We start from the raw sequence: 123,620 nt of genomic DNA on the forward strand, positions 1-123,620 counted from the left end.
TTTGTCCACGCTTTGTCCATGCTGTATACACTCTCCACTTTTAGTCACTTAATAGCCCTCTCTTATCAGGTCAACTGTTGTGGTATCACAGAGCTTATGTTCAAGTAACTTATTTTACTTAATAATGGCCCCAAAGGGCAAGTGATGTTGGCAATTCAGTTATGCCAAAGAGAAGCCATAAAGTACTTCCTTTAAGTGAAAAGGTATGTACGCATAAGAAAAAAATATAGTATATATAGGGTTCAGTACTATCTGCAGTTTCAGGCATCCACTAGGGGACTTAGAAAGTATCCTTCGCATATAAGGGGGGACTACTGTACTTCCTTTTCTGAGTTTGTTCTAACAGCCTGAGGTAGCTTTCTTTAGCCTGTATGACTATAATCACTGGGAATCAACCTCAGTAACGACTCCTTTTCCAAGTATTGTCTATGACAAATGTCAGCCATATCCTTGTTCTGTGTAGTATCAGCTCCAGTAACATTACCTATAAATTTTGACGATTGCCGTCTGCCCCCTTCTAACTGCCACGGTCCACTCTTGTCTCTATCCCTGCCATATTGACTCAGGAGCTACTATACCAGCTAAGAGGCTTTTTTATCTTCTCCAGAAAGGAAGAAAAAAATGATAGCACTTGCAGTAGACAAAAGAAGGCCACACATTTTTTGACACTACTCTCATCAAGAAGTGACTGCCCTTGAACCTGGGCTGGCCTGTACTGTTTTGACCAATGGAGTAAGACAGAAGCAACTTTGCCAGTTCTGGGCCTAGCTTCTACAGGAACTGGCAACTTCCACTTGGCCTCTTCAAACTCTGAACTCTCATCAAAGAACTTTATCTTCTCTGTTGGAGAGACCACATGGAGAGGCTCTGAGATTAGAGGGAGGAGGGGCCCAACCCAAACCAGCCTTCCAGCCATCCTCTCCAAGGCACCAGGCATGTGACTAAAGTCATCTTGGGGCTTCCAGAGCAACCTGGCTGTCAGCTGAATACCACCAAGGGACTCCAGATGATGTCATGTGGAACATAAGAAATGCTTAGCTGAGCCTTTTCTGAATTTTAATATACCAAGTCATGACATATAACAAAGTGGTTGTTTTAAGCCACTAAGTTTTGGGATGGTGTGTTACATAGCAATAAATAATGAAAACGTTCTTTTACAGAAAATTTTCCTGTGCAATGTTTCTGTCAGAGGAACCTGTTTTTAGCTCTAACCCTAATAATCTTTGTATCTCCTTATATCTTCACAGTAGACTATAGACAATAGTTCACTGCAGAACTGGACTCCCATTTCTATTAAGACTAGTGATTCTAAAATATTAATGTACCAAAGAATAGCCTGGGAAATACTTTAAAATGCCAGTTCCTAAGCCCTTCACCCAGATATTCTGATTCATTAAGTCTAGTATGGGGTTCAGGAATCTGCATTTTAAGTAACACCTAAGTGATTTTGACCCTGGGAATCTAAGAACACACACGGAAAAGCATTCAATAAAATGAACCAGAGATGGTGAGGCTGTGAAGTAAGCCATGGCAGTGGGAACGAGGGAAAGGAAACAAGACGCTTTAACACAATCTTTCCTGGCCCCACCCTCTGGTCTCATTTCTAGGCTCCTCACATCTGGATTCTTAAGCACTGCATCCAATTAAAATCACGGTACAATTTTCACAGTTTTGTGTTTTTCTATTTATTTTAGCTTCTCAACTCCTGTGGGAAGTAGAACAGACATTTTACAGAGAAGTGATTAACCTATATCTAACAGATATCAAATGCAATATGTCTGGGCAAAGAGTATCTAAGCTAAGAGTCCCAGACCACTCTAAGGTCTTTATTTTAGTTTACTTTTTTTTTTTTTTTTTAAAGAATATCAGGTTCTTCAAATCAGAAACACCGCCACCAGGAACCATCTTCTTCATTATGATCATTACAATCTTGCTTAATGACTAGGTGAGGATTGCTAACTCGCACAGCTTCCAGCAGCTTCTGGGCTTCCGCATCAAATGCCTCTTTGCACAACCTGAGAAAACAAGGGAACATCTCTTCTTGTACTCAACTTTCCCACAGTACTTTACTTTCTCTGGAAAATTTATTTCAGAAAGAAAAAAACTGTTCTGTTAAAGTAGGGAGAGAATATTAACATGGCGGGGGAGTGGGAAAGGAACCTGAGGGATACAGTAAGGGAGATACCATAGTTGAAGGAAAATGGAATATAGAAGAGAGAGAAACATTAAAAATTAAAAGGATCCTCCAAGAGCATTTTTCTAGTCAAGAGAAACAGTACTACTAATGATACTGATGAAAATAGCTAACACATTGTTTATTTTATGTTAGATACTGTTTTAAAGATTGCCTATACTGATGAAAGTGATCGATCCTTACAATAAACCTATGTAGATATTATCATTTCATCCATTTTACAGAGAGAGATTTGGGACTAGCACAAGATCAAATATCTAGTTAAGTGACAAGGCCAGAAATGAAATTCAGGTAGGCTGGCTCTAGAGTTTGTGGCTCTTAACCACTATTCTGTATTACATCTCTTGAAATTCCGTGCTCTATGGGAGGAAAAAAAAAAGGCCTAGAAAATATCCAAGGGTCCACAATCAGATTGCTCCTGAAGCCTGCAATAAACGAGTGTCTCCCCAGATTCCTCACTCCAGAAAACTTTTCTTCTAAGAAGCCAATGAAGACTTACCCTAGAACTTGTAGTTTACATTCAGGAGACATCAAACCTTCACATAACTTCGTAATTCCTTCACAACCTAAGGTATTCTGTGTCAGGTTAATTTTTATCAATCTTTGGTTGCTGCTAAGAGTAGAGGAGAGATCCTGACAACAGAGAGAGGTCAAACCACAATATTCCAGCCTGCAGGGAAGAGAGACTACAGATAAAGTTAACTTTATCCCATGGCAGAGAGCAAGCACACAAGAGATCTGTGAGCTGGGAGTGTAGGTTAACTCCAGAAGCTTAAAAAATGAGTACAATTAGGGTATATCCAAGGAATATAAGTATTTATAATATTCATTACTACTAGACATTTATGGACTGAATCTACCCCTTCCAATATCATGAATTACAAATTCATAATTATAGTCTAAGGGATAAATAAAATATGGTAGCACACTAAGGAAAACTATAAAGCAGTTGAATCCTTGAGCAGCATTAAAAATACAGCAACCTAAGTAGATTTTAGAAATATGGTATTGAGTATTTAGCAAGTTATATAATGAGATCTCTAGCACCATGCCATTTATGTAAGTAAAAATGCATACACCAAAAAACAACATTACATCTTTTACAAGGATACACACAATTCTATGGCAAATTTCAAACACATTAGGTCAGCTGTCCATGGGTGGGAAGGAGAATGGTTAATGGAGATAAATTAACCAACTAACCAACCAACAATCAATCAGTTGTGGGCCCTTGCATAAACCAATGATAATACAATACCATGAACTAAAGAAGCATGTTAAACTCAACCTTCTGCACCTGATGATTCCCCCAACCAATTTAAATTTAATTTTCACCTTATGTTTATCTAGTCATTCAACAATTGAGGATCTATATAGGGACTGAGTATACAAAACTTTTTCTTAAGCTGCTGCCCACATGGAACACACATTAACATAATAGAGCAATAGTACCACTAATTGTGTCACAACGTACATAAATATCACACAAAATAAACCTTAGGGTGAAACTCATTATAAGACATAAAAGATTATCAAGAATTCATCAAGAAACAAATCATTCTAAATTTGTAGTCACTAATAAAAGTCTCAAAATACAGAAAACAAAAACAGAACTACAAAATGAAAGACAAATAATTATAAAAAAAAGACTTTAAACATTTTACCATAATTATCTGGGAAAAAAAATCACAAAAAATAGAATTAATAATCTTACTAATACGAAATACAGCAACCAATAGCTCTTCATATTCTTTTCAAGTGCACTAGGGAACACATATAAAAACTGACTATATACTAGGCCATGAAGCAAATGTCAACATATTTCAAAGAACTGAAATCATGCACTGTATGTTCTCAGACCACAATGCTAGAGTGTAAATATAAAAAAATAACAAGAAACCACTCTTATGTTTGAAAATTAAGAAATACACTTTAAAATAATGGTTTGAAATTAAATATTTTAGACTCAAAAATAACAAAAACATTGTATACAGTATAAAAACTTGTAGGATGAAATTAATGCAATGATTTAAAAGAAAATCATAACCTCAAGTCTGTGTTGGAAAAGAAGAAATATTTATGCACTAAGCATCCAACTCAAGAACTTAGAAAAAGAATGGTAAAATAAATTCAACAAAAGTAGAATAAGATAGAAAGAATAATTAATAAAACATCTCTAGATATCTAAATCATTAGAAATGATACAAAAATGAAGCAGATAATAAAATATTATTAGACACTTGCCAATAAGTTTTAAAATGTAGATGAAAAGATAAAGTCATAGGAATAATATTACCAAAAATTACTCAATAAAGAACTGGCTAAAATTTTAAAAATTAAGTCTGACAAAACTGCCAAGAATAGAAAGCAATAGAAACTCTGGCAGTGGCAGAATAAATTGGTACAATCCTTTTGACAATATCTGATAAATTTGAAGACATATATTCCCTGTAACATAACAAGCTCACTCCTGTTTATTCTAGATAAATGTCTATGCAGGTGCCTCAGAATTTATGTATTAAAATATTTATAGCATCACTAAGTCATAAAAGAAAGAAAATGAAAACAACCCCAAGTCTCCACCTACAATAGAATGGTTATAGTTTTTGGTATGGGCATTCGTCAGAATCTTTTACAGCAATAAAAATGAATTAACCACAGTTACATGAAGCAACTAGATGACTCTTATAATCATAACATTAAGCAAAAAAAACAAAAAAAAAACAAAAACACACAACCATAACACAAAAGAATATATAAAGCACGATTCCCTGTATATAAAGTTGGTCAGATTAATCAAGAGGCCAGTGGAGTATCATGTCCTTGTGAAGATTCACCAGCAGCTAGGACTATATTGTGTAGGCAAAAAAGGGGTCTATATCGCTGGGAGACATTCTTCTATGGGTCTTTCTCCCTCCTATATTTTTGCTGACAAAAATGCAAGCTCCTGACAACTTTTTACCTGGGCTGTTTTCTAGAAAGCATTTGCAGTGAGAAACCTTGATGAACGTCTCCCCCTTTAGGACGAAGAGCAGGCTTATTACTGCTTGCTATAAGATGATGGGTCCCCAAATCTAATGTTCCTCTACTGGGACGCAAGCCACAGCATGTACCGGCATCCATTCAGGCCCTCCACACTGACCTTGTGGGACTTGGGGCACAAGGGAAACTGACACAAACATGCCAAATGCTGTGCAGTTGGCTATGCTATGAGTAATAAAGTGTCTGTCTATGGTAGGATTCTATGTCTCCTGCCAGCACCCATGAGACAGTAATAGGCTAACTTATTGGGTGTTAAGTAGGACAAAATTAAATTTCAGACCCAATAGTTACAACATCATTGTTGTGATAAAAACATATAAATGGTCAATGAAAACAGGAAAAGCAGCACTTTCTTGGAAGATTCAGGGAGACATATCATAGTGTCTGGGCTTCTCACATGTAAAGCAAAATTTTGACTCAGAGGTCAATTATTCATGTTGTATAAGTATAAATGTGCTATCCAATATCAATTCAAGATTTTAAAGAGAAAAAAATCTAAACAATATATAACTGAACATAAAAAGTACGCAGAACATAGGATAAGATTAGATTGCAAGTTCTTTGAAAGCATCAATAGCATTTTTCTAGATAGAAGATGATTAGTAAAATCTTTGATTTAATAAGAATAATTAATTCAAGGACAGATGGGCTATCTGAAGGGTGATAGCATGTAGAAGACCTAAATCAAGTACTATTTATTTAATACATACCCTGTCCAATGCACTGAGGAAGACACAAAGAAATGTGAAATACTGCTTCTATACTAACAACATGTAGTACACATTGATCCCTATATTTGAACTTAGGATTCTCATTTCTGAGAGTAACTTACCTTCTAGGCCCATTTATTCCCATTCTCTCTCCATATACTAAATTTCTTCTAGGTATACAAGCCACCAAATAGGTATCATTTTCCTAATGAAAAACTGAACTCACCCAAGCCTCTGAATATTACAGTTTGGATGTCTCAAAGCCTCATGCAGAATTTTTACTCCCTCATCCTGCAAGTCATTGTTCCCAAGGTCCAGGCTCCGCAGGTTAGAGTTGTTCAAAATAGCAGAAGCCAGATCCTGGCAACACGCACTAGTGAGAACACAGCCCATCAATCTGCAAGAAATACAAAAGAAAACTGACACCTTTAGTTGTGAGGCTTAATTACTTTATTTCTGGGAGAAATAAAGAGATGCCCAAGTATTTGAGCCTTTCTATTGACCCTTTTTTATCTACAATTCAGGACACTCATAAGAAGATCTAACATTACCAGTAGAAACAGATGGACTTTCTTAATGAGCAGGAAAAAATAGTGGATAAAACTGCTTTCTTCCACAAACAGGTTATTATCGATCAAGTTTCCCAAATCAAGGGTATAAGCATTTATTTCCACCAATACTAAAAAAGTATTGTAAGCTTTCCCAAGGAACCCACAGATCTCTATAATTTCAGTTTCTAATATATTTTTGAAACAAAATTGTTTTCCAGGAATCTGTCTCGAAGTATTACCTCCAAAGAAGAAAAAAGCAAGTTACATATAAAAGACATTTTTCCTGTACTTTGTAGGACATTCAAGGGTATTCACAATCTGGCCTCAAGCATTCACTTTCCATACTTTCTCCCTACCCTATTCTCTAACCATACACATCTGTTTTTTTCCCCCAAATATACCGTATCTATCCTTGTTCCCCTTTTCTCTCTTCTTTCGTTCTGACAGACATCTGCATATAACAAAATCCTCTTCATCTTTCAAGACTAAAGTAACTCAGTCTCCTCTGTCCCACTCCTTGCTCCTTGAAATTTCTTTATAACAACATATGGAATATATTAATATTATAGTTGGCTTTATATTATCTCCCTATTAGCATTTTGTGAGTTATCTGAGGACAAGAGCATCACTTTAATAATAACCTTTAGTCCCCTCAGCGTCTAGCTCAATTTGCTGTAAACACTTGTTGAGGCAGTGGCATGGCCTGTAGAGAGACTATGGAGGTAGCTAAGAAAGCACAATTAGTCTATGTGTTTACAGCAATGCTAAGACAAGTAACTGAGCTAAGCAAACATCTTCTTTGTATAGGTCACTTAGAAATTGTATCTCTGTAGCTGAAATAGAGGTATTGGATTCAATGACAATTTCCATTAAGTAAAATTTTATTTTCTAATTGGATAATAATCAAGGAAATATCAGAGAATCACACTGTAATTCATATTACATACGTTTTCTGAAAGTACAGGTGCTTATTGGACCCAAGAGTTCAATCACTTTAGTGTTTATAGATGTGACAATCAACTATTAAACTCATTTGGAAATTTGCTTATCATGAGTCAGTCCAGTCAAGCCAAACACTTCTGGGTATACCAACAATCTTGAATTTATAGTTCTTAAAAAAACCATGCTGGGGTTAGACCCTTAATGACTCACCCAGGCTACTAGTCCCATGGGAGGCCCTAGTGGGAAAGTAAGCTGAGATCTCTAAGGGACACCTCTATCTTGTGTCACGCTAGCCACAGCATTTATATAATTAAATATTAAATATCATGCAACCATTAAGATAATCAATAAGATAACTACAGAAGTATTTAAATGTGTTTCTGAAATACTATCACATGAAAAGAAAACCTCAAAGTCATGTCTACACAGTAATCACAATTACATATACACATACCATGCACCCACTCACAGAGTAAGAAAGAACATAACAGGAATAAAACGGTTGCTGTTTAAGAATGACTGGATTGTTGGATAATTTTAAAAATTCCATTCCCAGTTTCTTTAAAAGTTGACCTATTTATAAACCTGAATTTTAAGAAAGAAAAACTAATAGAGCACAATTTCAGCTACATGGATGTAAGGTAGGACACACAGTAGACTCACTGAGGCACAACCAAGGGAAAAATAAAATGGCTACTGTTCAGCATGATGGCTCTGGTCCTCCTTACCTGAGGGCAGTTAACTGTGATTACTATACTAATTTTAAAAAAATTGATGAACAGACTTCTCCAGCTAGTCTAAGGCAGAATGAGAGAGAGGGAATCAGCTGTGTATTCTTTTCTCTGACACTCAGTTCTCAGTACCTTTCTTTCCATTCCTCTCTTGCCCTCACAGTATTTAAAGCTACACAAAAGTAAGGTCAAAGAATACCTACTCCAGGTCCTGAAGATTACAGCTTGGATGCCGAAAGACATCACACAGCAGCTTTACTCCATCATCTTGTAGCCAGTTTGACCCCAGATCCAGATGAGTCAGGCTTTTGTTGTGCAGGAGAGAAGATGAAAGATGTTCACCGCTAAGTGAAGTGAAATGGCAACGTCTTAGCCTACAAGAAAGACAGTGAGAGGAAAAGATAGAATCACTGCTCTACGGCCCAGAGATGTATATCTTTGAAAACGTTTCACGTTACGATCCCTTATGTACTTGCCAACACTCCATCTCAGATCAAATACTCTCTTCCCTCATTGCCTCTTTGGCTATCTCACTTGGGAAACAGATTTGCACCAGATTGGGCTAAAGCTGGATTCATGTTCTTTTTATTGCTATAAATGAAATGTTAACCTCTACATTGTATATAAATATAGTCCTCTGTTGCAGAAGTAACTACATAGAGCAGAGGAACAGGCATATGGAAAAGAATGAGAGTAATCATAATAAAGTACTTTTTGTACATAATAAAAGTGGCTTTTTCAATCAGTAAGGAAAAGATATATTATGTCATAAATTGGGGACAACAGACCTGACATATGGGGAGAAATAAGTTTAAGCCTTATAACAAAATTAATTTGGAATAGTTTAATATTTAAATGTTAAAAATTAAACCTTAAAGAGTATGAAAAAGATAACATAAGTGGCATTTAAAAAAATGTTATTTTCAATTATGAGAAAATTTTTAAGTCATAAGGGAGAACATAATTAGATTTCACAAAAATTTTAAACTTCCATATTCTAAAAATGACTAAAGAAAATTAGAAATACAGCAACATTCTAGGTAAATTATTTATAATATATAAAAGTAATAGTAACAATGTACATGGGATATTAATAACCATAATATATAACATATATAAAAGAAAACATCCAGATGAAAACTAAGCCTATGATGAGGCAATTCCTAGACTACTAAAGGCCAAAAACATCTGAAAAGATGCTCAACATCAAATCCTTTGTAAAGTTATTTTCAATTATCTAATTAATATTGATCAAAAAAAAAAAAGACTGTAGATACTCAGTGACGATATTAAAATTCAGGCCCCTAGATTGATTGCTGAGGGAATATAAACAATTTATCAGGAGGCAATTTAACCATATTGCCAATAAAATATTTGACTTATCAATTCGATATCTAGGACATTACCTAACAGCAACTAACAGAATAATCACAGAGTGATCTAGCCATACCATGGAATGCTATATTTCTACTTAATGGTATTCCTTACCTGTTCTGACCCCAGAATATGGAGTTGGATATGTGGACTTTAGTTCTAAATCCATCATTTTCTTGTGATCATCAGGCAAGTTGCATAATCTTTCTAAGCCCCATATTCCTCATCTGTACAACAAGACACTGAGAACTCAGGTGGCCAATTTGACACCAAGTATTTGTGTGCAGATTAAACAAATATAGCACAGGGCCCAGCACACAATAAGGACACAATAAATGGTAGTTATTAATATCATCAAGCTCATCATCTTCATTATCATTAAGGATGACAGGGGAAAAGCAGGAGGCAGAATACATTCATTAATATTTTCCCATTTTAAATGTATTTCAAAATGTGTATTATAATGGAAGGCTGAAAATGGGGAGACACTTACACAAGGCTCTGTAGAATGCACTGTGGGTGTTTCAAGGCATCACTCATAAGTTTTAGTCCATCATCTCCCAAGTTGTTATCCGCCAAGCATAAATGTGTCAGCCTTTTATTGCTGGTAAGAGCCAAAGACAGATCCTGGCAACCAGCCACTGTGAGGCCACAGCTTTCTAAGCTGTAGGAGAAACAGACGGTAAGGGATCAGTCAAATTCCAAAGTTCATGCTTCTCTTCTCCTTCACAGAGAAGTTAGCTGGTACTTACATTTCCTACACCTCAACTATAGACTCAACGTCATTAAAGCCACTAAAAATGATGGATTCCATTGCAGCAATGTATAGGGTATGATAAAACAAAACATAGGAGAGGAGAAGCCTGGAAAGAAATGAAAATTAAGAATTCAATCATGAAGAGGTGTCTAAAAGTCAGGTAAAAGAGGAAGGGAGGTAGAGGAAGAAAAAGAGGAGCTCATCCAGGATAGACAAATGACCCAATTCGTGTCAAGACCCAGGCAGTTTTCCCATTCATATCATAACTAAGCTATCCAAGATTAAACAAAATGACTCTACAGAAAACAAAGCAAAAAGACTCACGACAGTCTCTCTAGGTGACACTTTGGATGTCTCAAGGCCTCACACAACAGCTCCACTCCATCATCTAATAGATTATTGGTTGACAGATTCAGAAATACCAGGCTCTGGCTTCTGACAAGAGCCTTAGAGATATTCAGACAACAAAGTGTAGTTAGGTTGCAGGATTCCAAACTGGAAAACACAGAAAAATAGAAATGACCACTACTTGGAGAAGAATTATAACCACTGTTCACTCAGACAGAGCATGTGGTGACTTGGATATGGGTCTTTGGGACCTTTTGTGAAAATATAGCTTCCCTGCATAGAATGAGTTATTTAATTCAAGCACAGGGCTCTAATAGAGAGTTAGGAGGGAAGGATGGCAAGTATGTCTTTTCCATCCCCACCTCCCCAATTTCTTATGAAAATACATATAAAAATATTTTTAAATGATCCTCATTTTTTTTTTTTTAATGTTGGAGGAATATCCTTTAACTACAACGTGGGAGATGGTGGACTGAAGTATGGCTCTAGCCTTGCATTCTCTGACTTCTAAAATAGATGGACGGGAAAGCAGGAATAAAACCTGTGACTCCCCTGTCTGCCAAGAGCTCATTTATTTATGGGAGCCAACACATGCTTTCTGAGGAATCCAGTCCTTAAGAGTGAAAACAAGAAGTAAATTGGAAATAAAAGTTTCTAAAAAATAAAGGAAGGGAAGCAGAAGTAGTCCATGTAGAGTCCATAGTTTGAGACTCATATTTAGAGACAACTTGCACTTTGGATGAGGCTGAGCCTGATACCAGCTATTTGTAAGAAGAGTCCTGCATCAGCAGCATTCCTGGAATGTGGAGTTGCTCTATTCCTTTTAATCAAGGACTTATCAACTTGAGTCCCTTGGGAATTGGTTCTCTTTATCAAAATCAGAGTGTACAGAGGTAGAAACAGAAGGCGATCCTGCCTCGGTCCAGAATCAGACCTCAACAGATTCTAGGCTCAGGACATAGGCTCAGGCTGAAAACCTCACTTGCCCTGAAAAGGTATTATGGACTGAATAATGCTCCCTAAAATTCATATGTTGAAGCCCTAACCCCCAATGTGACTGTATTTGGAGACAGGGTCTTTGAGAAAGTAATTAGGTCTTAAATGAGGTCATGAGAGCAGACCTCCTAATACAATAGGACTGGTGTCATTGTAAGAAGAGACACCAGGAATGCGAATACACAAAAATGGTCATGTGAAGACACAGCAAGAAGGTGGCCATCTGCAAGCCAGAGAGAGAAGCCTTACCAGAAACCAATCCTGCCAGCACCTTGATTATGTATTTCCAGCCTCCCAAACTGCGAGAAATAAATTTGTTGTTTAAGCTACCCAGTTTGTAATACTTTTTTATAGCAGCCCAAGGAGACTACCATGTTTCCCTGAAAATAAGACCTAGCCGGACCATCAACTCTAATGTGTCTTTTGGAGCAAAAATTAATGTAAGACCGGTTATTATATTATAGTATATTATATAAGACCTGGTATTATATTTTATTACATTATATTAATTATATATATTATATATTATGCATGTTATATATTATATTATATATTACATATTATATTACATATTATATCACATTATTATATTATTATATTATGTTATATTATATTATACCCGGTCTTATAGTAAAATAAGACCGGGTCTTGTATTAATATTTGCTCCAAAAGACGCATTAGAGCTGATTGTCCAGCTAGGTCTTATTTTCGGGGAAACACTGTAATACTAAAGGGTATTACATCAGCAACCAAGCATACAGGGAAATGAAATCTTATACATTGTATTTGGATAGAGCCCATCTAGAAACCAAAAGATTCCAATGTTATGGGAACTGTTGATAAATTACTAAGGTTTAACAGAAAAAGAACATTACACTAGAGGGACAGAACATAAGCACATATATTATATGGCCAGTCAACTGTCCATAGCTCTTATAACATGAGGTCTAAAATAAACACACAACTGGAACTTTTCCCACATGAAATGGCAACAGTCTATACAGGCCTCTTGATTACTCCCCAGTGGCTACTCACAACAGCACATCCAGTCCTACATAGTGCAGTGTTTGGTTATTACAAAGCTTTGATGACTTCTGCCACCCAAATGTTCTATTCACTGGTGCAAGGAAGCTGACTAGTTGGCCCAGAGAGATGTTTTCCTGTCTGAATGTCTAGTAACTGGATCTACATCAAGGTTTATCAAACCGCAACTGATGAAAGAGATTTTATCAAGTCCTGCTGATCTGTCAAGTGCCAAGGTATTTTGTCTTGGATCCAGGGCTCCCACTGTAGGAAAACATCTCGCCCTCCATTTAACAGCTGTTTGCTACTAGTATGTTTCACTTTTAGACAGGAACCAATGACCTACTTCTCACCTGGGTTCTAGAGCAGAGGCTGCAGGTTACAGACAATTCCTCAAAATGTCCTACAACTACTTCATAGATAGTATAACCCATACCCTAACCTGGCCTGCTTATAACTTAACACATGTTCAAGAATTATCCAACAACTTTCCAGACATGCTGTAAGTGAATTTCATCCTGTAAAAACTGGTGAGACTTAAAATACCCAATGGTAACAGAATTCATAGTCAAAAAGATCTTCTCAGATTTTACTTGATTTTTTTTTTCCTACACAGATTATCATGCTTCCCACAAATACAGACCTGTCTTGGCCTTTGTTGCATCAAGGTTCATTCTTGACCACCACCACCAACTGACTCCAGGAATTACAAAAACTTCAAAGGTAAAACCAACTGCAATGATTTTTATTTTTCTTTTGTCAGGAACTGAATATTTTTCATTGTAAAATAAGATCTTTCTTCAAATCTGTCACACAGTGTGGAGACCAAGTATGATTGTTAAGCTCACTTTCACAAAGTAAGCAAATCAGGCCCACCACTAAGATCCAGAGTATATATGACAGCGAGTGAGCACCTTCACAGTTGACAGCTGCTACACTGTTCTTCCTCAACTTTCTGTACTGGTCACGGAGTTGCACTTATAAGGTGAGGGCAATTCACTATCAAAATTAAATAAAACAGAGCCTGGCACAGCACTGCCCTATTACCATTAGTCCTTCTCTATGAGAATTTAAAGACACAATGAATACACATATTCCTGAATTTAAGTATGAAAAAACTTAAATCTTTATAAATTCTGGGTCTGACCCCCACCCCCAATTTAGGAGATGGAGACACAGAGAACTGTACAATGAGGTGTCTTCCGATGGGGGGGATGGAAGGAGTTAGAAGTCCTATCAGTAGGAAAGCAGCCTCAATCGCCTGACCCCCGCTATTCCGTATCATGCAAGTACGAGTAGATTTAAGGTGGCGCTATAAGCAGCAATTCCAGGCTGGAAGAGTCTATTTGGACAAAGTATCAATTGTAATAAAAACCTCACAGCTTACCTCAGATTCTGTAGTTTACAGTCTGGGTGTTTCAAGGCTTCACATAATGACTTTACTCCACTGTCCCCTACATCACTCCCTTTCAGGTCGAGATGCATCAGATTCTGGTTGTGAGTCAAAGAACTAGAGATATTCTGACAACCATCAGGGAAAGAAAGAAATCTCAACCTTTAGGACAAAAATATACAGGAGGGATTACAAAATCATCTCTGTCCCTAGTTACAGCACCCCTTTCTTTTCAAACCTAAATAACTCTTAGATGTTTTCTAAATATTCCTGCCATTTCTTATCTTACTGAGGGTTCCTCATATTCCAGGGCAGGTCATAAATTCAAGTTTCAGGATGTTGTTTAGAAAAACAATTGGGTTACCACTTAGGTGTCCATTACATTATATCCTGACAACTGATACTCTCAATTTTGTTTGACTATGAAAAGTTGATAACATCAGGAAAAGAAGAAGAGGAGTTTTTAAACTCTTAAATCCCAGAAATGGTGACCAAAAATTATTGGGATTATTCCAAATACTGTAATTACAACATTCACAATATTTAATCCATTAAATAAGCCAAGGTGAGTCCACAGTTAACATCAACTGTTTGATATGCATTAGGAAAACACATTATTGCAAAAAGGCTGTCATCTTGTGAACTTTGTTAGGTGTACAGAGACAGCCCAAAGCAAAATACGAAGGAAGTTAAATCCTCCCATTTTTCTTTTGCTTTTTCCATCTCCGAACTCAGTCACTGTTAGCCGTACTTGATTCTTCTGTAGTGCCTCTGCTGGCCCCAAATGCTTAGCATGTTCACACTGCTAATTGTTCAAAACTTCCCTTTTGCCCACAACTTACCTACCCTTCACCCTGACCTCCTTCCAGGCAAGCACAAGAAAATAAAGCTTTTCCCCATTTAGAGCACTAACCATCATCATCTAGTAAAAGTGGCTAAGGCACTCTCTAAATGTAAATCAAAAGTACAGTCTCACTTGTTAGGGAAATGGGACTTGAGTAAGGCCCCACTAAGGTGGGAAAGGCCAAAAGCTACCTTCACAGTATTAGGGTACCCTTGCATTCTAAAAGAGGAAACCATTTAACCCAAAAGAAGACATTAGCTATTGTATTAATGGCAAGGGACAATGTGTGGGGGAGATATTTGAGGGTTAGCGAAAACGACTTCCAGGAACCCCTGAATTATAACATATATGTAACTGCCTACTACATCTATATGCAAATCCAGACCTAATCTAGTTGCTTGAAATCTAAGGTCAGATTTCACTAAAAACACTGAGATTCTAAGAGAAATATTTAGGGGGAAGCCTGTATCCCCCAAAAAAGAACATTAATCTTCAGTGCTTATAGGAACCCACACGTATCATTCTTTCAGCATTCAGCACATATTACTGAGCACCAAATAGGCCACGTGTGCATTGATGGGCACTGAATACAGAAAAAACCAGGATCAGTTTCAGCTCCTAGTAGAGCCAATGGACAAGAGGGAGACATGTAAACAAGCAAATGTAAAAATGTGACGCGAGTATCTGGAATCAAATTAAAGATAAAACAGCAAATGTCTGCAAGAATGAGGAGCAGCTGCAACTTTTGCATATTGCTCGTAGGACTATGAAATGATAAAACCACTCTGGGAAACTGGGTGGTTATTTCTTAAAAAGTTAAATATATACCTATGAACTAGCAATTCCATTCCTAGGTGTTAGCTCAAGAGAAGAAAACATGTCACAAAATAAAAAAAAATAAAAGATTTTCACAAGAATATGCACACCAGCCTTATCCATGATAGCCAAGAATTGGAAACCCAGAGGTCTATTCACAGAGAATGAATGAGCAAGTTGTAGTATATCATACAATGGAATGCTAATCAGAGATAAAAAGAAAGGAACAAGAAACAAAAACTAATAGACACAGACAATAGTTTAGTGGTTATCAGAGAGAAATGAGGGAGGGGGGTCGTAGAAAAGGGAAAAGGGGACTCAAATATATGGTGGTGGAAGAACTGACTCTGGGTGGTGAACACACAATATGATACATGGATGATGTATTACTGAAATGTACACTTGAAACCCATATAATTTTACTAACCATGGTCACCCCAATAAATTTAATTAAATAATTAACAATTAAAAACAGAAGTAAACTATTAAAACATGCAGTAACGGATAAATTTTTAAAAACATTTTGTTGAGCAAATGATGGACACAAAATACATATATTGTTGAATCAATCTAAATGACTTCCAAGTACAGAAAAAGCTAATATATAGTTATAGAGGTTAGAAAGTGGTTGCCTTTGGGACTGGATGGGGTGAGAGGACTGAATAGAAAGGGGTACAAGGAAACTTTCTGAGATGATAGAATTATTTTGTCTTGTTTTGGGTATTGGTTACAGAGGTGTATGCAATTGTCAACACTCAACAAACTGAACACTTAACATCTATGCATTTTATTGAACATAAATTATTCTTCAATAAAAAAATTTAAAAAGTGTTCCAGAACTTCTTTGAAAATGCTTTGTTGACCTGCCTAGAATGCCTTAGCTCTGTGTTCATCTAGATAATTCCTAATCAAGCCTCAAAAAACCATGTCAACAGCTACTATGTTCTGTGCTATCTTTCCCAGAATAAATCAGGTATGCTTCCATGTCCTCAGAGGTTTCCACTGGTCACAATCTTAGTTATTTTACTCAGTGGATTTTAAGTATTTGTTTACTGTTTCCCCTAAGAAGTAGGAGTGGGAGGTGGGACAAAGAAAAAAACTGGAATAACGCCATTAAATTTTCTCATGTCAGACTTACAATAGTTTCTGTAGTTTACAGTTTGGGTGCCTTAGTTCTTGATAAAAAGTCTTCATTGCTAACTCATCAAGGTTGCTATGACACAGGTCCAATTCTCTCAAGTGTTCATTTGTATGAAGCACAGAGCAGAGATCTTGCCAGCAATGAGTAATGCAACCAACATCCCTTTGCCTAAATAATTGGGAAAAGAAAAGACCAATGATCCTAGTTCAGCCCAGGCAACTCTCAGAAAATGGTACAGGGTGGAAGTAAGTGGGCTTTGGGAATGGCAAGAACACCCAGTGCTGGCCTGGTTGGGCACAGTTCATCGGGAAGCCTTCCTCTTGGCACTCCGGAGGCTTTATTTGCCCAATAGCTTTCCCAAGCCCCTGGACACACTCCTTTGATGCACAAGAGCTACTTCATTTAGGAGAAAGAGACGCAGGGAAGAGAGAAGTCTTCAAAAACCTGAAGAGCCAATATCGAGAAGAAAAATAACATCCGACCCCAATAAGTAAGATTAGGACTGCGGGTAGACATTATGGGACTGTGACACAGGTTAAGAACCACAGGTTTGAGCCCAGTACTACCACTTACTAGCAAAATTACTTTCAGCAAGTCACATCAATTCCATGAACTCTGAATTTTCTTCATCTATAAAGTGGAAATGCCATCTCCTTTCACAGGGTTTGAGGATTTAATAGCCAATTTTAGTGGGTACACAAAAGCATGGTGTAAATTTTAAGATGCTGTATAATTATTAGGCATACTATCAATAGACTCATTATACACAAAAAAGGTGATAATAAAACAGGTAGTCTAGCGATTGTAAAAGCATGAGCTCTACAATAGAATAGTTCTGAGTTCCAACTCTACCACCATTCACCAAACTGAGTGATTCTGACAACATTACTAACCTATATGAGCCTCAGCTTCTTCAACATAAAAAGTGATGCTAATTGTATCTGTTTCTTAGGATTACTGTGAAATTCAGTAAGACAATCTGTAGAAAATGCTGAGCCAGTGTTTCACATTGTAAATGCTCCTGACAATTGGTAGCTGCTGTTATTTAAAGTACATAAAAGTCTAGCATGTTGCCTTATACATAATAGCTACTGTAGGGCAGGAAAAAAAAATACCTTTTTCCCTCTGCCCTCCTAGATTTCCTGGCCAGGGCCCTGTAAATTAGATTGACAAAAGACAGATTAACAAGAGAAAAGCATGCAAATTTTATTAGCATGTGCATCATGGGTACACATAGGGGAAACTCACTTACTAGTAACTCAATGGGATGGTTAAAATTTGGGATCTAAACACCTAACTCGCGGGGTAAAGGCAAGGGAGAAAGGGTGTTTATGGAAAAACAAATGATTTTTTGGAAAGATAAATGGGATTTAGGAGAACAGATGACAGACATGATAGCTTGTGACGTTTGTCTGGGTAGTGTCAACTTCCGTCTCCAAAAAGAAATTAGGGTTGCTCCTAGGAGGGGATTTATGACAGTTGAGTTCTTTTGGGAAGCTCTGCTTTTAGGCAGATAAGGTATTTCAGGAACTCAAAGGCTTTCAGCTCAAAATAATTCTTTTGTAAAAATGGCATATTTTGGAGTGACATATCCTGATCCCCTTCACTACTCAATAAATATTGATTTCCTCCCTTATTTCCCCGATACCTTATTTAAATCGGAATGAATGCCATTATAGAGTGGTGACCTCTACATCACCTGACATTTTAGAGAAAACTAGGCAATAAATTACTGATTCAAACATTCAAGTGCTTACTGTGTACAGATACTATGGATAAAACATGTGACCTCAGTCAAGTTACCTCAGTTTTTTATAAGTAAAAGTAGCATCTACCTTGGATTTTTAGGAGGCTAAATGATTTGGGGCTTAGAAGACTGTCAGGTATGTATTAAGCAAATGTTAGCTACTATTTGATGTGTGCTTGAATCAATGATTGCACACTTACTTTCTAGGTGAACTCTGCATCTCAGTTTTGTAATCTCAAAAATAAACTGAGATATGGCTTTTACTAGCATTAAACTGGGAATGTTAAACATCCTGTGCACTCTGTAACTGTATACCACATTGTAAGCCCTCAATTAATTTTAGTTTAATATGGAACTAATTCCATAGTTCGATTGTTCCCCCAGACTTAGATGGGTAGAGTCAGGAAAGGCAACCTGAGGAAGGGAAGAGGGTGTAATAATAAGCAGAAAATGCTGAAGTTCATTTATTCTTTCAAAACATTCATCTAGCACGTACTATTTCTTACCCACATCTGACTCTCTCCAGTTAGTTGTTAAAGGGCTGAGACTTTTCATACAAAGGCCGGGTATATCTAGGCAATGGGGAAGGAGCTAAATCAGTAGAATACAGTGGAACAGAGCCCACAGAGATGACCTATGTACACTAGGTTTAGCAAGAAATTCCTAGTTCCTATTCTTCTGGAGGGCATTATTTCTAAAAGTTAAATATATGTAAGATGATGGGTGTAAGTTTGGGCTATGCCATATCCCTCCTTGAGGACTGAAGCACTCATTCCCTAGTTGTTGGGAGTGTTGACAGCTGACAGTGCTCAGCCAGTCCCTCTCCTGGGATTCCCGTCAGGCCAAGATGGATACTTCAGGCAAGTTTTTGCATATTCCTCACCAGTAGCTGTGACTGGTCAATAAGGGGTTTCAGTGCCTGGCGTCTTTTTCTCAAGGTGGGAAAACTCTGAAAGGTTATCCTGGCTCTGGGATCTCAGCTAAACAACTCCTCCTTTCCCTCTGAGAAAATCTACTTCCTTCACTCCCCCACAGAACACATCCCGGGAACTGACCTAACACACTTACCAAGTTTCAGCTGGGGGGCTTAAATTTAACATCTTCTCAAATACCACAGACAGTTTAATGGTCTGTAAACCTTGGCAATGCTTAAGGCAGAATGAAGACACAAGCAAATGGATTTTCCCATAAATATTAATGACAACCTTTTGTAAATATCTCATTGCCTGGCTTATAAATGCTTCATCTTGAGTCTCATACAGACAGTGAAACAACTCCAGACATTCCAGCTGTGATGAGAAATATTCACTCTTTCCTAATATTTTCATCCACTGAAGTATCTTCCATTTTATCTCCAGTGACATTTTACAGTTAAAAGTTTCCTCCAGTTGTTTTACTCGATCTTCATTCAAAAGGCCAAACAAAAAGCATTTCATCTGCATCAGATGGGGGTTTCTATGGCTGTTGCTTTCAACTAACAGCTTCAAGTCTTCAAAAGACTGAGAGGAACGATCTGTGACTCCCCAACTGTCTTTCAACATATAGAACATAGCGGCAAAAAACTCCTGAATGTGTAGGTGCGTGAACTCATAGCAGTTTTCATACTCTATGTCCTTCTGAAGAATATTCATGTCCAGGAAAACTGAGACATCAGATTTAGTTAACCCATGCTTTCTGAGATTTTCCCTGTAAAACACATGTGTCATAGTCCATACTCCTTTAACGGCCAAGTGGCACAGCCTCTTCAGTTGGGTTTGGTTGGGTAGATTAGGACAGCTTCCATCTACCTGTGTGAACAAGCTAGAGATATAGCAGGTAAACAGAGCCGTGGTGGTTTTGCAGGTCAACCTGATATCACCACCCTTCTCCATTTGCTGCTCCAGACAAGTACAAATGACCCAGCACACTAGGGGGACTTTGCACATGCTAAACAGCATCTCGTTGTTTCTTAGTAAATCCAGTACTTGCAAGGCCAACTTCTTGTCTTCAAAAAACTGGTAAATATACTCCTCTCTTGCATCCTCAGACATTCCTAGTAGCTCTACAGAATGCTGGCTTTTCAACAGAGGCTTTAGTTTCTTGCAAGCTGTGAGTCTCGTTGTCACCAGTAAGGACGACTCAGGGAGCATCACTTTCCTCAGCAAACTACTCATGAGGAAGGACACTGGGTGTACCTGGGTCCAGTCTTCGCACAGTGCCAACTCAGGTTCCTCAAATGCGAAGTTCAGCTCATCAAAACTATCAATTATAAAAAGGAGACTATTTGGCTGGGACATAATCCTTTCAATGGGGCCTTCTGTGCTGGGCCAGTCCTTTGATATCATTTGAACAAAGCTTCTTTCTCTCAACTGGTTAATTTCTCTTGCATTGAGATAAAAAATGTAAGTAAATTTCTGGTGATAGAGATTGCCCTGGGCCCAATCTAATAATGCCTTTCTCACCAAGGTGGTTTTTCCAACTCCAGCAGCCCCCTGAAGTACCACTGTCTGTGGCTGCTCACCGGTTTTGACATCCACATCAAACAACTGTTCCAATAGTTCTCGACCTTCCTCAGCAATTTCATGACGGAAATCTTTAGGTTCTCCAAGCAAACACTTCCTATTCCGCATGATGCAAAATTTTTCCTGTATTTGAATTCTGTATTCTGTTCCATCACCTAAGTCAGAATGGAGCAGGAAAAACAAAACAAAGATACACGTGATCAAAACAAATTCTATGACTTGCAATGTTAAGAATACTGGACTTGGAGTTAGGAACAAGAAGTGATACAGGCTGAAATCAAAGTGCAGGCTGGATTAGCTAAGAAAAGAATGTAAATAAAACAAAAATAGTCCTGTAGATTTAAAATCTACATTAGAAACTGGAAAAATAGAACTGACAATGACAAATGAATTTGTGATGGAAAATAAAAATTAAATTCATTCTAGAAATATTTTCTCTATTTTGTACTTTTGCTCTACAGAGAAAATAAGATGATACATGTGTACAATAGTCATCATCCAGATTAAAAATGAACACAGACAACAATTAACAGTAATAGCCAGATAGGACCTGAAGACAGATCTGAAGCTTCAAAATAATCCACTTTGTAAAGGGAAAACATTAATAGAAATGAACACTGAAAAATAGTGTGAAGAATATTTAAAAGAGCAGAAAAAAATTCCCAAGTGTGCAAGTAGAATGAAAATATGGTTTCATTTTTACCTAAAGTCTGATCCCATCTTTAGATCTCAATTTAAATGTCACTATCTCAGGAAGGAAGTCGTCTCTTAAGCCCCGACGCTAGAAAAATTCTCTCTCACATATTCCCATAAAACAATTTATTTTTCATTCATAGCACTTATCACAAGCTGTAATTATTCTATTTAATTTTTAAAGTAAACACAGGTTTGAACTGCGTGGGACCACTTATAAGTGGATTTGTTTTCAATAAATATACAGTCGGCCCTGTGTATCCCTAGGTTTCACATTCACAAATTCAGCCAACCTCAAATAATATTTTTGATCTGAGGCTGGGAATCTGCAGATGAGGAGGGCCAACACTCTATGTGCGGTTCTATACCATCTTCTACAAAGGACTTCATTCAGCATCCACGGATTCTAGATCGGAGGAGGGTCCTGGAACCAATCCCCCTCAGATACTGAGGGACAACTGTGAATAATTCTTTCCTTTGTTTTTCTAGGACATTCACGACAAAAGTCTAACATAGTTCATATTCCATTAAATTATGCCTAGTTCTTCCCCAGGAAAAGTTATGGAATTAGAAGGCAGGTATTCTTTCTTTTTAGGGTATAATATCTAGTACAGTGCAGTACTTAAAATTGAGATTATAAGGATGATTTTTACTTTCTTCATTATACTTTTATCCAGATTCTAAATTTTCTAACAGAACAATCTCTATGAAGATAGAACGCTGGTTTCTTACATTTATGGCCAGTTATAGTTATACCACAAAAATAAACTTCCTTATATTGGATCAGAAATTAAAGTCAAAGTGGGAAGTCATCTTCAAGATCATTTAATACAATCAGCAAATTATTTATTAGTACTTAGAATGAAATTCCAAGTACTGATAAATACTTAGAATGAAGTTCCAAGTACTAATAAGTTCTTAATTATTTCTTGAATGAAATAGTGTGGCTTGTTAGAAAGCAGCAGATCCGAATTAAGAATAAAGGTTTCTCTCCTGGACCAGTTTTCTTTGTATTGTAATTCCTCTTACAGACTGGAAGTCAACTACATAGAAATCAAAACAAAGTAGGGGGAATGGAAATGGTACTGAACTAAGAGTGAGAAAACCTGATTCTAGAAATTACATTTTATATGGAGTAATTGGTCACCATCCCTGGATTCAATTATAGCATCATTTCTAAAAAAAGGGAATAGATGTGATAAGCCAAATAGCCCCTGCTAACTCAGGGATTCTTTAGTCCATAAAACACAGACATGAATATACCTTTGCTCATTAAGATTGTCATCTTTGATTGGACATTTCCAAATTCAGGGCTCTCTTGAGGCCCTGAATCAACGTGGCCTTGATGCTGACTTTGGCCAGGGAGCCAGCTTGTTGACTCTTTTTGAATGAGAATCAGCAAACAGGTGGCAGAGTAGAGGAAGTTAACATGAGTTGGATAAAAGTCCCCTGGGAGATAAACCCCATCCTGCTTCAAAAGCTTCTACTCCTCCCAAATCTGACTAAAGCCCATCTACTCACCCAGCACTGTCTCTTGATCATCTTGTGCCTCTCCCTCCCTGGTGTTGTCTGGTCCCATGGTCTGGGCTGCCCCTGCAACAGGTTCCAAAAGGACCATGAGATTTGCCAAAAACAAGGAGAGCTTTGGTAATGGCCAGAACAGGGGCCAGAATTCTCCTCAGTGGTCTAATTTTATGACTACCTGTTTAAGAAAAGTAACGCCATCAGAGCCTCAGACACTACCCGTCTAGCTGAGGGAGAAGTGATGTGGTATGAACAACATGAAATAGGAGGCCTCTTGTCATGCCCCCGACCCTGTAACAGGGCCAGCGGTCTAGTCTAAGCTCAAATTTCTTTGTCTGTAATGACCTCACAGTGATTCAGTGAGCCCCAAAGGAAATAATGGATATACACTTTGTAAGACTTGTATGTGAATAACGAATTTTAGGTATCTACCATATTTCATACTTGGGAATGACTAAAAATACTGACTTAGCTTATGTCCCTTAATAATTTTCCCCAGTCCTATTTCAGCAAAGATTTTAAATCATATTTGAGATTCCTTAAAATTTAGCCTAACCTATGACTTTATCTGTAGTTTAGGCAAAGGAACACTAGATGGGACAATTCTTATCCCTCAGTTCCGTTAAGCATTGTAATTAGTGCAAAATGGATGAATTGCCCCCAATTAAGGAGCCAGGCTGAGTAACAGTACTCAAAACCCTCCTGCCTCTTCAGTGCTCCTCAAATGATCCAACAGGCTCCCAATGTACTTAAGCACCATGGAGCTTGTGTCCCAGAGTGGTTTAATCTCTTGGAGATTAAACCCTTTCATAGAATCACTCCAGCGGGCTCCAGAAAGCACTTCCTTCTCCCTACCCCCCCAGATATGTCCCTAGTATCACTCACAGTTGATCTCTGCTTTTGCTCTCTCACACAGATCCTTCAGGTTCATCTTGCCAAAGATTTTGAGAGCCACATCCCAGGCCCGCTCCCCTGAATAATGCTTCTTCATCAAGTTAGCCAAATCCTCCCGCTTGGCCTTCTTCACTTCAGCCCAGGGGATCAGGCAGTCCCCAGGCTCCATGGCCTCATTCTTGAGGAGTAACTTGAATTTCTTTAATTCCTCTTTGTTTAGCTCCTCCAAATACAACAGGAGCCCAAAATCAGAAAAGAAGGAAGATGACGACAAATCTGTCATCTTGTGCCTGAAAAAATAATTGGAATAAATGGGACCTAGGGAAAAGTAAGATTAGAACATGAAATACCTATAAAAATACAGATTAATTCAACAAAAATGTGTTGGAGCCCACTAAATTCGGCTCAATGCTGACCTACTATCCTCTGTAATACATTTGCTATCATAAAAAAAATTCCTCTAATATAGACCACTATATATTTCTTCCACCTTAAGAGCTACTCCCAGTCCTATCACTGATGAGCTATAAGAAATAAAGACAGACCATTCATCTCTCTGAGCCTCAGTTTACTCTTCTGCAAAATGAGGTACCAGCGGCAACCTCAGAGGACTGTGGTATGGATTACATGAGGTAGACTGCATGTATCACCTAGCACAGAACAGGCTCCTACTAAGTACTGGCAACTTTCCCCATCCCTTCTCTCCGCCACCAACACCCAACATATATCTCAGCCTATAAAACACTGTTATTGTACCCAACCAAACACATCATTACTCTTGAAGCACATGTGACTGGAATATTCCACCATCTACCCCTTCGTGTCATGTCACCTCTGGTCACACACCCATATGCAGTCACCGAGGGTCTGCATTCCTAATTTACAAGCTCCTTTCACATCCACTCCCCATCACAATTTTTCTGGGGGAGCTCAAAGTTAAAGCCCACACAAAACACCCCTCTCTCACATCCTTGACCCTGACTCCCATGACCTTATTTCACTTCAGCATTTCACTATGATGCTTTCACTCCAGACCTTATCAGCAACGACTATTCAATCTCTTAAACTCCGAAGTCCCATAATCCATTCTCTATTAATACCTTCCAGTTAATTGAGCAGTTTCATGGCCTCATTCCCACTGTGACAGTTCTTCAAACAGCACGAAACCCTGGTCTTTTGAGCCCTGTGTTTTCCTCTCATTTACCACCCATCTCACTCAATTTAAGAGCCTTATTCAATTTCTTATTCAGCATGGGCACTCCAGTTAATCACTTAAACCGTATCTTAAAGTTTCTCATCTCTTCAGTGATTTGCCTAAAGAGACACAGCCAGTCCGCAGTGCAGCTGATTTTTCTCTAAACCCTCTCTCCATTACAGTCTTTCACAATGCCTCCCCCTGTGTTTGCCAATGAGACTGGAAAAGTAGGATGGGGCAAATAAAAAACTGGTACCAAAGGGAGATTTTACTTCTTAAACAGAAAGTGGATCATATAGTATCAAATCATATATAATCAAGTTATACAATGAATCAGGGTAATACCCTACAGTAAATGATAAGTTTATCAGCTGTTTTTTGTTTTGTTGTTGTTGTTGTTGCGGGGAAAGTTGGTGTATGTTTTAACTGCACTGCAGTTACAGATTAGGATCTAGATTACACATTACAGATTAGGAGCTGACCTAAACAACTTTCAGAGTAATTTAAATTAAAAAAAAAAAGCAAAAGGAGTAAATTTGAGCAAAACTTTCTGAAATTTCTCCAAGACATATGAATTATGGTAAGTGAGGGAAAATGAGGCATAAAACACAACACCCTCAACTTCCTCCCTAGAAATTTACAGGTATCACTAAAACCTTGTTCTGCTTTCCTACAATAAAAGGGGCTCTCTCCCTTTTTGTATAGCTCATCTCTCCACCTGTGATCTGAGTCTCATCAGAATCCAATATTAAGGGACTTAATCCATTAATGATCTATCTTCTCTATCTTCAACTTCTCCCTGTCCTCTAAGTCCTTATTAACATTTAAACATGCCCAAGTCTACTTTAGTCTTTTACAAATGTTCCCTTTACTTCACATCCCCATCATCTTAGAGTCAAACTTTAGAATCTTTCATACTTTACCTATCCTCAATCCATCTAAGTTTTGCAACCATACTTCTACTGAGATAACTCATAACAATTATCACCCTATTGCAAAACCCAACAGGCATTTTGGATTCAATTTCCATTATCTGTAAGCAGGAAAAATAACAGTACCTGCAAGGATTCAAAGATACTGCATGCACCTAATTTATAGGGTGCCATATGTATAACACTATTTTAACAATTCCTTAATTCTTGATATTCTCTCTCCCCTTGACTGTCATAATCCCCTATTTTCTTCATTATTTTTCTCTTGCCTTTCTGGGTGTCTCTTTGAACCAATATCTACATGGTTCTGAATCCTACTGGGTTTCTACTACACAGTAGCTACAATTCTGATAGAGAGCACGATATACTCCGTCCTCCTTCCCAAAGGTTTTATGCCGTACTTGAAGGAATTTGTTTTTTTGTTTGTGGTCTTCGTTTATATTTTTGGGAAGGGGAAAATAGATGTCTGATGTTGTTCCTCTTATGTGAAGATATTCATAAATTCCAGAATGTTCTAAACTCAAATGGGAACCTATGGTCTAAAAGGATCAATTTCAATTTGCAAATTTACTGATGTGAATTTTTACCATCTATAATGATTAAAGCATATTTGTTCAAAATAATTTATTTATTCAGCACATGTTAATAATGATCATATTTGTTGAGGATCTACTGTGAAAGGTTCTTCATGAAAATTTTCTCATCTTAAAAATACTCATGAAAGTTTGGTTTTCTCCATACTTTACAGATAGAAGAACTCGAAAATAGAGATACTTGCCCAGGTTACAAAGTTGATAAGTAGCATATCAAACTATAAAGCTCATTCTTTCTATTACGTACCACTGCCTTTTGATTTCAATTTTCCTAGGTACTGGGAATTCAGAGTTAAATGAAATTTATGTGGCCATGCTCTGTGATGCCTGATTTTGTGATGAACACTGGGCCAGGGGAAGAGGAAGACCTCTAAGCTATATAATGGCAATCTTTTGAGCTCTAGTAGTTCTATGGAGGGTAGAAATGAGAAGGTCTTGGGGAAGTGAAATTTTATCTAGGAAACAGGATATTCCCACCCTTTCACACACCGCTGCCCTATTTCCTTTCTTGGTTGGTCTAACAGAATCTTCTATAGCAGTTTATCAACCTCATCACTACTAACAATTTTTTTGCCAGATAGTTCTTTATTTGGGGGACACTGTGTGATGTTTAGCAGCGTTCCTGGCCTCTACCCACTAGATGCCATTAGAACTCTCAATCTCCCATAGTTGTGACAAACAAAATGTCTTTAGCAAACTGCCCCCAATTGAAACCATTTCTAAAGCATTACCCTCTATTGTTAACTGTATAACTCATCAATCCTTCCCCGTGATATCACCATAATGAACAAATCAAAAACAGAGTAGATAGCTTAGAAAAGGCAATTCCGGGAGATTCTAATGTATAATAGAAAAAATGCCATAATTGGGAAGGGAAGCACTCAGTGCAAATTTTTTGGATAATTTGTAAACCATTCAGATAAAAATTAATTATTGCCCTCACAGAATAACTCTCAGATATAATAAATCAGTAAAACATTAATACTTCAAACCAGAGGGGGAAAAATAGCTGACATTCATCACGCCATAGGGGAGGACGGACTCATCACCTTGGACACAATAACACAAATGATCAAGAATTAGGATAAATATTAGGAAATATATTATTGACTATATTGAAATTAAAACCACTTGTCCATAAGAATTCAAACACAAAAGATAAACCAAACTCAGCAAAAAAATTTTTGGGAAACTTGACAAAGAGATAAAGTGTAAATTAGTAAGACCACTTTAGAACTGTTGGCATTAACCACTAAAGTTGGAGATAGGCCCCCAGACCCCGATCTTGGTTTCTAATACTACTCTCCAATAAGAAGAATCCGGGCTCCTTGGAGAAATTGCTGATTCTAGGGCTGGGGCAGGGAATATACTAGCTGAACCTAGAGCTTCTTGTACTGCCAGAAAGTAAGGAAAAGAAAAGGATAGGGTATGTCAAAAAGACACAGGAGCCAACCAGAAAGAGCTCCCAATGGCCAAAATAAATAACGTAGCATTGGATTATAACCCAAAATATGAACCAAATTTCCTTGAGCCATACTGACAGATAACTGACTGACTGACTGAATGAATGAATAAATGCGGGGGGTGGGGAGACAAATCTCTCTTAAAGAAGAATTACAAATACTTTACGCAGATATATCCTCCTCCAGGAGATAGATTATAACCCAGCCCATTCCCACCCATGAGTGTGAACTGTGCTTAATGATTTGCTAAGTGGAGAAACTTGATAAACACAGCCTCTGCTTGGGGATTAAGGTTAGTATCACTGATCAACAGTCACTGTTGATAGTATGTGCCACTGATACGATATGCTGAGAATGGCATGTCACCATTATGATGTTCCTCTCCTAAACCCATAATCCCAGTCCAACCATGAGGAAAACATCAGACAAACCCAAAGTGACATACTACAAAATATCTGACTAGTACTCAAAATTGTCAACGTCATGAAAAACAAGGAAAGACTGAGAAAATGTTATAGGCCACAGAAGACTAAGAAGAAAAGATGACTAAGTGTAATACGGTGTCCTGTAGAGGATCGAAGTACAGGCATACGTTGGAGATATTGCAGGTTTGGCTCCAGACCACCACCACAAAACAAGTATTATAATGAAGTATGTCATTATCTTTTTGCTGTAGGAAGGTCTTGCCTTCAGCTTGTAAAAAATGCAACATGTGTGAAGCACAATAAAGTAAAGTGTAATAAAATAAGGTGTGCCTGTATAGAAAAAGAACCAGGATACAACGACCGTGTTTCCCTGAAAATAAGACCTAGCCAGACCATCAGCGCTAATGCGTCTTTTGGAGCAAAAATTAATATAAAACCTTAGGTATTATATTATATTATTATATTATATAAGACCTGGTCTTATATTTTATTAAAATAAGACTGGGTCTTCTGAATGAAGTGTGACTTAATTTTCTTAGTTTTTACAAATATACTATAGCAACACAAGATGTTAAAAATAGGAGAAATGGGGGGAGAAGTATATGAGAACTCTTTCTGCAAAATCTAAAACTATTCAAAACGAAAATGGTTATTTTTTTTAATTGAAGGTCTGCATACTCTGTGGCCTGGCAATTACACTCCTCGGAATATACCCAGCAGAAATGTGTGTGCGGGTACACCACATGACATATGAGTACAAGAATAGTCACTGCAGCATTGTTTGTAATTCCTAAGCCCTGGAAAAGATCCAAGAGTCCACCTATAGTGGAACCGATATATAAATTGTGGCAAATTCATCCAATGAAATCCTATACAGCAATGCAAATATATGATCTGCAGCTACATGCCACTACGCTGTATCTCAAAAACAATCAGTGAAAGCAGCCAAACCCCAAAAGATTATGTATCACATAATTCTAATTACAAAAAGATCAAAACTAAAATATGGAAAACTATACTATTTATGGACACATGTGTATTAAAGCCATTTTTTTTTTAATGGGCTGGGGGTAAGGTAGTAACTTACTCCTAAAAGTTGGTTTAGTGTTACCTCTGCACGGAAGGAGACACTGTGATCAGGGAGGTACCCCTGGGGCTCTTGAGCTCTGGTGATGCTGTGTTCCTTGACCTCGTGATTGTTTACATGGATGATTAGTTACTTGGTAATCATTCTCTAAGCTGCACGTTTATGTTTAATGAACTTTTTTTTTATTGGGGAATATTGGCGAACAGTGTGTTTTTCCAGGACCCATCATTTCCATGTCAAGTCGTTTTTTCAATCTAGTCGTGGAGGGCGCAGCTTACTGGCCTATGTGGGAAACCAACCAACAACCTTGGTGTTATGAGCACTGCGCTCTAACCACTGTGACAACCAGCCGCCCCAATGAACTCTTTTATACGAATCATAGTTCACACTAAAATATGGTTTTAAAAAGATTCATATCACCAGAAAGACATAACACACAAAAAGATAAGGAAAGCACTACAAGCAAATTACTGCAAGAACTTCATGCAGAAAAAAAAGGTTAATGGCTAACAAGTACTTCAGAAAACACTGGAAGTTAAGCAGATACAAAAACTAATACAAACCAAGTGATATCACTTCACAATGATCAAAATGGCAAAAATAAGCTTTTAAAAAATAATACCGTATGACAATGAGAACGGATTGGAGCAGATATTGTTAGTATAAATGTTAACTAATACACCTTTGGAAAGCTGCATGTCCACAACTATGGAGAACTTTAATAGTATGCATGACTTTCCAATCGGTATCCTCTTCTCTGGGAAATTATCCAATGGAAATAATCCCAAATGCAGAAAAAAGTTTTGTGAGTAGGTGTGTCACCAAATTAAAATTCAATTATGATTAATGAAATAAATGCATAAAAATATGGCACACACTTGATTTTTTCCATCATAAAAATGACCTCTTCATGCAGCAATATGCAAACACATGCAGGGTTAAAAGCATATGGTAGGAATATGATTACAACCACGGAATTAAAACCAAACCTCCACATAAAAAATGGACAACGAAAATATACCAAAATATTAACCATGGCTGTGTTTTGGGTTTAGGGCAATTTGTGACTTTTTAAAACCACAATACGTTCTTTAAATATGTGGAACGATAAAAGGAAGGCGATGGCAAGTTGTCAAATCCCAAAGGAAATACAGAAATGAATGCTTGCCAACTGCACTCGAATTTGGCGGGTGGGAACTCATGGTAACCTCTTTAGAGTGATAAAATCTCACCACTATGGGTAGAGGATGACCTCACTCAGAGAGCTAACAAGGGCATTCTTTCTAAAACTTTGCTAGGAAGGAGAGAGAAACTGGTAGCGCAGCACAGGGTATGGAAAGTTTTAGAATGTTTGTCTTCAATGGAGCGAGAGGGGCTCCGAGGAGGCATCACACGGAGGGCGGTTGGGGAATCACCGCAGAGCACAGGTGGCGGGAATATTCCCGGAGTGAATGACCGACACCTGCTTCCTGCCGGGACGACAGAGGGGTGCCTGAATTCATCAGTACTGGTGAAAGTGGGTATAATAATACCACCTGAATTCAAGCCACACTAGGTCCCCACCCGAAGTGGACTTGTTACCCACGTGCGCACCTCAGTCCTGGGCTCCCCGCCACACAAGGTGACCGCTGCCTCGCCCCGGGGAAAGTGGTCTCTCCCGCCGGGTCTCCGCCCGTGCCCACGCCCGCAAATCGGCTGCAGTCTCCACCATGGGGGTCCTGGCAGCTCTTACTCTTGGGCCTCCCCCCGAGGTCCGCATCCCCTTCCTTGTCTGCCACATACAATGTGGGTGCCGCAAACACTCCCACTGAATCTAACTTCCTATTTGGGGACCGGCAAAACACACCCAGAGGAGAGTCATTCCATACCTGTGGTCACAGTGGGAGTAGGTGGCGAAGGTTAAATCTCTGCTCTGAAAGCCACGAGCGAACGCAAGAGAGAAAAAGTGAAAACAACGGCTCAACAGGCAACTGTCGGCTGATGCTAAAGGTAAACCCGCTCTTTGGCTCTTTCTGCCTACTCTCCCTCCTCCTCCGCGAGCCGAACAAACGCGCAAAGAGCCCTGCGTGGGTCGAGAATGCGGTGTGGACCCTCCCCACCCGCCCAGCGAGGCTCTCTTCCCATTGGCTGGCCAGGAAAGGGGCTGCTCCCACGCTCCCCCGCCGGGCCTGAGCCTCCGACTCTCTCTACCAAGCAATCTTCCTGGGAGAAGATACATTGTTCTATATAGGTTGTTCTGCGCGCAGCACACCTGGGGGTGCTCAGCGTCCTTCCTTTCCTGATAACCAATAACACGTGGGAGATGGGGTTGGGGGTGTGGAGCGGGAGGGAGGGGGTCTGGGAATTGGACCATAGCTTCGGTTGACCTTTCTCACACTGGCTGACTCCCAATAATCCATATAATTTTTGAGCACCTACTTCGTGCCTGGCAGTTTTCTGAGCCCTCTCTAGCAGTGAATGAAACATCCAAAGTTTCTCTTCCTCCCTCCCCCACCCACCTCCCATGGAGCTTGCATTGTATTGAAGAAACACAGATAATGAGGTAGTATATCAGATAATGATCATTGCTATGAAGAAAACAGACCTTGTGCAGGGGTTGTGGGCTAGGAGGTGGACCCTACTTCTCTTTGGGTAGAAAGGGAAGACACTCTGTTAAGGTGACATTTGCAGAAAGCAAGAGCATGAGCCATGAGATATCTGGGAGATGGAGCAATCCAGAAGGCAATAGCTACTGCAAAGGCCCTCAGACAAGAGCCTGCTTGATATATTTGAGGAACATTTGAGTCAAATCAAACATCAAAGTCACCATGACTCTGTGTTGATATCTGTGTTGATATGTAAATAGTGCAATTTCATACAAATGCTACATGACCAGAACTACTCTGGTGTAAATTTATGGCCTTGGTCCCTGAAGACAGGGATCTCAAAATTGGCTTAGACCTTAATGGGTCCAGCCGCTTCAGGAATTAGAATTGTCTCTCAGATGAGAGCACTCTAGATCAAACGGGCAAATGTGTGTTCTCATAGGACAGCTTCCTTTTTCTCCGGGTTATCCATTCTAAAGACCTTTTCCAATTGACATAGCTGCAAGATTTGTGAGGTTCTAGAGTTGTCCATAACCTTGTTTAAAGTATCATCTCTCCAGCTGGAATCTCCATGGAGAGCTTTTAACCTTACTGACAAAGTAGGAGCCAGTGTTCATTGGCATTAAACTGTACCCTGTAGGCAACTGATACTAAGGGCAAGATGGAGCCAATAACCTCAATCCCAGTCAGAAATCAGAGCCCCAGATTATAAGATTCATATAAAAACTAACCCAAAAGAACGACCAACACTATAGAGGTGAGAGAAAAACAAGGTAAACTCTCTTGGTTTGGGCTCCAACCTACTATGTTCATTGATTATGTAACAGCCACTCAGGTAATATGCTGAATGTTATATTCACAAATACGTACACCTTAAGAAAGCTATGAATGTTACAGGTTTGGGTTCTAAAACCATTTCTAACATGCTTGTAAAAACATAAAATAGAACATATTTAGTCCATGAAAAATAAGAAACTGAGACCGTTCAAGTAAAACTTTAGAAGCACAAAAAGTCCTAAACTGTACCTAATAAAATGAATGAAAACGTTTTCCATTTCAATTTACATATACCTGACTATATTTAATTTTACATAAACACTTAAGTTTTACAATCATACATTTTAGTGCAATTTTTTGTTTTTCCCTTTTTATTTAGCTCTCACCTGGAAAGCAACCCTTGTGAGGATTGCTTGCCCCTTTTTGCATTATTATTAAAGAACGTTCTGTTTTGTCTCCATTACTTTTCAAAAAAGTTAATTTTTTTCCTCAAAATGCTATATAATAAAATTGAAAATGCAAGTCTCTTTAATTAACATTTACTAGCAAAAAAGTATCTTGGAAAGAATTTAAAGATGTCTCTTCATAAAACTAAATTAATAGGGTGCAAAGTTAATAAGGGCAATTAAAACCACATTCATCAGCTGAGAATGAGGATGGCAACTCATGATTAGTTTTCCTTTTTAATTTTATTTTTTTTTAATTTTTAAAAATATTTTTAATAAAATGTTCCCAATAGGCTGAATGCTAGCAACATACTAGTAGAAGAAAGAAAACCTAGTTGGAAAAATGTTTTGTGGTCATGGCCACCTCAAATGAGAAACTGCATTCTAAAAGCCTTGGTAATGACCATCTCATGCTTGGTTGTTAATTTTCTACGGACACAAAAATATGTTTTCTATTCTCAGGATATAAGTTTCTATGTATCTTTTAAATCAAGCTTTTTAATTATACTTAAGCATATTTAATCAAGATTTTTAATTATTTGATTTCTGTATGGCCTTATTTTTTGTCTGCTAGATCTAATTCTCACACAAATGTATTGAACTTTCCCACAGAACTGAATTTTTTTATAGTTCTCAAATTTATACATTTTTGCTCTATGCATTTAGTAGGTTTGATACTCTTATACGTCTTCAGAAATTGTCTTTTATCAACATGTAAAGTTCATCTTTCTTTGATTCTTAAATTAACTTTCACTTTGTTTTCTGCAATGTTGAAATTTCTGCTCTTTTGTTTGCCTGATAGCTTTCTGACAAAGCTCACAGGTGTTCTTGTAAACAGTATATGGCTGGATTTTGCTGTTTGGCCCCGTCTCTGCCTTTGTATAAGAAAATTCAGTCCATTCACCTTTAGCACAATGACTGATAATTTATTGCATTCTTTATATATGACTTTAGTTTTATTATTTATTTTACACCTCGGTTTCCTTTTCCATAATTTTTCTGTTGTTAGTTTGCCATTTGTTTAGAGTCCTTTCTTGAATTGTTTCTTCAGATGGGGGAGACCTGAGTGATACAGACTGAATTTTTATAAATCCTCAGATATTTACTTCACCAGGGCAGGTGACTACATTTTGGCTGATGGATTGCCACGCCTTTATGTCAGTCTGTAGCTGCTATCTAACCATTTTTTAGCTTCCAACATTACAAATGAGAAATCTAATGTCATTTTCTTTTTAGATAACTTGACATTTCTGCCTAAAACCTTGAGTTCTCTCTTCATCTTTAGTTTTAGAAACTATATCTGTATACGCGTATGCATACTGTGAGTCTTTACTCATTAATCCAAACTGAAATGTAGTGAGTTCTTTATATCTGCAGATTCAGGCCTTAATAATTTTCAGCCTACAGAAATTTTCTATTTTTTGTTATTCATTAATTTTTTTAATCCACTTATTTTTTCCTTCTGGAACTTTTATGTCTGCATATTAGGTCTCATAGGTCTATCCTTTAAGTCATATCTTTTTTTCCTTCATGATTTCCATCTCTGTCTTTTTTCCTCTGTGCTTTGGGTTATGTCTTTAAATCATCTAGTTCTTGGGTCTCAAAAGGGACCATCTCCAATTAAATTGCCAATGTCTTAATTAGGAAACTACATATAGATAGATATAAATATAGGTATCTTTTTAAATTTAAAATTTTAAAAGCATATATATTTTTAATTTCAAAAAGTATTTATGCTGTACTTGATACTCTTTTTGTTATTAATACTGTCATCTGCTGTTCTAGCAGTTATATATCCCTAGATGCACATTTTGTTTGTTTCTACTCATCATTCTCTGTCTTAGTTGTTTTGTTTTGTTTTTGTCAGTTTGAGGTTCAGGTCTGGTTAATGGAACATTTTAAGTGGCAGCAGTCCCACAGTTGGGGGAAGGGGTCTTTCCCGCTGCTGGCTATTGAGTAGAAGCATGAAGCCTGCCATTCTCCTACTGAGGCACCTGGATAAAACCTTCTTGCTTCCTAGTCTCCTTATAATTTCTTGGATTCAGCACAGGGGACTGCCCGCCTACCCGTTCATCTTCTTGGTTTCTTGGGAGTCAAAGAACCCCAGCAAATTTATACAGGTCTCCTACTGGGGTCCACAGACCTGAGGTCCAGGATCTTTTCAAGAAATGCCACTTTCAAGTACTCAGCACCTAGGCTCTGATGCCATTCTCCACCTTCTTATCAACCCAGAAGGATGAAGGGAGGTCCAACATCAAGTCTCTAAACCTCTAAACCAGTGCTCTAAACTCAACATTTCTCTCCATAAGCCCCGTTTCTCTTAGAAGCAGGCAGCTAGAGCAGGAAATAGAAGAGCTCATTAGGCAGCCCTTTCTGAGACTCTCCCGCACGATCCATATCTAACTGAGAGCTACTGCCCTGTTCTGTGAATGACCTTATAAAATGGGAGACCCACTCACTTTCTTTTATATGAAAAGCCCCAATTTTTCCCAGTATACTCCAACTTTGGCAAGGAGAAGACATTATCAGTGTGTCTGGGGTGAAAAGCCTTAAGGAGTAGTGTTATTAATTAATTAATTTGCAAACAATCAGTTACTTAAAACAAACCCTGTTTTCCACTTCCATTTCAAAATAAGTTCACAACAGCTCCAAGTCCAGGAGATTCCGTTATACCTGTGAGATCCTCTGATTAAACAGTAAGTAGTTTAGTTTCAAATCACACTTTAAAAATGAGACTATAAGTTAAATAATGGCATCAACAACTAACATTTGATGTTTTTATGTGCCAAAATGTCAAAAAAACAAATTACATGGATTATCCCACTTATTCTTTAACAATCAGGACTGATACATTGCAATAAGGACTGACAGGTTGGAAGAAGCCTGGCAGAGCTTGTTTTTACTGGTCAATGTCTGTGCATTCAGGATTTTAGATTTTAACAACTATAACTATTTAACCATATTACAATCGTCATCTTACAGATGAGAAAACTGAGGACAAAAAATTAAAGAACTTGCCTAACATCCTTTAATGAATAACAATTTTAAAATCAGTTCTGTCAAACAGCAAAGCCTAAGCAAGCTCCTAAACGATATGCCATTTTGTCTCTGAATGTTTAAGCCCGGGATGGGTCTACACAATGATTTTCAAAATGTGGTCTTGGGAATCGTAAGTAACTCAGAGGCTCATTTCCTAGCAGGGGCGAGAGGGGTAGGCCCTGGACTATCCACCCCTGGTAGACATTTAACTGTAGATACATAGTTAACATTTATAGAATACTTCCTATATGCCAGGGACTAGATTAAGCATTTTAATAACTGCCCTCAATTATTATAATTCTAACAAGCCTCTGAAATGGTTACTACAGTTATATCTATTTTAAAGGTGGGGACGCTGACACAAAAAGGTCATTCAGCCAAAGTCACATCACTAGTAAGTAGTGTAGTCAGATTAGAATCCAAGGAGTCCCTTGCTTTCAAAGACTGTCCTAACAAAGGTTTCTTGCCTACTAAATTGAAAATTACGGATCCAACTCAAGTTTGAGAGAAAGTGCTTAAGGAAATGAAAACATTTTCCCAAGATAACACACTCAACTACATGATAGAAGATCAAGTACTGCCATTCCCAGGATACCATGAAGATGGTCCTTCCCAGGGCTCCACCTACGTTCCATCTTGCCTTTCCTGTGTCTGCCAGGAGCCACCAGAGGAGCCCAAGAATTGTCAGGAAGAGAGAAGGAAAGCCAGATTCCACCAGTGAATAAGCAGGAGCTAAGCGGTCCAGGCAACCATGAACTAGAATTGGAAAGATCTTCTGCGTGACTCCAACCTCGAGTTTAGGGACGATGCTAGGGCCAGAGCCAATGGGGGTGCCCATTTCGTCGAGGGCGCGAGACAACAGGGGCAACCACCTCTCGTCCTCAAAGGGGACCTGACAGCAAAGGTTTCCCCAGGTTCCTGTTGTGGGGGTTCCGCACTCGCGGGTTGTTGAGAGTCCCAGAATTCTCCAAGCCCGGCCGCTCATTTCCTCGAATCCCCAGCCCCGCCCCCTTCCCAGGGGCCCTAGAAGCACAGTACTATTTCGTTAGCATGGGTGAGGGGGTGGTTAGTTCGGCCCCATCCCCTGCTCAGAGTGAGCGAGTGCACAAACCTCCGGCCCTGGAACGCTTTTGGCACAGCGCCGGACTGCGCCCCGATCTTTCTGGCCAATCAGGAACGACGTTCTCCTGCGCTCTCCTTCCCTGCCTGCCCCCTCCCGTCTCCATGGAAACACTCCGAGTGTCTATACCAGGCCTTGGGGCTTCGGTTCGGTGCTGCGGCGCTGCGGCCATTGTTTGTGTAGACGGAGTGATTTGGTCGTCCCCGTACCCATCAGAGGCTCCGTAAGTGACGCGGACTCTTGGGAGCACTGAGCCAGAAACGGACAAGGGCGGGAAAAGCTGTGACTGAAGAAAGAGTGGAAGAACAGGGAGGGTCCAGGGCAGAGAAATAGCTCCGGCTTAGAAATCCCGGAGACACCAGTGTAGGTGGGTTCTTCCCAGCCGCCCTGCCCATGTTAAAACTGAGTAAGGGGAAGGAGAGAGAAGGGCAAGAGGCAACTTGGGCCCTGGGGCCGAGGTGCTCGGGGTTGGGAGGTGTTGGGACACCGCTTGGGTCTACGGTCTGGACAGCGGAACGGAGGCCGCGCAGATCGTGGCCCTGAGACAGGGAGATCCCGCTCCTTGAGAACCGTTTGTGGTCTGAAGCCGGGCACCCGGGCAGCCCGTTGCTCAGTGGGGGAGCCCAAACCTGCCCTGCTCTTAGGACACCCATGAATCATTTTTCTCTCTAGAGAAAGAGGGCTCTTACTGCTTATCATTTTCCCCAGGGACCTGTGATCAGCAAGGCAGGACCTGGGTGGCAAACGCTCATGCACCCCATTTTACAGGTGAGGGAAGTGGGAAGTCTAGAAGTTTGGTCCTTTTTAAAGTTCCACAAGTGGTTGGTGGTGGAGTTGAGACGATAATCAGGATCTAAAACTCTAGGTACTCTGGTAATAAATCCGTATTTCTGTGTTTAACAGTAGGGGAGAGCAGTGGCATTATCTTTCTACTTAACTGATGAACAAAATAAAAAAATAAAGAATAGAAACTATTTAACTACCCTATTATTTCTATTATTTTTATTGTTCTTAATAATAAACTAGAAAAGCCTTGAGGGTCAGAGAGATTAAATTACATAGAAAGCATCTGCATCTTTGGAGGGATTAAACTGAGATCAAATTCTGTGTTTTCATGCTCAAAGTAGAATTGTATTTTTGAAGTTTCTAGAGGGTCAGAAATAAAGTCCTGATACCAGTCCTAATAATTCTCCTGGTTCTTGAAAGGGAACAGAAATGTTCTTGGGTTTTTTCCGACCTCTTCCTTGGGGATTTGGGGTCATGCCCCATTAGTATGTGGAGAATGTAGTGGGTTTGGGAATTTCAAGTCATGCTGTCTTTCATTCCTCAGCTCAGCCTTCTCAACACTCCACCCTTACCCACAAGAGAAGCACAAAGTTAGAAGGAATAATTACTATTTTCCTCATTATCTGATCCCAGGTGAGTAGGAGGTGTGATAAAAAAATATAGTGAATGTTTAAGTTAAAAAAAATTACAGAAAAGACATATTGCCATTAATCCCCCTCACTTTGAACACAGTTATCTCATTGTTCTTGCCACTTTCTGAAGCAGTTCTAGAAGTCCTCTTTTCGTGTCTTTATTTCATCCTCCATCATGACAATGCTCCATGTCACACATCACTTCTGGTATGGCAATTTCTGTCGAATAAAAACATTACGGTGTGTCCTCACTCATCTTAGTCACCGGATCTGGCACCGTACAACTTCTGGCTCTTCTCCAAAGTCAGAATGACCATGAAAGGAAAACATTTTGAATCGATTCAGGACATTGAGGCAGCCATGACAGCACAACTAAAAACTCTCACGAAAGAGGACTTCCAGAACTTCTTCAGAAAGTGGCAAGAATGATGGGATAAATGTGTTTGAAGCGAGGGGGAGTATTTTGAGGGGAATCAATACTAATGTATCTTTCACTGTAATAAATTATTTTGTATTTAACCATTCACCATATTATTTGATCATACCTCGTAGGATTGTCTTTCCTCATTTATAAAATACCCGTGAATTCTCCTAGTAGTTGAAGTGGCCATGGGAATGCATATACCAGACAGAACAGAGTATGTTCCTCTCTTGCCTGGACAGCTTCCTATATAGCAAGTCCCTGCCTCCCACCCAGTGTCTTTTCCCAACATTTATTCAGTCATTCAAGTCTACTATACAATTCATGTTTTCCTTAGAGCTCTGAGATAAATACAAGATTGGGAAAATAAACCATATGAAGTTAATAGTATTTCTAAAATTACTGCACATTAAACAGTGCCAGTACGAGCCGCACTTAAAAGACAGGAACAGAAACTCAGATTTGAATAATCATTACGTTTAGGAAGATAATCATTCCAGACAGGAAGGCCATCATTTAATCTCAGGCAGAATTTGAAGGAAGAAATAGGAAATTGGGTAGTTGCAGTAGAGTATAAATATGAATGCATAAGGTGAGGCCATTTGTGGAGGGCTGATAATATTTAATGGGTTACTTATTCTCGTGAACCACTCTAGAGTCCCCTGCACATCAGCCAGAGGCAGCCATTATTGACTTACAGTCTTTTATCTAATACTTAATATATATACATACTAATCTGTATACACAATATGTATGCATACATATACATACACATACGTACAAATATACACACATGGATTTATCTAAGATACATTATATAGAGAAATTAAAGTTTTGAAATTTTAAAAATTTGCACGAAGTGAAATCTTATTTCTTTTTATTTATATAGGTTTATGCTTTGAAAGGTCTTCATTCTCAAATATTACTTTCATTTTTTCAATTGTATTTTATAGTTTCTAGTATTTTAAAAATTGAACTGAAACTTAAACATTCTTTTTTCTTATTTACTTTATTTTTCTAGTAACATTTCCTTTCTCCACTGATTGTGGTACTACCTTTTCTTATCCAAATCACTACATTCTTTACACACACATGCACATACACAAATGTAACACAGGTCACTTCTGGGGCTATCCTGTTTCATAGACTCTTTTCTCAATTCTTAATATTGGTATCATAATGTATTTAATCTTGTTCCTTTATACACAGTGGATTTAATGGGTAATAAAGAGGAATTTAGCCTTTCCTCTTTACTCAGTGAGGATAAAGAAAGATAGCTTACATACTGGGAATATTCCACAGAATAACATTATGATTTCTATTTTGGAAAAAGGAAGTAAAAGTAACATATAATAACTTTTAGATATTGAATATATTAACCTTTCAGTGTGTTTTATTAGTATAGCATATTGGACAAAATACAGGCTCTGGACTTACTACCTAAACTTGTTTCATGCCTCCACAACTTCTTGGTTATGTGAACTAGATTCAGTTACTTAACCAGTTTCTCAACTGAAGTGGGAAAATAGAGCCTACTATACAGAGTTGTTAAGGTTAAATAAGATCACACATGTAAAAGACTTAGTACAGTGCTTGACAACTAGAACTCATTAACAATTGGGTGCCATTATGTTAGTTAATATTTGAAATATAATGCATACCGGGTTTCCCCGAAAATAAGACCTAGCCGGACCATCAGCTGTGCATCTTTTGGAGCAAAAATTAATATAAGACCCGGTCTTATTTTACTGTATCTTATACTGTATCTTATAGTACATGTCTTATTGTAAAGTAAGACTGGGTCTTATATAATAAAATATAAGACCAGGTCTTATATTAATTTTTGCTCCAAAAGATGCATTAGAGCTGATGGTCCAGCTAGGTCTTATTTTTGGGGAAACCCGGTATCTGATAACTCTCTAGTTACTAAGGCACAAGAATTTAGGCAGGGAATCTAGCTTTTTTTTTTTTTTTTCCATCTTCTCCCCACCAATTTGATATCACCTTTATCATGTTTAGAATTCATTGCTATATTTGAGTCCATTTCTGGATTTCTAGTCTTTCCATTGATCTCTATTCCTATGTCAACCCCATGGTGGTATAATTAGAAGCCTTATTATATAAGTTTCCATATACCACTGGGTTAGTCTCCTCTTTTTCACAATTTTTCTTTTTCTCATGAAAGCACTTGAAAATCAGTTTGTCAGGTACCTTCTTCTCCCCTCTCCACTCCCCCAAACCTTGTTAGTATCTTGATTGGGAGCCCATTAAAAATATAGGTAAGTTTAGTGAGAACAAAATTACATTTCTTTCTCCTGCCTAAGATTGTGGAGTATTTCGAAATTCTAAAGCTATCTTTATATAGGTTTTAAGTGTTTTTGTTAAACTAATTTTTAAAAATTTATATTTTTAAATTACTGTTGTTAAATATTATTTTAAAAATAACTTTCAAAGATTACTATTTGTGTCCAAACTTTTTCTAAATTATGTAATTGTATTTTATGTTAATTAATTTGAACTTTTATTGTGATGTATTACATAATGCAAAAAGTATATTAAAAGAAATATGTACAATTTAAATACAATAACCTGGACACCCACCATCTAGACCAGCGAAAAGTTTTAAAAGTCCCAATGACCCCACAATTTCATTCCCGCCCTCTCCTAGAGAGGCAATGGCTACCTTAAATCTTGTGTTTATTATTCCTTAAGTGTTTTTTTTTTTTTTGCAGTTTTAACGACTTATGTCTGCATCTCTAGACAAAATTATTTAGTTTGCCAATTTTGAACATTATATACATGGAATCACTATGTATATATTTCTGCCAATGGCTTCTTTAGCATATTAAATTTTTATTTTTCTGTATTTTTTACAAAATGAAGGACCAGTGAGTTCATTTATTTTCCACACTTTTCAGTCCTGTAGTCTGGGTTTCTGAGCATCCCAATTTTCTTATTTATATATTCATTTGTATTAAACATTATTTTTCAATTTTTTAACTTTTATTTTATAAACATATAAAAATAAAGATCACTGAATTTCCTCATTTTTGAGTTATTTGTGTCTAATGTTTCATTGTTGATTAATTCAACATTCAAGATTAATGTTTGAATCTTAGGAATATACTTAATATTTTGCAATCAGTGCTTATTAATTTGTAAAAAAGAGGTAATAGTAATATGCACAAGATGGGATTGCTGTGAGGATTACTTGAAATACATATGAAGTAGTTAACCTAGTGGTTAGCAGACAAATGCTATATAAATGTTTCTTATAATAGTGATGGGGTTCAATGACTGGATACATTATTTAGCCATTTGACTACTAGTATGTCTCCTCTTGCCTTTCTTGTTTTTTGTCATTATTGAAGTTCTTTCTTTTTCTATTTGATTTGCCATTTATGTTACCTGATGAATGTCTTTTTCTTTGTCCATCTTCTTACATAGATTTCTTCTTCCCGGAAAGGCTGATCTTTGACCCCATGGCAGTAACATTTGAAGATGTGACGGTTATATTTACCTGGGAGGAGTGGAAATTCCTGGACTTTTCTCAAAAAAAGCTCTACAGAGAGGTCATGTGGGAGAACTACACAAATGTCATGTCAGTAGGTAAAGTTATCCCAGTTCTTAGGGAACTGTTTCTTCTGGGACCAATTGTGTAGATTAGTTTGCTTCTTTATCCAGGTATTGTATTGAGGTGGAAGAAACAAGTGTCAGAAATGGGTCTTAAATCAGAGGACAAATAGAAGATATACAAAGCAAGACATCTTCCAAGACTATGTAATTAATAGGTATTTGATTGTTCTTCTTATTTTCTGTATTACATTTAAAGCACAGATCACACACAATTAGTTTTGTGTGGTCCTAAAATTGTTGTCCGTACTATTTGTACAAGTGTGCTTTTGCTGTATAACCCCATACTTAATGATATAAAACAAACTACTGTTTATGATTCTAATTGGTTACATGGATCTTCTATCATGGAGTCACTTGGTTGGAGCTGGACAGCCTGACTCACATTTCTGGCAGTTGGTAAATATCAGTGGGGAGAATGGAATTGGGTTAACTATATGTCCCTCACAAACAGGCTATCCAGGTTCGTTTACATGGTGGGGATCACAGAATTTTCAAAACGAGCAAGAGAGGCAAAGCCCCAATGCACAAGCAATTTTCAAGTCTCTGCTTATATCACTTTTGCTGGTGTCCCAGTGACCAAAGATAATTGTACAGCCAAGCCTACAGTCAGTGTGGAAGAGAAACACCAAAAGATATAGATTAAAATAGAGAGTTAATACAGCCATCTTTTTATACATAATCTATGACACTATTCTAAAACAAAAATTCTAGAAGCAGTATTTTATTTCTTATAATAATGCCCCAAATAGAGTAATCTAATTAAATCTTGGTCTTCCAAGACTATTTCCATGAAGCAGTCAGTCAGCCAGCCTTACTCTTTTATTTCTAAGAGTACACAGTAGATGCTCAAGATACGTTTGTGGAATGAGTGAGTGAATGAATACATATATGAATAAACAAACAAATGAATTTCAGACCCAAATACGGAGCAGCCTAAGTCATAACCTTCTTTCCCACTCCTACATATATATTCCTATAATTCTGGAGGCCATTGATTAAGATACTTGGAAATTTTTAAACACAGACTTAATATCACCACTGGATTATCTGTTTATACTTCTAGGAAACTGGAAAAAGAGCTACAAACCCCAAAAAGAAAGATTCAGATATTTAGAACACGAAAATCTTTCCTGCTGGCGAGGTTGGAGGAATGCAAGCACTCAGATATACGAGAACCGAAACTATGTGAAAACCATTCGAGGGACAGATTCCAAAGACCAAAAGCAACAAGACTTTTTGCATTATCAAGAATGGTTAATACTCTCCACACAAGTACCAGGCTATGGGGACTATGAACTGGCTTTTGAAGGCAAAAGTCCCAGGAACTTAAAATATACGAAGTTTATACCTTGGCAGCCCTTAGAAACAAAACACTCTCAAGACTATGGTAGAGAAATCTACATGAGTGATTCACATGGTTTTCAAGGAAACAGATACCATCTTGGCATATCCAGGAAACATCTGTCCATGGAAAAAGAACATAAATTCATAGTTCAGCATTCCTGTGTCCCAATAGAGGACGCCCTTCCAGAGTACATTGAGGAGATATGCCAAAATGACCTACTGAAAGACTCTATGGAAGATAAATACTGTGGATGTAGTAAATGTAAAGAAATTTATTATTGGAACTCGCAGTGTGTTCTCCACAAGAAAAATCAACTTGGAGAAAAGTTCTATCAATGCTCCATCAGCACAGCATGTTTCTCTCAGGGATCAGACTTATACAGACATCCAAGATTCCACATAGGTAAGAAGCTGCACGGATGTGACGAAGTTGACAGTAACTTTAGTCAGAGCTTAGGTGTTCACTTTCATCAGAGAGTCCACAGAGGGAAGGTTCCTCCTTATATATGTAATATATGTGGTAAGAGCTTCAGTCAGATCTCTAGTTTTCACAATCATCAAAGAGTCCATACAGAAGAGAAACTCTATGAATTTGAGTGTATTAAGGACCTCAGTAGAAACCCATTACTTCACATTCATCAGAGACTTCACGTAGGAGAGAAGCCTTTTAAGTGTGATCAGTGTGGTAAGAGTTTCAGTCGGAGTTCAGTACTTCATGTTCATCAGCGAGTCCACACAGGAGAGAAACCATATAAATGTGATGAGTGTGGTAAAGGCTTCAGTCAGAGCTCAAATCTTCGAATTCATCAGCTAGTCCACACAGGAGAGAAGTCCTATAAATGTGATAACTGTGGTAAGGGCTTTACCCAGCGCTCAAATCTTCAAATTCATCAGAGAGTGCATACAGGAGAGAAGCCTTATAAATGTGACAACTGTGGGAAGGACTTCAGTCACAGCTCAGATCTTCGCATTCATCAGAGGGTACATACAGGGGAGAAACCCTATACTTGTCATGAATGTGGGAAGGGCTTCAGCAAGAGTTCAAAGCTTCACACTCACCAAAGAGTACATACTGGAGAGAAACCCTATAAATGTGAACAGTGTGGTAAGGGATTCAGTCAGCGTTCACACCTTCTCATTCATCAGAGAGTCCATACAGGAGAAAAGCCCTATAAATGTGATGATTGTGGAAAGGGCTTCAGTCACAGCTCTAATCTTCACATTCATCAGAGGGTCCACACAGGAGAGAAGCCTTATCAATGTGCTAAGTGTGGTAAGGGTTTCAGTCATAGCTCAGCTCTTCGAATTCATCAGAGAGTCCACACAGGAGAGAAACCCCATAAATGCCATGAGTATTATAGGAGATTTGATAAGAATTCACATCTTCACAATAATCACAGAAGAGAAACCTTATAATTCTGTGCATTTAGTTAACAGAAGCTTTAATCAAAGCTTAACCTTAAGCCCAGTAAATGCTGCTGGGAAGAAAATTCTATAAATAACCCAAGTAATCCCAAGCAACATTTACAGTTTCCCCTAATACCCACTAAGAAACATTTACTTCAACATGAGATCCTTAGGATTCCTGTGTATTTAAAAAATTAAAGTTTTTTTTCTATAAATATTATAGTTATTATAAAATATGTAAAAAATTTGAGAAAACTCTTCATCCTCTTTCATTCTAGTCTTTCTTTCTGTGCTTTTTTTTGTGCATGAAATCATACTGTATGTTCAACTTTGTAATTCCACTTACTTCAAAACATTTATCTGTATTTACATTTTGGTTTGAACTGAAAATAGCTGTCTATCTATGGAATAAAATCTTGACTCTCCTATAAAGTCCCTAGGAAGCCACAGAAAAAAAAGGAAAACACACTAGACTTGAAATTGAAGCTGGTAGACAAGCTGTTAGTCAAATGTGGAAGAATTAACTCTAGGGCCAGTAGAATTCAATTGCTTATGACAACAGATAGGAAAACACTGTGTGACCCTTTATCCGAGATAGGATAGTTTAGAGATGTTATCTTTGTCACCCAGAAATCTCAAGAGCCATCTTTTTGTTGCAGGGGTGCTGCACTTTCAGGTTACCACAATGCACTCTAATCCACCCTCCTCCCCAGCTTTCCACACTTACTCATAAGTTCAGATAAGTAATAAGAAGCACAAGATTTAGTTTCTCTAAGTAAGGTGTGAAAGATGTTGACAAAATCTGGTAGAAGTGAATGCTAGAAACTGAAGATACTCCATAGGTTCACAGAAATCCAAGCAGTAGAATTTGATTTAATCTCAGTAGAAGAGAGTGGTAATAGAGAAATATCTGGTAGAAACAGAAATGAACTCACAGCTATGTGCAAAAATGAATTCAAGCTAATTATGTAAGAAGAGAGAATCTGGCCATTATAAAAATGGAGTAGAAACAGTAATACACAGGTCCTAATTATTGATATATAAATATATTTGGGTATCACGACACAAGAAAAAATAAGTAGACCTGTTTAGGGAAATAAGAGGAAGTTGCAATCCAAAGAAAGGAATATCATTGTAAAGACTCAGAATTCTATGGCCCTAAAAATGAACTATTTTGGTCTCCAGAAGAATTTTCAAAACAATTGGTGTCCTCAGTAGCATGACAGAAAACCTGAAATCAATAAAACTAGAGTAGAAATCCATAAGTACAGAAGAAACTCTAAGATAAAAAAGAAAAATACATAAAATGAAGAAGGACTACAGGGAACTTTAAAATACTGTATCAAAGTGAAAGGCAACAAGGAGCAAAACTGACACTGCAGAACATCAAATACTGTAATGAATAAACTTGAGATGATCTTAAATGTGTAAGTAGAGGATAATGAGATGAGAACAATGACAGGAAAGACGTGAAGTGCAGAGAATGGCGATTCCAATGTAAGAATGGTGTTTCTAAGGAAGATAAAAGAACATTTGGAATATGTGTAGAATCAATGATTAAAGAAATTAAATTGTTTCTAAGCTAAAAGTATATGCTCACTAGATTTTAGGGAAAACAAGTATAAAAACCACGCTTAGAAACAACTTAGGACAAAAAGAACAATGCAGAAAGAAAAATTCTAGTTGTCCACAAAACCAAAAAGGGAGGATGGATAAAGACCTAGGCAACAATAAAATGTCAAAAGACAACGGAACAACACCTTTGGAATTGTGAGGTTAAAAACTCTGATATCACCTACAGGATTTTTTTTTAAATCAACTAAATTGTCTTTTATACGTACAGATAACAAATTAGATAAGCAAGAAACATAAAACGTGCCTTTTTTTAAAAGAATTCAAGAATGTGGAAGTCATGGTATAAAAGGACGGGTTATGAGCACTTAGATAAAACATGCCATTAAGTCTGAATAATTGTTAATTTGTTTAAAAACTTCAAAAATTTTAAATAGTTGTGCAAGAAAATATTTAATATACAAATGCTGAGTATAAAAGCAGAGTATATATAAAAGTTTTGGGAAGTAGAGTTGTCAGATTAAATACATGACACCCAGTTAAGTTTGAATTTCAGATATACGTGAATAATTTTTTAGTATAAATATGTTCCAAATATTGCATGGGACTTATACTAATATATTATTTGTTTATATGAAATTCAAATTTACCTAGGCATCGTGTGTTTTTCATTTGCTAAATCCAGCAACCCTATGAGAAAAACAGCAAAAGAAAGTGCGCTACATTTCTGATCTTAAGTAGTATGGACTGTTACATTTTCTTCTTGACTTTAAAAGTTCAAGAAATAAAATTCTAATATATATTTTTTTACATAAGAAATTGCAACTAAGAGAACTAAAAACACATATACCTTTCAAAACAGGAGAAAAAAGCGAAGATAAAATAAAAGTTCAGTCGCTATAGCCAAAGACAGACAAAAAACCAAGAAGATATCCTAAAAAATTTGAGAACGTATCAAGATGAGAAAAAAGTTTACCAAAATAGGTTAAATTCTCCATTAAAAAATTTTGAAAACCTTGATTTTTAAAATTTTTACTTATATGCTATTACAAATGAGAACATTAAAGCAAAATGATATTGAATAATTGATCAATTGCTCAACATTAACATTAATTTTACTGATGTAAAAGAACAGGCTAAGTTTATTAGGCAAACATAAAGGGAGTATCTACAATATGTTTTTATAAATTAAAAAAATGAACTAATTATCCCCATTAAAATGGGTAAAAATATGAAAACCAACATTTTCTTAAACTCTTGCAATAATCAGAAAATAAAATGGGTGGAAAAAACATGATTTGTAATAAAACTAAAATGTCTTAGCAAGGAACATAAAAATGTAGAATGAAAAAAATGAAAAAACACTTAATTGAAAATAAAAATGGACTTGAACAGAGTCTTATTTACGTTTAGAGGGAATGTTCCTAAGTAAATTTATAGACTTATTTAAAATTTCATCAAAATCCCAATGACATTTGAAATTTAAAAAATGAGATTCTAAAATCTTTTAAGAAAAACAGACATTAGATAAGGGCAGAGAATTATAAGAAAGATTAAGATTGCCAACAGATAATGCTATATATATTGAGGTTAAAATAATGGAGAACTGGGTTATATATTTGAAAAATGTTCAGAATACTCAGTCACTAGCTTAGAAGTAGACCAGTGTATGGATTGTGTGTGTGTGTGTGTGTGAGAGAGAGAGAGAGACAGAGAGAGAGAGAGAGAGAGAGAGAGAGAGAGAGAGGGATTGGGGGTGCCAAAAAAATGTATGCAACTGGACAGTTTGGTCAACATTGCTCAAGCAATAGTTTGCCATAATCAGAAGTATCCGGACGCTGATGGTAACCACTTTGAGAACCTCTTGTAATTGCAGAAGTCAAACAAGACTTGTATTCATCTTTTGTTACCAGTATATATTGCATACTACAATTTTAATAAAGTTTTCCTTTCTTAAAATGTGTATACATTTTTTTGGCACCCTCTGTATATACATATCATGTAGTACATATGTTAACATACTTTACATATGATAAAAATTAATGACTAGGAGAAGGTTTATTCAGTAAATAGTGCTGAGAAAATTATTTCTTTGGTGAAAAATAAAATTAGGCTTTCATCTCATGACTTACATCATATACATGCATATGTGTATACATACGCTGATTAAAGCACAAGTTTTCAAGCTGTGTTCTAAGAACCTACGTATGGTTTCATGAAGGCTGGTTTATCAGAAACGAAAGAATCACAAATTTAACCCCATTTTTATATGAGTCATATTCAAAATTAGCATAAGATTTCCTCTTTTAAAAGGAGGTTCCACCACTTTAAACACAAATTCTTAAAATTCAGTAAAGCAGGTTTTTATATTGAAAACACACATGCATTTTTTGAGTTAGATGAAATGGAAGAACCCAGAAAAAATGCCTAGAATTTTGACCACATAAAATTTTTTAAACTGTAGGTTAAGAACATATGGAAGTCAGGTAACAATAGGAAAAATATGTGATGATTATGACAGTTACGAACTTTTATAATTTAATAAAATGGACATCTAGTAAAAAATTGGCAAAGGACATCAACAGATTAAAGCAATAAAATACCGCTTTATTAAAATTATAATAGCAATTTTTAGTGAGTACAGAGTGGTGGATACTTATATACTACTTATGCTGAGGGAAAATTGATACATGTTTTTTTGAAAAGCTTCTTGGCAAAATCCTACTCTTTCCTACAGTGATTTCATATCTAGGCATGTATCCTAGAGTTACACACTATTCAGGAATTTCTATTTGCAAAGAACAGAGATCTACTTAGGTTATCTCATTTAAATATGGAGTTATATAATGTATTTTAAAATCTCACCAAAAAAAAAATCCAGGGACAGAAGCTTCAGTTATGGGAACTTGCTCTACAAAGACATTATTCAATGAGGCTACTCTTTCAAGAGCTTGTTACTCTTTGGGTATCCTCTTTTCTCTCTACAGATCGACTTGTTTACTCTATGTATGCTTATAATTGCCGTCACATCCCTGAATATTTTTTCAATTTTGTTGCCTGCCACTCATTTGTAACTTCCTTCTGGATCTCTATTCAGATTTCTGAGTGGGGTAAGATGATTGACTCAACATATAATTACTACCTCTGAACAAGCCTTTGAGGCCAGGCCAAACTATATAGGCTACTGGTAAGCCTTTGGAATGGCTAACTTTTATCAGATGATCACTCTCGTCCCTTCAGACATGCCCAGGGATGGGGTGCTAAGGCATATGACATGCTCATTAAGGGCTGATGTTCAAATAGGTTTCCCCAGAAACTGGTTCGTTTGGCCAAGCATTCTAAACTTCATTAGAACACACACAAAGATAAATATTCAAGATATTTTTTGCAGTATTTTTTATGTTGCCCTCTCCACAAAATAGGGGAAAGGTCAAATAAATTATGATGCATCTATATGATGAAATGTTATGCAGTCATTAAAACATTTTCCAAGAATATTGTAATGATAAGAACATACTTACGGTGTTAAGTGAAAAGTACAAAATATAGAACTGCACATGGGTTAAGATTCCATTTATATATATTTATATGGATATTTCCATGGGAAAATATTGGATACATGTAAAACTGTTAGTGGGTCTCTTTGACGGGATGGATTGTGGTTATCTTTATGTTCTTCAAACTTTTCTGTATTTTTTATATTTTATTGATGTCTTATTTTCATAAAAAATAAAAATCACTTACATACAACTTATTTAAAATGTTACATGATATTCCATTGTGTGGCTATACTTTAATAATTATCTATATTATCAGGGACTTAGACTGTTTTCATTTTTATATCGTGAACTGAACTGCTATGTCATTATGTATGAAGTTTTCTATTAGGTAATTTTTATAATAATTTTCTGTATTCAGTTATTGGGTTAAAAGATAGGAGAAGGTATAATTTGTGCAAAGAACTGGAATAATGAAATTACATGATATATACAGCTAACTACAAGTAGCTTGACATTGTTGGGGTATAAAGTGTATAAGTGGAAGGAGAGGTTAGAGTAGAGGATGGCCAGATCATGAAAGACTTCCTATGCCAAGCTAAAAAATGGAGAAACATTAAAGAAGTTTAAACAAAAGAACAACACTCCTTTTGAAAAGGTAACTTTAACAACACTGCAGAGATTAGATATGTTGTAGAGTGAGAGGAAGAGAATGAGCAAGAGTGGAGGTCCCAAGACTATTCAGTAGACAAGACAACTAGGTGGTGTCAATGAGTTTGGACAGGAGGCAGTTTCCTTTTTAATTGTTGGTTTTATTTTTCCCTTCATTAGTGTGGTCACCATAGTAAATTTGGAAATCGTATTTACTTAAAAAAAAAACGAGGTTAAATGTAGTATGAAAAGCCATTGGAGGTTTTAAGTGACATGATCTAACTTTAAATTTTAACAGGCAGACTCTGAATGCTGTATTAAGAATTGACTAAAGGTAGAGGCTAGAGCCAAAGCCAGGATTCTAATGAGAAGGTACTGCATGACACCTAAGAGAGAGGAGGTGTTAACATAGTGTTAACAGTGGAGATGAGAGAAATCAAATTTTGAATATATTTTGAGTATGATGAATATATCAGAAGGTAGTTTTAAAACTGGACTTTAGATAGTATTTTAATAGATAAAAAGGTGAAATTGTTTAAGAGGAATTGTTTGTAGTAACTTGTAGTTGAGCAGTGTTTTAGAAACAGTGAAATCAGTCTGTCCAGAGTAATGATTTCATGCTGGGGTTTGGGCTACTCCTAAAAGTCTAGGGTTTTTTTTCATCCGGATAATCTAAAACTCAGATTCTGCCATGCGAATAGTCAAATACAACCTTGGGGAGGAGTCAGGGGAGGCTTTCCAGAATGGTTTTAATCTTAGTCCAGAATAAATTGAAATAAGGTGTGTGTGTCTGTGTGTGTATGTGTGGAGGGGGGGTAAAAGTGTTTCAGGCACAGTGAGCAAAATATGTAAAGTCTTAGGAATAAGTGGTTTAAGAGCTAGGCTGCCTGAGCTCAGATGGTTTTTTTGTTTTTTTGAAGGCAGGGTATAGTTCTACCTAACGTCAACAAACTTTTATAATCATTGGGTCAATGTGAACTGGGAATAATGCAGACTGTCATTCACAATCCTGGTAAGCCAAGAATCAATCAGGCAGAGCCTGTCAGAAACGCCTACCAAATTGATTGATTAAATCTTAATACCTACTGAGTATTGTAATAGGCTATGCAGAGGCTGAAAAATCCAGTACAAAAGGTAATGCAATAGTTTTTGTTCATTTCAGGCCCTAAAATTTAGAATACATAGAGTCGTGTGCAAGTGTCTTTCACTAAACATTAAAATTAATTGGCAAATGAATTAGAACTCTAACAGTCTTTGAAAAAGTTTCCTAGTGAAGTGAAAAACACAGTGGCTGAAATAGTTTAAGAATTTGCTGGCCTTTGATCCAGGATCTGATGGCATAGGATTAGGCTAATCATTTGACGTCTCTGAGCTTAAGTATCCTTTGCTGTAAATTAAAGGGGTTGAAATAACAGTTCTTAAGGTCTTTTAACTGAATTTTTCTTTTATCTCTAAACTAAAAAAGTGTCTACTACATAATAAAGTATTAATTTCCACAGCACACCGATTCTGGGAGGTCTTCTCAACAGTCATTCTAATTTCTAAGCGCACTCCATAGTTCAGAGAACTTGTGGCTCAGAAAGGTTCACGATTAACCAACCCCAAGACACCAAGTGGAACGGCCCCGAGGGAAACGTCACCACATCTTCAAGCGTTTTCATGGGACTGGAAGTCATGGTACACTTCAATAGCAATTAAAGAGAGAAGCGCAAAAGATGTTACCAGGTTTTCCTGAGAAAGCTTGTGGATTCCGGGGTCCGCAAAGAAGACAGGAACGTCGGGTCCAAGAACCTACCCTGTTGGCGGAAAGCCACCGTACCTTCGCAGGTGGACCGTGGCAGCCAAAAACTACCCCGCAGGCTCCCAGCGGCCTCCACTTCCGGTCACCAGGACCCCGCCCCGCGGGGGAGAAGCCTACCGGCTGGGATGAGTTCCTGAGGGTAAATGGTGAGCGAGTTCCTTAAGCATTGGCTGGAGTATTCCTGCCTTGGCAGGCAGTTCGAGCCTTCCAGCCTGTCCTACCCTCTCAGATTGAAGGGGCTCGCGAGGGCGAGCAGAGCGTTATTAATTTCTCGTTTTTTGTTGATAGGCTGAAGCTACAAATTGTAGTCGCACATAGCGAAGATCTAGCTAATTTCTTCAGACTTACAAAAGGACGGTCCACAGACTCCTTTTCTTCTCATCATTCTGCCCTTCCCTAGCAAAGGTGCAGAGAAAAGAGGGATAGACGGAACCCTTCGCAGCCAGGGCTCAAGTCAGTAGGTGTTTCTTCTCCATCCCGAAATGCAGTATCATAGTCATCCTGAAGATTTTACCTCCACGCTGGAGGCTTAAAGTTTGCCAAATCTGGTCTCTGGACTCCTGTACTTTTACATCATTTGCCTAGTACCTGCCACCTATGTAATGTTTAGGTATTATGAGTTCCTGGTGTGTTTCCAGCTTCTAGTGCAGTGTTGACAGACTAAATATTTAAGGGATGGATGTTGTTGAATACACAGCATCACCATAACTCCACCACATCTTCAAATGATTCCAAGTATATTGAGAGAAAAAATAAAATTTGGCGGTTTAGGAGCAAAGAATGCAATAAAATGTTTACAGGGGTCCCATTCAGAAATATTTTGTTGCTTTTATATGAAAACCGATTCACAGGAAGAGAAACCTAACAGAAAAATTCCCTTTAATTTCTTTAAGCTACAACACTCTTTTTAATAATTACTATGTTCATAAAGAAATACAACTTTAAAACAGTCATGTACATTCAAGTCTGTACATTCTGAAGGTGGTCCTCATGTCAGCTTTCTCTCTCTCCACTATTATCCACTAATGGAGCATGTAGGAATTTAGAATCAAAGAGCCAACCAGTAGCTGATGCAGAATAGAATTTTTATCGATTCCAAAAAGTTACACATTTTCATTCAGAAGTCAAACCCTCTGAGACGTTACCATTTTACATCCATGAACATAAAGGAAAATTATTCTTGGAACCTAATCTTCTAATAGCCTCTTCCCTTTCTTCCTTCAACCATTCTTTTTAAATTACTTGGTTTCCTCCATGATGTGTATATTTTAGTATTATATCAGATAACTTTGGTTTTGTCTTGCTGTGGGTCAAAACCCCCCTTTGCTCTCCTGTTGTCTCCCTCTGGGGCAGATGCCCATCAGTACTTACCTTTAGATTGTCAGGCAACTGGAGAATACACCTGTTAGTTTTCAGTAGGTCTTGTTTCTGAAATAATTGCTTTGGTCTGGTCAATATCTGCTATATTTGGTAAGGCTGCATTCACATGCATAAACAGATACACACATCCAGATTTCTGAGAGTATTTATTGCCACAGAAGTTTTGAATGGCTTTTTCCATAGTTTATATTTATCTCGAATAGGTCCTTTGAATATCTTGAAGGTCCTTAGAGACCTTTGAATAGGTCTCCAAGAGTTCTTAGCTTTGTTTTCTAGTTTAAGGATAGATAGGAAAAGTAAAGGCATGACTCCTTTTGAAAGTTTTCAAACCATTTCACAATTGAAAATGTTAATGTAAATGGTGGGAGTAGGGTGGGATCTATCCGTTTAAAAATGAATGGCTGTATCTATGATGAATTGTGATGCTGAAATTTCTTTCACTGAATCATTATGTATGACTCTTAGAAAACTTCCTAAGCACACATAGTTGGGTAATTCTTCATCCCTAGAACTAGAATTTATTCATTTGATGTTTTGAAGGGTTGATTGTTACTTGCTGAGCCAGGCTACTGCTTCTTTGGTAGATTATAATAATTTATGGCTATGATTTTTTTAGCACTATGAGCCACTGTACTAAATCACTGAGCTCTAATATGCAATAATATTAAAATCATACATTTTCATTTCATTTGTATTTACTGTACTTAAGAACTAAGTCCTGTATTATCTAATTTGAGCTGTATAATAATTAAAACATGGGCCAGGTATCCCCATTCTTAGGTGAGATATTAGAATCCCAAGTTAAACAACTAGTTATAGGACAATTAGTGGCGAATCCAAAATTAAAACCTAGAAGTTTGATTTTCCACATATCTTAAGACTATTTTAGTAGATATAGGTGTTTTATAAGCAGTTTCATCAAAAAATGAAAATCAAAATACTAATCATATTTTTTCTCATAAGCTTTGCTCTTTAGCCACCATACTCATTGTCATATATATTTAATTAGTTATAGATACCTCTTACGATTTTCACTTACTAGAGTGGTACCTACAAAATAAACTTTATAATCATTTTGTGAAATAATCTTTCCAATGAAATATTTGATTAGAATTTTTTTTTAATGTGGGAAGAGTCAACATCTCTACAATAGTCTTTTCATCCAGAAACATCTTTCCATTTATTCAAAATATTTTTTGAGGGAAGTGGGGTATATTCAAATTCATTTATTAAATCTAAGCTTTTCAATTGATTTTTTTAGGTTGTCCTGATGGTCTACAAATGACATTCTTCCTTTCCAATTTTCATTTATTTTCCTTCTCTCATTATTTCAATTAGCACTTTCACAGCACTAAATAATTGTGAAATTTTGTTTGCCATTCCCTTTAGGATAAACTCCAGATTTCTAAGGTGGCTTACAAGGCCTTTCATAACATGGCCTGAATCTCTCTCTAGCTTTTACCTCAATAATGTATTACTGCTCCATTCTTTTCCAGTGCCATATTCTAGCCAGGGAACTTGTTTTCTGATGTCATGCCCTCATCCATCTACAGCTTTGTACTGCTGTTTTTCTTTATCATTTCTCCTCTAAAATTCCCACCCTCCCCCCGCAATCTAATTTCCATTTTTTCTTCATGTTCAGCTTAGCTATCTGCCCTTGAATGCATACAGTAAAATTCAAATATATATTAAGTAGGTTTATGGGAAAAGTTAGGGGAAGGTGTTAATTGGCTGTAAATGTCTTGCAAAAATTAAATTTTAAATGCACTCTAAAGAGGCATTCTTTGAAGCTATGTATTTTAATATAGTAAATGGTAAACAGACATTTTATTTTTTAGAAAGATTAGAGATTTAGGAGAAAAAAATCATTTTACTTAGACCCAATGAGAATGTTAGACTCCATTATATTGAACATGTAATTGCGCTAACAAATGACTGAACTATATACCCCAAGAATTTTCTACAGAGTGTTTTTCCCTTGTTAGGACCCTCTATCAAGTTGCCTTATGTTTATACGAATTTCCATATCAAATATTTGTGTAGAGTTTTGTCTTAATACAATTGGTGTTGTGATATAAAGGATGAAGAAACGAACATAGAATAATTTCCCACATTTATTAACTCATCCTAGTGTTCACTCCAGTATACTTCTTCTGCTTTTGAACAAGATATGGACTCAGACAAAAAGCCACCATCGTCAGTCATTGGGAGTGCCTCCAGTATGAATCTTTTTGGGCAGATTAAGATAAACTTCTTAGCTCAAGAACTCTTTGGGATCCTGAAGTCGTTTTTAGAACGAAGAGGCAGTTGTGGTACACAGAGAATTAGGACACTTTATTGACTTTATAATGTTTAGGATAAATGCTAGATCTAGGGCTATGGATGTCTCTCCAGCCTAGATCCCAAAGAGTACTTTTTAAAAATGTAGATATTAAAAAATACATGTAGATTAACAACAACACATCCACCTCCAATTGCAGTTGATAATCCTCTTCCAATTCTAGTCCCCACTCAGCATCAGGACAGCCCACGGAAATTAGGAGGGGTGGAGTAACTGGCTGTCACTGTGGTCTTTGCCATTAATTCAGAGAATTCAGTCCTTACAAATGTCCTCCTATATTTTTATGAGCTCCAGGTTTCTTGTGACCTTCTTATTAGAACTGAAAGTTTGAGTTTTATTAAATATCAATGTCAAGGATATTGCTTGGCTTCTCCCTAATATGTATTTCATCAATAGACCAGGTGAATAGGTCCTATTTATGAACTAGGGAAAGATGACGGTAATGGACATCAGAATAATGATACAAACACTTATATGGTGATAAGCTTTACTCCAAACCCTGTAGCTTCATCTGGAAGCCTGGAAAAACTCCCTCAGATTTCTATCCAATAACAGATTTCTCTCCAATATTAATTCTGTCAGATCAATTAAAGAATAATCTCTGACAAACATTTTCTCCCATTTATTACTTTCATAAGATTCCTTCCAGCATAAATTTATGGATGTTGAAGGCGTTCTGCACTCTGACTGAAAGTAATCTCACATTTCTTCCTGTTATAGGACTTCTCTCGAGTATGAAGTTGTTGGTGTTTATTCAGGTTTGAACTCCTGTTGAAGGTTTTCTCACATTCCTTACATTTAAATGGTTTCTCTCCTGTATGAATCATTTGATGTCGAATAAGCGAGGAGCTCCGATCAAAGGATTTTCCACAGCTAACACATTCATAGGCATTATTCATAGGACTTGGATTTTTATTACTGTCTTCACTCTTAGTGAAGGCTGTTCCACATTCATTGCCTTCAGAGGCCTTGGCTTTCATATGAATTTTTTGATGCTTAGTAAGGTTTGTACGTCTATTGAAGAATCTCCCACATTCACTACATTTATAGGGTTTCTCTCCTGTGTGAATGATCTGATGTCGAACAAGAGACGAACTCCGGCTGAAGGCTTTCCCACACTGATAACATTCATAGGAATTCATTGTGGTATGACTTTTTGGGTGATGAATATCTATACGCAGGCTCAAGGCATTTCCACATTCATGATATTCTGAATGTTGCTTACCTACTGAGTCTAAATTAAATTTGAAGTTAGTTTTAAACTTATCACACTTAGGGGACCCCTTTCTCATCAGAATTCCCTGTTGTGTATCAAAAACTGAGTTAACTGACTTACCATCAAAATTTTTCTTATTTTCACTGCATTCAAAGTCTCCCTCCTCAGTGTACATTGTCTTGTGAATGAAAGCCTCCTGAGGCAAATTTATGTCCCAGTGTTTCTGGCTCCTATATAACGAGTCACCACCTTTCCAGGCATCTACAGAAAGATGTCCACTTTGGGTCGTCAGTTTTGTCATAATTGCTCCATGGGATGGTTCTTCTCCAGAAATTCTCTGCTTTGGAAATGAATCTTGATTTTCTGAAATTGTCTGTCTGTCTAAAAAGAAATAAAAAATTCCACAAACTAGAAGGCGGGAAATTGCTTAATTGGGAGAGGGAGGCTGAACCATATAAACGTATATGCATATTTTATGGGTCTTAAATACAGAATGAAAATGTGAGGCGAGGCTAGAAAAGGAGAAGTATAGAAGAAATAAATAAGATAAAAATATTAAAAAGAAAGTTAGGAGATCATAAAATAAGAGGAGGCCATTCAGGAACACTAAGGAGAATACGTAGAGTTTGGGTAAAATATCAGCATATGAATTGGGATGGGGTGGCATACCATAGTATCATAGTATCTCTTCTGCTGCATTTTGCTGATCAAACAGTCTAGCTTGGATTCAAGGGGGAGGGGAAACAAAGTCTTTATCTTGATGAAGAAGAGTGACAAAGATTTTGTGGCCATATTTAATTCACCACAATCCATTAACTATTTTGGAAAATAAATTATATGTATATATTGAAGCAAATTCCAGATTGATTAACATATGTTACTTAAATGATGAACTAGATGAAATCAGAATAAAGTCAGGGAGTAAGTTTCTTAGTTTGGGGATGGAAAAATTCTTATGTATAAAATTAACAGATATAAAATAGGGGAAGGTACCTCATAACATAAATTTAAAAAATATGTATGATGACCGCCATGAATAAAAAAATAAAGAGAACACCTCAGAGATAGCTTATTTACCATAACTGTGGTCAATAGTGAGACTTTACATAAGATCCTCATATATTAATTAAAAACCTCTAAATTTTTGATAAAGGACATAAAACCATTTACTGAATCACAAATGACCAAAACAAATGAAATAATTTTTAACTTTCTCATACTCCAGTACCCACTTATCCATTTTTTTTTCCTTTGGTTCCTGTATATGTGTTAAGGGCTGGAGATATAAAGGGCAAAAGAGGCACGGTCCCTACCCTCAAGGAACATAAAGCCTGGTGTGGGAGACAACGATTCACACAGATACATGTAAAATATAATTGTATTAAGTGCTAAAAGGGGAAGAATATGGTGCTATGGGATTATATAACAGAATAAAATGAAACTAGTGAAGAAAGTTTTCCCTGAATTGTGAACCCATTTGAGATCCAAAGGAAGAATAGGAGTCAAGAAGGCAAAGAATAGGAGAAAGACCATTTTAAAAAAATGGGATCCAAAAGATAACTGAGGGAGACGATTTACCTTAGAAAGGAAGAGATAATTTGCCTATCGAATTAATGAAAATTTCAAGTAAACAATACCCAATGTTTGCTAGAGTGATAATAATAGAGAAATAAAAGAGAGATAATAGTCATTATTAGTGAGAGTCTGAGTTGGTAATAATCTTTGGTAGACAATGTAGCGAGTGTAACAAGACAGTTAAAAGTTAAATATATTTATAAACTTTGATGTACTTCCAATAAGGTATCCTATCGAAGTCATCAGACATGCTTGAAAAATTGGCAACCACCTAAATGTCCAACTTTTGGGGGTGGGGGGAGGAATGATTAAATATATTGGTATATGTATGTGATGATATGTTATATGTGAACTAGAAATCACATTTTCACAAACTATTTAGTGAAATAGATAATTATTCATGATATCATATTAGGTGGAAAAAGCAGAATATATAATGACATATGACCCCAATTTTGGAAAAAAGAAATTTTCACAAGCCACAGAGATACATACCCCCCACCCCCCCAAAAAAAAAGGCTTAAGAAAAAAACCAAATGTTAACACTGCATAGCTCTGGGTAGTGCGGTAATGGGTCCTCTTCATATTTTTCTGTACTTACTAAAATTTATATTAAACCCACATGGTTTATAATCTCTCACAAAATGTTAATAATAATAAAGAAATTACGATGACGGCAGGGAGTTAAGGCACAAGTTAAGCAGTTCTATAGTAAAAGAAGGAAAAATGGACGAGAACTGAAGCCACTCTAGGATAAAGCAGTTTTCTGTTTTCTTCAAAAGAAAGAGTATCAATCAATGTTATGTTGCCTGATGTTTGTTTATATAGCACTTACCACATGACAGGCACTGTTATAAATGTCTTATACGTATCAACTCATTGGAGACAGATAAAATTATTTACACTCTGTTACAGATGAGGATACAGACAGGCCACACAGCTTTAGGTTCAGTGTCTGTTTCTAACCCTAACACTATTTTTCCTGTCCATATAAGAAAAAGAATTTGTGAACATAAAGCAATAATGATTTTTTTAGGTGGTTCTGTTGTCACCTCCCCAACTATAATATCAACTCAAAGGCTGGTTGTACATGGTTTGTATATTTCACAGAGGCTTTTTACAAATGCCTCGTATCTGCCTGGTTCTTACCAAAAATGGTTGTTTTTGGGATTTCTTGCTCCATTAACCATCCTTTTTTCTTACTTTCCAACTTGGGGACTTCAACTGGTTTGGAAAATAGATGCTCTGTTCATGGGGAAAATGAAAACAACAACAAACAAATATACATGACACTTCAGGCATCTTTATAGGGAAGGGAATTTCACCCCAATATAGTAGTCTAAGCTGCTGAAAATTAAGGCTCGAGATCACCACAGACCTGTGTATTTCTAACTGCATAAGAAAAGACTTTCAACCATGAAAATTTTCCATTGTGCCCAAAGGACATTAGGCATTCTGACCCCAAGCCCAAATGCGCATAACCACTTCAGCAGTCCTGTAGTTTTTAACACTAGGTGAGGACACTACTAAAGGGCAAATTAGGTAAATACTTAAAAGTCACCTTTATGTAATGAATTCAGGTTCTTATAGTTCTCCAGCATCACATTCCTGTACAGGTTCTTTACAGCCGGGTCCAGTTGTCCCCACTCTTCCTTGCTGAATTCCAGAACCACATCTTTGAATGTCACTGGTTCCTAAAACATTAAGTTCCTTTTTAATCAAAGGTCATTCCCAAAAATATTACTAGAGGAGAAATGAATTTGGAAAGAATAGGATAGGTGGCCAGAATACATAAGAAATTGATAGGACAATGTTTGGGGTTTTAAGTGACAAAAATCAATTAGACAAGGGGCCTATCAACTTGGTACTCTGTGAGGGCTGTGAAAGGAAAATGAAGTACAGTCCTAACTATAGATTAGCTTACATTTTGGTTGAGGAGAAACAGATTAATTGTGGGAAAAAATTATTGTAGAGTACATATAATTTACATAAAAGGAGTTCAGAACACAAAGTATTTAAGGCAGATTTGTAATGAAGATGCAGGCTCTGCTAGCAGAAGACGTATGGCATTTTCTCTAATTGAAAAATGCAGCCTGCTAATTCAGTTCTCACAGCCCAATGTCACCTTGTCAGACAGGCCTTTCCCAATTACCCAAAGTAGCCATCCTCCTAATCAGTCTCCACTGTGTTACGTTTCTTTCTTTGTAGTAATTATTACTATTTACGATTATCTTATGTGCTAGAGTTTGCCTATCTGCTTCCACTAGAATGTAATCTCCACAAAGATAGGGGTTTTGTTTCATATTCCCAGCCCTTAGAAAAAGTGTCTGGCATATTGGGCACTGCATAAATATTTGTTACAATGGCTCTCACACCGTCAGTTGTACTTCTCTCTTTAACATTCTCAACTTTGTCATTATTGGCACCTGCAATCACACTGAAATATACAAATCCTTTCCCTTCCTCTACTTCAGAGCCCATCTCTTTTGTGAATAAGTTATCTATATTCATTTTTACCTACGTCCTGTCCTTCTCCTCTGTCCTCAACCCTCAACAACCTGGCTTCTATTCCATGCATATTAGTATCTCCCTGATGGTCAGTGAATAAGACACTACTCAGGCTGGATTTTCCTGAACTTTAAAGGATTTCTCCTTGAAATATTCTCATTCTTTGCTTTCAGTGACATATTTTCCTGGTTTTTCTCCACCACTTTGGTCCTCTCATTTCAGTATCCTTTAGGGTTTCTTCTGCTCCTGCCAATTAAATGACATTGCTCAGGATTCGGCCCTTAGCTCCCTTCACTTTTAACTCTAAACATTCTTGGGTAGACTCTATTTCTATGGCTTCAATTATCATCTATAATCTTGAAGAAATAGATGCACAGAGAATATACAAAGATTATATTTTCCAAAGAGTGTATCACCAACTAAAATAGGTCCAATTTCCTGTGGGAGACCAAATCTCCTGTCCTGAGATAGAACTATGTTTGGCAAAAGTTCAGAGGCCAAAAAAGAAAAAGCAGGTCATTTCAGTAAAGAGTGAAAGCCTAATTCACCTGGGATTGGCCTGTTAGTGAGTCTGCTTCCATTCTCTCCTTCTCAATGCTCCCCTTCTGGAGTAGGACAGAATCCCTGCAGGCTGTATCTGAGGAAGATAAAGGAAAACATATGGGAGACCAGTTTTGCCCTGGAGAAACTTTTAATGATTATATTAGTAGTTTTTAACAGGCTATTATTACTCATAGGCATCAACTTTAGAATTTTGAATATATATATATTAGAATATATATATTCATACATATGTATTCATATATATATATACATATATATATATGTATTTAACTTTTATTTATTTAAGTGTGTTTTTCCAGGACCCATCAGCTCCAAGTCAAGTAATTGTTTCAATCTAGTTGTGGAGGGCACAGCTCACAGTGTCCCATGTGGGGATCGAACCGGCAACCTTGTTGTTAAGAGCACTGTGTTCTAACCAACTGAGCTAACTTGCCGCCCTTAGATCTCATACTTTTAAAAAGCTCTAAAAGTGATTTTGATATAATATCAAGGGTTGAGAACTACTGGACAGAGCGAAGAGGGCCAAAATATTTTGAGGGCTCATCTGTGGTTGTAGCAGATTCCCAAAACTAATTTTAATCCCATCAAAACTAATGCCTAACTAAGGCATAGCCACCACAGACTAATTCTACTGGGAGCTAAGAAGATTTTATCCAACCAATCCCTTCCTCAAACACATTGGGGAGAATTCTACTCAAGGGCTCCTTTCCTCTAAATTATACACAGGCTTAGGCAGTTTGGTCACCTAGAACTAACTAAAGGACATAAAAATCTGAATGGCAACCAATTATTTTCTCCAGCCCTCTGGTGAGAAGTATATCCAAGGGCCACTTTCCTAAAGTTTCTCCAAATTCATTAGTTACACCAGTGATCCTCAAATGCCAGACTACAAACCAATACTAGTCTGTGAGGAAGTTTCCATTGATTCAGGGTGAAAGAAGAAAAAATAGAAACAATGTAGGAGATATTTTATGAGACCATTTTGTAAATAAAGGCCAGAATTTGAAAAAAAAATCCAAATTTCTCAGCAACATAACTTTTGAATGATGCAAAGATTACGGTTTGTAAACTTTACTCAGACCTATAACAGTTTGTGAAACCTGTCAACTCAATCCCATAACCCCTAGGACAGTCAATACAACATTGTTCCTTTTTGTCATTCTTGGAAATATGTGAGATATCTTATAAAAATCTCCAATCAGTTACTCCCTTATTGATGGCTCTCACTGAATACTATTTCCTTCTCTTAATTCTTCTTCCCTGCTGACCTTCTTCAATCTTTACAAGTGTATTCTCAGAAACTGTTATTCCATTCAAAGAAAAATTCATATGCATTCTCAAGCTCTTTTATAGGATATTCATTCCTTCTCCCTTCTAATCTAAGATGAATCTTGGCCATCATCAAAACACTTCTTTGTAGTATGGTCTTGGAAGTTGTTTTGATATACTCATACCTCTCTGTTCTCACTTCCTCATAAAGATTTTTCTACTCATACAAAAATTTTTTCTTATAGGTTCAGACCATTTAGCTATGGACTTCTTAGTGTTGTAATAAACTAAGCAATTGCTCATTCATTTATTCAACACATATTTACGGAGTGTTTCCTATGTGTGAGACACACAAATACCTGCCGTCAGAGAGCCTATAGTCTACTGTGAATGAAATACATTAAATAATTAGGTCAACAAAAACTCTGGTTATTTAGCTCACATTGTTGATTTCCACCCTAAATCCTACCAATATCATGACAGGTTACTTCAACACTGGCACAGACAACCCAGCCTGAAGACCCTTGATAAACGTATTTCTAATAACCATCAGCAACCAAGCTACTTCCTTTCCAATATTTGGGTCATTACTTAGAATTGTTCTACTATGAGACAAACTTGAATAAATCAATCCCTAACTACATTTTCCTATCCTTTCAATTTTCACTTTCTTGCTCTTAGTATATTCTCCAACTTTTATCAAGGTCCTACCACAGTACATTGATTCTCTCCTTTTCTCCCAGTCTATCACCTCTTATGAAGTCACGTTCCTCTCCATGCAGCTTAATTTCATGGTAAATCACTTTCAGTACTCTTTTTAGAGTCTTCAAATTCCTTAAACACTTGTCCTTTACATCTAACACCCAATCTTAGTTTGATCCAATAATCTCTCTTATGTACCCTTTCTAAAAATTGAGGTACAATTTATGTAACATAAAATTCTCCATATTAAACATTTTAAAATATACAATTCAGTGGCTTTTAGTATGTTCAAATTGTGATGCAACCATCACCTTTATTTAATTCCAGAATATTTTCATTTCCTAAAAAAGGAAATGAAATAAGCCCCCATTAATAAGTCAATCCCATTCAACCTCCCTCTGATACTCTTTATTCTGGGCATTCCATATAAATACAATCATATGGCATGTGACTTTCTGTGTCTGACTTCTTTAAATTAGCATAATATTTTGGAGGTCCATCCATGATGTACTATGTATCAGTACTTCATTCCTTTTAATGGCTGAATATTATTCCATTGTATAGATATACCATTTCTTTATCCATTCAGTTGATAGACATTTGGATTGTTTCTACTTTTTGGCTATTATAATGCTGCTATAAAGATTCATGTACAAATTTTTGTGTAAACATGTTTTCAATTCTCTTCAGTATATGGTAAATCTATATTTAATTTTTTAAGGAACTACCAAACTGTTTTCCAGAGTGACTGCACCATTTTACATTCCCAAACGCAATGTATGAGGGTTCAGATTACTCCATAGTCTCGCCAACACTTTTTTCCCCCTCCTTTTATTAATATAGCCATCCTAGTGGATGTCAAGTGGTATCTCATTGTGGGTTTGATATTTAATTCCCTAATGACTAATGATGAACAATTCTTGTTGGCCATTTGTATATCTTCTTTGGAGAAATAGCTATTCAAGTCCTTTGCCCATTTAAAAAATTGCATAGCTTGTCTTTATATTGTTGAGTTGTAAGAGTTCTTTTCCCAATATGTTCCCAATACTGGGCCTTTATCAGATACAATTTTCAAATATTTTCTCTCATTCTGTAGGTTTCCTTTTCACTTTCTTGATAGTATCCTTTGATACACAAAGTGTTTAATTTTGATGAAGTCTAAATTTTCTCTTGTTGCTTGTATTTTTGGTGCCATATCTAAGTATCAACTACCAAAGTCAAAGAGATGAAGAATTATTCCTATTTTTTTCTTCTAAGAATTTTAGCTTTAGCTCTTATATTTAGGTTTGTTGACCCATTTTGAGTTAATTTTTGCATAGGTATAAAGTCCTACTTCAATCTTTTGCCTGTGGATATCAAGTTGTTCCAGTACCATTTATTAAAAAAATTTTCCCATTGGTCTTAGTACCCTTGTTGAAAATCAATAAACCATTGAAGTATGAGTTTCTTTCTGAACTCTCAATTCTATTCCCTTGATCTATATGTCTGTCTTATTCCAGTACACATGGTTTTGATTATTTTAGCTTTGTAGTAAGTTTTGAAATTAGACAAGTGTGTACCTTCAAACCTTGTTCTTTATCAAGGTTGTTCTGGCTATTTGGAGTCCTTTATAATTCCATATGAATTTTAGGACCAGCTTGTCCATTTCTGCAAAAAAAGGTAACTGAAATTTAGATGTAAATTGCATTTGAATCTGTAAATTGCTTCGGGCAGTATTATCATTTTAACAGTACTATCTTCCAGTCCATAAACATGGGTATCTTTCCATTTATTTAAGCCTTCTTTAATTTCTTTCAACAATGTTTTGCAGTTTTCAGTGGACAAGTATTACATCCCCATAGTTAAATTTATACTTAAGTATTTCATTCTTTTTGATGTTATTGTAAATTAAACTGTTTTCTTAATTTCATTTTAGGATTGCTCATTGGTAGTGTATAAAAATACAACTGATTTTTGTATGTTGGTCTAGAATCTTGAAACTTTGCTAAATTTATCAGGTAGTTAATAAATTCTTTACATTCAAATTCCTCTGTTTTTCCAATGCTCCCTTCATTCTGTAACACCTAACCTATTACAATAGTCTCCTAACTGGTTTTTCTATTTTTAGAGCCCTAGGTCTAACATTTACATGAAAAGTTCATTAACTTTTTCTGTAAAGATCTAGATAGTAAATATTTTAGGCTTTGCAGGCAATGCAGTTTTTGCTACAACTAACCAACTCTGGCCATAGCATGAAAGCAACTGTAGACAAAATATAAATGAATGGGCATGGCTGTATTCCAGTAAAACTTTATTTCCAAAAATATTTTGCCTGTGGGTCATAGTTTGCCAATCCCCACTCTACAATGATACCAACATATTTTTAAAATGCAAATCAAATTGTTTTACTCCCCTACCCAATCTGTGAGATCTCATTCTATCTCTGTTGCCTACAGAATAAAATCCCTGTCCCTGGATATAGTAAATTCCTTCATGATCTGAGCCTTGTTGCCCTCTAGCCTCAAAAAAGATAATTTCTCTTCATACGGGAAGGGTCAACTACTTTTTTCTTTCTTTTTAATTGAGGCATATATGACATATTAGCTTCAGGTGTACAACATAATAATTCAGTATTTGTATATGTTATGAAATGATCACCACAATAAGTCTAGTTCACTTCTGTCACTACCGTGTTTCCCTGAAAATAAGACCTAACCGGAAAATAAGCCCTAGCATGATTTTTCAGGATGACGTCCCCTGAACATAAGCCCTAATGCGTCTTTTGGAGCACAACTTAATATAAGACCCGGTCTTATTTTTGGGGAAACACGGTATATATAGTAACTAATTTTCTCTTATGACAACTTTTAAGATTTACTTTCTTAGCAACTCTCAAATGTGTAATACAGTATTAACTGTAGTCACCGTGCTGTACATTACATCCACATGACATATTTATTTTATACTTGGAAGTTTGCACATTTTGACCTCCTTCACCCATTTTGCCCACCCTTTACCCCCTGCCTTTGGCAACCACCTTTGGTAAACGCCATTGGCAATCTGTTCTCTGAATGTGTGAGCTCTGTATTTTTGTTTTTTTGTATCTAGATTCCACAGATGGGTCAACTATTCTAGTGCCAATATTCTATATTCTCACCTTTGTCTTGAAGCATTTCAATCACATCCTCTATGAGGGTCACCACTTCTTTGCTGTTCTTTGGATGTTGTAAATTCACCCAAGTCCTGACCTCCTCAGGGAGAATTGTCAGGAATTGTTCCAGCACCAGCAGCTCTAGGATCTGCTTCTTTGTATGAACTTCTGGTCTCAGCCACTGAAGACACAGCTCCCAGAGTTGGCTCAGGGTTTCATGAGGCCCAGATACTTCCAAGTACTGGAAATGTCTGAACTTTTGACGAGAGGCCTCAGAGTCATAGGTCTCCATGACTGGGATGCTTTCCTGTTGCCAAGACATATCTGCTCTCAGGACATCACTTTGCTCATGTAGAGCCACATTTTGAGGTTTTGAGACAGCCATCAACTTGTGCAGGGGCTGCATCTTCCTAGATAGAATTCCCAGTTGTTTGAATTTGTCTTACCAGAAGACCAGCAATTCTTAGGCTTGGGCTAAGCAGCTGTATACATATATACAGTGTAATTTGAGCCAAGTTTGTATCAAGAGAAAAATTCCAGGAGCTTCAGATACAACGTCAACATTCAGGTACCTGAGAGACTGAAAAAAGACATAAATATGACCTACAGATAATGAACATGTATTAGCATAGTGTTAAAAGATAAAATCATATAAATAATATTCTTAAAATGACCTAAGAAAATAAATATTATGAATTCTCCCTTCATTCTTGTTTTCCTTCTTTAGAACAGGGAAATATGTTGTCTCTTTGCCCCCAACCATCCACCAAAAAGACAGAGAAGCAAACACAGACATCACACAAAAAAAGTGATAAATGAAATAGTCCTTTGATTAAAACAAACGTCATAATTTAATTGCAGTTAGATTTCTCCTGTACCAAGTTAACAATTCACTTTTGCTTTACAACTAAGCAAAACAAATCATCAGTCAGGATTTACTAGAGATGCCTAAAAAAAAAAACCTTTTCCTAAGTTCTCATTAAAATACCAATAAAGTTATTAATATATGAGTAAAATTGGCAGTAGCACTAGAAATTAAGGTAAGAAACTATAATTTTAAAAGTACAAGAATAAATATCCATAAGCCATTTTATTGTTAGGGGTATATCAAAAAGTGCATTCCTAGACAACAATAATTAAAAAAATTCATTTGTTAGAACTCACTATGGGTCAGTCTGCAATGTCCGCCAGGAAGATTTTAGGCTCAACTACTGTGTTTCCCCGAAAATGAGAGCTAGCCGGACCATCAGCTCTAATGAGTCTTTTGGAACAAAAATTAATGTAAGACCCAGTCTTATTTTAATATAAGACCCGGTCTTTAATATAATATAATATAATATAATATAATATAATATAATATAATATAATATAATGCTGGGTCTTATATTAATTTTTGCTCCAAAAGACACATTAGAGCTGATGATCCGGCTAGGTCTTACTTTCGGGGAAACAGGGTAAACATTTAGACTCACAAGACTACCATGAGTCAAATTTGGCACCAGTTTATTCAGAAGGCTATTGGACAGAAAACACAGCTTGCTACCAGAGTGAGTGACTGACATTTGTCTTCAGTGGGAGTTCTCATAGACTATAGCTCAAGTCAAGAGATCCAGTAGGTTGTGCAGAAAGCATCTTAACTGAAGAGCCTGCCCACAGGAGCCAATATCTCTTCTAACAACTCTATGAGCACAGCTCGCCCAACCAAGTCTGTTATAGTCTTAGTCTTGTTATAGTCTGAGCACAGAGCTTGCCCAACTATAACAGTCATTATGTTCAGGGAAGTTCGGATACAGCTTTCTATCTGATTTACAATTCTCCCAGTCTGGACGCAATTTACCATTCAGGGGTCATTTTTATTATACACCTCTAGGCCAGTGGTTTTCAGTAGTTTTGCCACCAGGGGAAATTTGGGAATGTCTAGAAACAGTTTTGATTGTCACAAATGGGGGTTATTACTGGCACCTAGTGGGACGAAACCAGGGATGCTGCTAAACATCCTGCAATGTGGAAGACAACCTTCTATAACAAAGAATTATCCAGCCCAAAATATCAATAATTCCAAGATTAAGAAACCATGCTATAGGCAATACATAGTAATTAAGAGTACATACTTTGGAGTCATATCTGACATGAGGTTAAATCCCAGCTGAAGTTACTATATTTATGAAATTGAACAAATTATTTAACAAAAGCTTGAGTTTTCTCAACTATAACATGGCTATAAAAATATATATATGATTGAATTATAGTGATTAAAAGAACATTCATCTCACTTCAGGCAGATAGTAAGCACTCAATACCCACTTTGTTGAGAGTTTTTATTATAAATGGATGTTGGATTTTGTCAAACACTTTTTCTATTGATATTATGATTTTTATATTTCATTTTGTTAATGTCGTGTATCACACTGACTGATTTGTAGATATATTTGCAAATCATATATCTGATAAGGGATTCATATCCAAAATACCAAGGGTGCCAAAAAAATCTATATAAGTGAACATTTTGGTCAATGTTGCTCAAGCAGTAGTTCGCCATAATCAGAAGTGTCTGGACACTGATGGTAACAACTTTGAGCACCTTTTGTAATTGCAGAAGTCAAACATGATTTGTATTCATCTTTTGTTATTGGTATATATTATTACAATTTTAATAATATTTTCCTTCCTTAAAATGTGTATACATTTTTTTGGTACCTTCTATATATAGAGAACTCATACAATTCAATAGCAAAAACAAACAATCCAATTAAAAGATGGACAGATCTGAACATACATTTTTTTCCAAAGAAAATATACAGATGGCCAACAGATATGTGAACAGATGCTCAACATCACTAATCATGAGGGAAATGCGAATCTAAACCACAATGAAATGCCACCTGTAAGAGTGGCTATGATAAAAAAGACAAATGATAAGTGTTGTCGAGGATGTGAAGAAAAGAGAACGCTTATGCACTGTGGGTGGGAATGTAAACTGGTGCAGTCACTATGGAAAAAAGTATGGAGTTTCTTCAAAAAAATTGAAAAACAGAACTACCATATGATTCAGGAATTCCACTTCTGGGTATTAATCTGAGGAAAATGAAAACAGTAACTCAAAAAGACACAGTGCAGCACTGTTTACAAGAGCCACGATATGGAAACAAGCTAAATGTCCATCAATAAATGAATGAAGAAACTGTGACACACACACACAGAATATTACTCAGCCATACAAAAAGAATGAAATCTTGCCATCTGTGATAACATGGAAAGACCTCGAGGGCATCATGCTAAGTGAAATAAGTCAACAGAGAAAGACAAATAGCTTATTATCTCTCTTATATGTGGAATCTGAAAAGAAAACAAACCAAAAAACAAAAAAACCAAGCTCATAGATTCAGAGAACAGATTGGTGGTTATCAGAGGAAACGGGTGGGAGAATGGGAGAAATAAGTGAAGGGGGTCAAAAGTTTTTTTAAAAAATAAAAAGAGCTAGAAGCAAATGGGCAGAATACCATCTCTCAATACTTTTCATTGCGTCTTGCTGCACCATATAGTACCTATTTTAAAAAAACACTCAACAGATTATCTTATATACATGTGTATGTATGCTTGTTAGATCTTACAGATTGATGAAAACTTTGTGCACAAAAGTATTTCCTGACTCCTGAGATCCAAAACAAACCTTCTCTAAAGCTTAAGGAAAGCCCAGTTTCATTAAAAAAAGAAGTTTCAAAGTGCCAAAGGTATCACTGAGTCTCAGCCAAACAATGAACTATAGGCTCAGATTACTTTAAAAATTACACAATGGGATAAATATAGAGGAAAAGCTCATGGGCCATATGTTAAAAATAAAACAAACAAAAAACAAGGAAGCAGAAAAATTAAAAAATTAAATTACAAGGATATTCATTGCAACAATAAATGTACTGGGTAAAAGTTTAAACCCAGCTAGAAAACACACTCAAGAGACATCCAAAACAAAAGAATTCCAAAGGTGAAAATAAGGGGATGATTAAAAATGCAACAAGCAAATGTAAACAATAAAATATGCAAGGACATATTGAATTAAAAGCACAAATGCATTAAAATAGACAATGGGAAAAGTTTAAATGATTGAAGGTACAACTCATAACGAAATATGACTGTTATTAAATGTACCAAGTAACACAACTGAAATACATTTATAGCAAAACCCTCAGAAAATAAAATGAAATCAACAATGACACAATAGAAATGGGAGACTAGGGGAACTTTCTCAGTCCTCAACAACAAAAAACTAAACTAAAATTAAGTAGTAATATAGTGGATATGAATAATATGCCTAGTCTGACCATATTTTTTATCATTCATTCTATTAATGTACTATATCACATTTACTGATTTGCATATGTTGAACCATCCTTGCATCCCAGGAATGGATCCCACTTTATCATGGTGTATGATCCTTTAAACATGCTGTTGAATTTGGTTTGCTAGTATTTTGTTGAGAATTTTTGCATCTATATTTAAAAGGGATATTAGCCTGTATTTTTCTTTTCTTGTAGTATCCTCATTTAGCTTTGTTATCATGGTACTGCCAGCCTGAAAAATGAGTTCGGGAGTGTCTCTTCAATTTTTTTGAAATAGTTTGAGAAGGATTGGTGTTAGTTCTTTAAGTGGTTAATATATAAACCAGACAGAATGTAGTTTCTATTCAAGCACTTATGCGAATGTTTACAAAAGCTGCTATTCATTCAGCTACCAAAAAACTCAATAAATAAAAATATATAGAGTGGTACAGATCACATTTATTCCTGGAATGAAAACCAGAATTAACACAAACACAGAAAAAACACTCTCAACTACTTTGAAATTTAAATGTTGCTTCTAAAAAACAACTCTAATTAAAAATAATAAAAACATTGTACATCACAACCTATAGAGCATAGATCAAGCTCCACTGTAAGGCAAAGGCAAAGCCTTACATACATAATTAAGCAAGAATGAGATGAATTAAACATTCAACTCAAAGTAAGAAAAAATAACAGAATATACTAGGGATTTATAGGTTAAAATATAAGTTAATAAATTACTCGGTATAAATAATTAATTAAAGAACTAGGACAGGTAGAGATGAGTTCAGGATGATATGCTTGCATTTAGTATTTCAGAACAGTCTAGGTGATAGAAAGGCCAAGGTATGGCCCAGACTGCCAGTACCTTAAGTGGTCTGTAAGTGATGAACGGTGGAATAAACAAAGTCAAGAACTGTTTAAAGTCTAATGTACTGAATAGTCGACTTGGAGGATGATGGTGGGACTCAGAATGAAGTCCTGGGGCAAGGCTCAGTAAAGCTCAGGTGATAGGAATCTGGAGATAGAGTTTGATTAAATAACCAGGTGACACTAGCTCAAAGAACTTTACAGCTTCAAGAAACTTGAACATGGGACCACTGGCCCCGTGGCTCAGGCGGTTGGAGCTCCATGCTCCTAATGTGGGTTCGATTCCCACATGGGCTCTCAACCACAAGGCTACTGGTTGGACTCCTCAACTCCCGCAAGGAATGGTGGGCAGCGCCCCCTGCAACTAAGATTGAACACACCACCTTGGGCTGAGCTGCAGCTGAGCTCCCGGATGGCTCAGTTGGTTGAAGCATGTCCTCTAGGCCACAAGGTTGCGGGTTCAACTCCTACAAGGGATGGTGGGCTACACCCCTTACAACTAACAATAGCAACTGGACCTGGAGCTTAACTGCGTCCTCCACAACTACGATTGAAAGGACAACAACCTGACTTGGAAAATATCCTGGAATTACACACTATTCCCCAATAAAGTCCTGTTCCCCTTCCCCAATAAAATCCTAAAAAAAAAAAAAAAAAAGAAAGAAACTTGACCAGGTGCTAATTATGGGGGAAAGATAGTTATCTGTGAAGAGGGTTGTTTTTAATAGGTCATAGGTAGGGCAGTAGCTTGAGGTAAGGAAAGCATTTTGAGATTAGCGCTGCTAAAGAGCAGCAGAAATAGTTTGCAAACCAGTGTCTGAAATAAAGATGCCTGGAAGTTTTAAAGTTTTGGGGGCGTGGCCAGGAATGATTAGGAAAGGAAAGCAAGTGTGTGGGGGGGACCCTGCTCGCTGTGCCATGTGTAGTGCGGGGCGGCCTGCGGGGTCTCTGGTCCCGCTCCCCACATAAGAACGCAGGACATGGTGAGGCCAAAAAGGAACACCCAAGGAGCCATAGAGAGGGGAGTCATACTACTATATTCTCGCTGGCGGCACTATAGTCTCACTGGAGGCTGGATCCACACTGTCTGCAACCCGCCATCCTAACTGCAATCCGCACTTGCCAGCTCAGCCACCATCTTCTTGCTAGCCCCCATTTGCTGCTAGCGTAGCCATGGCAGTTATATTAGTGGCCAATGGCTCACTGGTTACAGCTGACGGCCAACTAGCCACAGCTGATGGCCATCCAATCACAGTTGATGGCCATTTACTAGCTGAGCCAGCACCTTTCTATGTGAGGCAGAGAGCCTGGAAACTGCTCTCTGGGGCTCTGTCCCCACAGCAAGTTGCAATGAACTTTTCTCCATTTTCTTCTCCAGTAGATTGATCCCGTCACACCTGGTCTTTCCCTGAGGCATCAATACCCAATACCTGCCAATACCAGTCATTCCAAAACCAGCTGATCAAGATACATTTCCCAGGTTAAGCGCCTGGGGATTGCCCCATTAAGGAATGGAAGAAACAGCAGCGAAGTGAAATTCCTGGCTTAGCAGAACTGAATCTAGAACGCAGCCGTCCTGTTTCCCACCTCTAACTCCCTTATCTCTGCTCTCAAGTACCAGCTTCCTTCCGCAGCCCTCGCCCCCATCCCTGTTAGCTTGCGCCCTCCTCCAGCTTGTCCCGCAGACAGCGGAGCGCAGCGCACAAGACCACAAGTGCGCGTTCCGCGTGGACGCCCTGAAGCGGGACTCCCAGTTGCACGCAACCACTCCTCACCCCCGCGCTGACCCGAGTGATACCTGCGAGCACGGCTCCAAGCCAGGGCTCTGTTCAGCCACGCCAGGCGCCGGTTCTGAGAGGAGCCGCGGAAGTCACCATCATGGCTGGCGAAGGGAGCTGGCGTGACGCCACAACCGGGAAGCCCTCGCCACACCCGGACCCTAAACGCCGCTGGGAGCTCTGAGTCTTTCAAATTGCCAAGGCAGCCTCCGCACACTCCTGCGCACGCACACCAGCCGTGGAAGGAACCCCGCAAAAGCCCCTCAAGCCCCTGGTCTGTAAAGGGGGCTTTTCCAGTCCCGCCCCTTTCCCCAGGCCCTGCCCACTCCGTAGATTTGCATCGAGCCCTAGGGCCGGGAATGAATGGATGCATGCCAGCTTCCGGTGGGTGGGAGAAGGGCGTGTCAAATTTATGTCGCTACCCTGTCCCATCCAGGAAAACTATATTGCCATTTGCCATGGATCTTGAGAGTATCTTGCTAAGAGAAATAAGTCAGAAGAGGACAAGAACCATATGATTTCATTCGTATATGGGCTATAAAACAAAAAGCAACAAATAAAATAGAAAAACTCTTAGAGGCAGACAACAGTATGGTGGTTACTAGAGGGGAAGCGGGTGGGGAGAGGATGAAAATGGTAAAGCGGTCAAATATATGGTGAAGAAAGGAGACTGGACTTTAAGTGGTGGACACACAATGGAATGTACAGATGATGTATTATAAAATTTTATAACTGAAATTTATATAATGTTATTAACCAATGTTACATAATAAATTTAATTTAAAAATGAAAAGTAAACTCCTACTAGATTTGGTCCATTTTTATACTCACTAATCTGTTCCTTTTCTAGTTTTTCTATTTCTGTACAAGTACCATGCAATCTTAATTCATCCTGTTGTTTGATTCTCAAGTGTGGAGAACTGAGTTAATTACATTCTTCAGGGTATGACACATTAGTATGATAAATGATTTCACAGCCCCTCTCTTGTTTATTTATTTATACATTTATTTTATTTACTATTTGCTTAATATATACCTATACCTCATTTCCATTGACCACATAACCATTCTAATGTATGCAATACTTTCTTTGTTCTCACAAAATGATTTTCTGTTTGTGAATGCATTTTTAACTTATATAAATGATATTGTGTTATATGTCTCTTTGTTTCTTTTACCACTCAGCTCTTAAGTCTTTAAGATCATTCATACTGCCATATGGACATCCAATCTCTTATCTGAATGCTGTGGAATATCCTTGGTATTCATCCATCATCTTTTCATTTATCTCCTCTCCTAGGGAGGGATATGCAAATTACACAACGTGTCATCAACACAAATAACAGAATCACAAATATCCCAGGAATGAGTCTGTGTGAGAATGTGTTTGGCTCAATAATTGCTACATCATAAAATGTGCATAAGCGTAAGATGGATTCCTTCCCAGAATGACTGTGCCTCTCTCTATTCTTCCCAAATGTGAATAAATGTTCCTTTATTTTCTACTGTTTTTCCAGCCCTTTATAATATCTGACTTTCTAATTTCTGCATGTCTAATACAGGTAAATAGATATCTCTTTGTTGTTTTACTTTTATATCTTTGATTTTGAGTATTGCTTTATATTTTTGTAGCCCTTTGAAGTTACTTTTTTGTAAATTCCTAGTTATACCCTCTGCTCTTTCTTTTTTTTTTTGGGGGGGGGTTTATGTTTTTCCCTTGTTGATTTTCAGAATTTACTGTAAATTCCTGACAGTAAATTATTATTTCTTATTGGTTTTAGATAGTGCAAACATCTCATCCATTTTCTCACCTCTTTTATCTTTGTCCTTAGTGTTCTTTATTAAATTAAATCCAAATTTTGATGAAGTCAAATTCATCAAATTTTTCATTATGGTTTGTGCTGTGGAATTTCCTTAGTCTAGATCAGAAAGATGTACTCCTGTGTTTTCTTCTATAATGCCATTGTTCTATTTTAACTTTCAGGTATTTAATCCATCTAGAGCAGGGGTGTCAAAACTGTGGCTGGCGGGCCAACTGCGGTCAGCGGTCCATTGTTAATTGGCCCACAGCAAATTCCAAAAATATATTTAGTTTACTTAAATAAACCAGGTGAGGCAATACGTACTTCACCTCGAGTGAGTGGCCCGGCTGTTTGTGTATTTTACCACATATGGCCCTTGGTAAAAAAATGTTGAAAAAAGTTTGGACACCCCTGATCTAGAGATTACTACTTTGTGTGATGTTAAGTAGTAAACTAATTTTACCAACACTATTTACTGTGTTGGTAAAATTACTTTATTAAAAATAATCTTACCAACATTTTCTCATTGTAGTAAACTAATTTTACCTCATTTATTTTATTTTTCTCATTGTAGTAAACTAATTTTACCAACACTATTTACTGAACTATTTGTCCACTCCCTAATGATTTTTGGAATTAACTTTGTTGTACATTAAATTTCCGCGTGGGTCAAGCTGTGAGCTCTCAATTCTGTTTATTAGTCTTTTAGCAGTACCACCTGGGTTTATTTTTGGCTTGGCAATATGTCTTAATATCTGGAAGGGCATTCCTACATCACTCCTTTCAATATTCTCACTAATTGTGGATTGTTATTTCACCACATAAATTTAAAAGTAAATCTCTTCCTGAGTTACTCAAAAAACCTCACTGGAATTATTATTGATATTACCCTAAATTTATACATCAATTTGGAGACAAATTATATCTCTATAATATTAAAGTCATCTGATCCAAGAGATGAAATATCTCTCCATTTATTCAAATAATCTTCTGCTTTACTAAAGCTAATTTTCCCCCATGGAGATCTCATGTATTTTTGATTTGTTTCTACATAGTTTATAATTTCTGTTGCTATTGTAAAATTGTACCCTATTTTAAAATTATATTTTCCAGTTGTTTATTGCTGGTAGAGAGGTAGAGTAAATTACTTTTTTTTTTTTTTTAGGTTGAGCTCTGATACAGGAAACGTACAAATATTTCTTTATTATTCTAACAGTTTGCTCACTGAAAATAATTTTCTAATCAGCAAATAGTACAGTTTTATTTCTTTTCTTCCAATTCTTATCTTTTTCTTTCTTTGTGGTGTTCTTAGTGACTCTCAGTATTATATTAAACAGTAATGGTGGTAGCAGCGTTTGTCTTGTTTCTGATCTTAGAGACTGCACCTAAAATTTCTCTATTAAATATAAGATGTGTTGTTGGGGTTTAGTTGTTGGGGTCTTATTCCTGGTTTACAAAGATTAAAAAATAATAAAGATGTGTTTTGCTTTAACACATTTTTTCTACATTGCTGCGATTATTATCTGATTTTATCTTTTAGTGTAATAATTTGTGAATTTCTTTGTAGGGTTTCTGATATTGAAACATTTGCATCCTTGAGATAAATCATCTTTAATCATGCTGTGTTATTTGTAAGTATGCTTTTGCATTCAATTAGCTCTAATTTTTTTTTTTGAGGATTTTTGCATCTGCATTCTCCTATTAACAGAGATGTGAGTGCTAACTACATGTTATTTTCTGTTTTCCTGATAACCATTTGGGAAGCTTCTGACGGGAAACGCAGCTTAGAATCCACCCTAATTATTCAGAATTCTCTGGAGCATGTCAGCCGCTCCAGAGACTGCTCATGTATCCATCTGTTCACCTCATTTAAATAGAACTACTGTTTGCACAGTCTGCCCTGAAGTCAGACCTCTGGGTGGACCATGAGGACATCAGAGATGTGGGGCTTCCCCTTCTTGCTTTGTCCTTGATGTTGCTGAGCTCTCTAACTATGTGACCAAGTGCTCTCAGTCGCCACTGCCCATTCTGCAGCCAATACACCTGCAGCAGTTTCCCCTCAACAGTGAGATGTCTTTACTGACTTTGACATTCCAATTTGATCTTTCTTCTCCACCAGATGAGAAAACGTTGGTAAGATTATTAGAGGAAGGGAAAGAGAAGGCATGAGTTGAACACAGGGGATAACCTGGCATATACTGGCAGTGAAATTAGTTTCAATCCCTTCATAGAGTTGATTTTTTTAATTCAACTAATTTTGTACAAACAATCTGATTCTCAGGGCTAAATCTCCTGCAATAGATCTAGCCAAGGTTTTTCCACAATGGATCTACCTTATCCAACTACAATTACAATCTTGAATTCCCTGTGAGAAAGAATCATGGTCCTCACTTGATGAAGACATAAACATTGCTTACGTGGAGCCAGTATTGATCCTCTGGGTGGAGATTCTTACACTGCTGTGAACTGGGCTTGGAAGACAGTAAGTGGGTATGGAGGGTAGAGAATAGGTGATTTTGAGGATGAAAGATCTTGTAATAAGAAAATAAATTTAGTATTTTCTCTTGGTTACTGTGGATTTCCTCTGTATCCTCTTCCTACGAGAAATGTCAGTTTGGACAGTTCATGGCTCTGTGACCCTATTATCTTACTCCATATCCAGTAATATGTCTTTTTTTTAGAGAAGTGAACTTATAAGTTAATGTTAAATCTGGAGAAAAGGCAGAATAACATGAGAAAAGATTGAAAGTAGACATGATTTTCTTACAGAAGCTCCCTAACCCTAAAGGTCAGGTTGCCTGGGGGAGCATTTTTTCTTCCACATTTACATGGGAGAATACCATGCTTTTAAAAACAAATTGGGAGAGGTCAGGGGTGTAAACTTCTAATGTTGTACTCGCACGGTCAGTGCTCCTACCATCTGATGGGTCACAAGTCATACTCGTTTCTGACTCATATTTGCCTCTTTGTCTCCTGTTACTTTAGTTCAGGTCAAATCAGCTCAAAAAACATGTGTTGAACACTTATTCTGTGCCAGGATTTATCTTATGTGCTATGATAAAGATGAGTCAGATATAGTTGCTGCCCTTGAATGTCTTATAGTCACAGAGAAAGTAAATAATTTCAATATAATTTGTTAAGAGCTATGATGGAGGTAAGTACATCATGTTGTAAAGTACACTTATGTATCTATAATATACTAGATGTTTGTACTTGTGTGTGTCTATGTCTATGTGTGTTGGAGATACTTGGAAGTACAGAATGGCCAAGAAGTCTTAGAAATCAGCAATAGCCGAAAGCTGTCCTTTCATTAAGTTAACTACCAATTGTAGACATCACTTAGAACTTTATAACAAGGGTTTAGTTTTATCCTCTATATCTCTTTTCATCAAAACTGAGAAACATTGGGCCAGCCCGGTGGCTCAGGCGGTTAAAGCTCCATGCTCCTAACTCCAAAGGCTGCCGGTTCGATTCCCACATCGGCCAGTGGGCTCTCAACCACAAGGTTGCCAGTTCAATTCCTCAAGTCCCGCAAGGGATGGTGGGCAGCACCCCCTGTAACTAAGATTGAACATGGCACCTTGAGCTGAGCTGCCTCCCAAATGGCTCAGTTGGTTGGAGCGCATCCTCTCAACCACAAGGTTGCCAGTTTGATTCCTCAACTCCCGCAAAGGATGGTGGGCGTGCCCCCTGCAACTAAAGATTGAAAATGGCAACTGGACTTGGAGTTGAGCTGCGCCCTCCACAACTAGATTGAAAGACAACGACTTGGAGCTGATGGGCCCTGAGAAACACACTGTTTGCCAATATTCCCCAATAAATTTTTAAAAAAACCCAAAAACTGAAAAACATTGTTTGCTTACCATTTAATTAGCCCTGAGATCTAGACACATGACTGATACCATTGCACTAATTTCTACTCTGGGAAGGGTGCGAATTGTGACAGAAGTAAGTAGAAAGGACCTGAGCTGAACCATAACTGGAGATTATGGAGACTAAGAACCAATCAGGTAGTATCTTCCACTAGATGGATGGTAATTCCAAAAGTACCTGTCTTAAAATAGCTTGTGTTCTCAAAATTTATCTTTATATAAGCTATTTAACAATAGACTATATTTCCCATTAGAGGCAATTCTATATCTGTTTGGTTTAAGTAATTGTTAGATCATAGGGACTCACTTGGTCCCGTACATTCATTCATTAAACCAATATTTGCTGTGAATCTATGATGTTCCAGGGAATAACTGGCACTGGGGATGTAATATGACTATAGTTTGGTCCCTCCTATCTGAGATTCTTTGGCCTCAGGAGCTGGGTCTTCTGTCTGTATCCCCATTACCAAGGAAGTGCTTTTGACCAATAACATTTGCTCAATAAATAAAGTTACTGAATATTCAAAGTATGATGAATGTTCAACAAAAATGATGCTAACTCTATATAGTGGGCATACCTCAGAATAGAGGGACTATGTTGAGCAAAATCCAGTGGGGCATAAAAATACAGTGTGTCCTAGTTATGTAGCAGGAAATGGCTGGAAAGGTGTACTGTGGTCAGACAACGGAGCCATTTATGATCATCCAGCAGAGATGTGATTATTCATATTGACATTTTATTCATTCATTTATTATTTGAATGATGAATTGAAATCTTTCATCATTTTGATTCATGAATCCATCCAAACACCTTAGACTCCTTTATCAGATTATATAGAGTATAATTTTGTCTTTTTGAGAACACTCCGGGGAATTCCTTCAGCCCAGGAGTTCTTAACTTGGAATTAGGAGTTTCTTCAATTTAGATGTGAATGCTACTTATTTATGTTTACTTTATTCTAACTGAAATTTAAAATTTCCTTCTTGTTTGAATGTAGGTAACCAACCCAAACCAGCATTATCAGTACCCATGACTTTATCACAAATAGAAATCAGAGGTAGTTTTATATCATAGTTCAGTTGTTGAAGATGCCTCAAAATATCATTTAGGCTCATCATTTTGAAATTAAGGTGGTAATTAGACCTTCCACATTTTAAAATTTAACATGTTGAAGAAGCACATGTATTATTATCCCACATATTTATTTTCTAAAACTATTTTGATTACTATATTTGGATATAATTGGTTTTCTTGGTAATCCTATACATTCTATTTGATGTTTGTATATATGTACATGTGTATGTATATATGTGTATATGTAGTTGATTTATTTAAAACATTATGTTGAAGCACTTTTACCGGACAGATAAAGGGTTGACTGCCCCAGTCTTGCATAGGGCCTTAAATTTTAAAATAAATTTCTTTTCTCTCTTTTTGGAACAGCTCCATGATATTTTACTATTGCCCCAAATTCTTGCAAATCTCTCTAGGGGTATTGGCAGGCTTTTAAACAACTCTACTAAACTATGTGACCAAATTATTTTTATTTAGCTAATTTAATTAATAACTTATTGAACAAAGCTCTATGCTATGTCTAATAAAGTATAAAAAAATGAAAAAGACATAGACACAATTTTCAAAGGAGCTTGTAAACTCTGGGAGGAGTAGACAGATAACACAAGGCAGGAAGAGTTGATGGGCTGGAGGTGGCAGATTAGTGCTGTTTAGTCTGAACAGAGAAAACTAGCCAAGCTGGTGGCTTACAATGGAAATTATGTTGTGATGATGTGTCTGCTATTCTGAAATTTCACTGATGGTTAAGACTGATATTTGGGAGCTCTAGCTGAAGCTGGGGATAGGATTTCCAAAGAGATTATGGCACACTATCTAGAGTTACGTTTTGCTCTCCCAGCTCCTTCAAAACAGGTTTTCTCTAAGAAAAAGTCAGTTCTGCAGAGTACTTTGGCTCTTTTTGATTTCTTACACCTGTGACAATCTTTTCAGTGAGGAGACAACAGAAGAAGTTGTATGTCAAAAAAATTAAAAATATCTACACCATCATGAGACGGGGGCTCTGTGGCAAGAGCAGTATAAGATTCAAAGGTTTTAGTTGAAAAGTGAAATTAAATGGCATGACTCTATAGATGAATTCAATCTATTGTTTTATTATTACCGTATTTTCCCCCAAATAAGACCTAACTGGAAAATAATCCCTAGCATAATTTTTCAGGATGACATCCCCTGAACATAAGCCCTCCGTCTTTTGGAGCAAAACTTAATTAATATAAGACCTGGTTATATTTTTGGGGAAACATGGTAGAAGTGTGATATTTAGAATAAAGAAGATGATTTTTTAATCTACTCTATACTTCCCTTACTACACTAAAAATGAATGCACCATCTCATATAGTATTCAATTTTGCAACATTGAAAACATTGCAACTAAAGTAGCATGATCTACTTCTAAAAACCTTATAAAAGGGATTCTAAAAATGGTTGGTAGTGATTGGGGGCAATTCCTAAGCCCTTCGACTCTGAATTATATCATTTTATAGGTTATACACACCTGTGTTTAGTGTGTAGTGACTTCGTGCTCAAAAATCAGACAACTATGAAACAGACAAATCAGACACAAGTGACAGAATTCCTCCTTCTGGGACTTTCTGATGACCCATACACCCAGCAGCTGCTATTCATCTTATTCCTGGGTATCTACCTGATCACTGTGTTTGGAAATCTGCTTCTCATGTCCCTTGTTTATGTTGACTCCCTGCTTCACACACCCATGTATTTTTTTCTTTGCAATTTATCTCTGGCTGACCTCTGTTTCTCTACCAACATCATTCCTCAGGCCCTAGTCCATCTGCTATCCAGGAAGAAGATCATTTCATTCACACGTTGTGCAGCTCAGCTTCTACTCTTCCTCATTTTTGGGTGTACACAGTGTGCCCTTCTGGCAGTAATGTCCTATGATCGGTATGTGTCCATCTGCAACCCTTTGCATTACCCCAGCATAATGACTTGGAGGGTGTGCGTGCAGCTGGCTGCGGGATCATGGACCAGCGGCGTTCTGGTGTCTGTAGTGGACACCACCTTTACACTGAAGCTACCCTACCGAGGCAGCAATAGTGTTGCTCATTTCTTTTGTGAGGCCCCTGCACTGTTGATCCTGGCATCCACAGACACTCGGACTTCAGAGATGGCCATTTTCCTCATGGGAGTTATGATTCTCCTTATACCTGTTTCCCTAATTCTGGTATCCTATGGCTGCATTATAGTGACTGTGGTTAAAATGAAGTCAGCTGCGGGGAGGCTCAAGGCATTCTCCACCTGTGGCTCCCACCTCATAGTGGTCATCTTCTTTTATGGATCAGCAATTATCACCTACATGACACCAAAGTCTTCCAAAGAACAGGAAAAACTGTCATCTGTGTTCTATGCAATGGTGACCCCCATGCTTAATCCCCTCATCTACAGCTTGAGGAACAAGGATGTGAAGGGAGCTCTGAGGAAAGTAGCCACAAGGAATTTCCCATGCAGGCTGACAGTGAGACCCTCCTGATGCCCTACTTGTAAGACTTGCTAAGTAGTTCCCTCAGCAAGACTGGAATGTGGTACAATTCTTATCTTTGGGCCTTATCCATAGACTCATTCTCCATCCTTTACCCAGTACTTCCTTTGTAGAAGAAAAAGAATAATAATTCTTGGAGCACTAGGAAGGAGGGTCTGCTTCCTTCTGGTTGGTCTTTTAGCACCTAAGCATTAGGAAATGCCCTGAGAAACATTCACATTTTATAAACCCTGGAACCTGTATATATATATTTTTTATCATGCTATATATTACTATCTATCTATCTCAGATCCTATGCCAACTCCTTTATCTTTTGGTATTTCTGTATCTCTTTGCATCATCAAATAATCAATAAACTAGCAAACATTACTTAATCACTTCCTGTGAGCTAGTTGCTACATGTATGTGTACATGTACCTACGTGTGTGTGAGGTAGGTAATGAACAGAGTACATTGTACAAGTACAATGTACAAGTACAATGAAGCAAAATTTATGAGCTATGCTGTACTTCTTCTGACACTCTTGATGGAGACATGAGTGTTTTATCTATCAGGTAACACCTTTATGAAGGTAAATACAAGGTTTTGGAAACCAACAAGGGTAACAAGGGTAACAAGAGTGAGAAGCTGTTACCATCCCTAGGCCTAACGGATCAAGAGGAGGCAACTAGAGTTTGGAGAGGGTAGCTACATATAGAAGGCTACCAGGCAGGAGCTGTGGACTTAGGTATATGGAAGTGAGGAAGCCATGTGGATGAATATCTAAAGCTATTCTCTGCCCACCTTATGATTTCCTGTTACTGTATTAAAAAAACATCCAGGATAACCTCCCCACATGAAGATCCTTAATTTAATCACATCTACAAAGTCCCATGTAAGGTAACACATGTACAGTTTCTGGATCCAGAACACAGACATCTTTGTGGGCCCATTATTCTGCCTTTTATACCAAGGTCAAGTGAAATGAATGTGATGGAGTGATTAAAGCCTGGCTAAAATTGGAGGTGATAAATTTATAATGGTGCCAATCTGCTTAATTGTGTGATTGCCATCATGTAAGTAGAGTCCTGTGATCTGCCTTTTCATTTGCAAGTTCTTACGGTACTTCAGAATGTGCTCCTCTCCTGGAGCCTTGACTACATGAGAGCTGAAGGATACTTTGTGTGGGAGATTGAACTGGTCCTGGTACCTCCATCGCACACAGAGTTTGTGGAGAAGACATGCCTATGCAGTAAATGCTATTTTATTTTGTGAATTATCAATACATTCTTATGAAAAGTTTACACAAAGCTATGGTGCCCATGTCCCAAACCTGTTATTTGTCAAGAGTTCAGAGTTGGACAATGTTCACTGGACAAAATCATAAGGACGGGCTGCTACATTGTTTGAGTGATACCCAAGCTAAAAGGGATAGCTGATTTCATCCAATCACAATAATATTACAAAAAGAAATCTAGTAAACAAAGAAACTTTGTTTCACTTCCAAAGCAAGTGGAAGTTTTAAATATCTTTTTATCTCTCTCACTAGAATGTAATTTTTATGAGGCAATAAATTTGTTTCATTCACCAATGTGTCTTCTGGGTCTAAACAGTGTCTAACACAAGCTGAGTAATGAACAAAAATTTGTCGAAATTTTGAGTACAAATAAAAGAATGAATCAAAACTCTACTATTTATTATCATTACTTTACCTTGTAAACAGATCCTTAAAAGTGTAGGTAGAGTTTTTTGAGAAACACAAGAGAGTAAAGCAGAAGATTATAAAATACCATGGATGAAGAAGTTCAAGAAAAGTTAAAACAAAAATGGCAAATTGTAACAAAGTTGTCCACCTTCAAACAGGCCCCCAATCTGTGTAACCTCCTGGCATCCTCAGAAACATTGTGCCACAGTCCCATAGAACGACAGGCCCACTGCAGTTCTTTTCTCACCGCTCATGTTCTTTCATTCAAAAATGGATCCCAGTGGAAGATCCAAAATCCCCGTGGGTATACTGTGGCTCCTGGAAAGAGTGGAGACCAGAAGCTCATTTGAGGACTTTGCTTTTCTTTCCTTTGTCCTTGCAATCTACCTTTTTAGTTCCCATCTAAGTCAGTCATAGTTTCTGTGGGCCCAGGGTCCTGTGGATGACCCTCCTCAGTGCCGCCTTCACTTCACTATTCCTTAGGCTGTAGATGATGGGGTTCAACATGGGAGTCACCACCGTGTAGGAGAGTGACAGTAACTTCTTGCTCTCAGGAGAAGTGCTGGACCGGGGTCGGAAGTATGTGAGGATGGCAGTGCTGTAGAAGAGGGAGACAACCAGGAGGTGGGAGGAACAGGTGGAGAAAGCCTTGCGTTTCCCCTCAGCTGAGGGCATCCTGAAGATGGTGGAGAGGATGCGGACATAGGACCCCAGGATCAGCAAGAAAGGGAAGAGGATGAATAGGACAGTGGCTGTCAGAGCCTCCAGTTCAAACAGAGAGGTATCTGCACAAACCAGTGCAATGACAGGGGGGCTGTCACAGAAGAAGTGGTTCACCCTGTTGGGGCCACAAAAAGGGAAGCTGAAAATCCATGTGGTTTGCACAGTGGCCACTGGAAACCCTGAGAACCAAGAAGCAGCTGCCAGCTGGGCACAAGCCCTGCGGCCCATGATGACTGGGTAACGCAAAGGGTCACAGATAGCCACAAAGCGGTCATATGCCATTGTGGCCAGGAGGCAGCACTCAGCAGCCCCAAAAAAGAAGAAGAAATACATCTGAGTGGCACAGCCAAGGAAGGAAATGGTTGTGTCTTGAATGATCAGGGTCCCTAGCATCTTGGGCACAATGACCAAATTGAAACCTATCTCCAGGAAGGACAAGTTCCTGAGGAAGAAGTACATGGGACTTTGTAGGGCAGAATCAGCTGTAGTGACCAGGATGATGAGGACATTGCCCATTAGGGTAATCAGGTAAATGGTCAAAAAAAGGAGAAAGAGTAGAGCTTGTAGCTCAGAAGACAAGTTTGAGAAACTCACAAGTACAAAGTCACTAACAGTTGTCCAGTTTCCCCACATCATTCTTCTGCCCAGGATGTCATTGGGCCTTCACACTCCAGGAAGGAGAAGTCTTCATTTGTTAATTAGACTTCTATTATATTCTTAGAAAGAGAACCTTCTTCAGCCTCGTTCTCTATCTCTCTTGTTATAGTTATTGAAGATCAAATAGCTGTACTTAAAAAAAATGCAAAAAATAAGTCTGACTATGGGAGTCACAAGTTTTTGGAAGAATACTAACCTTTTATCAGACTGACCTGAGGCACACCATATATATCTATACATCTCTTGACTTTTCTCTGCTTTTCTCTTTCCTTTAGCATCAGTCAATGACGCTAAGAAGCCAGGCCAAACATTTCTGAAAAAAGTGTTCTTGACGCATGGTGAAATGTGGTGAGGTGATTCAGGATATGTTTTCTGCAAAACAAAAGGGTGGGAAGGAGAAAAGCAAAGGAAGTGAGACAATAGTTACCAAGGATCCCTGAGGAAACCTGAATGTGTCTCAGTCTCCAGCAGCCCACACTTAGGAAGATTTCAGCAATAATGGAGTAGTCTTCATTTATAAACTCAGACAATTTCGGTTTAAACAAGAAGAAACACAATATAGAAACTGTGGTTTATTTTGATCCTGGGGATAAATATTCTCCATGTGGCCATATGTGATCAGACAAAAGGAATACAGACTCAAGAGGTATCAGACCACAGAGAGAATCTAGGTGTGTTACGTGGAAATCCTTCATCAGCTTCAATAGGTTGAACTGTGCCTTCACTCTCATGAAATATGAAGTGTTACATGTTAATAAATACCAACTTAAATATGCAGGTGTGACTAATAATAGTAAATCATGTGAAAAAGAAACAAGTTTCAATCATTGTATCAAAAACTAAGTTTCAAAACTGGGACTCTGAAATTCTTTCTGATAACTATACACTTAATAAAGGAATAAATCTAGCATGGTGGCTTAGCATGGTGACTGAAACATAATACATGCTCAACAAATGCTAACCAGTATAATTATTATGACATAATGTTAGAAGTACCTTCCAAAATCCACTTGTCATCTAATCCATTGCCCAAACTCACTGTAGCCCTTGCTCTTTAATATCTAAGAGAAAAGAATAATTTATTCAATAAATATTGTCTTCTGTGTGTCAGACACTGTTCTAGGTACTAAAGATGATACAACAGTGAGTCAAACAAACAAAAATCTCTTCCTTCATACAACTCATCTTCTAGTAGGGAAGACAGATTATAAACAAATTATGTAGGTAAAATATGCAGTACGTTTGATATAAGAACAATGGAGAAAAATAAAGCAGTGAAGAAGGAGACAGGCATTGGGGTGTGAGGAGTGTCACAGCTTCACTGAAAAAAATGACATTTGATTAAAATCCTGAGCAGGTGCAAGATGTGAAGTCAGAGTGGTGAAGGAAGAAGGGAGGTAAAGAGCAAAAACAGTGAGAAAGTACTATTTCAAAAATTTTGCTGAATTCTATTCATTTTACAAACTTCAAACGGGGCATCACTTCTGTGAAAACTTTTTTGGGCATGTCTTGTCTCTATTTTCATAGTAAGAACTAACATTTCTTGAACACCAAATAAATGCCAGATACTAATCTAAGTGTTTTTGCATGTATCATGTTGTTTGTCTCACAACAACCTGAAGACATAGGGACTATTATTTTATAGCCAAGGAATGTGAGGCACAGAGAAGTTGAGTGATTTTTCTAAAGTTAGGCAGCCAGCAATGTTGGCATCAGGATATGCATTCTGGGCAGTCCAACTCCAAATCATGGATTTACTCATCAGGCAACACGCACCCACTCTCTGAAAATAAGAATGAGTCTGAGCTCACAGGTGAGGTCAAACCTCAGTGTTTGGGTTTGGGTGGCAGTAGGAGAGAAAAGACCAAGACAATTTCTAGACAGGGGCAGGAAGTTTCAAGATATTAGCAACACTGGAGACCTGGAATACCAATTTCATAGTCCTTATTTTAGAATAATCAATTATTTATGTCTCCATCTCATACTCTAGATGGTATACTCCTTGATAGTAGAAATTATGTTATTCAACTTTTTTATCCCAATTCCTAGCAAGGTAAATGCCCGGTAAATTGTTATTTGAATGAATGAATAAATAATGAAGAAAATGTGGGAAATGATCAGGGAAATATCTATATAGACAGAATGTGGATACAGTGAGCTCCACACATAAGGAATTTAGACACAAAAGACTACATACATCAACAATACAGCCTCATACAATATACACTGATTTAAACAGTCACAAGTTATAAATTATACCCAATTACGTTCCTTAATCCAAGCCTTTTCTTTATCTACCCCATTTCAGAAAATGCCGACACCCACAGTATAACCCAGGAACTGGGATAAAAACACTTTATTTCATCCCCCACACTTGATTATTTTTCCTCCTAAACACTGATTCAGTGTCACCTTCTGCATCCCTACCACACTGCCTTTAGATTATGGGTCTTATTTTCTCTGGCCCGGAATATTGTAGGAACCCAATTCCAGTCCATTCTCTTCAGACCATCCTAGACGTGTGTGTGATCTGACAGCAACTCTGATTAGTTACTTATCTAACATCTTTCAGTCACTCCCTACTGTCCCTTTAACAAGGTTTTCCTCTGTGATATCTGATTATTTTTCCAGTTTTTAATTCCCTACACTGCCAATACACGCGTCACATGAAAACATGTCCTGTTTTGCGCACACTTCATATTCTCTCCCCTCTTTGTATTTCTGCACGTGGCTCTCTACTCTGGTTCTCATACCTCTTTCTGCAGTTATGTATAACTTCCTGCTTATCATGCAAATCTCAGCTGAAACATCATTTCTTTGTGAAGTTTTCCTTTCTTCCCTTGGCTAATCAAGGGATTATTCTTTTACTCCCTTATAGCACTTGGTGTCAGCTTCTATTAGAGCAGTTTTATAACTGTGTATGCGTACATTTACAAAGTCTGACAATTAAGTTCATGGACTTGTTGCAACAATGTTGCTAACCTTTTTTTGATATCAGAGGGATTATTTATTATGAATTTGTACCAACTGGACAAACAGTTAACCAAGTTTACTATCTGGAAGTGCTGAAAAGGCTGCATGAAAAAGTTATACGACCTGAACTTTTCACCAACAATTCATGGCTCTTGCATCACGACAATGTACCAACTTACTTGGCACTGTCTGTGAGGGAGTTTTTAGCCAGTAAACAAATAACGGTATTGAAACACCCTCCCTACTCACCTGATCTGGCCCCCAGTGATTTCTTTCTTTACCTGAAGATAAAGGAAATTTTTAAAGGAAGACGTTTTGATGACATTCAGGACATCAAGGGTAATATGACAACAGCTCTGATGGCCATTCCAGAGAGTTCCAAAATTTGAAGGGTGGACTAGGCGCTGGCTTCCCAAGGGGAGTATTTCAAAGGTGACCGTAGTGATATTCAGCAATGAGGTATGTAGCACTTTTTCTACTAGGATGAGTTCAGGAACTTAATTGTCAGACATCGTGTTGATGTTATCTAATTGTTAATGCGATGAGGACAAATCTATTCATTTGTCATTGTAGCTTCAATAGTTAGTGGAGTACTTATCTCCAAGTGCTCAGTAATTAATGTAGCCTAAGGTCTAATTACTTTTAATTACTTTGCAGTTTGAAGACACTATTGGATCTCTAGTTAAGTCAAGTAAGGCTTGTATGTGTATGTGAGTGTGTGTGTGTGTGTGTGTGTGTGTGTGTGTGTGTATGTGTTTTATAGGTGGTACAAGTTTTGTCTTCCAAAGTATATTTATTTCGTTTAACTTTTTTGCTATGTTCTGAGAAAATATTTTAAAAACTTTATTAAAAGAGCTTTGTGTCACTCAGTGTGCCATGGATGTCCACTCCTCTCAAATATGTAATCAAAACATTTTCTAGGACACATAGGACTCAGGGCATATCACTTAAGCCATATCCCAAAAGGGTTTGATACCAATTTTTAATCGCTAATTTTTGGGCAAATAGCAAAGCCATTTATTATTTTTTTTATAGCAGTGACTTTAAATCATTTCAGACATGGGTTAGGTATAAATAAACATTGTTTACTGTTATCTGGAACATATCTCTTTAGTGAAGTAACACAGTTCTCATGAAAGAGTACATCAAATGCCTTATTGAAATGCAGATAAACCATATTAATACTCACTCTTTAATCCAAGAGCTAATATCAACTTTCTTGTAAAATTTCTTCTGACCACACTCATACTCCAAATAGGTATAATTAATTAATCTCTCCCTTGTGTATCTTAAAATACTCTTATTATGACAAACATTATAACAATAAATATTTGTTGAATTACTAATTTACACTTATATTAATGTCATTAGTTAATTGGCTTAACATAATAATATCTTCAAAAGTTAATGCAGTTCTTTCAGATGGACTAAACCAATCAGTTATTTTTTGTTTGTAAAAAATCCTCTTAATGTTTTAAATTATTGTCTTGTAAGAGAAATGGAAATAAATGTAGAATTATAAAACACTACACAAATTTGAATTATCATTATCATTATCATTATTATTATTGACTTTACTATAATTTAAAAAAAAACTATTACTATAGTTTCTATAGTTTCTAAATCAAATCTTTTAGTAAAGCAGTGTTGTATAGATAGAAAACGATCTAATGAAGTATAACTGAGACCCATAACAATTGAAACTGGAGGAAAACTGTAGTACAACACAGGTTGAAAATTTCCTAATGACACACTACCAGATGAGAACATTTTGATGCTAGACGACATGTGACAACAGGCCGTGAGAAAAAAGGTTCCCAGGCCCAAAATTCAGACGTTTCAAAGAGAATCTTTGAATGTCTAGTTAATGAAGCTGGGGAGCTTGCACCTGCCTAACAAGAGGTTTTTGACTTTTAAAGCAGAGGTGCCCCCTCCTTTTTTTTTTTTTCCCCAAACCAAATCTTACAAAGAATCTCAGTACTTAAACCCAAAGAGGATGAACAAGGACAGGAGTCAGAGCTCAGAGCCCTACTTGCTTGGCTTTCCCTTTTCACCTGTCCTTCGAAATGGCCCCTCATGCATCTTCTTAGGACCTTAGGGCTGCACAAAACACAATATGAAAGCATGATTCATGATTTGATTCTGCCTTCTTTCCATGGTTGTAATTCTATATTTTCCTTCATTTGCCTTGATCCTTCTCTAACCCTTCCCTTTATATTTCCTTCTTTTGATCTAGCCTTCCTTCTATTTCTCTTTCATATGTTTCACCTTTCCCTCCTGTTTTTATTTTTCTATCTGTTTCTCCTTACTAAATAGCGAAGGGATGGTAGAGGGGAAGTTGCTGGGAAGACTTTGAAAATCTGACTTCCTGTAACTGCATGAGTACAGGTATGGCTGTAAGGATGTTATTAGTGCAGTACAATTCAGGTACTGTTTTACTTCTAGTTTTGCAAGCTTGGAGACCTGGATAAGTGTGGTTGTGGTTGCAGCCATCAGAGAGAAGGAGAGAGAACCCTAGCGGGGAGGGGAAGTTATGGGGACACTTGGTTGAGCTTGGCTGGCCAGCTACAGCTCTAGCCAAAGTGTCTCCTTTTAAGGATTACACCTTGGAGATTCCATGTTTTGTTTCAACAAGGAAGAACTAAATAACGTACTTAAAAGAACTCTGTGAAAATGCCACATAAATGATAGTTTGAGACGACATAGCAATAATGGCCAGGACGTTGGAGTCATAAATTCAGAGTTACAGTTCTGGTTATTATTTTATTAGCTGTGAGACACAGAGCTACTGACATGACATTTTCTGAGTTATAGTTTTCTCAAGTATAAAATAATGATTATTATAAATGCCTTATCCACCTGACAGGGTGGTTGTGGGTGTGAAATGAGATAATATTTTTGCCAAAACTTTGAAGCATTCTAAAACACAATACATATATCATCATTGTTTTCTATTCTGTCCCAGTTTCCCTAATTTGTTAAGTCTTATAAAACTCCATGTTCTTTACTTGAGACCTCTGGTTTTCTTTCTTGTCTCTCAGAAATATGTCACAGAAGACACATTTTTTTGGTAGTGAGCCATTATTCTCTTTACAAGTGATCAAGCCTGTGCCCTATCCACTCGCCCTTTACTTACCTCCTGTCAATGAGACTTGTCTGTATCACATTTCCGGAGAAGCCCTGGTTTGCATGAGTCACTCTAGAGCAGACTATGTCTGAATGAGTGACTCCAGGGCAGTCCTAAATTATGGCTGTGTTTGTCATGTCAGAAAAGCTCAGGACTGTGTCTGTGCCAGTCATTCCAAAAACACTCTGGACTGTGCTTATCTTGGTCCACACTGCTGGTGAATCCTGATGTTGTGCCTTGGCATATTCTCAAAATTTCTTTGCCTTAAAGAAGCTGTGCCAGACATCTCAGGTAAATCCTGGGCTGTGGCTGGGCCGGTCCTTATAAAGATGCTCAACTGTGCAGCATTAGTCACGCCAGAGAAGCTCGCTGGGCCTTTGTCAATCCCTCTAGAGGATTCCAGCCTGAGTCTCAGGACTATTTTGGTCCCTGCTGTTTATTGTAGGGAAGTGATTCCCCCAGTGCTTCTTCTTTCTCAGGTGAAGTCACAGATTCACTTTCTGACAGGTGTGAGTTTTGAGGAGTTCCCAGGAGTGCAAAAATTCATGAAGATTCTGCAACTCCATAGTTGAAGGAAGGTCTCTACTGAAGCTCCAATTGTTCCTGGACTTGTGAGGCTACAGAGCAAAGGGATTAAATTCAGTAGTCTGGCTGTCCTTCAAGGTTTCTATCTGAAAGAGATTTGAGTAGCATGCCAGTATTCTCTTTGTAATTTAATTTTTAATTTTTTCCAGCTTTATTGAGATATAATTGACATATAACATTGTATAAGTATAAAGTGTACAAAGTGATGATTTGATACATGTATATATGTGAAATGATTACTACAATAGGTTTAATTAACACCTCCATCACCTCCCATGATTACCTATTTTATGGTGAAAGTTAAGACACTTTTTTAAAGCAACTTTAAAGTATAGAATACAATATTGTTAACTGTAGTCACCATGTTATATATTAGATCCCCAGAATTTATTCATCTTACAACTGAGTTTGTACCCTTTGACCAACATCTCCCCATTTTCCCCTCCTTATACAGCCACTGGTAATCATTATTCTATTCTCTGTTCCTCTAAGTTTGGTACTTTTTTTTAGATTCTACATATAAATGAGATCATACAGTATTTGCCTTTTTCTGTCTGACTTATTTCACTTAGCATAACGCCTTTAGGGTCCATCCATGTTTTTGCAAGTGACAGGATTTCCTTTCTTTAATGGATGATAAATACTCCTCTCTCTCTCTCTCTCTCTGTGTGTGTGTGTGTGTGTGTGTGTGTGTGTGTGTGTGTGTGTGACATTTTCTTTATCCATTCATCTGCCAATGGATACTTAGACTGTTTCTATGTTTTGGCTATTGTGAATAATGATTCAATGAATATGGTAGTGCCAGTGCAAAGATCTCTTCAAGACAGTGATTTCATTTTCTTCACGCCAGTATTCTTTTACATCTTCCCTCACTTTTGATTTTTATTGAATTGGTTCTCAGGAGTGTTTTTGACCTGGACTCAGGAGAAATTTTCAAGTATGGGAAGGAAAGCCCACTAATCATAATCTAAGCCAAGTGGAGAATATTAATAAAAACTGTAGGCAGTTGGTTGGAGATGCTGTTGGTTGGAGAGGCTATTAACTCCTGGTTGAGATAAAGAGAAGATAGTCTGACTAACAGTCTCAAAATCCTAACCTTTCTGGAATAGGAGTTGAAGTTGAGGGAGTAAAATGAAGTCCATGCTTTGAGATAAAATTTCCCCCAGCTGATTAGGGCTTTATCCCAAGACTCTAATGCATATCTGAACATTTCTTACAGTGCTTCCAAAACAGACATTTGATTGCATATTTCTTACCGAAAACAGTCATCATATCTGACTTGTTTATTATTGTTTGCTTAGTATCTAGCACAGTGCCTACACATATGTGCTTGCATTTTTACCCAAGGCATATTTGAAATCCTAATCTCCTGGCACATCTTCCACCTATATAACTTTCCATTTTGAGATTTTCCATTTTAATTGATTAAAATGGCACATTCATCTTGCACTTTGCTCTAGGAAAGTGGTCCACGTTTCCAACAAAAGTGATAATAGAGAGGTGGCTCAGTGGATAAAAAAGAATAGCTATTTATTCTTCCCCCACCCCCTCGCCCTGATAACTCTTTTCTTTGTCTAGTATATAATCTAAACCCCTGTTGGTGCCCATGTTTATTTGGGATTACAGCCAAAGATAATGTAAGAGTATGAACATCTACACGACTTCTCTGTGTCATTTTTCCTCTCATCCTCTCCCTCTCCCCAAGTCCTGCTTACTTTGGAAGAGGAGCAACTGGCCAAAGAACAAACACATAAGATTCACTTTGGATGTTTGTTCATTCATTCAAAAATATTTATTGGATAACTAACATGAACAAGGCACTGAGGTTTCAGTAGTAAATTTAATAGACATTGTCCCTGGCCTTGTGGAACACAGAATAAAAATGGGAAAACAAACATCAAAGACTCACATAAAAATGTAAAATTACAACTTGTGATGAATATATAACTAGAAGAAAATGATGTTAGCTGCAAAAAGAGCACCACCATTTCCCAATTCTTTGGACATAACTATGAGTATGAGGGACTTGAATAATAATTTAATGAATTTATTGTGAATAGCAACCTCAAAGCTTCAGTCATGTCTTTGGATGGCTTAGTGAAAACTCTTTAAGAGGTAAATCAATCATTATGAGCTATTTTCTCAGTCCCAACAATGCCAAAAGGACCCCTGCAAAAGTGGGAGATGAACAAAATGAACCATCACTGCTCTATATAATGATGTGAGGTTCTGAGTCTATTATAAAAAATAAAATCACCTTGAAAATGATGAATTAAATAAGACAATTTTATTTCATACTTATGTGCTTGATTCTATTGTTTCTGACAATTAATGCATATGCTTGGGAGGTGGACTTGGATATCTTTGTATTTAAATTACAGTAGTCTCCCATCCAAGTACTAAACTTATGGATGTTGGTCTTAGAAAGATTTTATGAATTTGACCTCAAAGGCAAGGGAAGTAAAAGCAAAAATAAATGAATGGTACCATATCAAACTAAAAACCTTCTGCACAGAAAAAGAAACCATCAATAAGACAAACAGGAAACCAACTGAATTGGTGAAGATATTTGCAAACAACACCTTCGATAAGAGGTTAATATCCAAAATATATAGAATTCATACAAGTCATCAGCAAAAAAACAAACAATCCAATTAAAAAATGGGCAGAGGAGCTGAACACACATTTCTCCCGAGAAGACATACAAATGGCCAACAGATATATGAAAAAATGCTCAACTTCACTGGCTATTAGGGAAAATGCAAATAAAAACCACAATGAGATACCACCTCACACCTGTTAGAATGGCTATTATCAATAAGACAAGTAATAACAAGTGTTGGAGAGGCTGTGTAGAATAAAGAACCCTCATACACAGCTGGTGGAAATGTAAACTGCTACAGTTACTATGGGAAACAGTATGGAGTTTCCTTAAAAAATTAAGAATAGAATTACCACATGACCTAACAATCCCTCTTTTAGATATCTGCCAAAAAAAATCTGAAAACATTTATCTGTAAAGCTATATGTATCCCTATGTTCATTGCAACTTTATTTATGGTGGCCAAGATATGGAAACAAAGTGTCCTTCGATAGATGATTAGATAAAGAAGATGTGGTACATATATACAATGGGATATTACTTGGCCATAAGAAAAGATGAAATACTGACATTTGCAACAAAATGGATGGATCTTGAGATTAGCATGCTAAGCGAAATGAGTCAGACAGAAAAAGTTGAGAACCATATGATTTCACTCATATGTGGGATGTAAAACTGAAAACAACACACAAACAAGATGAACAAACAAGCAAAAACTCAGACACTGATAACAGTTTAGTGGTGACCAGAGAGTAAGTGGGGGAGGTAGAGGAGAGTAAAGGGGATCAAATATATGGTGACGGAAGAAGATTTAACTATGGGTGGTGAACACACAATGCAATATACAGATGATTCATTATAGAATTGTATACTTGAAACCTATATAATTTTATTAACCAATGTCAACCCAATAAATTTATAAAAATTTCTTTAATTAAAAACTTTACAGTAATCCACCCATATCTATGGGGGATATGTTCCAAGACCCCCAGTGGATGTCTGAAACAATGGATAGTACCAAACCCTTTATCTACTATGTTATTTTTTCCTACACATACATACACTTTATGGCTTCTCTTTGGCAAACTGAATTGCCAGCATCACTACTCTTGCACTTTGGGACCATTATTAAGTAAAATAATGGTTACATAAACATAAGCACTGCAATACTGCGACAGTCAATTTGATAACCAACATGGCTACTAAGTGACTAATGGGTGGGTAGCCTATACAACACAGAAAAACTTGACAAAGCGGTGATTTCATCTCCCAGGTGGAATGTAGCGAGATGGAGCAAAATTTCATCACACTACGCAGAACACTGTGTAATTTAAAACTTATGAATTGTTGATATTTGGAATTTTCCATTTAATATTTTCAGACTGCAGTTGACCATGGGTAACTGAAATTGTGGAAAACAAAACCACAGATAAGGGGGGACTACTGGATAAAAGTAGATATAACACTAACTTACACTGATGGGTAGATGTTGAACTTGGAAAGGACATTATACATTGAACTTAGTCCTAGATTTAGGGTTTTGGTGGTCATTTAAAAAAATTTTTCTTTTTTTAGTGTTCTGACATTGAGAAGAATGCCCTTGGACCCAGGGGATCCTCTCCAGGAGACAGAGGTGCCTGAGAGTTTTAATTCTCCCTCTTTCCTACCCCATGGTTCACTAGTAGCTAATGGATGACTGGGTTGGAAGACAAAAACCTACTTCCCATGACCTGAAGCAGAACAAACTCTGAACTTTGTTTATGCTCTGGAGTTCCCTGCTGGATCAGGTTGAGTCTGGGCTTTCCCCTGAAATTACATGTATCGCTTAGTTTCTTCTCCATTCCTATTCCACTTTCCCCACTCATTTAATGTTTTGTTTTTGTTTGTTTGTCTGTTTGTTTGTCTGTTTTTCCCCTAATAACTCACTTGAACTTGAATTTTTGGCTCCATATCTGATTCTGGGAGAATGTGGCCCATGATAAAAGCCTTTGGTCCCAAGTCATGATCAATTACTGCAGGTTTGGGGTAGATATTCCTAAAAGGTAAAAGGGGATTCATAACACGGATATGAAGAAAAAAGCTTTAGGCTTGTTCTTTCTGGAAAAAAATATCACTTTCATACCTCTGTGACGGATCTCCTGCAGATTTCCAGAACATCTATTCTCTACTGCAGGAATTGGTCTTGTTCATGGACCAACCTGCCTCTCTTCAGCAATGCTTTTTCCCACATGCATCCACGATCAAGTCATATCAATTCTTCCTCTAAAAGTTATTTAGATTCACTTTCTACTGATACCATTCTACTCCAAGTCACCGTCATTTCTCAGCTGGTTTACCTATCCATTTATTCATCTTTCAGGTACTGTTGAAACATAGGAGAATGATTTCATTGTAATATGAAAGTTTTTATTGGGCATAGCAAGCCAGAATAGATGGAGTAAAGTGATAACCTTCAACACTGAAGTAAATGTCCTTAGGACTTCGCCAGGAGCCCTCTTAATTGTTTTTAAGAAAATGTTGAAAATTTGCCGGTACCTGAGGCTCCAACCCCAAAGAGAAGCACCTCTTGCTTTGTGCAGCTTTTGGCTCCTGGAAAGTGGCAGTGACTCCCACATGACCATCTCAGGGCTGCTCCATTGGTTCAGAACATCACATTCATCGGCATTGTCTCAGCACCACATACTCTTGTTTTAAGTAAAGCATTGTTGTCATTTTTATTCTACATTATTGTGCATATTAAATACCTACTGTGGCGACCTCCAGCCTCACTGAGCTGCATTCCTGGGCAGTCTATGTTGTCTCTCCAGGTACTGACTATTGCTTCTGCTAAAGCTCTGGCTTCACAGTTGCATATATTTTGAGTGGTCTTCCCTAACCCTATTTCCTCATAGTATTTTTAGTGCAGAGTTTTGCAGAACATACGGTTCATAGGAATCACTATGTCCTATGAAAAAAGAAACACTTGTGCGGCTCTCATTTTCAAAGATTTACAAGTACATTGGAAGACAAATGTGTAAAAATAAGCAAAGCATAGTATATACAAAATTTAAGTTATCTATTGATAAACTTTGAATAGATGCATATAGTAGAGAATAATTTATGCTGCTTAAGGGATCACAAGGGGACCTTGAAAGATGAGATGGATTTGGCTAAAATAAAGGTAAAAAGAACCTTTCAAGCAGAGAAAATAGAATACCATCGCCAACTGCTAATCATCTAAACTATGAACTAAGAAATCTGAATGAAATGCATGCCTTTTCTCTGATTTACTTATATATTTCTTCCATATTTTTCAAAATTTATTTCATTCCAATTAAAATTTAATTGAGTTTTTAAAAAATTATTTTACAAGTAAAATTCCAAATGTGTGATGACAAATGTTATTGACAGGGCTGTGGGGAAATAAGCTAGTTGGAGTGTAAAATGGTATGCTTTCGAGGGGAATTTGCCAATATATAGCAACATTACATATGTGTTTACCCTTTGCCCAAGAAATTCTATTTCTAGACTTCCATACTGGCAAAAACATAAAAAGGCATATTCATAAATCTATTCTTTAGCATGATTTGTAATCATAAAAGACTCAAAACTAGGGTATGTCTATAAAATAAAGTACTATGAAGTAATAAAAAAAGTGAGAAATCTTTTGTGGTTAAAGAAGAGCTATGCTGGAATCAGCTGGGATCCATTTTGAAATTTGATGAAAGCAGCACCATGATTGAAATTTATGACATCACTTCAACAAGCTAAGAATGTGAATATGGAATAGAGAGAGGTCCCATGGAAAAGAGAGGGAGGAAGAAAATGCTTATTGGGCTTATAAAGATATATTTGTATATATTATAGTACTGTATTATTTATATTATAATGTATATATTATTGATCCACTTTCCTATATTCATACCACATACCAGTGAGCTTAAAACAGCTAACAATAACCTAAGGGGCATGAGAATTGAAATAAGACAACAAGGAGAGTTATGTTTTTGGAGGGAACATAGGGTTTTCTATCTAATCAATGGAGTCAGATTTTCTCAAAGGAAGAGAAAGTGACAAGAGGATATTTGATTGATTTTGCTCTCTTTTACCATGCGTGTCCTTAAGTTAAGATTATAAGCAGTTTCATACTATCCACAATGTGGACACAGTGTAAATATCTGGAATTACTTGGCCACAGATGTATTGAAATATCAATAATAAAAAGAATATACGTCTACAATGGGCAGGCAGAGGAGTTTTCCAGGGGGTAGCAATAGGTCTAAACTACCTTTGTGTTGTTTTTTTTTTTTTTAATTTTTTTAAATTTATTGGGGTGACAATTGTTAGTAAAATTACATAGATTTCAGGTGTGCAATTCTGTATCACATCATCCATAAATCACACTGTGTGTTCACCACCCAGAGTCAGCTCCCCTTCCATCACTATACATTTGATCCCCCTCACCCTCATCCCCCACCCCCCAACCCCCTTACCCTCTGGTAACCACCAAATCTTTGTGTTGTTTTTTGTGTTGTTTTTTACAGTCATTTCAGTAGTTGGGTTTCATCTCAAAGGAGATATGAAGTGAGGCAAAGAGGAATCCCAAATATAAAACTGACTGTTTCCCATTCAATAAACTTTAGTCTTATCTTTTAATGTTTATTGGATATAGTTTCTAAGGCCTAAGGCTTTGTGGAAGGTCCGGCTAAGGGCATTCTTCACCTCATTATTTCTCAGGCTGTAGATGATGGGGTTCAACATGGGAGTCACAACAGTGTAAGACAATGATAGCAGCTTCTTGCTCTCAGGAGAATTATTGGCCTTAGGCCGGAAGTAGGTGAGGCCTGATGATACATAGAAAAGGGAAACAACAAGAAGGTGGGAGGAGCAGGTAGAGAAAGCTTTATGCTTCCCTTTAGTTGATGGAATCTTGAGGATGGCAGCAGCGATGTGAGAGTAGGAACATAGGATCAGCAAGCAGGGTATCATGACAACCAGAATGGTTCCGATGATTGCATAGATCTCAAACAGTGCTGTGTCTGCACAGACTAGCCTCAGCACAGGTGGGCTGTCACAGAAGAAGTGGTTCACCTTGTTGGTGCCACAGAATGGAAAGCTGAAGAGCCACGTGGTCTGCACAGTAGCTACAGGAAAGCCTGGAAACCAGGAGGCAACAGCCAGTTTGGCTCTTGTCCTTTGGTTCATGATGACTGGGTAGTGTAAGGGATTGCAGATGGCTACATAGCGGTCATATGCCATGGTGGCCAGGAGAAAGCATTCAGCAACCCCAAAGAAAAAGAAGAAATACATCTGTGTGGCACAGCAAGGAAAGGAAATGGTTGTGTCCTGGGCAAGCAGAGTCCCCAGCATTTGGGGCACAATAACTAGGTTGAAGCCAATCTCCAAAAAGGACAAGTTCCTGAGGAAGAAGTACATGGGACTATGCAGCATGGGGTCAACCAAAGTAACCAGAATAATGAGACCATTTCCCATTAGAGTGACCAGGTAGATTATTAGAAATGTCAGAAAAAGTAACAATTGTATTTCAGTAGGTAGAGAAGAGAAACTCATGAGGATAAACTCATTTACTCTTGTCCAGTTTCCTCCAGCCATAGATAGAGGAAAAAATCTTCAGCTGTGGTCATGAAGAGAGATTCTTGATTGGAAGAGTCAGATTCTAGATTTGTTATTAAGATTCCTTCTTAGTGTCAGGGAAAGAGGCAAGAACAGGGTCTCAGTTGGAAGAGGAAGGTCCTTGTGTTGCCTAAGAATAAAAACACAAAGAAGAATGGCCAGAGCTTACACTCTGAGATGGGTCTGGGTCAGCTTTTGGAGGAATTGATATTTCCCTATTTGCACATTAAAATATACCAAAAGGTCATGCCAAATCACAACCATGTATCTCTGAAGGGGTCATCAAAGGGCCCATTTTGGGTGACAGTGAGATTCCTGAAAACACCTAAACTTTTGAGAAGTGAACCCAACATTCGTGATTTCATTAAAAAACACGCACGAATACATGAGAATTTATCAAAACTTAGAAATATAATTATAATACAGGCTAATGCATCTAATAACTTTTCTACTCTTGAATGAATCTTTCTTGCCTGGTGGACCTAGCATCTATTGAGAACAGTTAACATATGAATGTATTTGTTCCTCTTATATGTTCATTTAGTAGGTGAGGAAACAACTCAGAGAAGCAACAGCAGTTAAAGTTGCAGATCTGAAATCCAAAACACATCTGTTAAAGTCTAAAGTCCTCTGAGTTCTACTGAATCATGTTTCATTGGACTGTCCTGCCTTGATCTGAGGACTAAATCATTAATTTTTAAGAGAATGATAATTGAGATTTCTGCAAAATCACAGTGAAGACAGAAGGAAAAAGAACCAAGGGAATCAATCAACATCATTAATATCAAGATGTTCAGAAGGTGGAAACACCTAAGTGTCCATTGACAAATGAATAGATAAAGACGTTGTGATATGTATACATAATGGAATATTATTCACCCAAAGAAAACAAGGAAATCCTGTCATTTGCATCACATGGGTGGACCATGAGGGCATTATGCTAAGTGAAACAAGTCAGACAGACAAAGACAAATACTGTATGATCTCACTTATATGTGGAATCTAAAAAACAAATAAAACAAAACAAAACAAAAACAAATTCATAGAAAAAGAGATTAGATTTTTGATTACCAGAGATGGAAGTTGGAGGGAGGAGGAATAAGAGGAAGGTGGTCAAAAGGTATGAATTTCTAGTATTAAGATGATAAGTACTAGAGATCTAAGATACAACATGATGACTATAGTTAACACTGCTCTGTGATATACACAAAAGTTAAGAGAGCAGATCCTAAGTGTTCTCATCAGAAAGATAATTTTTTTTCTTTTTATTGTATGAGGTTTGACAATTACGTTCAAGAACTCATCCTAGAAAAAGTGCTACATACCTCACTGCTGAATATCAGTATGATCACCTTCAAAGTACTCCCCTTGGGAAGCTATATACCGATTCCAGCACCTAGTCCACCCTTCAAAGCAATTTTGGAACTCTTTCTGGAATGGCCATCAGAGCTGTTGTCATATTACCCTTTATTTCCAAAAGGTCATCAAAATGTCTTCCTTTCAATATTTTTGTTATCTTTGGGTAAAGAAAGAAGTCATTGGGGGTCAGATCAGGTGACTAGGGAGGGTGTTCCAATACAGTTATTTGTTTACTGGTTAAAAACACCCTCACAGACAGTGTCATGAGAGCTGGTGCATTGTCGTGATGCAAGAGCCATGAATTGGCAAAAAGTTCAGGGCGTGTAACGTTTTCATGCAGTCTTTATAGCACTTCCAAATAGTAAACTTGGTTAACTGTTTGTCCAGTTGGTACAAATTCATAATGAATAATCTCTCTGATATCAGAAAAGATTAGCAACATGGTTGCAACCAATTCTCGAACTTAATTGTCAAACCTCATATAACCTGGAAATTCAAATTATTTACTATGACCTTACTAATATGTAAACTCTCTTCATTGTTTAGCTTCTCTACTGATTGAAAATGGATTTTAAGTGAAAACAGAACTGAAGGATGAGCATACCACCTGATTTTTGTTTTTTTTTCCCGATCGCTGGCATTCAGCTTTGATCCCTCCCTAACCCTAACTTACTCCACACATTTTCACAACAATGTAATAGTAATCTTTCTATATGGCATATAGGACAATGTCACTGCTTCAAATATTCAAGTAGCTCTCTTTATCTATATAAAATAAGGTTCAAATTCCTTCATATAGAATAAAAGTCTGTTAATGTAACATACTCCAAACATTGAGTACATTCTTGTTTTTCTTTTAGTTTGTGTCAATTCTGGTTTTTACTGCTCCTAATAATGTTTATGTTTCTGTTATTAAGCTTTTATTTTTCTTACAGTAGTTCCTTAGCCATTTCCAATTATTTTTTAAAATTTATTCAAGCCTCTTGGCCAGTATCATTTTCCAACTTCATCTCATAATTTCTCCATTAGAATTCAATAGTCTAGGTTACCAAGATAACAAGAAAAAAAGAGCTTGTTGATAATCAGTCACAGATTAGAAACAAGTATTACAAAATAGGAATCCAGTTGAGTCTTGGGAAACTTCTGAACATTTTTTCCAGTTGAGATGTAGGTGACAAATATCACGGTATGAGCTTAAGATGTACAGCATAATGATTTGACTTACATATGTATTTAAAACTATAAAACATTTATGCAGGAAAATAAAATTGTTCTTACCAAACAATAATGATCAGGCTGATCTAAATTTTTTCTAAAGTACTAAAAATTGAATGAAGTAATGCCTGCAATTTTGAACCCAACTTCTGAAAGACCAAATACATGTTTAAAAAAAAAATAAAAGGATCAGTGATGCATCAAACAGAAAATCTCAATTAGAAACTGTCCTACTGTCAGTACAAAACAAGCCAGTGGTGTGTCTTTCAGAATAAGTAAACAGAGAAAGTCATGGGAGATATGAAGAGATAACAGTTTAGATTAATGTGATGAATATAAGACATCAGAGCAGTTGTTTCCTTTCTAAAAAAAATAAAAGAGTCTGGAGAAAACTACAGAGATATTGAATTGTTTTCACTATCTCATCAAAGCTCTACATGAGATTGAATATTTTCAAGTAGCCATGAAAATGATAGTCTTAGGTCAGAAAAGGCCACCATAGGGGGTGATGGAGATCATAATTATTGAATTAAAAGGCTGTGGAACATATTGCTAGAAACTTAAGAAAACTAAATTAGTGGATTAGAATACAAATTTGAGAAATACCCAAACTACTGAGAAGAATTATGAGAGATAAAAAATAATGAGAACAGTGAAGTAAAACACAGGAAATCAAATCAATTTAATAGGAACTCCAGAATGACACATGAAAAGAGAGGGAAGAAAAACAATGTTTAAAGAAGTACCCGGGGAAGAATAAATATCTCTGAGTTAAAGGAAAACATGACTTTTTTATATGAAAGAATCCCTAAAGAGAAGACAAATTTTTAAAAAGATTCCCACAAATATGTGTCTTTATATTAATGAAAGTTTTTCTTTTTCATTTTGAGGATAGTGAAAAATTCTACTTAGTAACCAGCCTAGAAAATAATAAAAGCAAAACAAAACAAATTTTAAAAACTCTCTATGTTATATATAGATGATGTATTATAGAATTGTACACTTGAAACCTATGTAGCTTTACTAACTATAGTCACCCCAATACATTTCAACTAAAAAAACCCTCTATAAACCACAACTAAAGAAAAACTCTAGGCCAATTACAAAGGAAAAAAATAAATCAAGGAACTTCTGTTTCTAGGACTATGGGGTAGGTGTACTTTTCCTTATTCTTCTCACTAAGGATAACTAAAAACCCTAGACATATACATATAGATATTTATATATATTTATATAAAAGAAACATAAGATTCTGAAAGGTAGAGAGAAGATGGTAAATAAGCTAGAAACCTTAGAACTCAAGAAGGCTCATGGAGGTTAGTTTGCTGGGTTTTCTTTTTGCCTCATATGTCTCAGACTTGGCGCTGAAGATATAAGTAACACTGAAATGCAAAGAAGCGCAGGGAAAAAAATCTTGAACAAAAGCCTGCTTTCATTAGCCAAAGGAAAAAGAAAGAGTCAGTCTAGAAAGACTTTTAGACAACAACCCATCTACTCCAGCTAAATATTAAAGAAAAAACTGTGGCCTGATCCTGACTCATAGCAGCTGTTTGAGTGGGAACTTAGACTGCTATCCTCAGCAGCCCTATTAGGTCTCTAACCCATCTGCTGCGGTGGTATTAGAGAAGACCTAGCATGGCCCGGACTTGCATCCCTGCCAAGCAATAAGAAAGTCCACCTCCCTAAAGACAGTGAAGACAATGTGGGAAGCCTGGACTTTTACCCCTACCCTGGCAATAAGGAGGTGGCACTCCCACCTCCTTTCTCTGCAAGGGCAATGTGAAAGGAAGCTAGCTAAAGCAGAAGGCTTAAATAAGCTTCAGAGTCTCATAATAACACATACTGAAAATGTCCTGGTAAAATGGTAACAAAAAAACTGGGTAGATATAGTAGACTTTACTTCTACTCTTGAGTTTTCTAAATTATGACTGGTTGAAGCAGATTTATAACACTGTCTAATATGGTTCTAAATGTATTTTGAAGAAATATTTAAGAAAATTATATTATAAACAGGGGAGGTCAAAGGGATGTAAAAGAAGGCAAGGTTTCTATAATGCACTTAAACTGGTAAAATGACCACATTGGTAGATTGTGATGTTACGTGTATATAATGCAATATCTACAGTAGTCACTAAAAAAACCTATACAAAGAGATATATTCAAAAACACTAGAGAACAATCATGTGGAATAATAAAAATGTTCAAGTAACTTAAAGAAAAAGAAAGCAGAGAAATGAAAGAGAACAAACAGAAAACAAAAAATAAAATGACAGACTTAAGCTCTAACATAATTACATTAAATGCAAATGTCCTAAATACAAAATTAAAGGAGAGAGATTGGCAAAGTGAGTCAAAAGATATGACCTAACTATATGTTGTTTATAAGAAACTCAGAGCAAACATAATTATATAGGTAGTTTGAAAGTAAAATTAGAAAAAAGACATTATCATGCAAATATTAATTTTTAAAACTGCTAATTGAATTATTTATAATTTGTAGTTATGACAATAGCATAAGTCTTTTTTCAGAATTTGAAAATGTAGCACATGTAAAAATCTCCATGGATTAATCTCACTTGTGAGTATAAATATAAAAAGTTCAAATAAAATTTAATTCTAGTACAATGAATCCAAAACTATATCTCAGTAATTTATTATGCCAAAGTAGAATTTATTTCAAAAGTGCAAATATGGTTCATAGTTAATATGGCGTATCTTACCAACAAGTCAATTTAAAAAAGGTAATCTCAGTAGATCCTGAAAATATATTTTATGCAATTCATTGTTTATTTCTGACTTTTAAAAATGTCAGTTTTAGTCCACCAGAAATAGAAGGCTATTTTCTCAACACAACCTGAATATCTATAGGTGTAGGTGTAGCCAACACTACACCTACAAATGAAAAATTAGAGCAGGGGATCTTAAATTTGAGGGGTTATACAATCTTTTGAGAATCTGATAAAAAACACAGAATCTCTCTCCTTAAAAAAAATTTATATATTGTTGCTACCAACTTGTGTTTTCTAATCCCCTCACCTTTTCCCTCATCCCCACCCCCTCACATCTAGCAACCACCAGTTTTTTTTCTATATCAATAATGCTGTAAAGATTTTGTAGGGTGTCAGTTGGGCACTTGTTTTATTAGGGAGACCGCTTCATGGATGGTGTAGATGCCTGACCACTGTACTGTACACCTGAAGATGAAGCTGAATAATATTGAATGTCAACTATAATATATATACAGTCATGGGATATGGAGTACAGTATAGGGAATAGAGTCAATGGAATTATAACAGCTATATATGATGTCAGAGGGGTAGTAGATTGGGGGAGGGAGGTTATCACTCTGTGGGGGTGTATATGTCTATTATAATGTTTTGTACACCTGAAACTAATAACAAAATCTATAATATTGCATGGAGGAATTCTCAGATCTTCTGAAGCCCATCTAGAAACTCCCAGTTGAGTTTCACAATAAGTTTTGGAGATTTTGGCTAATGCAATAAGACTAGGAAAATAAATAAGGCATAAACATTGGAAAGAAAAGGATAACATCATTTCGAGTAGATGAAAGATTTAATACTAAGGAGTTCAATGAGTTGACCAGTTATAGAACAGATATATCAAATAACTAGTTTTCCAATATTCATGAAAAAAGATAGGAAACAAAGTTTCACTGTATCAAAATACTGAATACTTTGGAATAAGCATATTAAAAATAGACACATTCTTATGGACTGTAGTATACTTTACGAAAGGTCTGACAAGTTCGCAAACTCATCCTAGAAAAAGTGCTACATACCTCATTACTGAATATCACTATGGTCACCTTCGAAGTACTCCCCTTGGGAAGCTATGCAGTGATGTCAGCGCCTAGTCCACCCTTCAGAGCAATTTTGGAACTCTTTTTCTGGAATGGCCATCAGAGCTACCGTCGTATTACCCTTGACGTCCTGAATGCCACCAAACTGTCTTCCTTTCATTGTTTCCTCTATCTTTGAGTAAAGAAAGAAGTCATTGGGGGCCAAATCAGGTGACTAGGGAGGATGTTTACTGGTTAAAAACTCCCTCACAGACAGTGCCGTGTGAGCTGGTGCATTGTCCTGATGCAAGAGTCATGAATTGTTGGCAAAAAGTTCAGGTCGTCTAACGTTTTCATGCAGCCTTTCCAGCACTTCCAAATAGTAAACTTGGTTAACTGTTTGTCCAGTTGGTACAAATTGATAATGAATAATCCCTCTGACATCAAAAAGAAGTTAGCAACATCGTTGTAACAAGTTCGTGAACTTAATTGTCAGACCTGTATATAATGTTAGAAAATGTCTTGGACAAATTGACTTTCGACAAATTGTCTTCAGGAAGAAAAAGGTATTATTATAAAGATATCTATTACTAACAAATCAATAAGTAAAATGATGTAATTCCAAAAACATTAAGAAAAGTAGAACAAGAAGTATATATACTATCTGATATTAAAACATGTTATATTACCTCATAATGTTTTATTATATTCTCTCATAATATTAAAATATTTTATTGTATCTATTCGTATACTTTTTTGAAGAATTGGACTTCAGGTTAATAACTGAAATAGAATGGATCTCAGGAGCACTGCATACATGAGGAATTCCAGAAACAGCTCTGGGGCAAGTTGAGGGGGAAATAAATACTATATTCTCACCTTAAACAATACAACAAAACATATCCCATATGGATAATGATTTAAATGTAAATATGAAGCTCTAGTTGAATTTGAATAAAATATAGGTTAATATTTACTTTAGCGTTCAGAATGTCTTTGTTGGCATATATTCTAAATCATAATCCAAAAAAAGTTTCATTGATTTGAACACATAAAAATTAAATACATTTGAACATTAAAAGCCTGACATAGAAATTAAAAGTAAATTCCAAATGAAGGCAATATTTACAAGATGCACATCAAGAAAGTGTTACAGATTGCCCAAGAGAAAATTAGGCAAACTTATCATCATTTAATTCACATCATCAGAAATCAAACATAATTTTCTAAAAGGAGATTAATTTTCTTTTAAAAATTTAAATATGACAATATTTACTTTGGACAAAAGTGAAAGAATATAAACATTCAAACAGTGTAGTTCCAAATGATAAGTGGATTTTATAGTATGTATCAGAAACTCTTTGAACAAGTAATCTCATATCTTCAATTTTAGATTAGTATGGACTTTATCAGAATGCTCCTCTCAGTTTTATTTATAATAGAGTAATTGAAACAAGTAAACAATAAAGGAAAATATAAATATATAAAAATGGCAGATTGGTGAAATAAATTGTGTTATACCTATGCTATGAAATCCTATGAAGTAATTTAAAAGTATGTTGTAAGAATATCAAATGGCATGAAAAAATATTCAATACATTCTGTAAGTTGATAAATCAGGCTACAAAATAGTATTTTAAATGTAAGATATTTCTTTTAAAATGAAAAATTACCTATGTATTACATATTTTATATATATATCAGGGGTGCCAAAAAATGTATACAAGTGGACACTTTTGTCAACGTTGTTCAAGCAGTAGTTCGCCATAATCAAAAGTGTAACCACTTTGAGCACTTCTTGTAATTGCAGAAGTCGGACATGACTTGTATTCATCTTTCGTTATCGGTATATATTGAGTATTACAATTTTAATACAGTTTTCCTTTCTTAAAATGTGTATACGTTTTTTTGGCACCATATATATACACATATACATATATGGTTCTTCAGTTCTAATCGCTTGTTAATATCCTAGGGGTGCAATTCCAAGTGTTTTAAATTTCTTATTTGCATTTTATATTTTTTACATTATCCATTGTGAAAATATATTGCTTTTTATTTTGAAGAACAAATGCTTGGGTATTATTAAGACTAAAATTCTTAAAACACAAAACAACCCATAAACAAAGAGGAAAGGTAAATGACAAACTGGGGAAGATATTTGCAATAATGGCAATAAATAATAAAAAGTATTTATCTATCTGATACATGATGTGTCATATAAAATAATTTTTATAAAGACATGATCTACCCCCCAAAAAATAGGATACACAAAGATATACTTCACCAAAAGGTGCGAATGGCCAGTAAGCATATGAAAATTATTATGCTAGGAATAAAATAAAAAATTGTCAATATAGAAATTCAATTTCTTCATCAAATTTGAAATATTGAATAATATTCAGTGTTAGTAAGGAGTGGTGCACTAAACAATATCTTATTTTGTTTAAGGCTGTGTAAATTAAAATAATTTCTCTGAAAATCTATTTGGTACAGTGTGTGAGGATCTTTTAATGTTCATACATTTTGATACAAGAACTCCTTCTGGCAGAAATGATGGAGGCAATGATTTCACGTGTAACTTTGTTCAGTACCAACCATTAGAGAGATAAGTTGAAAACAATCATTAATAGATAATTGAATGATTCAATTTATAAAGAATGTACTTAAGGAAATACACAATTATTTAAGTAATTTTTGAAGAACATTGAATGCTGTAGTGTAATAATCACCATATAATATTAGATAAAAAATAGGACTGTAACACTGCACACATATGATCAATTTCCAATTTTGTAAATCTATGCTTCTATAAAAAGGCTGAAAGGTATATGCAAAATTCAAAAGTGATCTACTTTAAGTGGTAAGAAAGTGAGTAATTATTTTCTTATTTTTATTTTCCTGGATTTCCAAATTTTCTACAGTGAGCTACATTTGTTATATAATAGCAATAAAACATTAAAAATAAAAATGATGATGGCCTTAATGATGATGAAGTTGGCAATATTTGCTGAGTATATAATAGATTTATGCTTTGTGCTTTACATTCATTCTCATTTTCTTCTCACAACAACTCCGTGACTTAACTACCATCATTATCCACCCCACATTAGAAATGAATAAACACAAATTCAGGGCAGATATATAATTTTGTAGTTAAGAAACTCTGTAATTATATGGGGAATAAAGGACAGAGCCTGCGCTTAAAACCATAATCAGAATAATAATAAAAATCACACTAAGGCTATTAACAAGGCATATAATATGAATATTAGCTATATACCTTAAGTGTCATTTTTGGTCCTCCACTTGCATTTCTTCCTTCTCTGCTTCACTGTTGAGCAGAGAATTCTTATCATTTATTGAACAACTCAATCCTTTTGTATCTCTATGCCATTGCATGTGACATTGCCTCTGACAATACACGATGTCAGACTTCTTCCTTCCTATCCTCAAAACTCACTTCTGTCTCTTCTGTGATGTTTCCAGATAGAATTAGTCATCTTCTCTATTTTCCTATATTCTTTAAAAACATTTTTATTAATTTGATATTAAAATGACCTAGTTACATCTCAATCTGGAAAATCCTTCACAACATGAACTACCTTAGTCATCTTTATAGGAGGAAACCCAGTGTCCACCCAGATAAGCTATTATGTGTTTGGGGATGACTCATTAGATGAATGAATACATGAATTTGACAAAGTTCATTCTTCCTAGAGTTTCCATTCATCATTAGAGTTCTTGCTTTTCTCAATGACTACTTTTCCTTTAGTCAGAATTACACTTTCATTAGAAACTCCATGTCAGGACACAGTGTAGTGTTTCGTGCTGGTGGAGAAAAATTGGGAAGGAGGAGGGAGGAGAGATGAAAAATCTTATTGGGATTTCCCATAGAACTTCTGGAAACTAAGGGGGAAGAAGAGATAGCTCCTGGCTCGAGGGTGGAAGAGATCACAGAACCTGGTGGCCCATGGCTCCTTACCAGTTCCTCCAGAACTTCTGCAGGAACATCCCTCTGCTAATCATTTGACTGTCCCAGGAGTAAGAACTCCCTTTTCTAGGCCTCCACACTTAGAATTGTTCTAAGGAGATAGTGGACTCTGATGTCCTCTACATCACGAATGGTCCACTGAGGTAAGTCTTCCCTAAGTTAATTAAAGGAAAGTAAAAAAATGGAGGAAATTTATGTCCTGTTGTAGTCTCAGATCTCACTTATGACATAGAGAGAGGAAAATGAGGCCCAGATAAGAGAGAAACTGATGATATCTTTCCAGTGTTGACATAAGAACAGAATTAGGTGCTCCACCGAACCCTGCCCAAACCTTGTCCAGTCAAGCACCTGAACCTGGAGAGGGACCCCAGCTGATCTGACCCTTAGTAAAGAGCCTTACCTGTATCCAACAGGGAGATCTGCTTTGTTCAGATCTGCCTGACACCCACATTTCATGCATGTCCTTGAGTATTTGAAAAGCTCCAGCTCTGTTGTCAGAAGAACCAGAAGAGGAACCAAGGAAGTCTTAGGTCCATTAAAGGCTGGACCTAAAACCAGGTCACTACTGCTTTCTCTCAGGTGTGAGTGAAGAAAATACATGGGTTTGCCATGCTCTCAGTCCTGATTAGGAGACTTATTTCCATCTGTGCCTCTTTTGTCCTGGGGCCAGTTGAAGGGCTGGCACTTGTGTTTTCCCCCAGGTGTTATTTGGTTCAACTTAGCTCCTCTTCCTTCCTTTCCTCTTGGGACCTGACCTTTCTTGAATCTACTGTCCTTTGAGACCATGATGCATTTCATATGCCAACAGGATGAAGTTCAAGAAAAGAGAAGCAAACTCAAGGCTAGCATAGTGTAGAATAAAGCACAAAGTTTGAAGTCAGTGATGTAAATGTAATCACAGCAGTGGATCTCTCTGGTTCGTGATTCTTAGGAATTTTAAGCTTATTTAAAAAAATCAAGGTGAAGAACATTATATACACATCACACACCATAAACTGCATCTATTTTATAAAAATAAAATTTCAAATACATACATTAAATTTATTATTAAAACATTTCTATAAGGATATACAAGAAATTGATAATAGTTGCCTCTAGGCAAGGAACTGGGGTAATGGAGGTCTGTACTGAGAGGGAAATCTACTTTTGATTATATATAATTTTGTACTGATTGAATTTTTTTTTCCTTAAATCACTTAATTTTGAAATTATTTTAGGTTTATAAGAGTCACAAAGATAGTAAAAAAAATCTTTTTTACTCTCCATTCAGGTTTCCCTAATTTTAACATCTTATATAAACATGGTTCATTTGTCAGAAAAATTAACATTGGTACAACACTATTAACTAAACTATAGGCCTTATTTGATCAGTTTTTCCATACAAGTCTGTTTTCTGCACCAGGATTCAATCCCAGATAATGACATATCCTTACTTTTGTCCAATCTTTGATGTTTTCACAGTGTTCCCTTATTTTTAATGACTTTGGCACCTTTGAAGGGTAACTGGTCAGGTATTTTGTAGAATTGTCCCTCAATTAAAGTTTGTGTGGTGATTTTTTCACGATCAGACTTTTTTTTTCTCCCCCCTGAGATGGGGGAATAATATCGCTGGGGTGAAGTGCCCTTCTCATCTCACCACATCAGGATGTGCCTGATATTAACATGACATCACTATTTCCTTTGCATACTCTATTCCTTAGAAGCAGGTTACTAAGTCCAACCCACATGCAAGGGGTGGGGAATTAATCTCCACCTCCAGAAGAAAGGAGTCTGGTTGAATTTTTATCATGTGTAAGTATTCTACTTTTTAATAAAAAAGAGATATTTGAGACAAAACAAAACTAATGCTCCTCCACTGAGTCCTAACCTCATGACCTGGAGAAAATTATTCCATGTCTCAGTTTCTCATGTATAAAATGCCCAATACCTGTTGTGAGAAGGAAATTAGATAAAGTATAGAAAACATGGCAAGCCCTGTCAAACGTCACACGTGACAAGGTTCCATCAGGATACTATGTGACGTGGGACTGGAAAGGTGCCATCAGGGAGGCCAAGGGGCACTCCAAACCTATATGATGACCAGCCTCACTGCTATTCCTGCCACCTACACCTTTTCTACAACAACTGACTTAGAATCTCTGTGTATACTAATCCTTTTGCTTTGTATATTATTCCTGTTTGTTTTTATCTGGTTAACTCCTATACACTCTTCTCATACTACTTTAAATGTCACTTTCTCAGTGAGGTCTTCTCTGACTTGAATGTAAATTAAGACTCCTTCCTTTTATTCTTTCTCAGAGCACCTTGTTCTTTTCCTTCATTGTGATCATATAAATTTGTAATTATATATTCATTTGACAGTGATTTGTTTAATATCTTTCCTCTCCTTTGGACTATAATGTCCCTCAGGGCAGGGACTCTGTTTTGCTCATCCCCGTAAATCCAGCACTTAGCTGCGAGTGTAAAGGAGGATTAAGAAGTGAATATGGAAGCAATGAGGACAGTGAGGAGGCTCTTATAATAATAATAATTTAGAAATAAGGGCCTGGATGGTGTCATACAATGGCATGTAATGGCAGTGGCAATGAAAATGGGAATTGTGGTAAGGTTTGAGTAAGAACAATTTTGCCAAGAAAGAATGAGCAGAATTAGGAGACTGGTTGAACACTTCTGTGATAGCATTTACCACAGAGTAGAATTATAATATAATACAGCACTTTGCATGATATTGTCTTTTTGTTCTATAGCTGTTTGTGTACTTGTCTGTCTCACTCACAGAGCCAGGAGCTCTTTTTGGGCAGCATTGCTATCTTTTCAGGATTCAGTACATATATATTCACTGATTAAACGAAAGAATATGTCAATGAATAATGGGGTCAAAAAGAGGAATAAGTAACAAGAAATTTTTTTCAAGATTCGGAGGCTGGGAGAATAAATTTGTCTGGGAACATGGTGCTAGACATATGTCTTGACACCTAAGCAGAAATGTCTTAGTAGCAGTTGGAAATATGGAACAAACATTTCAGTGAGAGGTCAGGGCTAGGAAAACAATTTGGGGATTATGCATTCATTTATTGAGTACTTACTGTATGCCATAAACTGGACTAGGCCTCAGAAATACAAATACGAATAATAAATTCTCCTTACCCTGTCCTTTACGCATATAAAAATACAATTGTAATGTCTTTAATGCTTAACAGTGATATATGCAAGATACCATATATGTACAAAGAAAGTAAACTTGGATTTGCCCAGAGGAATCAGGGAGAGATTAATAGAAAAAAAACCACATTAGAATTTAATCTTAAATAATATGTAAAAGTTAACTTGGTATGAGAAGTATGAGATGAAAAGCAGGAAATGAGTAAAGATATATTTAATAATAATGTTTACCTTTTGTTGAAAATGTATTCTATTCCAAGTAACTTTATTTGGAGAATAAAACTAACTTTATTAGTCCTTTCAATGATCCCAAAGAAATAGAAATCTCCCTGATACACACACACACACACACACACACACACGCACGCACACACACACGTCTCAAAGGTTTGTTTTCTCCTATGCTCCTCTTGAAGACTCTTGGACTTCCATGTTACATATCATTCTTTTCTTTTGACTTCTTTATAGTTTCTGTCTTTATATTTTACAGAAGACATATGATACATTGTAAAAAACATTATATTTTGAAGTCAGATAAACCTGGATTCAAATGTAAGCTCTGACACTTACTGTTTGTTCCCTTGTCCTATTCTATACATCCTGATAATACCTATGATGAGTAAATGATACTTTATTTACAAATAGGTAACTCTTATTTGACAGCAAATATATGTTAATTCCTTTCTTTACCTTACTCTCTGGGAAAGGAGGGAACCTAATAATTTACCTATGTTATAATTAGTAACAAACTAATTGAGAATTCTGCATAACTTTTATCCTATTTTAAATTGCAAAAAATACTACAGAATAGAAAGAAGCATAAAATTCTACAAGTAGAAGTGGTTGTCTACATGGTGCTTCTGTTGCCACAGAATAACTGGCTTTAACGTTTTCACAGTAGGTTTCATTATCCTCCTCTTTATCTTTACATCAACCTATGAAGCAGGTTGGGTAGATGGAAGCATAGAAATTTTGAGTAATTTGCATAAACTTGCATAGCTGGTAGATAGGATTTGAACCCAGAATTTTCAGACTTCAAATTGTTGAAGATAATAAAAAACAATGATAATTAGAGAAACCAGGTGTAGGGGGAAAGAAAATCATCGCTTATGACAATTGTTGAACGAATTTTTCTATATGTAGTTGAGGTATAGTAAGAACTGAAATTGGAAAGATAAACTAGAGCTTAACTACAAGAGGCTGTATGACATGCTAAGAATAATAAATAGTTTCATTCTGAAGATGAGGGTGAATTATAAGAATTTTAAGCATTACAATGACAGATTATCAGATATGTATTTAGAAAGAACTCTGGAGAGGCTAAGGAAATTGTATTAGAATGAGGTGTATATGAAAGTCTACAGTATGACTGGAGGCTGGAAGACCAATTAGGAGTCTTTAGCAATAATCCTGCTGGGGTATAATCAATACCCACATTTCTTCTCCAGAGGGGTAATTTATTGAAACCCTGACAATGGATAGGACCTCTAAGAGACAGACACCAGTAGAGGAGAAGAGTGTCAACCACTGAATTCCTAGGATAAGTATAGTTTAACAGGACTTGAAAAATAATACAAACAATCTGCATTTGGACATGTGAGGGGAATAACAAGAGAATCCATGCTTATGGAAGGCAAGATGACAAAAAGCTTCAAGAGTATTATTCATTTACACAAGCATCAAAGAAAGGCTGAAGAACATTTCATTTCCTCAACAATTATTCTAGACCAAAGGCTGGTCCAAGCTTGAGATTGTCTGACTCAGTTGTAATTCCCCCCACCTACATCCCTGGTCCCTCCAGACCTCTACCTGCAGAATCATTGTCTCTGAGATCTGGAAGGGACCCTGGAGACCTAAGAGTAAAAGCCTAGGAGTCTCTACTAAAGGGAGTTAGTTTTCCCCACCTCTGATGCAGCTATACTTAGGCTGAGATCTGTTCTCACTGGCTTCTATCCTCAGTTTCCTCTACCTCTGGGGTTGTAGACTAACTAGCTTATTAATCAGCAGTCACAGACTGTGGCCTCATTAAAAAGTTGTTAATGAGGCACACTGCTGTTCAGGGAACAAATCAGACCAAGACTCCCAGTGGCCTATCCTGAGGCCGAGAGGGAGATCTTAGGTGAATAGACAGGATTAGATCTGGGGAGAGGGCTAATGAACTCAGATTGCAGAGCCATACATCCAAATGAGTTTATCTTGGCAAGCAGTCCAGCTTTGAAGCTCAAGTCCCTGCTGCCTGCAGGCTTACAGGAGTGAGTGCAATCCAGAGCAGCAGCAATTTTACTCTGAGGGGTCAGCTCAGCTTAATGCCTGCTATTCTGACCCATTTTGATGGAGGACTTCAAATTCTGAGATTGAGAAGTAATTTTGTGCTGCATTGAGTCTGTGGCTCGTGAACAATTGTATAAGCCTTTTGACTAGTCTCTACCCCACACGCTTTGTCCATTTGCCACCCATCTCCACGTTACTGCCAGGACAATCTTTCCAAACACATAGCTGATTGTTGCTTCATGCTGAGGGGGAGTAGAGTTTGCCACCCCAAATGTCTTTTGGGATATTGATTATTTTAAGATGGTCATTTTTAAGAAATAAAGGACTCAGAAAAAAATCTATGAACTTCCCCTTAACTACCTAAAAGAATTTAGACAGAGGGTCTACTCCAGGAAGGGATATTATCATAGGTAACTATAGTTTAATATGAACTAAATATGATAGACAGGGAGGAACATAGCAAGGCCCATTTGATCAAAGTCCTCTCTGTGTCCCATTGTTAAAATTGGCCAGCAAACATTTATTTAGCAAACACTTGCTTTTATATCTCCAAGTGAATTGCCTTCCTACCCTTTGACGCCTCCCTCCGCTCCCCCCACCCCACCTTCTCCTTAGCTCAAGATAGTATATAAACCTTATCTGCCCTATCTGTCCTGGGGTCTCATAATCTTATGGAACCCCTGTATGTACATAGGTAATAAATACAGTCATTTTCCCATTAATTTGTCTCATGTTGTTTTGATTATTAGTCCATCCAGAATAACTTAAAAGGGTAGAAATTAATTATTCTTCCCCGTAAAACCTTTTAATAGAAATAGTTCACAAAATATGTAAGAGTTAAAGTCCTCAGCATAGCAGACCCTTGAATATTTGACTCCTGCCTGTCTTCCCACCCTTGTCTCGTCCAGATTTTTCTCCCATGTTATCATTTTCATCTTTATTACCACCTCTATCACCACCATCATTATCATGATTGCCATCATCATAATTAACATTGGTGTAGTGCTTCTTATGTATGTATCAGTGTTTTACATATACTAATTCATTTAAACTTCCCAACACACAGTGTAATAGGTGTTGCAATTAACACCATTTTATAGATGACACTGAGTCATGGTAACTTTTCCAATATCTTACAGCTACTAAGAAAGACAGAACCAGAATTAAAACACAGGCATTTTGGCTTCAGAGTTCATGTTCTTACAAATTTTGAAGATTAGGCTTCTGCACTTTTTGCACTTACTACTTATTTGTCTTGGGATGCCTATCTCATGTACAATCTTAAACCTTGGCTCCCAATCCTTCTTACACATACTGCTTTGCTACTACTTGCAATCTTTATACATGTCTTATTACCTAGGGTCCTAAAGTTTATATGTCTATCTCTCACTGGACTGAAAGTTCTTGCATATCATGGATTGAGTTAGGTTCAGTAACTGTTCATGTGGGTTTACTGAATCTTTTTGTATTTATTATACTAGTTTAAACATACAAAATACTGTATTCTCTTTGAGAAAATGGAATTAAATTCTTGACCTCTCTCTTGCTGCCATGCCTCTACTGCCATATATGCTCATCCTCCTTATTTTCTCATCTCATTAAAAGGAACTTTTATTAACATGGTTGATAATGCCAGAAATGTGAGTGTAGTTTTGACACCTTTCTAAAACTAAACCATCATCAGCTCATATCTGGTCTACTGCCAGTCCTGTACTAGTCTTTCTCTTCACATTCTTGCCGTGTACAATATATTATCTACCCAGTAGACATAGTTATTTAAAAAAAACAAAACAAAAAACAACTCCCTTGCTCAAAACGCTTCAATGGCTGCCACTGCATTTAGATTAATATCTACTTGTGAAATCTACAACATGGTCAAAAATAAGTTCTGAATGGTCTGACCTTTTCTTACCTACACAATTAATTTTTACCTCTCTTGTCCTTACTCACAATATTTTAACCAAATATATATTTTTCCTGGTTTTGGTATCAAGTTAATACTGACCTCAAAGGGTGAGTTGGGAAGTGTTCCCTCCTCTTCAATTTTTTGGAACAGTTTTTGAAAGAAAGTATGGTAGAATTGACCAGTGAACCATCTAGTCCTGGGCTTTTGTTTGTGGGAAGGTTTTTGATTATTAATTTCAGCTCTTTTCTTGTTATAGTTCTATTGAGATTTTCTATTTCTCTTTAACCAGTTTTGGTTTGTGCCTTTTCATGAATTTTTCCATTTTACCTAGGTTATCTAGTTTGTTGGCATGCTGTTACTCACAGCATCCCTTATAATCATGTTTATTTTGGCAAGATTGGCTATAATGATTCCTATTTCATTCCTTATTTTAGTAATTTGAGTCTTCTCTCTTTTTTTCTTGATTAGTCTAAATGTCAATTTTGTGGATGTTTTCCAAGAACCAACTTCTGATTATATTGACTTCCTCTTTTTTATTTTATATTTGATTAATTTTTGCTATAATATTTTTAAATTTATTAGGTGACTTTGGTTAGTAAAATTATATAGGTTTCAAGTGTACATTTCTATAACACATCGCAATGGAAGGAGTCAGTTCTCCTTCCATCTTATTTCCTCCCTCATGCTCACTTTGTGTTTATTTTGCTCTTCTGTTTATTAAGATGGAATGTTAGGATATTTATTTGAGATCATTCTTCTTTTCTTACCTCTACAATCAATTTTTACCTCTTTTATTGCTGTTATTATCGGCACAACAGTTCAAATAGATCTTTGTCTGGTTTTGGTATCGGGGGTAATAGTGACCTCACAGAATGAATTCAAAAGTGTTCCTCTTCATATTTCTGGAAAGGTTTGAGAAGAATTGGTATTAATTATTCTTTAAATGTTTAGTAGAATTCACCGGTGAAGCCATTTGGTCCTGGATTTTTGTTTGTTGAGAGGTTTTTGATTACTGATTCAATCTCCTTACTAGTAATTGGTCTGTTCAGATTTTCTCTTGAAGAAAAGAAAATTTCAGCAGGTTCCTAGGTGTGTGTTAAATTAGATGCCTGATCCTCAGGCCAAAGCTGTAAGGTAAGCAAATTTACCTCTTCCACAGAAGTCTGAGTGCTTTTCAGTCAGCTGTCCCTGTGCTGTGAGAGTCTTCAAAGAGCCCTCTTAGAATTATTTCTCAGATCGCTATCGCCTTATGGATCTTGACACGAGTCCAATTGGCTCTCAAAGGTAGATGTTGGAGGTGGGGGCTTATCTTTCAGGGGTAGGTCTCAAAATTGGGGTTCCAGGCCTGGGATCAAACTCTTCATCCTAGGGAGAAGCTTGGGTTTATGAGTTCCCTCCTGATTGTGGGTTGCCATGTAGGGGGTGGGGTTTATGGTGAGATTGTGTCGCAGCCTCTCCCACCCATTTCCACGAGGGTAGTTTTCTATATAGGAGTCACTTACCCAGTTTTTGGGTTTCTTTCAGAAGAACATTTTCTCATATGTAGTTGTAGATTTGCTGTGTCTGTGGGAGAAGGTGAGGTCAGGGTCCTCCTGCGTTGCCATTTTGAACTGGAACTCTCAATGCTTCTCTTTCTTCAGATTCAATTGCTCATAGTCATCTACTGAAGAACAGCATCTTTGTTATTTTCTCTTTGAGCCATTTTGTCCAAATGAAAGGATTTTTGGAGTAATTGTTAGAGAAGTATCTCTCATCTAGCTGTCAGTCAGGATAGTATAGATTGTAATGAACAAAAAAACAGCACTAAAGTCTCAGTGGCTTTCATCAACAATGGTTTATATTTGTGCTACATTTTCAGTGTGGGTTTACTGCAATGTTGCTCCATGTTTTCTTCATTGGAAGACATAGGCAGGTGGAGCATCCTCTATCTCATGGCTGAGGAAGAATGAGAGATGATGAACCACAATATAGCTGTTAAAGTTTCAACACAGAGAGGACACACTCTTCCACCCACATTTCATGGGCCAAAGGAAGTTACACGGCCAAATCTGAATTTAGCAGAAAGAGATGTAAAATTCTTGCACCCAGAAGAGGTACAGTAAGTCACACCCAAGTTGGACCTCAGCCGTGCACAGATATATCATTGCTCTAGAGAGAAAAGAACTGTAAATAGTAATATAATATGTCCCACTCTCTGTATTGTCTTCTGGAAAGTTGAAGTTTCTTAATTGAAATGGAAAAATTAAGAATAGAATTACCATATGACCCAGCAATCCCTCTCCTGGATATCTACCCCCAAAAGTCTGAAAACATTTATCCGTAAAGATATATGTACTCCGATGTTCATTGCAGCATTATTTTTGGTGGCCAAGACATGGAAACAACCAAAGTGCCCTTTGATAGATGATTGGCTAACGAAGATGTGGGACATAGACGCAATGAAATACTACTTGGCCATAAGAAAAGACGAAATACTGCCATTTGTGACAACATGGATAGATCTTGAGATTATTATGCTAAGTGAAATAAGTCAGACAGAAAAAGTCGAGAACCATATGACTTCACTCAAAAGTGGGATATAAAATTAAATCCAACAAAGGAACAAGACAACAAAGAAACAAAAACTCATAGTCACAGACAACAGTTTATTGGTTACCAGAGGGTAAGGGGGGCGGGAATGCAAAAGAGGATAAAGGGGGTCACATATATGGTGATGGAAGGAGAACTTCTCTGGGTGATAAGCTCACAAAGTGATATACAGGTAATGTATTATAGAAATGTACACTTGAAACCTATGTAATTTTACTAACCATTTTTTAAAAATTTAATTGAAAAAAGAAATAGATATTTTTCAACAAATGTCCTGTTGTTTAATATTCAAATAATACAACCATGTAGATAGATTGGCAGAAAATACGTTCATTTGTAACAGATTCTTGAGGCTGTTTCACTTGCTATATTGTTTTGTTATTGAAATTCATCAGTTATGATTTCACAGAAAGGTAGAAAATATTGTTACATCAATGATATATTTGTGCTAAATTCTGTTGTAGTTCTGATTTTTTTCCTTTTTTTTTTAAAACATCCTACCTATTTTTTCCAAAATATATTTGACAATCCATTTTTTCTTTAAATTTTCCTGTAAATATCTCTCCTTTTTCAAACACTGACACTTTTCTAAAATTTACTTCTAACATCTGGAAATAAATATATATTATCTTAGTATTTTATTTTTGAGTTTATAACATTTTAAAATAATATGTATGTGACAAGTCACAAATTTTAACAGAAGTTGATTTTTATACTGACAATTTCACAACAATAAACAATTGCTTTAATGTAATTAGGGAATCATTATATAGTGATCTTTATGTCTACAAAATTTACTCTGTGGATTATCAATGATATTAATAGCAGTA

At 36.8% G+C, this 123,620-nt stretch overlaps 6 protein-coding genes and 1 non-coding gene across 10 annotated transcripts; 2 read left to right on the forward strand and 5 right to left on the reverse strand.

Annotated features, from left to right (window-relative positions):
• Positions 1-1,667: 1,667 nt before the first annotated feature.
• NLRP14 (NLR family pyrin domain containing 14) lies at positions 1,668-31,829 on the reverse strand. The gene is made up of 12 exons (XM_033120739.1): positions 31,785-31,829; positions 24,213-24,511; positions 23,325-23,396; positions 19,678-21,265; positions 16,860-17,024; positions 14,056-14,223; positions 10,626-10,796; positions 10,038-10,208; positions 8,374-8,544; positions 6,173-6,343; positions 2,694-2,864; positions 1,668-2,015 (listed from the first exon to the last, which is right to left on the reverse strand). Exons 2-12 carry the CDS (start codon positions 24,502-24,504, stop codon positions 1,880-1,882), a joined length of 3,276 nt encoding a protein of 1,091 aa, XP_032976630.1. The 5' UTR covers positions 24,505-24,511; positions 31,785-31,829; the 3' UTR covers positions 1,668-1,879.
• A 2,173-nt stretch (positions 31,830-34,002) lies between these two features.
• On the reverse strand, positions 34,003-34,130 carry LOC117031369 (small nucleolar RNA SNORA32). The gene has a single exon (XR_004424516.1). It is a non-coding gene; the product is annotated as a small nucleolar RNA SNORA32 (small nucleolar RNA).
• Positions 34,131-37,888: 3,758 nt separating this feature from the next.
• Positions 37,889-46,243, forward strand: ZNF214 (zinc finger protein 214). 3 transcript variants are annotated; one of them, XM_033120700.1, is made up of 4 exons: positions 37,889-38,106; positions 39,214-39,302; positions 43,170-43,331; positions 44,422-46,243. In XM_033120700.1, exons 1-4 carry the CDS (start codon positions 37,988-37,990, stop codon positions 46,116-46,118), a joined length of 2,067 nt encoding a protein of 688 aa, XP_032976591.1. In that variant the 5' UTR covers positions 37,889-37,987; the 3' UTR covers positions 46,119-46,243. The 3 variants fall into 3 exon arrangements, with proteins under 3 accessions (XP_032976591.1, XP_032976592.1, XP_032976593.1); XM_033120701.1 differs by lacking the exon at positions 39,214-39,302 and having other exon boundaries at positions 37,987-38,106; XM_033120702.1 differs by lacking the exons at positions 37,889-38,106; positions 39,214-39,302 and adding an exon at positions 38,136-38,250.
• A 10,733-nt stretch (positions 46,244-56,976) lies between these two features.
• Positions 56,977-75,569, reverse strand: ZNF215 (zinc finger protein 215). Of its 2 annotated transcripts, XM_033120674.1 has the most exons (6): positions 75,303-75,569; positions 68,322-68,895; positions 63,199-63,287; positions 61,704-61,836; positions 61,292-61,387; positions 56,977-58,948 (listed from the first exon to the last, which is right to left on the reverse strand). In XM_033120674.1, the coding sequence occupies exons 2-6, from the start codon at positions 68,719-68,721 to the stop codon at positions 58,008-58,010; spliced, it is 1,659 nt and encodes a 552-aa protein (XP_032976565.1). In that variant the 5' UTR covers positions 68,722-68,895; positions 75,303-75,569; the 3' UTR covers positions 56,977-58,007. The 2 variants fall into 2 exon arrangements, with proteins under 2 accessions (XP_032976565.1, XP_032976566.1); XM_033120675.1 differs by lacking the exon at positions 61,292-61,387.
• A 7,905-nt stretch (positions 75,570-83,474) lies between these two features.
• On the forward strand, positions 83,475-84,519 carry LOC117029686 (olfactory receptor 2D2). Its single transcript, XM_033118895.1, has one exon. The coding sequence runs from the start codon at positions 83,569-83,571 to the stop codon at positions 84,517-84,519; it is 951 nt and encodes a 316-aa protein (XP_032974786.1). The 5' UTR covers positions 83,475-83,568.
• A 2,089-nt stretch (positions 84,520-86,608) lies between these two features.
• On the reverse strand, positions 86,609-87,588 carry LOC117030823 (olfactory receptor 10A4). The gene has a single exon (XM_033121062.1). The coding sequence runs from the start codon at positions 87,569-87,571 to the stop codon at positions 86,624-86,626; it is 948 nt and encodes a 315-aa protein (XP_032976953.1). The 5' UTR covers positions 87,572-87,588; the 3' UTR covers positions 86,609-86,623.
• A 13,862-nt stretch (positions 87,589-101,450) lies between these two features.
• On the reverse strand, positions 101,451-102,495 carry LOC117030794 (olfactory receptor 10A2). Its single transcript, XM_033121029.1, has one exon. The coding sequence runs from the start codon at positions 102,469-102,471 to the stop codon at positions 101,518-101,520; it is 954 nt and encodes a 317-aa protein (XP_032976920.1). The 5' UTR covers positions 102,472-102,495; the 3' UTR covers positions 101,451-101,517.
• Between the last annotated feature and the right edge of the window lie 21,125 nt (positions 102,496-123,620).

This window comes from Rhinolophus ferrumequinum, chromosome 11, assembly GCF_004115265.2.
Source record: "Rhinolophus ferrumequinum isolate MPI-CBG mRhiFer1 chromosome 11, mRhiFer1_v1.p, whole genome shotgun sequence".
NCBI lineage: Eukaryota > Metazoa > Chordata > Mammalia > Chiroptera > Rhinolophidae > Rhinolophus > Rhinolophus ferrumequinum.

What these genes read in the sequence shown, in the direction of transcription:
- NLRP14 (XM_033120739.1), bottom strand. Translation starts at nt 24,504, where the DNA reads ATGACAGATTTGTCGTCATCTTCCTTCTTTTCTGATTTTGGGCTCCTG. An exon ending in TGCATTCTACAGAGCCTTGT is followed by an intron (nt 8,545 to 10,037) that starts GTAAGTGTCTCC and finishes TCTTTCTTGTAG; the next exon opens with GCTAAGACGTTGCCATTTCA. An exon ending in TGTAAACTACAAGTTCTAGG is followed by an intron (nt 2,016 to 2,693) that starts GTAAGTCTTCAT and finishes TTGTTTTCTCAG; the next exon opens with GTTGTGCAAAGAGGCATTTG.
- ZNF214 (XM_033120700.1), top strand. Translation starts at nt 37,988, where the DNA reads ATGGAAACACTCCGAGTGTCTATACCAGGCCTTGGGGCTTCGGTTCGG. An exon ending in CCGTACCCATCAGAGGCTCC is followed by an intron (nt 38,107 to 39,213) that starts GTAAGTGACGCG and finishes TTCATTCCTCAG; the next exon opens with CTCAGCCTTCTCAACACTCC. An exon ending in CACAAATGTCATGTCAGTAG is followed by an intron (nt 43,332 to 44,421) that starts GTAAAGTTATCC and finishes TTATACTTCTAG; the next exon opens with GAAACTGGAAAAAGAGCTAC.
- ZNF215 (XM_033120674.1), bottom strand. Translation starts at nt 68,721, where the DNA reads ATGCAGCCCCTGCACAAGTTGATGGCTGTCTCAAAACCTCAAAATGTG. An exon ending in TGAAATGCTTCAAGACAAAG is followed by an intron (nt 63,288 to 68,321) that starts GTGAGAATATAG and finishes TATCTTCCTCAG; the next exon opens with ATACAGCCTGCAGGGATTCT. An exon ending in CACTAACAGGCCAATCCCAG is followed by an intron (nt 61,837 to 63,198) that starts GTGAATTAGGCT and finishes TTAATGTTTTAG; the next exon opens with GAACCAGTGACATTCAAAGA.
- LOC117029686 (XM_033118895.1), top strand. Translation starts at nt 83,569, where the DNA reads ATGAAACAGACAAATCAGACACAAGTGACAGAATTCCTCCTTCTGGGA.
- LOC117030823 (XM_033121062.1), bottom strand. Translation starts at nt 87,571, where the DNA reads ATGATGTGGGGAAACTGGACAACTGTTAGTGACTTTGTACTTGTGAGT.
- LOC117030794 (XM_033121029.1), bottom strand. Translation starts at nt 102,471, where the DNA reads ATGGCTGGAGGAAACTGGACAAGAGTAAATGAGTTTATCCTCATGAGT.